This window comes from Haemorhous mexicanus, chromosome 19 (assembly GCF_027477595.1).
Source record: "Haemorhous mexicanus isolate bHaeMex1 chromosome 19, bHaeMex1.pri, whole genome shotgun sequence".
NCBI lineage: Eukaryota > Metazoa > Chordata > Aves > Passeriformes > Fringillidae > Haemorhous > Haemorhous mexicanus.
Window position 1 is genome coordinate 1,347,639 of NC_082359.1, and position 131,146 is coordinate 1,478,784.

General features: G+C 59.7%; 15 protein-coding genes across 23 annotated transcripts in view; 8 read left to right on the top strand and 7 right to left on the bottom strand.

The window, feature by feature from the left end:
* Nucleotides 1-12,417: 12,417 nt before the first annotated feature.
* SLC35E4 (solute carrier family 35 member E4) lies at nt 12,418-17,256 on the bottom strand. Its single transcript, XM_059863911.1, has 2 exons — nt 15,942-17,256; nt 12,418-14,672 (listed from the first exon to the last, which is right to left on the bottom strand). Exons 1-2 carry the CDS (start codon nt 16,540-16,542, stop codon nt 14,245-14,247), a joined length of 1,029 nt encoding a protein of 342 aa, XP_059719894.1. The 5' UTR covers nt 16,543-17,256; the 3' UTR covers nt 12,418-14,244.
* A 151-nt stretch (nt 17,257-17,407) lies between these two features.
* TCN2 (transcobalamin 2) lies at nt 17,408-20,404 on the bottom strand. 2 transcript variants are annotated; one of them, XM_059863909.1, is made up of 10 exons: nt 20,101-20,402; nt 19,406-19,595; nt 19,285-19,332; nt 19,071-19,204; nt 18,816-18,974; nt 18,565-18,740; nt 18,170-18,344; nt 17,888-18,080; nt 17,603-17,724; nt 17,408-17,514 (listed from the first exon to the last, which is right to left on the bottom strand). In XM_059863909.1, exons 1-10 carry the CDS (start codon nt 20,159-20,161, stop codon nt 17,453-17,455), a joined length of 1,320 nt encoding a protein of 439 aa, XP_059719892.1. In that variant the 5' UTR covers nt 20,162-20,402; the 3' UTR covers nt 17,408-17,452. The 2 variants fall into 2 exon arrangements, with proteins under 2 accessions (XP_059719892.1, XP_059719893.1); XM_059863910.1 differs by lacking the exon at nt 19,285-19,332 and having other exon boundaries at nt 20,101-20,404.
* An 892-nt stretch (nt 20,405-21,296) lies between these two features.
* On the top strand, nt 21,297-28,590 carry PES1 (pescadillo ribosomal biogenesis factor 1). Its single transcript, XM_059863908.1, has 15 exons — nt 21,297-21,415; nt 21,778-21,857; nt 22,443-22,596; nt 22,673-22,782; nt 23,758-23,929; nt 24,113-24,202; nt 25,429-25,545; nt 25,686-25,763; nt 26,117-26,206; nt 26,363-26,493; nt 26,637-26,762; nt 26,857-27,041; nt 27,127-27,290; nt 27,663-27,830; nt 28,112-28,590. Exons 1-15 carry the CDS (start codon nt 21,392-21,394, stop codon nt 28,190-28,192), a joined length of 1,770 nt encoding a protein of 589 aa, XP_059719891.1. The 5' UTR covers nt 21,297-21,391; the 3' UTR covers nt 28,193-28,590.
* A 2,770-nt stretch (nt 28,591-31,360) lies between these two features.
* On the top strand, nt 31,361-37,804 carry GAL3ST1 (galactose-3-O-sulfotransferase 1). Of its 2 annotated transcripts, XM_059863614.1 has the most exons (4): nt 31,361-31,546; nt 32,914-33,015; nt 34,377-34,510; nt 35,623-37,804. In XM_059863614.1, exons 3-4 carry the CDS (start codon nt 34,386-34,388, stop codon nt 36,770-36,772), a joined length of 1,275 nt encoding a protein of 424 aa, XP_059719597.1. In that variant the 5' UTR covers nt 31,361-31,546; nt 32,914-33,015; nt 34,377-34,385; the 3' UTR covers nt 36,773-37,804. The 2 variants fall into 2 exon arrangements, with proteins under 2 accessions (XP_059719597.1, XP_059719596.1); XM_059863613.1 differs by lacking the exon at nt 32,914-33,015 and having other exon boundaries at nt 31,426-31,546.
* A 4,480-nt stretch (nt 37,805-42,284) lies between these two features.
* On the bottom strand, nt 42,285-44,592 carry MTFP1 (mitochondrial fission process 1). The gene is made up of 4 exons (XM_059863475.1): nt 44,306-44,592; nt 43,151-43,278; nt 42,856-43,079; nt 42,285-42,491 (listed from the first exon to the last, which is right to left on the bottom strand). The coding sequence occupies exons 1-4, from the start codon at nt 44,355-44,357 to the stop codon at nt 42,416-42,418; spliced, it is 480 nt and encodes a 159-aa protein (XP_059719458.1). The 5' UTR covers nt 44,358-44,592; the 3' UTR covers nt 42,285-42,415.
* Nucleotides 44,593-44,932: 340 nt separating this feature from the next.
* Nucleotides 44,933-50,008, bottom strand: SEC14L2 (SEC14 like lipid binding 2). Of its 2 annotated transcripts, XM_059863473.1 has the most exons (12): nt 49,889-50,008; nt 47,800-47,875; nt 47,675-47,718; nt 47,459-47,518; nt 47,170-47,358; nt 46,410-46,505; nt 46,197-46,257; nt 46,039-46,122; nt 45,809-45,915; nt 45,594-45,733; nt 45,341-45,510; nt 44,933-45,255 (listed from the first exon to the last, which is right to left on the bottom strand). In XM_059863473.1, the coding sequence occupies exons 1-12, from the start codon at nt 49,940-49,942 to the stop codon at nt 45,125-45,127; spliced, it is 1,212 nt and encodes a 403-aa protein (XP_059719456.1). In that variant the 5' UTR covers nt 49,943-50,008; the 3' UTR covers nt 44,933-45,124. The 2 variants fall into 2 exon arrangements, with proteins under 2 accessions (XP_059719456.1, XP_059719457.1); XM_059863474.1 differs by lacking the exon at nt 46,039-46,122.
* Nucleotides 50,009-53,378: 3,370 nt separating this feature from the next.
* Nucleotides 53,379-58,047, top strand: RNF215 (ring finger protein 215). 2 transcript variants are annotated; one of them, XM_059863082.1, is made up of 10 exons: nt 53,379-53,665; nt 54,321-54,452; nt 54,760-54,831; nt 54,905-54,990; nt 55,672-55,726; nt 55,958-56,062; nt 56,693-56,809; nt 56,897-57,034; nt 57,164-57,266; nt 57,380-58,047. In XM_059863082.1, exons 1-10 carry the CDS (start codon nt 53,390-53,392, stop codon nt 57,400-57,402), a joined length of 1,107 nt encoding a protein of 368 aa, XP_059719065.1. In that variant the 5' UTR covers nt 53,379-53,389; the 3' UTR covers nt 57,403-58,047. The 2 variants fall into 2 exon arrangements, with proteins under 2 accessions (XP_059719065.1, XP_059719066.1); XM_059863083.1 differs by lacking the exon at nt 54,760-54,831.
* Nucleotides 58,048-58,533: 486 nt separating this feature from the next.
* Nucleotides 58,534-63,353, bottom strand: LOC132336026 (coiled-coil domain-containing protein 157-like). Its single transcript, XM_059863081.1, has 9 exons — nt 63,087-63,353; nt 61,793-62,420; nt 61,397-61,474; nt 60,546-60,736; nt 60,276-60,443; nt 59,627-59,795; nt 59,152-59,291; nt 58,829-58,890; nt 58,534-58,751 (listed from the first exon to the last, which is right to left on the bottom strand). Exons 1-9 carry the CDS (start codon nt 63,309-63,311, stop codon nt 58,550-58,552), a joined length of 1,863 nt encoding a protein of 620 aa, XP_059719064.1. The 5' UTR covers nt 63,312-63,353; the 3' UTR covers nt 58,534-58,549.
* Nucleotides 63,354-63,910: 557 nt separating this feature from the next.
* On the bottom strand, nt 63,911-65,167 carry CCDC157 (coiled-coil domain containing 157). The gene has a single exon (XM_059863084.1). It carries the CDS (start codon nt 64,825-64,827, stop codon nt 64,576-64,578), a length of 252 nt encoding a protein of 83 aa, XP_059719067.1. The 5' UTR covers nt 64,828-65,167; the 3' UTR covers nt 63,911-64,575.
* Nucleotides 65,168-65,267: 100 nt separating this feature from the next.
* Nucleotides 65,268-78,722, top strand: SF3A1 (splicing factor 3a subunit 1). Its single transcript, XM_059863080.1, has 16 exons — nt 65,268-65,454; nt 67,529-67,641; nt 68,698-68,902; nt 70,098-70,355; nt 70,777-70,851; nt 71,400-71,550; nt 71,986-72,179; nt 72,773-72,890; nt 72,986-73,171; nt 73,487-73,608; nt 73,792-74,034; nt 74,637-74,847; nt 75,574-75,728; nt 76,680-76,781; nt 76,930-77,001; nt 78,063-78,722. Exons 1-16 carry the CDS (start codon nt 65,389-65,391, stop codon nt 78,162-78,164), a joined length of 2,373 nt encoding a protein of 790 aa, XP_059719063.1. The 5' UTR covers nt 65,268-65,388; the 3' UTR covers nt 78,165-78,722.
* A 2,343-nt stretch (nt 78,723-81,065) lies between these two features.
* Nucleotides 81,066-92,063, top strand: TBC1D10A (TBC1 domain family member 10A). Its single transcript, XM_059863265.1, has 9 exons — nt 81,066-81,295; nt 84,447-84,546; nt 87,603-87,710; nt 87,857-87,963; nt 88,539-88,653; nt 88,868-88,933; nt 89,934-90,123; nt 90,400-90,554; nt 90,748-92,063. Exons 1-9 carry the CDS (start codon nt 81,096-81,098, stop codon nt 91,138-91,140), a joined length of 1,434 nt encoding a protein of 477 aa, XP_059719248.1. The 5' UTR covers nt 81,066-81,095; the 3' UTR covers nt 91,141-92,063.
* Nucleotides 92,064-93,166: 1,103 nt separating this feature from the next.
* CASTOR1 (cytosolic arginine sensor for mTORC1 subunit 1) lies at nt 93,167-98,891 on the top strand. Of its 4 annotated transcripts, none has more exons than XM_059863470.1 (9): nt 93,192-93,513; nt 93,629-93,699; nt 95,944-96,137; nt 96,238-96,370; nt 96,972-97,095; nt 97,633-97,746; nt 97,834-97,916; nt 98,036-98,126; nt 98,211-98,891. In XM_059863470.1, the coding sequence occupies exons 1-9, from the start codon at nt 93,269-93,271 to the stop codon at nt 98,296-98,298; spliced, it is 1,143 nt and encodes a 380-aa protein (XP_059719453.1). In that variant the 5' UTR covers nt 93,192-93,268; the 3' UTR covers nt 98,299-98,891. The 4 variants fall into 4 exon arrangements, 2 of the variants coding, with proteins under 2 accessions (XP_059719453.1, XP_059719452.1); XM_059863469.1 differs by having other exon boundaries at nt 93,315-93,513; nt 98,036-98,130; XR_009488822.1 differs by lacking the exon at nt 98,211-98,891 and having other exon boundaries at nt 93,167-93,513; nt 96,944-97,095; nt 97,531-97,746; nt 98,036-98,130.
* A 136-nt stretch (nt 98,892-99,027) lies between these two features.
* On the top strand, nt 99,028-103,623 carry LOC132336216 (uncharacterized). 2 transcript variants are annotated; one of them, XM_059863472.1, is made up of 3 exons: nt 99,028-101,070; nt 101,795-101,931; nt 102,045-103,623. In XM_059863472.1, exons 1-3 carry the CDS (start codon nt 101,034-101,036, stop codon nt 102,507-102,509), a joined length of 639 nt encoding a protein of 212 aa, XP_059719455.1. In that variant the 5' UTR covers nt 99,028-101,033; the 3' UTR covers nt 102,510-103,623. The 2 variants fall into 2 exon arrangements, with proteins under 2 accessions (XP_059719455.1, XP_059719454.1); XM_059863471.1 differs by having other exon boundaries at nt 99,028-101,931.
* Nucleotides 103,624-107,476: 3,853 nt separating this feature from the next.
* LIF (LIF interleukin 6 family cytokine) lies at nt 107,477-111,092 on the top strand. Its single transcript, XM_059863653.1, has 3 exons — nt 107,477-108,302; nt 109,279-109,457; nt 109,600-111,092. The coding sequence occupies exons 1-3, from the start codon at nt 108,149-108,151 to the stop codon at nt 110,035-110,037; spliced, it is 771 nt and encodes a 256-aa protein (XP_059719636.1). The 5' UTR covers nt 107,477-108,148; the 3' UTR covers nt 110,038-111,092.
* An 18,566-nt stretch (nt 111,093-129,658) lies between these two features.
* The window catches only part of HORMAD2 (HORMA domain containing 2), a 21,717-nt gene continuing 20,229 nt past the window's right edge, over nt 129,659-131,146 (bottom strand). Inside the window, exon 12 of the mRNA XM_059863753.1 lies at nt 129,659-129,993. Coding sequence (XP_059719736.1) covers nt 129,877-129,993 — 117 coding nt within the window. The 3' untranslated portion in view covers nt 129,659-129,876. The remainder of the gene's footprint in view (nt 129,994-131,146) is intronic.

The following is a 131,146-nucleotide window of genomic DNA, read 5'->3' on the forward strand; positions in this document are numbered from 1 at the left end:
TTCCGATTCCGATTCCGATTCCGATCCCGCCGTCAGTGCCTCCCGTTGCCAGGCGACCGGAGGGGGCGGGGCCTTTCCCGGCGGTTTACGGCGAGCTGTGCTGACCCCGCCTCCTGTCACTTGATTGACAGCTCTGCTGTCCAATGAGGAGTCCCGCGGCGGCGACTGCCGCGGTTGCAGTGTGTTATGGCGCCGGTGGGGTCTGTGAGGAGTGAGGGGGAAGAGGTGGCTCGTTCCCCCGGGGCTGCCCAGATCTGTATTCCTGAGAGCACGACGAGTAACCTGAAGAATAAACTTTATTCCCCTCGAGGTGACGTCTGCCAGGCGCGGGTCAGCCCGGTGGGTGTCTAGGAGCCCCGAAGGGGCTGTTTTGAAACATCAGGACGCAAGAGAGTTCCCCTGAGCCGCACTGTTAACGTGGTTGTTTTTACGGGGCCATAAAAGTGATAAAGAACCTCAGCTGATGAAGATGCCGATGCTGTTCAGGCTGAGTTAATTGCTTACCTGTGATTTACTGACGTCTGCAAAGAACATGATGGCCCTTGAACGCTGCCCTGCAGCCTGCCCTCAGCCTGTGCCCGGGCAGTGATGGATGCCCTCGGGAGAGGAGGGTTTGGTTCCACACGGCAAACGCTGAGCTCCAGGCCACGCGCACAGTGATGCTCTGTCCCTCGCAGGAGCTGGCACAGCACAGTGCTGGGGTGGCCATGCCCTCACGGGCAGCCTTGTCCCGGGTCCCAGCCTTACCCGGCCTGAGCAGCTCCTTTATTTCTGTGCAGGGAGTGTGCAAGGGCAGGAATAATTCTGCTCACCCATTCCCAACCACTTCCCTACACAAAGCAAAGAGAGGCTGGTGGTGGGAGATGTAGTGGGACCACCAGGACTGGGCTTTCTGGTGTGGCACTGGTGAGGATGGATGAGGGGACACTTGGCCTTCCTGCCCACCTGGGCATACCTGGTACCATCTCTAGCACCCCCAAGTCATTTTCCTCCAGACCCATTACCTGGAGCAGTGACCTCCGTGTGGGTTCCCTCCTGCCCTGAGTGGCTCAGCCAAAGGACTGATTCAAATGAAGAATGGGACTGAGTGTGACAGTGACTCTGGGTTTGGGTCCGCTCCAAGCTGGGACATGCCCAGCCCGCTGAGGGAAGAAGGGGCAGCTGGAACTGTGAGGCTGCCCGGTAGCCTCCAGGGAATGCACTGACCTGCCCAGGATTACTTTCTCAAGTTCTAATTTGGCAGCTGGGATCCCGCTGGATCTAAATCCAGAAGATTTGTGATTTCCTGGCTGCACTGTGATCAAGACAACAGCAGAGCTGTGATTTGAGGCTACAGAGGGGTGTGCTGTCCATTGGATGTGTCCTCATGGAGCTTATCACATAGCAGAGAACAGCCCCTGAGACATGGAGAGCTGCTGCTTTTCTTGACAAGGACTCCAGAAGGGATCCCTGATCCCCCTGAAAGGCTGCCACATGTACTGCAGATATTTTGGAATGAAATCCATCATGAAAAGAATGTCTTTCCAAAGTTGAGGATTGTCCCAATTGCTTTGTTTGAAATGTGCTACTGCTCTCCAAGAAGTGCAGACTTGGACTTCCTGACAACCATGACCTGGAGATGGCATCAACTGGCCAGCGAGTGTCACCAGAGTCCCCTGTGTCTGGTGTGCACAGCCTGCTTGAAGGGACAGCAAGTCCTTGTGACATCCAGGGAAAGAGGAAGGAAAGGGGTGGATCGCATCCAAACTCCTCTGAAGTAGGGAAGACTGTGGATCAGTGCTGCTCCCTCCTGGATCTGGGTAATTACAGACAATGCCGTCTTGCAGGAGGAGATGGGGGTGATGACACATGTCCAGGGCAGCCCTGACTCGTCCTGCAGCTCCAAACTGCTCCATGCCAGCAGCAGCTCTTCAGCCAGGAGGAAAACTAGGTCACTTTGGGAGCTGGATGAAGCACCACCAAACCTGCGTCAATCCCACCTCAACCAGGATGTAGAAAAGCCTCAGATCTATCCTCAAACAATTCTCTGCACCCAAACCCACCAGACTGCATCACTGTCTGAGCCAGAGCTGCCCAAGAATCCAAATTATGTGGGGCATGTCCAAGCAGGGGAGGGAGAGCCTGGAGCCCCTGGTACAGCCTGGGCACACTGTCCCCCACAGTTTGAGTCCAGCTGTGTTCCAACAGCAGAACTGTGACAGATACCTGAGGGCCAGAGACTTCCCTGGGCCCAGCTGGCCTCAGCTACCACCCAAATTCCTCTCCAGGTGCTGAATCCCATTCCTCTGCAGCAAAGGGAAGCACAGCTCAGGGTGTGGGATCTGGCAGGTCGATCTGCTGGGAAAACCATGATCCACCCCAGCCTGGTTTGCCCAAATAATCTCCCTGTTCCTGCTACCACCCACCCCTGTGTGGGACCAGGGAAGGGACATCAAGGAGGGGTGTGATTTGAACTAATTGTGAAATGTTGGTGAAAGAGCAGAAGCACACAATGAAGCCTTGCTGCAGGCAACAGCACCCCATCCTGTCACTGCAGGGCCAGTCCCCTCTTGCCACAGTCCTCTGGCTGTAGCCTTACATTGTGCTCTGCTGGCAACACACCAAGCCCTGCAGGACTTCACAGGGCCAGCTGATCCCTGACCACATCCCTCCTGCAGCTTTGGCTGCTGTTCCCTCATTCCCATGTCATGCTGTCAGTGGGATGATGGCATCTGTATCCTGAACGGTTGGGAAGGAATTCACACTTCCCTGGCCCCAGAGCCTCTCAGGAAGGCCCAGGCAGGGCACAGAGAAACCAGGGAGTCCCTGCAGTACAGAGCTGGCTGAAGGGACGGGTGTAGTGGGGTTGGTGTAAGCTTTGAGCTAAAGGACCCAACAAGGAAAACGGGAGGGCTGGAGGTGCTGGGTTGCCTCTGAGAGCACCAGGCTGGAGCTGGGTGGCAGGAGCAGGAGTGCAGAGGGACACAGCCAGCTGTGGGCAGCTGTGGCACAGGAAAATGTCCCTGGGGCTGTCAGGGCACTGGGACCAGAATGTGTGAGTTTGGTCCTAATCTATCTGCTGAGGCCAAACCTCAAATCCAGTGTCCAGTTCTGGACTCTTTATTGTTGAGGCCTGGAGGGGCTGGAGTGTGTCCAGGGAAGGGAACAGAGCTGGGAAGGGGCTGGAGCCCCAGGAGGAGCTGAGGGAGCTGGGAAGGGGCTCAGCCTGGAGAAAAGGAGGCTCAGGGGGGACCCTGTGGCTCTGCACAACTCCTGACAAGAGGGGGCAGCCGGGGGGATCAGGCTCTGCTCCCAGGGAACAGGGACAGGAGGAGAGGGAATGGCCTCAGGCTGGGCCAGGGCAGACTCAGGGTGGATTTTGGGAAAATTCCTACATGGGAAGGGTGGTCAGGCCCTGGCACAGCTGCCCAGGGCAGTGGGAGAGTCCCCATCCCTGGAGGGATTTAACAGCCATGTGGATGTGGCACTTGGGGACAGGGGACAGTGGTGGGAGAATGGTTGGACTTGATGCTCTCAGAGGGCTTTTCCATGCTTAATGATTCTGTGATTCCATGAGTCGCAGCAAGTCACAGCCTCCATCTCCCAGGTAAAAGCCAGCTGCTTCCTGGCCCAGCCGAGCGGGAGCACGCAGGGCTCGGTCAGCACCGAGACCCAGCCCTGCAGGGCCCGGCCCGGGTGTGCCAAACCCGCAGCCTGCCCGGGGAACGGCCCAGCTCCAGACGCTCCAGAGACTTCAAAGCCACAGCGCTGGGGAGGTGACAAGGAGAGGGCAACGGGGACAGGCATCCCCCCGGCCTGGGGCTCTTCATCCCGGAGTGCTGCTGCGTGCCAGGGCTGACTGTCCGTGGGAATGCTGGCAGGAAGGACAGCACCGAGCTGGGGAGCGGAGCCGCTGGTGACAGGCTCCTCCCAGCACAGAGGGGCTGAGCTCTGTAACCTCCGCACAGAGGAGCTCTGTTAGAGCCCTGCAGCCCCTCTGCCTCCACGGCAAGGAGGGGACACATCCCCCGCTCCCCCCGGGTGCTGCTGCGTGCCGGGAACCACTCGGGGACATCCCCTCCCCCGTGTGCAGGGTGGGTGCAGCTTGGTTCTAAAACCCTCCTTTTCCCACAGCATCTTCCCAAAAGGAAAACCCCAGGGGTGGCCAGCATGGGTCACCCCCAAGTGACAACCTCCAAGCTCATCTAAAAACTTCTGACATTATTTGCTTTTTGACATTTCGTTTTTATTCATCTCAATTCATCTTTTCTTGGGTATCAGTCACCAAGCAAGCTGGTGCAGGTGGACACCAGCCTGGCACTGGTGCCTGCATGACCAGAGAAGTTTCCTGTTTCTCCTGTCCAGCAGCTGTCACAGTGAACCACAGAATGGTTTGGGTTGGAAGGGACCTTAAAGATCATCCAGTTCATCTGGTGAACAGCAAATCCTTTTCCTGGACAAACCCAGCAGGCAAAAACTGAGATCAAGAAGGAAGGGTCTGTCCATGGAGAGGAAAGGATGCAGGGCAGATTTATCACAGGTGGGAGGAGGACAAGAACATTCCTTAAATACTCTGGAAAAGCAAGACTTGATAGATCTGTGGTGTGAAGCCACTTCAGGTGCCAAACCCTGATTTTCCATGCAGTGTTTCCAGAGCCTTGCAGCACCTGAATTATGTCTATGGAGAGGTCAGGGGAAAGTTTTGTGCTTCTTTAAATAACAGTTTTAACAGTAAATACAGAATTTATTGCCAAGGCCTGATGGCTCCTGATTTTTGAGTGCTGAAATGTGACTTGCCTGTGCTGTCCTGCTGTCTGAGCTATGCCTCTCCCATCAGTTTTGAGAATTCTCTTCAGAAATCCCAGCTGAGGGGCACAGCTTAAGGTACTGGGGGTTTTTTAATCCAGTGAAGGAAGCACTTGATTGAGGATGTGACATGACTGAGGACGTGGAAGCAATCTTCCAAGGTCCAATTCCTCGAGGTCACTGGGAAGCATAAAAAATAAGCAGCTTCATCTCGAGCAGAAAAGGTTTATATTATGAAATCCAAACACTGCAATGGTGGCTGGAAAAGCAGGACACAGAGTCATGGAATCTCCTGAGCTGGAAGAGACCCACAAGGATCATCCAGCCCAGCTCCTGGCCCTGCCCAGACTCCCCAACAACCCCACCCTGGGCATCCCTGGCAGCTCTGGCAGCCTCGGGGCCATACCCATATTCTGGGGAGCCTGGACAGTGCCTGGCCACCCCCAAGGCACGAGCCAAGGAAAAACTCCATCCCTTTCACATTGCACTCCCACTCCCTCACAGGACAGCAGTCCCTTGAAGACGAGTTTCACCCCTGCAGCTGCCTCACAGAATTCACAGAATGACCAGGTTGGAAGCAACCTTCAAGGTCATTGAGTCCAAACCAGCCCCAATATCTCAACTAAACCCTGGCACCCAGTGCCACACATCCAGGCCTTTTATAAACACATCCGGGGATAGTGACTCCACCACCTCCCCAGGCAGGCCATTCCAGAACTTTATCACTCTTTCCATGAAAGATAATATCCAACCTATACCTCCCTTGACGCAGTTTGAGTCTGTGTTCTGTGGTTCTGTCAGTTCCTGGAGAAAGAGCCCAACCCCACCTGAGCTCAGCCACCTTTCAGGAGCTGTAGAGAGTGATAAGGTCACCTCTGAGTCACCTTTTCTCCAGGCTGAGCACCCCCACCTCCCTCACTGCTCCCTCCCAGCCCAGGCTCTCCAACGACCCCGTTCCCATCGATCCTAAAGGGCAGCAGCACCAGAGGGGTTGCACCGATTTATTGCTGTAGAAGGAGCGCAGAGTTCCTAAAGCTCCAGTGCGCTGGCAGCCGGGCACGGCCTGCAGGAGGAGCTCTCTGGACGCTCTCTATTCCGAGGGCTCCGCTTCAGCCGCCTGCAAACGGGAGGTGGGACCGGGCACCTTCCCGCTCCTGCGATCGAACACTTCCAGGGATCTTTTAAACTGTTCGGCTGTCTTCTTCCTCCACGCCATCTTTCTTTCCTGTTCTTTCAAAAACTGCTGCTGTAATTGTTTGTAGAGGCGATGAGTTTTCTTTTTGGCCTTGTCAAATTTTTTTACCTTTGTGAGAGCAAACATAAGCCTTTATTGCCACTCTCTTACCATGAAATAAAGAACTCTAAAGTGGTGCTTATCTTCAGGAAGAGACAGATCCCACCACATCCCTCGCTATGGCCGAGGTGATCTCTGAGCAAAAAGCTCCAATGTGCATAATCACAGAGTCACAGAATCACTGAATCACTGAATGATTTGGGCTGGAAGGGAACTTAAAGCTCACCTTGCTTCAATCCACAGGGACACCTTCCACCAGATCAAGTTGCTCCAGATCCCATCCAACCTGGCCTGGGACACTGCCAGGGATCCAGGGGCAACCACAGCTCTGGGCACTGTGCCAGGGCCTCCCCACCCTCACGGGGAAGAATCTCTTCCCAAAATCCAATTTAAACTTATTCTTTTCCAGGGTATCATTGGAACAACATCTCAGTCCGGGTAAAGCCGGTGGCCAATGATGCCTGTAGCTTATTCCAAACCACAGGTGACTTGGAGATAGGATATGACAGCTGTGTCCTGAGGCTGGGGTGGAGGCACAACCACTCATGTCAAAGGTGGCCCAAATCCAGCAATTGCGTCTGCCAACCATTGAAGGGAACCTTGGCACCCCTCCTGATCCAGCTGGCTGAAGACCTAAAGGCCTCCTTGTGCCACAGGGGGCCATGAGCTTTGTCCCAGGGAAGAGGAGACCTCACCTGCTCCTCCAGGAGTTGCAGCTCATGGGCAGTGGTGTGCCTGCTGGAGGTGGGCAGGGGGTAGTCCAAGTCAAGGTCCCAATCTGCAGGGCTGCTCTAGGTGAGAAGGGGCTTCATGTCAGAGGCCCATGAACCTGCTCTCGGAGTTTGAGGGTCCCCCAGCCCAGTGTGAGGGTCCCCCAGCCCCAGGACAGTTTGAGGGTTCCCCAGCCCCAGGATGGTGTGAGGGTCCCCCAGCCCCAGGACGGTGTGAGGGTTCCCCAGCCCCAGGACAGTGTGAGGGTTCCCCAGCCCCAGGACAGTTTGAGGGTTCCCCAGCCCCAGGATGGTGTGAGGGTTCCCCAGCCCCAGGATGGTGTGAGGGTTCCCCAGCCCCAGGACAGTGTGAAGGTTCCCCAGCCCCAGGACGGTGTGAGGGTTCCCCAGCCCCAGGACAGTGTGAGGGTTCCCCAGCCCCAGGACAGTTTGAGGGTTCCCCAGCCCCAGGATGGTGTGAGGGTTCCCCAGCCCCAGGACAGTTTGAGGGTCCCCCAGCCCCAGGACGGTGTGAGGATCCCCCAGCCCCAGGATGGTGTGAGGGTTCCCCAGCCCCAGGACGGTGTGAGGGTCCCCCAGCCCCAGGATGGTGTGAGGATTCCCCAGCCCCAGGACGGTGTGAGGGTCCCCCAGCCCCAGGATGGTGTGAGGGTTCCCCAGCCCCAGGACAGTTTGAGGGTTCCCCAGCCCCAGGACAGTGTGAGGGTTCCCCAGCCCCAGGACAGTGTGAGGGTTCCCCAGCCCCAGGACGGTGTGAAGGCTCCCCAGCCCTGCACCGAGGCCTGCTGATCTGCTGGCTCTGGGGTGGTGTGAAGAAGGTGACACGAGGCCGTGTGTGGCCCTGCTCCTCCATGACCCCGTCTCTACTCTTGGTGGTCGGTTGTTGTCATGGAGACCTTGGCAGGCGGCCTGTCAGGAGTCACCTCCAAACTCTGCCTCAGTGACACAGTGGTCCAACAGCTTCTCCTGCCCTTCAGCCACTGCACCAGCACCATCCTCGATGTCTGCCTGGAGCAGTGACCAGGCTCTGTCCCCACATGGAGCATCCATGTGTCCCCCTGAAGGACACCCCCACGGCCTGCATCTGCAGCTGCTGGGCTCAGTGACAGCCAGGATCTACGGCATGGGGACACAAAGAAAGGGTGAGTCAGTCCCCCCTGGCTGCTTGGCCTGATGGAGCACCCCTCCAGCACATGGCCCCTATGGGAATAGAACCACGGAACCATGCATTCATGGAATCATGCAATGGTTTGGATTGAAAGAGACCTTAAATCTCATTTTGTTCCACCCCCTGCCATGGGCAAGGACACCTTCCACTACCCCAGGGTGCTCCAAGCCCCATCCAACCTAGCCTGGGACACTGCCAGGCATGGGGCAGCCACAGCCTCTCTGGGCCTCCCCACACTCACAGGGAAGAGTTTCTTCAAAATATGCACTCTAAACCTACTCTCCTTCAGTTTGAAGCCATTCTTCCTTGTCCTGTCTTTCCAGGCCTTTGCCCAAAGTCCCTCTCCATCTTTCTTTCTCTCTCCATCTTTCTTGTTGGCTCCCTTCAGGTACTGGAAGGCTGTAATTAGGTCACCCTAAAGCCTTTTCTTCTCCAGGCCAAGCTATCCCAATTCCCTCAGCCTCTCCTGACAGCAGAGCTGCTCCATCCCTCTGCTCATCCTGGTGCCTCCTCTGGACTCTCTCCAGCAGCTCCATGTCCTTCCTGGGCCCCAGGGCTGGGGCAGTTCTGCAGGTGGAGTCTCACCTGAGTGGGGCAGAGGAGCAGAATCCCCCCTCCCCTGCTGCCCATGCTGGGGGCTCAGCCCAGCACACAGTGGCCTTCTCCAAGGTCAAATCCTGCCACCCCAGCACAGAGCCCAGCAGCAGCTCCTGGCAGCAGGGTCAGGCAGTGCAAGGTCCAGCCTCAGCAGATCTGGATGCTCAGCTCTCCAGCCAGGATGGTGCCCCATGTTTATGGAAATGGAATAGGAGAAACTCTGCTGCTCCGACTACAAACGAGCTGTTGTGACCTCTTGGCAAGAAATCCAGGGAAAGGCAGAAGCAGTTCTTCCAGAGCCATGCTGGAGCACTGAAAATAAACTCACATCTGAGGAGCTGGAACATGAAGTCTGGGCTGCTGAAAGTACAGACGATTTGAGATACCCCAGCGAGTAGTGAATTTTACTATTAATAAAATCAGCACAGTTTTCACATCTCATTTGTACCAGGGCCTTGACAGGCACTCCGAGACCACCACGTGCTCAGGGAGTGTTGTTTTATTCCAGCACAAAATGTGCTGCTGAGACAGGACAGCAACTTGCTGTGAGTCAGGAGACTTGGAAGGTCACCAACACTTGTTTTTCCTAACTGGGATACAGCTTTGGGTTTTGAGGCAGCAACTCAAAGCCCTGTCATCTGCTGCCTTCCAGAGAGGGAAGGAAGAGCACAGGCTCCAGCATCTCTGGTTGGGAGAGACCCAAAGATGTCACCTTTTTCTTCCCCCACTTGACTGCCACAACTCTTTTTCAGGTGCTTGGGAGATCCATGGTTGTTGTTCCTGCCCATGGCAGGGCATTGGAATGAGATGAACTTTAAGATCCCTTCCAACTCAAATCATTCCATGTCTTATGATTTGAGCAAGCTGCTCCTTGATGGTGAAGAAGCCCATTCCTTGGTGGAGTCCCACAGCCCCAACAGATGTGAGGGGCTGGAGCCAGGAGGGGGTCAGGCTCTTTTCCCAGGAAACAAGAGACAGGACAAGGAAGATGGCCTCAAGTTGCACCAAGGGAGGTTTAGGTTGGATATTAGAGAAAAATTCATAGAAAGGATGGTAAGGCACTGGAACAGGCTGCCCAGGGCTGCGGTGGAGTCCCCATCCCTGTAAATGTTAAAAAATGTGAGTATGTGGCACCTCGGGACATGGCTTAGTGCTGACCTTGACAGTGCTGGGCGGAACAGTTGGATTTGGTCATCTTAGAGATCATATCCAACCTTAACCACTCCATCTTCCTCTGATTCTAAAGCTTTTAAAATGTCTTTAAGCTCCTGTGATTTCATCTTTTAGAAACTCAGCTACTCAGCCAAGAACCTGCTCAGGGCAGGGCAGGAGCCTGTGACACAGAGCCAGCAGCGAAACCATCAGGGAGGCCACCAAATGGTCAAGGACAAAGCCTGAAGGGGATTTTTAGGTGCTAGAACAGAGGCTGTGGGGCTGGAAGGGAGTCTGAGGGGTCATCCTGTCCATCTCCTGGCCTCCAGTCTCATTTGGACAGCTTCAAACACCCTCAGCTCTCTGGGCTAGGCTGTCCTACAAGGAAAAATGCAATCTTCCTACATCTACCCTAAAAAAGGCTTTGCCATAATTCCAGCTCCATACCCAGGACAGTCCCTGACACTATTTGAGGACTGGGATGTGATAGGTTTGAGAGCACAGCCCAGCATATCCCAGAAGGATGTCATTTCCTGGCTCAGGCTTAGCAAGTGTGTGTCCCTGCTGCAGATCCCAGATCCTGCTGTGCCAGGGCAGCCAGGCCCCAGGGCAGCAGTTAATCCCTGTCCTGAAACAGAGATAATTTCCACCCTGTGCTCCCAGGCACACAGTAAATCCAGCCTGGATTTCCTCTCCCCTGTGTGGGCACACACTGCTCCTGCTCCAGCACCATCCCAGCACGTTCCATTGCCACTTCCAAGGAAGGGTTCAGCAGTGGCTCAGCAGCAGATCCATGAAAACTGTCTGGCCTGATGCCATAACCACCCTGTCCCACTGGACTCGGGGTTATTTCCCCCACTTTGGACTTTCACACTTCACCTGGAGCTCCTTGATGGAGAGGGACTTTGAGCAAGGGTGTGGAGGGACAGGACACAGGGAATGGCTTCCCACTGCCAGAGGGCAGGGATGGATGGGATATTGGGAAGAAATCATTCCCTGGGACAGTGGGGAGGCCCTGGCACAGGGTGCCCAGGGCAGCTGTGGCTGCCCCCGGATCCTTGGCAGTGTCCAAGGGCAGGTTGGACACTGGGGCTTGGAGCATCCTCGGACAGTGGAAGGTGTCCCTGCCCATGGCAGGGGATGGGATGAGATGACCTTTAAGTTCCCTTCCCACCCAAAGCATCTTGTGATTCCATGATTCTTTGTCAGCCAGCGCCCCCAAGAACATGGAGATGCCGCCCATCCCTCAGAGCTATGGGCCCCTCCTCAGAAGGAGCCACCCCTCCCTATGCCCATGTGAGGGCTGTGCCTGTAGCTCCCTGCTCCAGCTGGGCTGCTCCTGCCCTGTGCCAGGGGCTGCTCTCCAGGAAGGTGTCCCATCTGCTCCCTTCCCAAAAAACCCAGAGCTGGGATGGCTTTCCCTCATCCAGCTTGGCTGGAGCAGCACCAGGCTCAGCACATGGGCAGCTGTCAGAGTGGTGGGAAACCCAATCCTTCCTGGGGCCGGAGCAGAGGGATAACACCAGGCTGAGATCATGGCCTGGAATACCCGGAAAGAGGGTCACCACAGCCAGCCACCCCTCCCACCCTGCTGGGCTTTCCACAGACCACACAACCCCCAATCCCAGCAGGAATGCTGCCCTTGAACCCCCAGCTACTGCCACCACTGCACAGGGACATACACGGCCACACAGGGAGCTGCAGGGCACGGCGAGCACCGCACGCACTGGATCCAAGGCGGGAAACGCAAAGTCATGGATGGAGCTGGGACCCAGGCAGAGCCCAGTGCCAGCAAATGAGTCAGGGGGCTGGGATAGGCACGCAGGCCCTGGGGAGGGCTCCTGAGCCAGCCACGCTGCAGGTGGCAGGTTTGCAGGTCTCCCTCCTCCCTCCAACATTCCCCGCTGTGAAAAAGCCTCTGGAATGTGAGCCCAGAAAGCAAACACGCTCCCGGCCAGAGCAGGGGCCCCTGGCTGATAACTGCGGGCCCTTTGTGTCCTTTTTGGGATGGGCACCACTCAGCCACACCTGGGGCACCTTGGCAAAGGTGGCAGCAGCAGTGGCACGCTGGGCACGCCCCAGAGAGCTGCCCGCCCCCACCCCTGTGCTGGGAAGGAGCCGTTCCTCAGGTGCTGCTGGAAGCAGCCTCAAATCACTGCCCTAATAATGGAAAAAAATCGCTGTTTGGGAAAGAGGGTGGGAACCAGTGCAGATTTTTGGGGGAAGCGGGGTTGTGTTTTTGTGTTCAAGTCAGTCACCAGGCTGTGAGGGGAGGGACAAGCAAGACATGGTGTGACTTTTGGGGCTGTCCTGTACAGGAGAAGGAGCTGAACTCGATCCTTGTGGATCCTTTCCAACCCAAGATATTCCATGATTCCATGACTCAGGGACAGGATGCTCCAGTGTCATGGAACCCCAGGGCAGGGCAAAGCACCCAGCCCTTTTCCAGACACTTGTGGTAAGTGACTGCTCTCTGTGTCACTGCATGCCTCCCGTGTCCTGTGGGGCGTCCCAGTGCCAGCCCTGGGGCTGCCAAACCACAGCTGCCCCTGCTGGAGCTGGAGATGCTGGACACAGCTTCCCAAGAGCTGCAACATCCTGAGGCACTTCTGTGCCTCACTTTCCTATCCCTGCACTGGGTGCTCCTCCCTTCCTTCCTTCTTGGCCAGGAGATCGCTGGGAGCCAAGGGTGGAGTACAACAAAAATAGAGCTTTATTTTGGGACAAGTGCAATCGGAGCTGGGTCCTTCAGCCCCGGCGTGGAAATACAAGTGTGGCAATGGCCACCACGGACCCGGCAGCGGTGCCAGACACACACACCGGGTTGTCCCTTTGCCGTGGCGAGCATGTGCTGTGTAACAGCCCAGCACTGTCCCGTGTCACAGCCCACAACTGTCCTGGAGCGATGGCAGCTGGTCCAGGCTGCTCCCGTGCCCTCGGCTGGGCTCTCACCATCTCTGCCACGGATGCCAGTCTGCAGCGAGCTGGGAGGGGTGGGGACAGCTGTGGGGGCTGAGGGGCGTGGTGGGGACAAAGACAACATCGGCAGCACCACCGGCAGCCCCGTGGGATTGTCACAACACGGTGGGGATGGGGACAGGAGAGGGGACACACCCGCCCTGTCCTGGGCGTTCGGTTCGGCCACAAGAACCGAGTGTACACAGAGAGCCAGGGGCCACTCCAGCCAGCAGAGCTCAGTAGTGACACACACACGTACAGACACACAGACACACAGCTAGACACACAGACATGTCTGTTTGCACAGGTGGGACAGCAGCTGGATGCACAGAGCTGTGTATCCAGAGCTGTGTCCAGAGCCATGTCCCTGGGCGTGCCCAGGCCGTGTGTGCACACAGGGACACATGCAGAGCCAGTGCACAGCAGTACCTGCCAGCACACACCTGCGCGCACACACACAGAGCTGTGCACGCCCAGCCTGCACACAGCAGCACACGTGTGCCACACACCTGTGTACACACCTGTACACAGCCTGGGGCAATGCACACATGCCCACAAGCACAAGACCTGCTTGCACACCAACACATGTACACCGACACGTGCATACAGAGCTGTGCACACCTATGTGTGCAGTGTCATACACATCAACACAGGCATGTCCCAAACAGGGCCATGCTCACACCTGCAGAGCCTGTGCACACTCACAAGCACAGAGCTGTGCACAGACCCACCCACACCCAAGAGTGTGCAATTTCACACACGTGCACACAGCAGTGCACACATCACGTGTGCACGTCAGCACATCCATGTGTACAGGGCTGCGCACACCAGCGCACCTGGACACTGTGCAAAGCAGGGCGTGTACACTCACTTCTGGGCACACCAGAAAACACAACATTCACACAACCAGGCACACTGGCTCACGTGTGCACCTCAGCAGCTGTGTGTGCACACAGAGCCATGCACACCGGCACACACGTGCACAGAGTCACTCACACTGGCACGCAATGTGCAGAGGAGTCACACACTGGCACACACAGGCACAGCATGTGCAGACTCACACACTGGCACACACGTGCACAGAGGAGTTACACACACTGGCACACACGTGCACAGTCACACACATCCTTAGCACACATGTGCACAGTGTCACACACACACTGGCACACGTGTGCACAGTCACACACTGGCACACACGTGCTCAGAGTCACACACCTTGGCACATACATGTGCAGTCACACACCCTGGTGCACACATGCACAGTGTCACACACACACCCTGGCACACACACGCACAGTGTCACAGACCCTGGCACACATGTGCAGTGTCACACACACACACTGGCACACACGTGCACGGTGTCACAGACCCTGGCACACACGTGCACAGTGTCACACACACACACTGGCACACTCATGCACGGTGTCACAGACCCTGGCACACACGTGCACAGTGTCACAGACCTTGGCACACACTTGCACAGTGTCACACACACACACTGGCACACACGTGCACAGCTCTCCCCCAGAGCCCTCCCGGCCCCGACCCCCCACGGGTCCCTACTGGTGGCGCAGGTGCCGCCGCAGCCCACGCAGGCCCCAGCAGGCGCCCAGGAGCCGGGGCTGGTGGTACAGCACCATCCCCGCCAGCGTCAGCGCCACGCCGGCATAGCCCAGCGCGCCCAGCCGCGTGCCGAACAGCAGCCACGACAGCAGCAGGTTGCCCACCACGGTGAGGCTGCCCAGGAGGTGCAGCGTGAGGGCCGAGGTGAGGGACAGGAGGCAGGAGGTGGCCAGGTTGTAGAGGACGGAGCCCAGGCAGCTGAGCAGGACGCAGCCCCAGAGCGCGGCGTCGGGGCGAAGGACGCCCTGCCACGAGGGGCCCAGCTCCAGAGCCACGGCCGCCCCGAACAGCAGCACAAAGCTGGGCAGGGACGTCAGGCCGAGCAGGGACAGCGCGTCCAGACGGTCCTCCTGCAGCAGCACACCTGGGGGGACAGGGGGACGGTCAGTGGGACGCCCCACAGGAACACCCACCTACCGCAGGGACACCCGGCACCCACGGGAGACACCCACCCGCACGAGACCGAGCAGTGAAGAGATCCCAAATGTCACTGGGAAGGGGAAAATCAGGGGGAGGGTGGGGGGTGCCCATGGTTTGGGGAGGTCCCAGTTCAGAGGTTCCCTGCTTTGGATGTGTCTCTCTGTTCAGGAGTCCTTAATTCCTGAGATTCCTTGGTTTAGGGGGGAGTCCCACTCTGGGGATGCCCTGATTCCGAGGGTGTCTGCTTTCACGGGTGCCTGTGTTTGGGAGGGTTGGACAGGGCAGCTTTCCCAGCCCATTTCAGAGCATTTGTCCCCATGTCCCTCCCTCCAGGTCATCCGAGGGCAGTGGGGACAGCAGGCACTGCTGCCACACACAGACATGGCCCTACCCTCCCCAGGGCCACTGTCCATGTCCCACCGGGGCCGAAAAGGTGACGGGGCAGTGGCACAATGACCAGTGTTGTCCCTTGGGGGGGGCACAGCACCCCACTACAGCCACGGAGCCCTTGGGGTGGGCACAGAGCCCCATGGCAGAGCCTGTCCCCACGGTGCCCCGAGCCACAGGCTCCAAACGCTCCCTTCCCAGCCAGAACCATTCCAGCTGGCTCCTCTCTGCCATGTGCCAAGGACACCATGGCCCAGGTGGCACCGTGGCCACCTTGGGAAGGGGGGACTCGCAGGAAGTCCAGCAGCCCACAGGGATAGGACAGGCTGGGAGACCCAGAGCCAAGTTAGGGCACTTCCACCACCCATGGCCCAAGGACACCACAGGGACACTAATGGTGTCACCCCGACAAACTAATGTCATGTCACCTCAGGGCCAGGCCACAAGCATGACACAGCCCTGAGAGGGACAAGGGTGGCTCTGGGGTGATCCAAGGGTGGCACCAAGGCCAACAGGGACAGCAGGTAGCACCAGGACTGGGGTGAAACTGGGAGCCAGAGTGCCACCACGGTTGGAGTGACACTGTGGCACAGGGTGGGCAGGGAGTATTACCAGCACAAAGGAGGCACTAGGGTGACACCAGTGATAGGGTGGGGGTGCATTGGGGCTGGGCTGACACCAGGGTGCACAGAGGGTGGCAGGGCGAGCAGGGAGAAGCCCCAGCACCAGGGGTGGCACCGAGGTGACACCAGCACCTCTGCGCCCCAGGGGCCATGCCAGGGCCAGGCAGTCATGCAGGACAGGGACAGAGACAGGTGGCACTTACTCTGCTGGATGGACTTGAGGGCGCGGAGCACGGTGGCTGCCAGGAGGAAGCCGCAGCCGGGCTGGGAGAAGCAGAGCCCGCCGGCGATGCTGCAGGCGGCCCCGGCGCACACCGGCCCCATGGCCCAGAATTGCAGCGGGTGCGGCCGCCGGCCCCCCAGCAGCCCCAGCACCAGCGTCACCAGCGGCGTGGTGGTGGCCACGGCCTGTGCCACGTCCAGCTGCACGTAGCTCAGGCCCAGGTTGCCCAGGGCCACGCTGGTGCAGAAGGTGAGGCTGAGCAGGTAGATCCTGGCGCGGGGCCGGGGGCCCGGTGCCCGTGCCCAGCCCAGCGGGTACCCCACGGCCACGCCGGACAGCATGTGCAGCGCCGAGAGCAGCAGCGGGTAGCGGAACCCGTGCGCCGCGAAGATCCACTTGTTGAGGCCGGCCATGGTGGTGCCGGTGCCCAGCCAGGCCAGCACGCTGAGGGTCAGCGGCAGCGCCGGCCCCGGCGGCCGCCCCCCGTCCGCCTGCCCCGGGTCGGGCTTCCAGGGCCGCACGGTGCCCGCGCCCGCCGCGCTCATCGCGGCTTCATCGCCCCGCCGCGACCGAGGGCACATGGGCACCGGCTCCGCTGCCTCCGGCCGCCCCTCGCCGCTCTGCCCCGTCCTCCCGAGAGCCCCGCGGTGGGCACCGGTGACAGCGGCGCTGGGGCGGCGGCGGCTGCGCTGTCCCCGCTCCCCGCGGCGGCGGCCGCGCTGTCCCCGCTCCCCGCGGTGGCGCTGCCCCAGCCGGGGGTGCTGGCGGGGCTCAGCGCCGGGCTGGCGGTGCCGTGTGCCGGAAGGCGGCGGCGGCGGCGGCCGGAGCGGGCGGAAAGTTTGGTGATGGCGGGAGCGGAGGGCGGAGGCTCCGCCCTGCGAGGCCAGCGCGTCACTGCCGGGCGGGCGGGGCACGGCGGACACGGGCAGCGGGACACCGGGGGCACCGCCAGCAGCGCCGCCCGCCCGCCGGGCACCCGGCCCTCAGCGCCCTCCGTGGTGACGGCGGCGCCGCCTCCAAGCCCCGCCCGGCCCCCGGCGCCATCGCCTCGGGGATTTTGGGGGCTGGATTAAACTCCCTGGGGAGTCACGCAGATTTGGGGGGGCCCCTCAGGCACCGCGGTCCCCGAGCCCTGGGACAGTGGGGGCTCAGTAACCCCCAGGGAGCTACAGAGGAGGATCCAGCTTGCTGAGGATGAACAGCGCTGACTCGGAATCCCCAAATTTTTGGCCATCCCAAAAATGCTTTGAACACCCCAAAAACGGCTGCTCCCAGCGGCCACCTGCCCCATTCCCGAGTGGGACCAGGACTGGAGGGGACCGCTGGTTTCGGTGCTCCCGTTCCACTGCATCTGTAGGACACAGAGCATCATGTGTGTCCCCTCCTCCTGCCCCTGGCAGATTTGGAGCGCTGGCCCACGAAAGCAGGAGGCAGGGAGCCGGCAGGTCCTGTGCCCACAGTGGGGGTTTCATTGCCATCACCCCCCACTCTCTACCACTCGCTGAGGCGCAGGATGACGGTCGCCCCATCCTGGGGTCTGTAGTCGGCGATACCTGTGGGGAGAGGGACAACAGTCTGGGGTGAGACAACAGCCACAGGGCTTCGGGGAGCCCTGCCACCTCCCCAGGGACCGCCACTCACCCATCTGCAGGGGAGTGTTGGGCGCAGACAGGATCTGCCAGTAGTTCCGCTTCTCCTGCCGGGCCTCCAGCCCCAGCACCTGGGTCAGGAAGGGGCCTTGGGGGGTGTCCTGGGTGTGGAACCTGCGGGGTGGGACAGCGGGGTCAGGGGGGCGAAGCTGCAGCCTCGGCACTGCTGGGGGGTCACAGAGCTGCTCCACTGGAGCTGTGCGCTGGGAACTGGAGTGAGCCTGGCACAGGGCACAGGTGCAGGACATGTGGCCACCACAGCATGACCCCCACACACCGGAATTCACGGGGTTCCAGCGCTGCAGCCGCCTGGAGCACATCCAGGAGGGAGGCGGTGGCAGGCACAGGCACCAGCCGGTCGTAGAGCCGGAGATCGTAGCACCAGGGCAGGGGACACTCCACCACCAGCTGCACCGTCTTGTTACCCGGCACCTCAGGCAGGGGCTCCATGTCCAGGGGTGTCAGCGTGTCTGCAAGAAACCACCACGGCACTGGTGACACGCAGCCACCCCTGTGGTGACACCAGAGCTGACCCCAGTCCCGCTACCCCAGCTCCTACCTGGCTCCTCCCCGCAGTGCATAGCGGCGATGTCCAGGTAGGAGTGGCCATGCAACACCGGCAGCACCTGGGCCATGGTGGCAGCAGTGCCAAAGGCTTCCAGGTTCTCCAGCAATGCAGCCATGGCCTGGCCAAACGCCGGCTCTGTCTGGCATTCACCTGTGGCCAGGAACACCTGGGACAGGGAGGGATGGAGGTGGTGGGAAGAGGGAAGAGGGTTGGATACCTGGCCACTGCACTGCTGAGCATTACCTGCCCCACAGCAGCTGCATCTGCCTGGACACCCACATCTGCACCCCACATCTGCATCTGCACCCACACCCATATCTGCAGACCCACTTCCCCCCATGCCCATTCCCAGTGCCAGCCCAGATGTCCCCTCAGGTGGCACCCACCTGCAGGGCCCACGGGGTGCTGTAGATGTTGCCGATGACACCGTCGGGGCCCTGGGTCTTGGCCATGTTCCTGCTGGCCTCGTGTGCGGCCAGCCGGAGCTTGGCTGCCAGCCCGCTCCCCACCAACCTCCTCCGCTCCAGGCAGGTGAAGGCCAGTGCCACCACGGCCTCGGTGTCTGCAGGGACACCCTGGTGTCACCCTGGAGTCACACACCACTGGGGTGCCCCTGCCTATGCCCATGGGCCCTTACCGACGGTGTTGCCACCGTGCCCAAGCCTTCCATGGTGCTGGGCCGTGAGGAGCCGCCGGACCACCTCGTCCCGCACCCGCTTGCGGTGCACACACAGCGCCAGCACGCCCAGCCCGTACTGGTAGTAACTGGTGACGGGGTGGCCTCGCTGCTGGGAGCCTGGGGACAACGTGTGGTGTCCCCAGGGTGAGCCGGTGCCTCATAGCCGGACATGTAGGTGCGAGGAGGGCACTCACCCCACAGGGACACTCTCACCTGTCCAGTCCTCCTCCAGGTAGTACTTGAGCCATGTCACCAGTGAGCGGTGAGGACTGAGTGGGGGACAGGTGGCCTGCAGCCCCAGCAGGTACAGTGCCAGCCGCCCTGTGTGCGGGGGCTCTGCCGCGCTCCTGCAAGGCACCGGTCACTTCCCAGGACACCGCCCAAGGTGTCACCTGTCCCGAGGGGACCCAGGGACACCCACACGTACGTGCTGTGCTCAGCATCCCACCGGGAGTGGCCGTGGCCCTGCAGGCTCCTGCGGGGACAGGGTGTCAGCACGGGGGACAGAGGCGGCCCCGAAGGCCTGCGGGGGACCCCCGGGCACCCACCTGCCGTAGGCGTGCTGGAAGGTGTCCTGCAGCCGCTCCAGGTAGCGCCGCTCCAGCCGCGGGTCGTGCTCGAGGGCCAGGCGCAGGGCCAGGTACACGGCGGGGTCGGGGTCCCGCGCGGGGTCCCCCGCCAGTCCCAGCAGCCGCGCACTCAGCGCCCGCACGGCGCCCGCTGAGCCCGCCGGGGGCTCTGCCCGGCCCGGGGGAGGCAGCGCAGGTGAGGGGGCCCGAGAGGGCCGAGACCCCGCAGGCACGGCCCTGCAGCTCCACGGCCCCCCCAGTGCTGCATGGGGCCGCGGTGGGGAGGGACCCCCAGCACCCACGCATTCACGCACCCCACACCCTCCGCGTCCCCCCCAAATCCCTTAACCTCCAGATTCCCCACCACAAAAAGGGGAAGAAACAAGGAGACGTGACATGGAGCAAGAGCACAGAGAACCCGAGGGGGTGGCAGGGAGCGGGGGTGACACCTCCGTCCCCAGGGACCCGTGGGCGGGGTGGGCAGGGGCTGGCTCCGGGCAGGAGAAGGGGCGGCAGGGCTTGGGCTGGGGGGAGCTGAGCCCCGGAGAATTTGTCACCGAGGGGCTGGAGATGGGGCTCATCCCCCCAGCCCCGACCCTCGGGGACCCCCCGAGCTCAGGGCGAGCCCCGGCCCGGGGGGTCCCGGGCAGGTTTGGGGCCGGGGCCGCACTCACCGCAGCAGCGGGCGGGCAGGAGCGCGGGCAGCAGCAGCAGCAGGACGAGCGGCAGCCCCATGGCGGAGCGGGACAGGGGGACACGGGGTGGCACAGCCCCGCCGGACAGCCGGGAGCGACGGGACGAGCCGGGAGCGGGGACAGCACGGGAAGGTGTGGCGAGAGGCCGTTTCCGCACGCCGGGGCCGAGTCAGCACAAACGGGGCAGAAGTTGGGCTGAGGCGCAGCCGAGGGGAGCGGGGGCAGCCCTGGGCAGCTCGGGACAGCCTGCCCGGGGCGTCCCGGGACAGCCTGCCCGGGGCAGCCCGCGACACCCTGCCCGGGCAGCCCGACCCGAGCTGCCGCTGCTCGGGGCAGCGCCGGCGGCCACAGCCCGAAAATAGACAGGGCTGAAACCCGGCCAAAGCCGGCCCCTGGAAGGGGAATCGCCATGCTCGCCTCTAAGTACGATTTAACTGAGAAAACAGAGACTGATCAGCCGCGCCCGGGAGCCGCGGGACAGGCGGGGGAGGGGGCACGAACCCCCCAAACATGCCTAAAGCCGGGGGTGAGGGGGCCCTGAGCCGCAAGAGGTGGAAGTCCCCTGCCGGGGGGGACATGGAGTCCTGAGCCACAAAAGCGAATCCCGCGAGCCCAGGAGGGGATCCCGCGGCCGCGCTGGGCTCAGCTCCCGTCAGCCCGGGGACACCCGAGCACGGGGACGGGCCTGGGGAGCCCCTGGCACCGATACTCTCGTGTGCCCCGGTGTTCCCCTAACACCCGCCCCGCTGTGGGCTCCCCAGGTCGGTGCCTGCGGTCGGTGCTGCGGCGCCAAGGACCACAGGAAGGCAGCGGGACCCGCAGGTGCGGGCAGGGCCTCAGGGCCGCCATCTGCCTCGCTATATCCCGGCGTGCTGCGCGCCACTACTGCCTCTTTGTGTCCCGGCATGCCCTGCGCAGCCCCGATCCGGGAAATCCCGGCGTACCCCGCGCTCTAGGCCGCGGTATATCCCGGCGTACCCCGCGCCTCCCCGCCTCGCTATATCCCGCCATGCCCCAGGGGGCACTGTAATATCCCACTGCGCTCTGCGCCTCAGGACCCCTCCTGCTAGGGCTGTAGGCTGCCCGCGGCGCGCCTGACTGAGCCCCCAGTGCCCCCTGCCCCGCCGCTCTCGGTGCCCACGCAGCGCTCGTGCCCCGCGCGGGGCCGGTCCGGTGTGCGCAGGCCCAGCCGCGGGCGCAGGCAGGCCGCGGGCAGCCCGGGGTCCTGTGTTGCGCGGGCGCACGTGGCGGCGGCGGTGGCGGCGGGGCCATGGGCGGGCTGGAGAAGAAGAAGGTACCGGGCCCTTTCCGCCCTCCTTTCGGCCGCGGGCACGCCGCCCGGTGCCTCCCCGTGCTGTTCCTCCCTCCCCCCTCCCTGCCCTCTCCGTGCCCCCGGTGTCGGTCTTTGGCTGCTCCCCAGTGCCGGTGCCGCCCCTCCGGCTGTGGCGTGCCCCTGCAGCCCTCCCTGGCAGCGGTGCTCGCTCCGTCTCCCGGTGCTCGGTTCCGCTTCTGCCGCCGCGCTAGCCGTGCCCGGTGCCCCCTTCCAGCCCCCCATGTCCCGGTTCTCCGCTTCCAGGGGTCACGGTGGCCCCGGGCCGGTTGCGGGGGGTCCCCTCCGCATCACCGAGCTCCCCCAACTCCCCCGTCTCTCCCCAGTACGAGCGCGGAGCCGCCACCAACTACATCACCCGGAACCGGGCGCGGAAGAAGCTGCAGCTGAGCCTGCCCGACTTCAGGTGCGGCCGGGCCCCCGGGACCCCCCTCCCCCTGCCCTTCCGGTGCCCCCTGCACCCCGAACCCCCTTTCTGCGAACCCTCCCGTCCCTTGAGCTCCCGTGGTGCCACCCAGGGCAGCGATGGGCGATGGAGCCCGCGGTGGGTACGGCGGTGGCTCCGGGACCCCCGAACCCCTCTCCCCCGGGACCCCGTGGCCCCTGAGCCTCCCCAGACACCCCTGAGCTCCCCCGGGACCCCCATGGTCCCCTGAGCCGCCCCCAGCCCCCTGTGGAACCAGAGCCCCTGGGCTGTGCCCACCCCAGCGATCGCCCCTCAGCCCTCTGGGACCCCCAGTGCCCCCCGAGGAGCAGGGGGGGATCAGACCCCCGAAATCTGCGCTGGGCTGTGGGGTGGCCGTGGGACCCCCGAGCTCCTCCCTGAGGAGTGGCCCTGGGGCTGGCCCTGTCCCTTGGGGCCCTGCAGCTGCCTTGGGTTCCAGGCTGCCGAGTCTGGGGTTCCCCCTCCACGGGAGGGGCCTGGGCTGGCCCAGGGGACACAGGGCGGCCGTGCCCGCCCCCCCCATCCCAGTGCTGTCCCCGTCCCCAGGCGCCTCTGCATCCTCAAGGGGATTTACCCTCATGAGCCCAAGCACAAGAAGAAGGTGAACAAGGGTTCCACCGCCCCCAGGACCTTCTACCTGCTCAAGGACATCAAATTCCTGCTCCATGAGCCCATTGTCAACAAATTCCGGGAGTACAAGGTGATTGTCCCCCCCGAGGGACCCCCCTGTGACCTGTCCTTGCCCACAGAGCCCCCACGTGCCCCTGTCCCCCCAGGTGTTTGTCAGGAAGCTGCGCAAGGCCTACGGGAAGAGCGAGTGGGGCACTGTGGAGAGGCTGAAGGACAACAAACCCACCTACAAACTCGACCACATTGTCAAGGAGAGGTGAGGCAGCTGGCTCTGAGCCACCTGCAGCATCCAGCCCTGGGGCCAGCTCAGGGGGGACCTGGAGCTGCTGGAGAGAGTCCAGAGGAAGCCACGGGGATGTTCCAAGGGCTGGAGCCCCTCTGCTCTGGAGCCAGGCTGGGAGAGCTGGGGGTGCTCACCTGGAGAGGAGAAGGCTCCAGGGAGAGCTCAGAGCCCCTTGCAGGGCCTGAAGGGGCTCCAGGAGAGCTGGAGGGGGACTGGGGACAAGGGATGGAGGGACAGGACCCAGGGAATGGCTCCCACTGCCAGAGGGCAGGGATGGATGGGAGATTGGGAATTAGGAATTGTTCCCTGGGAGGGTGGGCAGGCCCTGGCCCAGGGTGCCCAGAGCAGCTGTGGCTGCCCCTGGATCCCTGGCAGTGCCCAAGGCCAGGTTGGATGGGGCTTGGAGCAGACTGGGATAGTTGAAGGTGTCCCTGCCCATGGCAGGGGGTGGCACTGGATGGGCTTTAAGGTCCCTGCCAACCCAAACCATCCTGGGATTCTCTGATCTTTCACCACATCTATCCCTTTCTGGGAATCCACCTTGTGTGCAATTTTTGGAGTTATTGTTGGAATTTTGTGTTTCTGGGCTGGAGAAGAAGGAATGAGAGAGCAGGGAATGCCCAGCCATCCTGGCTGGCTCTAGGAGAACACAGGGAACTCCCCTGCTCTCCCTGTGGGATGTTTTCCTCAGAGGGCTGGTGAAGGGTCAATGCTGCCAAGGCTCTGGTGAGTTTGGTGACCTGAGCAAGGAGGGGACAGAGGAGGGAGGAAACCCCATAATCCTTCCTAAATGAGGCTATTCCATCATTCTGTGTGCTCTGCTAGGATGTGTAGGTGGATGCTCTACAGTTCCCATTCGTTTCTCAGCCGGGGTCTCTCCCAGCCCCAGCCGCTTCTGCAGGACTCTGGGGCTGGCTGTGACCCCCCCTGTCCCCCACCTGGGCACAGGTACCCCACGTTTGTGGACGCCCTGCGGGACCTGGACGATGCCCTGTCCATGTGCTTCCTGTTCTCCACCTTCCCTCGCACGGGCAAGTGCCACGTGCAGACCGTGCAGCTGTGCCGGCGCCTGGCTGTGGAGTTCCAGAACTTCGTCATTGCCTCCCGCTCCCTGCGCAAGGTGGGACTGGGGGGAGCTCAGCCCTGCCTGGGGACCCCACTGGGGCTGTTGGGGCGGGGACCCCGCCGAGGTGTCAGGTCACTCATCCCACTGGGATCTGAAAAACCTCCTTCCAGGAGAAGGGTGATAGTGACAGGGACACAGCAGCCTTCCTCCCACTGAGCCTGTGCTCTGTCCTGCCAGGTGTTCCTCTCCATCAAGGGCATCTACTACCAGGCTGAGGTTCTGGGGCAGCCCATCACCTGGATCACCCCCTACGCCTTTGCCCACGACGTGAGTACCTGGGGAGAGCCTGGGGGATCACCCCAGGATCCTTGGGGATCACCAAGGGGTGAGGGACTGTCCCATGGCACATGGGACACAGACCACGGGGCCTGGCGGCAGAGGCACGTGGGGACACAGCCACCTGTCACCTCGGGATGCCTTGAGGCTGCCTGTACCAGTCTCCCCAGTTCCTCGTGTCCCCAGTCTTATCAGCCATTAAAGATTAACCTGTGGGAGCCAGGCTGGTGGAGCAAAGGGAAGAGATGAGTCAGATCCTGCAGTCTCCCCAAAGGCATTCTGTGCTGTGTCCCCTGGGCATGGGGATGTCCCTGCTGTGCTGGGACAGCTTCCCCTGAGACTTGGCAGGAGCTCACAGGCAGAGCAAGGCTCTCTCCAGTTTCTCTTGGGATTTCCAGGGCTGAGCACAGTTGAGGTTTTGTGCTTTTATGGTTCTGAATCATAGAACCCTGGAATGTTTTCAGTTGGAAAGAACCTTAAAGTCCATCCCATTCCACCCCTGCCATGGGCAAGGACACCTTCCACTGTCCCAGGCTGCTCCAAGCCCCATCCAACCTGGCCTTGGGCACTGCCGGGGATCCAGGGGCAGCCACAGCTGCTCTGGGCACCCTGTGCCAGGGCCTGCCCACCCTCCCGGGGAACACTTCCTTCCCAATATCCCATCCATCCCTGCCCTCTGGCAGTGGGAAGCCATTCCCCTTGTCCTGCTTTTGTCCATCTCTGCCATACCCTGCACTCTTCACCTTGAAGAGCTGGAGTCCCTGGACCAAACCCCGAGGTCCCCATCCATGATGGGATGAAGTGTTCCATGTATCCAGGCATGGATGGGTGGCAGCAGGGCTCTGGGGGAAGCCTGCAGAGTTCTCCCTGCCCAGGATCTGGTGGTGGCTGTGACATCTCTGCACTTGGGGCATGTTTAGGTTGGTTTTCAGGGAAAGGTTCTCCCCCAGAGGGTGCTGGCACTGCCCAGGCTCCCCAGGAAATGGGCATGGCCCCGAGGCTGCCAGAGCTCCAGGATCATTTGGCCAGCACTGCCAGGGATGCCCAGGGTGGGATTGTTGGGGGGTCTGGGCAGGGCCAGGGGTGGGCTGCATTATCCCTTCCTAAGTGGGTCCCTTCCTAAATGGGGATACTGTGTGATCCTTCTCCCTGTGGGTGGGATGGGCCCCTGCAGAGGGGAGTCCTTTATCCCTGTGTCCCATCCCGTGTGCTGGCAGCACCCTACAGACGTGGATTACCGGGTCATGGCCACCTTCACCGAGTTCTACACCACTCTCCTGGGCTTCGTCAACTTCCGCCTCTACCAGTCCCTGAACCTGCTGTACCCCCCCAAGGTGAGGCCACCCCCGGGGTCACCGTGCCCCGCCCACCCTGGGGTGATGGCAACGCGGATTGATGGGAGGGAGGGTGGAAATGAGAGACTTTTGGAATATCTATTTTTGGGAGCTGCCTCCTCACCCCTTTTCCTCCCCAGATCGACAGCCAGGGTGAGGATGAGCTGAAGCCTGCAGAGAGCAAGGAGTACGCCATGGATTCAGAGAGCTACCTGGAGGTGAGGGACACTGCTGGCACTTTGACCCATGGGGACACTGTGGCCTTTGTGTCCTGCCCACAGCCCTCCTGGAGTGGCACCGAAGGACAGAGCCAGATCCCTGCAGGGTGGAGGGGCTGATCCCAAACTCCCTGTTCCTGTAGGGCAGAGCTGGGCTCATCCTTGGGCACCACCAGCCTCCCCCTGCATGGCCAGAGACTCCCCAGAGTCCCATGCTGGGTATAGTGCCTGGAGGAGGCTGAATTCTGTCCAGGCCCTTGTTCTTCCAGCCTTTTGCTCTGAGAAATCCCCTTCCCCTGTGGGGCTGCCCCTTTTCCCACCCCTGGATGTGACTCCATGTCCTCTCCCTGCAGAGGCTCTCGGCTCTGAGCGCCAGCCTGACTCGGGCAGTGGCTCCAACCCACGAGGACGAGGTGGAGATGGATGAATTCCCAGTGGAGGGGGTAAGACCCTGGTGGGGGGCTCATCCCTGGCCTTGGGGTATCCTGTCCTGTGCCCAGGCTGGCAGCTTGGGGACAGCTCTTGACACTCCTCTTGGCCAAGGGGGCCTTGGCAAGGGCTGTGTGTGGGGAGGAGGCTGAGGGCTTTGCTTTGAGCAGGAGACAGCAGAGCTGATGGATGCCAAGAAGAAGGAGCAGGAGGCCCTGGAGAAGCACAAGAAGCTCTTTGAGGGGCTGCGCTTCTTCCTCAACAGGGAGGTGCCCCGGGAGCCGCTGGCCTTCGTCATCCGGTGCGTGGTGGGCAGGAGACCCTCGGCAGTGCTGGCCTCCCCCTCTGGCAGGACTTTGGGGCCAACCCACCCGATGTCCTGTGGCTGGGGTGACCCTGAGGGTCCCACCTGCCCATTTGACTCCTCAGTGGTGTTGCCCACAGGTGCTTTGGTGGCCAGGTGTCCTGGGACAAGTCCCTGTGCATCGGTGCCACCTACGACGCCACCGACCCGTCCATCACCCACCACATCATTGACCGGCCCCACCTGGACAAGCAGGTGGTTGGCAGGTGGGTGGGGCAGGGGGGCCCTCCCCAGAGCAGCCGTCCCAGAGCTGTCCCACAGGCTCCAGAGCCTGAGGTGGAACCCCTCTGCCCCACCCAGGTACTACCTGCAGCCCCAGTGGGTTTTTGACTCGGTCAATGCCAAGCTGTGCCTGCCCGTGGCCGATTACTTCCCCGGGGTCCTGCTGCCCCCACATCTCTCGCCCTTCGTGACGGAGAAGGAGGGTGACTACGTCCCTCCTGAGAAGCTGAAGCTGCTGGCCCTGCAAAGGGGAGAGAATCCAGGTGCTGGGAGCCCCCAGAGGAATTTGGGAGCTGGGCTGTGCCTGCTCCGGAGCATCCCAAGGGTAATGGTGGTGTCTCGTTGTAGAGGAAGAGAGTGAAGAGGAGGAGGAGGAAGAAGAGGAGGAAGAGGAATATGACAATGCCAAAGAAGAGGAGGAAGAGGAAGATGAGTCTGAAAAAGAAGAGGAGATAAAGTTACAGAAGATAGAAGAGCAGAAGATGGAAGAGCAGAAGACTCAGAGCAACAAGGTGGATCCCTTGGAGTCAGCTCCAGTGCCCCTGTCCCTGCTGAGGGGTGTCCCTGTCCTGGGATCACTGGGATACTCAGTCATGGAATGGTTTGGATTGGGAGAGGCCTTAAAGCTCATCTTGTTCCAGTCTCTGCCATGGGCAGGGACATCCCCCACTGTCCCAGGTTGCTCCAAGCCCCATCCATCCCAGCCTGGAACACTTCCAGGGGTGCTCCTGGCCCCACACTCATGAGCTGCAGCTGCCAGCCCTGTCAGGGCCTGGCTATGGGAACTGTGGCTCTCCCTGGCCCGCAGTGAAGGGGCTGGAAATGCCTGTCCCTGTGGAAGGAGGGTGGGTTCCCAGTGTCCTGAGCTCCCTGGCTCCCCACAGGTGCTCCCTGTGAAGGTGACGGCGGGGAAGGTGCGGGTGGAGGACAAGCAGCGCCTGGAGCAGGAGCAGCAGAGCGAGGAGAAGCGCTTGGCCATCATGATGATGAAGAAGAGGGAGAAGTACCTCTACAAGAAGATCATGTTCGGGAAGAAGCGCAAAATCCGCGAGGTACGGAGGCTGGGCCCCTCACCCGCATCCTGGGGCGGGCTCTTCCCAAACCCACTCGCTCCTTCCGCTCCTCCCTGTTCCTGGTGAAGGTGTTGAGGTCCCTGCCAGGGTCCCCAGGCTGCTCCAGGGGGGCAGAGCTCCCTGTGTCCCCTCTCTGTATCCCAGCCCTGATCCTGGTGCCGTGGGGCCCGTCCTCCATGTGCAGCTGGAGCTTGGGTGGGACCGAGGGCTTGCAGCCCCTGTCCTGCTCTGACCTGGGGGTCTTGGGGGTCTCTCCCTAGGCCAACAAACTGGCTGAGAAGAGGAAAGCCCACGACGCAGCTCTCAAGGAGCAGAAGAAGAAGAAGAACAAGAAGGCGTGACAAGCGTGATGGGGCCGGGGGCTCCTCGATGGTTTTCCACTGTTGCTTTTGGGTGGAAAAGCCTTGGCTTTGCTCCTGGGCCAGAAATGCCGTGTTTGAAACGTTTCCCATCTGTAAATCCACCTGCTGCTCTGCCTTTGCCCTGCTCTCCTCTGTGGAGTCGGTGTTACAAGGACTGTCCTCTCCGTGCTGGTGCCACCTCTGCGTGAGGAAGAGGAGGCCAAGGAGAGCTCTGGGATCGTTCCATGTGAATTTGCACAGACCTGGCTGCTGGAGCCTGGCTCCCAGGAGCTCCCCAGGGCAGAGGAGTGCGGAGCCTGGAGCTGCTTCCCAGTATCCACACAGAAAACCATATTCCCCTGTATTTTTATTTTGCATTAAAGAAGGTGATGCTTTTCTGGTGGTGTTTGTTGTCTGCTCCTTCTGCCTGGTTGTGGGGGAGGCCCCTCAGGGGGTGATGTGGATGGATGTGGAGATCCATGGCGAGTGCCAGGGTGGTTGATCCTGCTGGATGTGTTCTTGTTATGTCAGTCCTGGGTTTTCCCCCAAAACCACCTTGGAGACACCATGGCTGGGGACAAGGTGTCTCATGAGTTTTGTGGGCACACCTTTGTCCCCAAATGTGGTGAAGGCTCTGTCTCAAGAATTTTTTGGGGACACCTGTGGCACTGCTGTGGGACTCAGAGAGGGTCTGGAGAGAAACAGCCCTTAGAAGAGAGTGAGCTCAGACAGGGAACAACCGGGAACACCCGGCTCAAAGGACTTTCAGATTTAGTTTCTTTACCTAGATATTTTTTCCAATTCTTTTTCTCTCTTTTTTTTTTTTTTTTTTAATTTTCAGTTTGGTTTAAATGCTTTTTACTGTTTCTATCCTCCCCCTTTGTTTTCAATTTTTTCAGCTTTTTCTTTTTCATTCTTTCTTTTGTCTTTTCCTTTTCCCTTTTATTTTCATTCATTTTTTTCTATTTATTTTTTTATCTTATTTTTTCCCTTCGCTCGTTCCCCACCTTTTTTTTGCTCCCCCTTTTTTTTTTTTCTTCCCCCTCTTTTTTTTTTCTTTTTTTTTTTTTTTTTCTTTTTTTCCCATTTCAGAGGGTTGGAAGGCTTTTCCCTTTGTTTTCATGTTTTTCTCCTTGCTTTCCCTTCTCCCAGGAGGAGCAGGACCGACCCTGGGGCACCCCTGGGGCCGGGGCTCCCTTCAGAGGAGGAGGCCCGGAACGGGGCCTCAAACCCCGGGAGCCCCGGGCCCCAAACAAACCAACCCCGGCCCCAAACAAGCAAATCTCAGCCCCAAACAGACCAACCCCGGCCCCAAACAAACCAACCTCAGTTCCAAACAAACCAAGCCCAGTTCCAAACAAACCCCGGCTCCCAAAGTCCTGGCCCCAGACAAGCCCCGGCCCCAGGCCTCGCTCCCAGGCCAGGCTGAGGGCCTGGGCCGGCCGGGCAAGGCCGCTGCCAGTGGCCACAGACCGGTCTGGCCGCCCGAGGCCTCCCCAGCCCATAAAGGCTGTGTCTGGCCAAGTGTGACCCCTCCGTGTCGTCACCCTCAGCCTCCTCACCCAGTCCCTCAGGATCCTCGGCTCCCTCAGGATCCACAGCTCCAGCCATCACAGCTTTCAGTGAGTGCTGCTTTGTACCCCCACATCCAGGGGGGACAGGGATGGGGATGAGGTGGTGGAGCCCTCCTGGTCCCCCCCATGGGATGTGGGATGTGATTGATGTGGGGAATGGGGGGTTGCAGCTTCCTGGCTAGCTCACATCCGTCCCCAGGCTGTCAGCGTTCCATGGTTGAGCTGCCACATACCGGCCACTGCAGCTCTCTTCTGGCTGGAAACCCTTTATAACCCATTCCCCAGAAAAAAAAACCACAGGGGAAACCTGGAATCCCTCCATAACCCCCCCCGCAAAAAGGGGGAAACCTGGTATTCTTTTGTGACCCATCCCAAAAAAGAGGGATAAACCTGGACTTGGGAGAGGTGCCCTGCAGAGAAAGGGTGGGACAGCTCATCGCTCCCACGGCACCAGTTCCACAGCAAATCCTGTGACTGTGATCACTGGTCTTCACCCCTCCTCTTGCAATGATGATGATGATGATGAAAACTGAGGTGTTCTGGGTTTTCCTGATCCCAGGGTCGTGCAGGTTATCCTGGTATGGGAACTGATGAGGTCAGGCAGGATGGGGCAGCTGCCAGCTCACTGCAAGGTGATGTCCACATATCCTGTAGGGGACAAGCTCTGAACCCCAAACACCTCCAACAGGGATGGTGAGTCTCAGGCATGGCCAAGGTGGTCACCCCTTGCTGGGGGCCCCGGAGCTGACACCAGCCCCTTTAGTGACAGAGACTAAGGGCAGCAGGAAGAACCAAGGCTGCATCCAGGAGCACAAGGGCCGCTTTTTAACCCTGCCTCATGGGGGGTGATGGACCAGCGACAGGGCTGAGCCCTCCTGGAGTGGCCAGGGCACCCTCTGGGCCCCCAGTCAGCTGCTGTGACAAGAGGAGGGTGGAAAGGCTGGTCGCACTGTGATTGTCCCACAGTTGTCTCACCAAGGTTGGAGATGCCAGAATATTGCTGTCATTAGGGCCATAAATCCATGGAAACATAGTGGGAGGGAGGAAAGAGGGCGGGGAAGCTGCGGGAGAATGAAGAGGAGCTGATGGTGCGTGGCCGGGGTGGCCGGGGGAGCAGGCAGCTGGGACCGGGTGTGGGAGCCAGCTCCCCAAACCCAGGTGAGCTCCGGCTGCAGGAGGTGATGGCCAGGCCACGAGCTGTCCTGTGGGACGGGAGGAGGAGGACGGTGGCTGCGAGAGGTGGGTGCCGCCGCCCAGGGACAGCCATCGTCCCCCAGGGCTGTGGGGCCACGCCGGGCTGGTGGCAGGGAGCCGAGGGGCCGGCAATGGGGCCCGCGGGGACAATGTCCCCGTTGAGGCCGCGGTCACAGATGGAGACAAATGTCCCCGTTGTTCGCGGCACGGGCTGAATGGCTCCTCTGTGCCCCGGCAGTGGGTGGGGGCCGGGTGGCTTGGGGTGGCCGCAGGCATCCAGGGCCGGCCCCGGGGAGCCGGGCAGTGCCCGGCCACAGCCCCGCGTCCCCCCGCCAGCCGCTCCCACTCCTGTCCCGTTCCCCTTTCCCAGGCCGGCGACCCAGGGCCGCGATCCCGGTGATGCCATAAACACCGCGGTGCAGTGGGGAGGCTTTGGAAAAGCCGGCATTTGCGGGGAGCTGCCTGGGAAGAGCTTATTCCATGTCGGAGCAGCATCGGCACCCCCGCCCCGTGCCGCCCGCTCCCCCGGCACCCCGGTCAGCACAGGAGAGCAGAGGCACGGCCCAGCGGTGCGGGAGAGGAAAAGGTGATGGATACTGGGGGGTGCGGGGCTGCTTGGAGGGTGACAGGATGCTTGTTGGGCAGCAGGTTGCTTGTTGGGATGCAGTGGGTTGCTGGGGGGTGCCACAGGATGATAAGGAGGTAGTGTGTCGCTTGAGGGAGTGTTGGGATGCCTGGAGGGTGTTGGGATGCTGGGGGGGGGGCAGTGGGATACTCAGAAAGCAGCTCTACGGGGCAGGATGATGAGGGGAATTGTGTAGCCATGGGGCACAAAGGGGGCAGGGGGGTAGGAAGTAGCATGCCTGTGTGTGAGATGGGGCCTGTGGAAAACAGTGTGTCCATGGATTTGTGGGATCAGGAGCAAGCAGGTGCATGCACCTTGTGTATGGCAGGGGCTTAGCCCTAAAAAAATTGATGCTCCTGGCAAAACCCAAAACCAGACTCTGAGGTGCCCCCAGGGAGATGGGGAGCTACTGGAACATGGAGAGGGGGCTGCAGAGCTGGGTGGCCTGGCCTGGCCTGGGGGTACCTCTTGAAGCAATGGTGGGTGCAGCCGTGTTCTCTGGCTGGGCATCTCAGCCAGCTGGCGCCGCGGACACACCCCACCTGTGGGAGCCCCAGGAGAACACCCAGTGCACCACTTTCTCCTAACGAGCTATTAATAATTAATCTGCTCACTGAAGGCAAAGTCAATAGAATATTTGGCTGGGAAGTGTTTGCCATAACCACCCCTGGGAGGCAGACAGGGTGGAGTGAGGCATCCCCTTGGCATCCCAGAGCTCTGGAATTCAGTGCTGTGTGGTCCTGGGGGCCTGGTGGGGTCCCATAGGGATCTATCAGGATCCATTGGGACCCATCTGGACTCACTGGGATCCATTGGGACTCATCAGAGGGGTTTATAGTGCCATTTCACTCTCTCCTATGGAGTTGGTGCCAGCTTCGCTCCCTCTTGGCAGCACCCACAAGAGTGGATGTCTCCCCAGCCCTCTCAAAGGGCCAGTGGCTTTTCCAGGTGGTGCCAGGCAGTGACTGTGACGGAATCACAGCCACCGTGTAAAACCCAACTCCAGCTGCTCCCGGAGCTCCTGCCATTCTCACCCACACGGCAGTTTTGGGATACAGTCAGAGCCACCTGCTGCCCCCGTGGTGACACTGTGCACCCCCACTCGCACATGAAAACCACTCGGGAAGAGGCTGGATGCACCAGCCCTGCCTGATCACGGTCCCGACTCCAGGGGAAGTGGGGGGGGACTTGGATGAGGTTTTCAGGTGCCCCAGGTGCCCCTCTTGCAGCTCCCCCCCGTCCGCGGCGCTGTGCCCAGCACCCGGCCGCAGCCCGGGGCTCCGGTTGCATTTTCCATTCATTATTCATCGAGCTGGAAATCTCGGCAGCACGAGGCGATCCGACCCGGGGGGGCCGGAGCCGGGGAACGGCGGCAGCGGCGGCACCCCGGAATCGCCGGGCAGAGGGATCCGGTAACCGCGGTGCTGGGGGTGAGCCGGGAACGGGGGGGCTCTGCCTCGGGGGCTGGGGTTTGGGATGTGCCGGGCTGTGATCCACGGCTCATGGTAGCGGGATTGCATCCCGCCGGGATATCCGCGGGAGCTCTGAGGCACTGAGGGGGTGATGCGAGGCGGGGGTGCGGGGCCGGGGGATTATTTTTGGGGGTGTTACGCAGTGGCAGCGCAGCCAGACTTGGCCCAGGGGCTCGGGAGGATGTGGAGCAGAGGGAGCAGCGGGAGCTGGGGCAGGCAGCTGATGCTGCTCCCGCCGCTAAATGGGGGTGCAGGGCCGGGGAGGCTCAGTCCCCAGCTCGGGGGGGCTCAGTCCCCAGCTCGGGGGGGCTCCCGGGCGCGGAGCTCTGCTGTGGAGGGCTGCTGTCACGGCTGGCGTGTCCCCGTGTCCCCGTGTCCCCGCGTCCTGCCGCAGGGAACGGCCCTGCTGCAATGCGGTGTCACAGTGAGGGTGACCCCCGTGTCCCAGGAGGAGGGAGGGGACAGGGATGGGGGCCACGGGGGGGCAGCAGCGGGCACAGGGACTCTGTGAGCGTGTGTCTATGTGTGTACACACGTGTGTGTGTGTCTGTGTGTCTGTGTGTCTGTGTGTCTGTGTGTCTGTGTGCACACGCGTGTGTGTGTGAACATGGCTGATATGTGTGCACATTTTGTGTGTGCACCTGTGTGTGTATAAATACGCATTGAGGGCTGTGTATCCTGGTGCACACATGAGCACACGAGGGGACGGGGGTGTCTGTGTGTGCCCTCTGTGTGTGTGTTTTGTGTGTTTGGGGATGCCTGCACCCCTCTGTCCCCAGTTCCGTGTCCCTGGCCCCCACCTGGGCCAGCCTGAGCTGTCATGGCCAGAGGGCCCCCCGAGCCCCCCAGTGCTGCTGGCAGGGCCGGAGAGGCTGCACTGAGAGGGTATTGCAGCACCCAAACCATCCCAAGCTGCTGCAGCTCCTGCTCCGGCCTGCAGATTTTCCTGGGAAAATGGATCCCAGCACCCTCAGGGAGCACCTGCTGGTGCTGGTGGTGTCCCAGTGGAGAATGGCCACTCTGTCCCTCAGTTGCCCACTCTGCCCCTGGGCTGTCCATGGCTCCCCTTTCCCTCAATCCCAGCCCTGCAGCCTCTCCCGCCCTGGGAGTCACTCAGTTTTCCCAGGGCGGGCAAAGGTTGGCTGGGCGGGCAGAGCCGCTGGGCCTGGGCCACAGATCTGCTGTAGATCACTCCAGGCACCAGTGGGATGCGTGCCTGGGAATTGCCATGCCCGTGACATGTCCACGTGCCTTGTTGGAGCCACACACCCCCCAGTCCCCGTGTCCCTGGCACCAACGTCTCTCCTCTCTGGCTGCAGGTGACCAGGATGCTGTGGCATGGGAAGCCCTGGAGGTCTATGTGCAAGGGGCTGGTCCTGGGGACCCTCCTGACCAGCTTCATGTTGCTGCTCTACTCCTATGCTGTCCCCCCGCTGCAAGTCAGCGTCACTGAGTGAGTCTGGGGTCCCCGCGTGCCCCCCCTGCGGCTCGGCCTCCCTGTTCCACTCCAGGAACCCCCAGCTGGACGTGGGGGACATGGAGATGGCCCTGGGGCTTTCCGGGCCCTGGTGGCTTCACACCAAGATGTCCCCTTCCTGCTGGAGGCTGCACCCTACCCCACAGCAGTCCCCAACTCCCAGCAGGGCTGGGGACACCATGGGGCACTCAGTGCTCCCGGGTGGAAAAAGGAGGGAAGGGGGAGAGGGGAGGAGAGGAGAGGACTTGAGTCTCGGGTTCTTTCACTGCTGGAGCTCCACAGCGCTCAGCTCCCAGCCATGCCACCTGTCATCAAATTAATCTCCAAGCTTGTAAACAAAGTCCACATGCCTCACAAACCTGGTGCTCTTGGGTGGGGATCCTCATCAAGGATCAGTTTGGCGAGTTCATTACAGGTGTCCAAAGTCACTCGACTCTGTGGGCTCTGCTCACTGCCTCAGGCAGCTCAGATAACATCCCTTGTGTCTTAACGTGTTCCTCCAGGGTCCATGAACTCCTCTGTGGGGCCAGGCTCTGGAATTATTTCCCTCTTTGCTGGGGGCTGGATCTTTCTTGGATCCTACAAGGTGTTGAGGGGTGCCAGACCTCCACAGATCCCTTGAGGGGTTTGTGACTCCTGTAAAGGGTTGAGAGCTCCCAGAACTCCTTCATGGAGGAGTTCATGACTCCTATAAGGGGTTGAGAGGTCCCTGGCCTCCTCCATGGATCCTGTGAGGGATTGAGAGCTCTTATACACCATAAAAATGTTATCAGCTCCTCTCCATGGAGTTGTGGCCATGGAGAGCTCCCCTCAATGCACTTTTTGGCATCACCTCCTCCAGGACCACCATGGCCATGCCCATGGAGACCCCCTGCTCTCTTTCCATCTCCAGAACCCATTTCCCAGATCCAGCACCTGTCCCCAGGTCCCACACTCATTCCCAGGTTCAGCATATATTCCCAAGGTCCAGCACCTATTCCCAGGTCCAGAACCCATCCCCGGATCCAGTTCCACCAGCACAGAATATCCCTAAGCCTCCTAAGTGCCAATGCCACTCACCATGGTGCTCCACCTCTTCTCTCACCCAGGATCCCCGTCCCCTTCTCCTGCGCCTCCCACCTGTCCCCGGCCCAGGCTCCGTCCCCGTCCAACGGCACGGGCAGCGCCTCGGGGTGGAGTTGCCGGCCCAAGCTCAATGTCATGTTCATGAAGACCCACAAGACCGCCAGCAGCACCATCCTCAACATCCTCTTCCGCTTCGGGGAGAAGCATCGCCTGAAATTCGCCTTCCCCAACGGCCGCAACGACTTCTACTACCCGTCCTTCTTCGAGCGCAGCCAGGTGCAGCACTACCGGCCCGGGGTGTGCTTCAACATCATCTGCAACCACATGCGCTTCCACTACGAGGAGGTGCGCAAGCTCCTGCCGCCTGACACCACCTTTGTGACGGTGCTGCGGGACCCCGCGTACCTCTTTGAGTCCTCCTTCCACTACTTTGGGCCCGTCATCCCCCTCACCTGGAAGATCACGGGGGAGGATAAGCTGGATGAGTTCCTCCGGGACCCCCAGCACTACTACGACCCCAACGGGTTCAACGCTCACTACCTCCAAAACCTCCTGTTCTTCGACTTCGGCTACGACAGCAGCATGGACGCCAACAGCCCGCTGGTGGAGGAGCACATCCAGGAGATCGACCGCCGCTTCCACCTCGTCATGTTGCTCGAGTACTTTGATGAGTCGCTGGTGCTGCTCAAGGACCTGCTGTGTTGGCAGCTGGAGGATGTCCTCTACTTCAAGCTCAACGCCCGCAAGGGCTCCACTGTGTCCCGGTTGACCCCTGAGCTGTACGAGCAGGCGACCGCCTGGAACCTCATCGACGCCAAGCTCTACCGCTACTTCAATGCCACCTTCTGGCGCAAGGTGGAGGCCTACGGGAGGGAGAGGATGGCCAGGGACGTGGCCGAGCTGCAGAGGGAGAACAAGAAGATGACCAGCATCTGCATCGACGGGGGACACGCTGTGGACGCCAGCGCCATCCAGGAGTCCTCCATGCAGCCCTGGCAGCCCCTGGGGGAGAAGACCATCCTGGGGTACAACTTGAAGAAGAAGATCAGCAAGAAGCACCAGAAGCTGTGCCGCAAGATGCTGACGCCCGAAATCCAGTACCTGACTGACCTGGGGGCCAACCTCTGGATCACCAAGCTATGGAGCTACGTGCGGGACTTCCTCAAGTGGTAGGGGCTGGCACGTGCCCCGCTTTCCTGGGGAAGAACCAGGTGCTTTCGTTTTTGTTACTCATGGTTCTCTTGGTTTGGACCTGGCTGGAGGCCTGGAGCCCAGGAACTTTTGCGGGGACCCTCCATCACCTTCCTGCAGAGCTCCAGGGCAGGAGAGTGGAGACTCTGCCTCCGTCAGCGGGGTCAAGGACTGGGGGTCCAGGGGTGGTGTTTTCCTGCAGGATCCACTTCTTTCTTCCCCACAGAAAAGCTGGAGAAGGGATTTATGAAGGATGTGGCCTCGTCACAGTGGGAGCAGGACATCCATCAGGTTGCTGGGTGTAGGCAGGGATGTGCTGGGTCAGCAGTGGTAGAGGGTCTCCCTTGCCCAGGGTGGGCAGAGATGCCCACAGGGAACCCAGCCCTCCAGGAGCTCCTCAAATCACCCCACTGAGCCCTGTTTTTGGGGTATGGGAATGTCAGAACCTGCTGCACTGCCTCAGCCCTTGGGTGTGATGAGTGCAGCATGTTCTCAGCCCACCAACAGCTAGGCTGTGACCTAGAGGCACCCGGAGCCATTTGGAGATTGGAAAACCCATCCCAAAAGCCCCGGCCTTTATGAACAGGTCCCCGTGGCAAAGGGCACACCCTCACTGCCCCCCATCATCCCAGTTAGAGGAGCCCGTGGCCCTGGTCCCCACAGGGGACATCCCAAAAGGCCAACAGGGTCTGGTGACAACTGGTGTGGGGAGGAGATTGGGAGCAGGTGCAGTGGGACTGTCCCCGCGATGCCATCCAGGGCACAGTGGGGATGCTGAGGGCAGGGGCAATCCCCAGTCCCCACCCTGCCTTGGGGACAAACCTCATGCATCCCAGCTGGGCTGGATGACACCGGTGATGCCCTGTCCCACTGAGAGTAGCCCTGGCTGGGTGCAGAGGTGGCACCTGTGGCTGAGCCACCCTCCAGCAAAGGGACCCCCTTGTCCCCCCACCTGTGTTCAGCTCCTTCTGTAAAGACCAGAAATAAAAAAAACGATTTACTTTTGTAATATAATTGTATATTTGGTAGTTTTGGATATAAGGATGGTCCAGCTGGTCTCCAGCCATCTCCTCCTTCTCCGGGATGGGATGGATGAGGTGAGGATGTTCTCACAGCCACAGCAGGATGCTCAGCCAGTCCCTGCTCCTTCTGGGAGCTCCCCAGGGTCCTGGCACCACTGTCCCCATCAGTCCTGGGGGTGGGGTGCCCCATGTCCCCCAGGCAGTGCTGAGGAATGAGGCCCTCTATGCAAGTGGGGTGCCTGGGTCTGTCCCCAGTGTCCCTGCTGGGTGCTGGGGGACACCCCCATGGTGTGCAGGTGCCCCCAGGAAGGTCTGCTGGCTTCACAGGGACAGCAGAGCCATGAGATCAGCCATCACTGGCAAAACAAACCACTCATGCCACCATGTTCCAGCTCTGCTGCTGGTGGGGCACCCCACTTCAGGGGTGGCCATGAGACCTGACTGGGACTTCTCCACACTCCCTCTGCAGGCAGGCCACCAGGTTAGCCCACTCAGAGGAGACCTGTGGTGGGGTGTTGGGGCTGTGATGGGGACACCTGAGACAGGCAAGACCCAGGGACACGAGCACTTCACCAGGTCTCTGTTCTGGCTGTGACCAAGCTGCTGCTCCCAGGTGGTGTTCCTCTCCAGCAGAGCTGGAAGCAGAGCTATGATGGGACAAGGAGGGGTGCTGGGGACTGGGACTCTCTGGTGGGACCAGGATCAGCCATGGGATCCTGACAATGGTGGGGTCAAAACTGGGTGGGCTTAAGAACCTTGAGGTGGGACCAGGGACATCCAAGGGACCAAGGCTGAGTGATGGGACCAGGCCATGTGGTGAACTGGGATCAGGGCAAACTGCTTGGATCAGGACCATGTGCAGGAGTAAAAGGACATGGTGAGAGCAGCACCATGCACAGGACTGGGACTGACTGGTGGGGATGGGACCTTGTGGTAGGATCTGCACCTTGCTGAGGACCAGGACCACAACCATGGCATGGGAGGCCCAGCATCACACCTGGGAACAGGACTGATTGGTGCATATGGGACCAGGACTAACTGGTGGGTATGGGATCACGCTCAGGACCACCTGCAAGACCAGTCTGAGTGGTGGCACTGGGGCTGTGGGATGGAATAGGGACTGGAAGATAGGCACAGGCTCTTGTGGTGGGACTGGGAAGGTGTGAGAGGTGGAACCAGCCCCAGGTGTGGGGCTGCCGATGGCTGCAGAGACCAAGCAAAGCCCCCAACCCCATCAGTGCCAGCTGGGACCCATTGACACCCAGCCCCCAAGTCCTTAAAGACCCCCAGCTGGTAGAGTAGGGATTCTACTCACCAGGGATGGAGCTGTGCTTCTTGGTGCTGGTGTGTGGGGCTGTGCTGGAGGTGGCAGGTGAGTGGGGCTGGGATCCCCCTTCATTCCTCCCATTGGTTGTCCTGAGGGAGGTGGGTGGTGGGTGCCCTTCGCTTTGCACAGTGCTGGTTCCTGATGGTCACCTGGGGGCTGGCCTGGGGTAGAGGAGCCTTCCTAAAATGATCCCAAGCTCTGAGGGTTGGGGCAAGGGGCTGCCAGGAGCTCCCCTGAGGTCCCAGCAGGGCTGGTGGGTACAGGTTGGGTTGAGGGGATCACAAGCACTGGTGGGGTCTGTGGCTGCTGACAGTGATGTCCCAGCCCATGAGCAAATCCTGGTCTGTCCCCAGCCCTGGGCAGGGTCATGGTGCTGGGAATGCTCCTGGTGTATTCCTGTAGTGCAGGTGAGCTCCTGCTGGGGTGAGGCTGGGGACAGAGGAGCCCCTGATGTGCTCCTCGTGCTATCCCTGCCTTTGTGCTGCAGCCAGGTATCCCCAAAAAGTCCTGGGAACACCTGAGAACCTGGATGTCCCTGCTGCATCTGGGACATGCTACTGCTGGCTCAGCCCTTCCCTTGCAGGGACCACCATGGCTCGAGTTGTCTCAGAGCCCCCTGGTCACACAGTGACAGCTCCAGTGATGTCCTCAGGCATGGGGACAGGGAGGGTTCTTGCTCACCCCAGCTCTGAGGAGCCCATCATGAACTTCATCTTGAGGCTCCTGGATGGTGAGTGCTCTGGGGGTGCTGCAGGAAAACACTGCGGGGTGAGACCATGGGATGGGTCCAGCCAAGACCCAGAGCTCAACCAGCAGCAGTCAGTGCCTTCTCCTGGCTGGCCCCAGGACTTGGACCACCAGGAAAAGTGGCCTTCCCTGCAGGAACTCCCCCCCTGTCCTTGTGAAGGTTGTAGGGCTTTGAGATGTTCCCAGTCCTGTGCCCGATACCACAATGGGGTTTGGGGGTCAGCTCTGCCCTGAAACCCCACACGGTCCCTCAGCTCCATGGGGGGACCAGGAAGCTCTGGAGAGCAGGGAAAGAAGGCCTGGGGAACAGAGCCAGGATGGGGGGGTGGGCTCTGAAAGGGGGAAGCTGTAGGGATGGTGGTCTGGGATGTGTCTGGTGCCCTCATCTCTGGTGGGACAGGTTTGGGGATGTCACACTGAACCCACACTTCTCAGAGGACTCCAGTGCCATTCCAGAGAAGCTGCCAGTGCTTAGCCCTGGCTCTATGATCCACCTGGAAGCCAGTGTCCACTTCAGTCCCAGCATCTCTATGAAGATCCATGTGGATCAGTGCTACTGGACCACCACGGAGCAGCCAGGACACTCCAGGAGGGTCTTCATGGTGGTGAACAGCCGTGGGTCAGTGCTGGGGGGGCAGGAAGTAGGGGCTCCTTCTCCAGCCACCCTGGGGTCCTGCAGGACCTCCTGATGGAAGCCTGGAGACAGCCCTGCAATGTCCTGTGTCACTCTCTGCCACAGGTGCCTGCATGGGGAGAAGCTGGGGAACGTGTCTGTCCAGCACCCCGGAGGGGGTTCTGTCCTCCAGCTCTCCATCCTGGCCCCCACGCTGGAGGGTGAGCCTGAGGAAGAGCAGGTGAGGTGGGGATGATTCCCTTGCTGGTGGGATGGAGGTCCCAGGGAGGGGGATGACCTGGGTGTCCCAAAACATTGTCCATCCTGAGACATAGTGCTCCTGCCGGGGTGGCCTCAGCTCCACAAGGTCGTGTAGAGGAGAGCAGGGTCCCTGAGGAAAGACGTGGTGTCTCAGCAGGTCTACGTGCACTGCCTGCTGATGGCATGGGGACAAGGACGTGCCACCAGGTCCTGCTTCTACAGCCACACCACGGCCAGGTACGCTGGGTGTCTGGGGACACGAGCACCCCATGGGTGTGCTGGGGGCAGAACCCACCTCTGGGAAGACCAAGTCACCCCACTGTGGTCTGGATGTTACCTCTTATTCGATGGCAGCTGGTGGCATCACCACAGATCCCAGGTCCCCCACACTGCAGAGGTGTTGTGGAGGTGCTTGGAGACATCTCCTCTGGGGTGGCACCATGTGGGTCTTGTGGTGGAGTCTGGGGACCCCTAGAGCCACCCTCCCCAGTTCTGTCCTCTCCTCTCCCAGCTGGCACAACACAGAGGACCCTGTCCAGAGTACCCCATGCCACTGCTGTGATACAGGTTGTCCCGCTGCTGACACCTTCCATGGAGACATGCAAGGTACCAAGGGTGGGACAGGGTGGCCCCAGGTTGTTTTGGGGTCTTAGGAGGGCTCCTGGACCTGGGCTGGACTGCATTGGACATATACTCCCACAGCATTCCCAGGAGAGGGGACACTCCACCGGGAAACTGTTGGACCAGTGCTGGTGAAGAAGAAGCTGCCATGGTACAAAGGTGAGGGACACCTCAACGCTCTCCCATATCCCCAAAACCCCTACCCTTGGTGCTGAACCCCCCTCTGATCCCCAGGTGTGTTTTTGCCATTCCCAGCACCGTGCCGGACGGTGAAGAGGTTCCTGCTGGCCCTGGTGGGCAGTGCTGTGCTGGTGGTCACTGTGCTGGGGGGGCTGCTGGGGCTGGCCCTGACCACCTGGCGCCTGGGCAGAGCCCAGAGGGGACAGCGGCCACCAAGGCAGAGGTGTCCCTTCCAGGTTGAGCTGCAGAGCGTGGTGGGGGCCCTGCTCCTCAGGGAGACAGAGAAACAGGGCCAGATAGGACCAGAGCCTCTTTCTCACCAATAAATGTTGTTTTGCTTTCTCTAAAGCTTCTCCTGGTTGGTAGTGTGTGGATGCCACCAAGGGATGGAGATGTGCCCCTACACTGGCAAGCCACATCTCCAGGTTCCTGTGGCTGCCAGGTGTTGTGACACTGTCCCAGCCTGCGGTGCTGGAGATGGCAGCTCCTGGCTGGGTAGATTTCATGTCCTTGGAGACTATGGATGTGGTGGCAGCTCCTTGGGGACAGTCCCCAGGATCTCCCATGAGGCTGTGGAGGTGGAGAAGGTTCCACGGTTGGGACAGCAGGGCTGCTCTGGGCAGGTGGAGACCCCTGAGAGATTGGGACTCACCCAGACCCATGTGTCCCCCAGGAGAGGACATGGCCTGGCCTTGGTGGCACCTAAGCATCACCCATCAGGGGTCATGTTTGAAATGGTTTATTAGGACCAATGTGGGGCCAGGTGGCCACTCTGGGGGTCACCAGAGTGAGGGGTCACAGTCGGTGGGTCACAGCAGCATGCCTCAGTTTCCCCAGCGTGTGCGGGGTGGTGCTCAGTGGGACGTCGGGGGCTCTCCTGGTGCCCTGTAAAGCTTGCGGAGGCTGGAATCCATCAGGAAATCCACAGTCCTGCAGCAGGAGAGGGCGTCAGAGGGGCCCGGGGATCTCTGGGGCGGTGGATTTGATGTGGGATGGGTGGGGCTGTCCTTAAAATCCCCTGAGACACCAGTGCCACCAAAACCAGGTTTAGCACAGCCTCACTGTGTTAATCCCGGCTCAGCTCCAGATAATCCCCGTCCTGGCAGGGACATGTCCTGGCTGCACCCCAGCAAAGCCCCTTTGGAGTGGAGACATCCTGTCATCACCCTCTGCTCCCAGCCCCAAGCCCATACTGGGACTGGTCTCCAAGGGGACAAATGTGCTCCATCCCTCCAGGCTGTGGGGACAGGGTGGTGGCAGCTGCCTGTCCCCCGCCCCAGGGATGTCCCCTTACCTGTCGATGGGGGTGATGATGAGGGGGATGGCAGCCAGCCCCAGGGCAGTGGTGGTCCAGCGGCGCACAGGCAGGGGCCAGCGGGTCAGGGCCCCCAGCACGGCCAGCGAGGCGGCGCAGAGCCGGTTGATGGTGAAGCCGGGGATGGCCACCGAGGCCAGGCTCTGCCACACGAAGGTGTCCACCACAGCCACCCCTACGCGTGTGGGGTCCTGCGCGTGGGCCTGGGGGGACACAGGGGTCAGTGGAAGGACAGGGATGGAGAGGCTGGGGGGTGAGGGGGGGTGGCACTCACGGTGGCAGCTTTCCGACCCTTGTCGATGGCATCGGCGGTCACGTAGGCGGTGGCCACGCCGTAGCTGGCCCACACCACCGGCACTGGCACCAGTGGGCGGAAGGACTCGCCCACCTCGTTGGCATAACCTGAGGGGATGGTAGGGTCAGGGACCGGCTGTCCCCATGCCACCCATGCAGGGTCTCCCAATGTCACTAGATGGATCTTGCACTGGAGGTGTTTGCAGTGCCTGGGTCTCCTTGGACCCACTGCCACCAGGACAGCTGGGCTGGGGGTGGCTGCTGCCAGGGCTGGTGTCTGTGACTGCCCAGTGCCACTGCAGGCTCTGTGTCTGTGCCCAGTGCCTGGGAGTAATCAGTAACTGGTCCTGGTATTCAGTGTCCGTGCACGGTGCTGGTGGATGATGCCACTAGCCAGTGTCGGTGCTGGTGGCAGTGACGGGTACTGTGCTGTGTGCTGTGTGCTGTGCCATGCCACTGCAGTGCCAGGGCCTGCTGTGTGGTGCTCATATCTGGTACCAGAACCCCGTATCAGTGCCCAGTGCACTGCGCAGTACTTGGTGCTGCGTGTTGGTGCCCAGTACCATGGGCCCAGCGCACCCTGTGGTAGCAGTGCTGGGTGTCAATGCCCGGTACCACGTGTGGTGCCCAGCACCTGGGGCAGCGCAGTGCCTACTGCACAGTGTCCAGTACCTGACACAGCGTCTGGTGTCATGTTCCTAAAGCAGGGCCGACTGTCAGCGCCTGGTTCCTCATGTGGTGCCTGACACTGGTACCCGGTACCAGTGTCTGGCGAGTCAGTGCCCAGTCCCCGGTACCCTGTGACAGGGGCCGGTGCAAGGTATCACTGCCCCGTTTGCGCAGCCAGTGCCCGATGTCAGTGCTCAGGTCCCGGAGGTGCTATTTGATGTTAGTGCCCAATGTCAATTCCCAGATCCCCCCGTGCCTGTCCCCGGTGTCAGTACCCGGTACCCGGTATCATTGCCCGGTTCCCGGCGCTGCCGTAACCGGTACCCGGTGACAGTGCTCTGTACTCAATGTCGGTGTCAGCGCTCAATGTCAGTGCCCGGTGCCGGTACCCGCTTCCCGGTGTCAGTGCTCAATGTCAGCGCCCGGTGTCATCGCTCAGTGCCAGTGCCCGGTTCCCGGTGCTCACCCAGGTATCGGACCCACGTGTCCCGGTACAGGTCGGGCTCCTCCGGCCCCATGGCGCGCGCCACCGCTCCCGCTGCATGCCCCGCCCCCGCTTCACGTCACAAAGCCACGCCCATTCTTGCATACTTTGCATACACCCGCCCTGTGTGTGACGTGTTTGTCCCGCCCCTCGGGGGCAGCAGGATGGCGGCGGGGGCGGGGTCTGGACGTGCACGTGACCCCGCGTCCTTGCGTCAGCGGCGGTCACGGGGGCGGGGCTGGGGCTGAGGGGCAGTTACGGGGCTGGGGGGGGGCAGTTACGGGTCTGGAGGGGCAAGTGTGGGGCTGGGGGGGGCAGTTACAGGTCTGCAGGGGCAGCTGTGGGGCTGGGGGGGCAGTTACGGGGCTGGAGGGGCAGTGACAGGACTTGAGGGGCAATTGTGGGGCCGAGGGCAGTTATGTGGCCGGGGGCAGCCGGGGTGGTTGTGGTACTAGGGGTGGTTCTGGGGCTGGGTGGGTAATTGTGGGTCTGGGGCACAGTTAAGGGGCTGGGGGGAGCAGGTGCGAGACTGAGGGGGCTGGGGGCAGCTGGGCTGGCTGCAGGGTTGAGGCGGGCAGCAGGGGCAGCCACAAACCGGAGCAGACCCCGCTCAGTCCATCCCTTTACTCCCCAGCCCAGGCAGCAGCAGCGGTGGATGCAGGACCCACATAAGGCACAGTTTGGGGGGGCTGCGGGCGCCCGGCCCCGTCCGGCTCCCGCCTCAGTCCGGCAGCCCCGAGGCTCAGCCCCGGCTCCATCTTCCCGCGGGGCCGTCCTGGGGGCGGTGCAGCTCGGGGGGGCTCAGGGGCTGTGGTTGGGGGACTCCCCCTGGATCTGCTGGGCCGAGGCGGTGTCGGGCAGCAGCACCTCCACGCTGTAGCTCACCTTCTTGGAGTGGAGGAAGCTGTAGGTGTTGTCGAAGCGCAGAACGTCTGCGGGGGGACAGGGGGGTCAGGGACGCGGTGGGGTCAGGGACGCGGGGGTCCCGCAGCGCCCCGGGGAGCGCTCGGCACTCACAAATGCCGGGCGTGGAGCAGGTGAGGGAGCCGTCCTCGGGCACCATGTGTGCGTTGTAGCGCTGGTTGGGGAGCACCTCGGTCATGTCGCCCGCCCGCTGCCGCTCCCCGACCTTGGTCTTAAGGTACACCCCGAAGCCGACATCGGCGCCCTCGGAGCGGAACTGCCACCTGTAGGGCACAGGGCCGGTGCTGCGGCGGGCTGGGGGCACGGCGGCTGTCACCCGCTCCCCGCGGCGCGGAGCCGCCCTCACCTGAGGACGCAGCCAGGGAAGAGGATCTCGTACTCGACCTGGTGGGACGAGCCCCGGTTGACCACGACCGAGTGCTCGTACTTCTGTGCCAGCTGGTCCCGCACGTAGTAATGCTGGGGCACGTCCCCCCCGTAGTTTATCTGGAGGGGATGGAGGATGTGGGGGTGGAGGAGCTGCCCAGCACCCCTAAAGAACCCCGCGGGAGCTCCTCCTACCTTGCTGGAGCACTTGGGGTCCCCGTCAGGGTCCGTCAGCGTCCCCCCGTACTCCACCGGGATCTGCGCAGGGTCGATGTACTTCTGCAGGACCTCCTTCCAGTTGGCTGGGGGGGAGGACAGCAGGTTGGGGGGGGCTGCAAGTTAGAATATCCCCCCTGGGGGAGGTGACAGCAGAGGGGGAATGTGTCACCCCCATTTGGGACACCCTGGGGAGGGTCGGGACTCACATCCCAACACCACGACCTTCTTGCGCGTGTCCTCACTCAGAAAGTGCTTGACCAGGTTGTAGGCCACAGGGAAGATCTTGGGGGCTGGGGGCAGAGGGGGGCATTAGGGGGGTGTCAGCACCTGGATAAGGGGAGCAGGACACCGGGGCCAAACTCACCCTTGACAATAAAGAGGCGCTTGAGGGACTCAGGGTAATTCTCCTCAAACATGGACAGGATCTGCAGGATGGGGGAGCTCAGGTCACCCATGCCATGCAGGACCCCACCCAGAACACTGGGGAGTGCAGGACACTGCAGGGACCCGCTCCTGCATCATCTCAGGGACCAGCCCCTGCGGTCCAGTGGGAAGGGGGGTGGGCAGGAGCCCTCACCTCCCCATACGTGTCCACAGCTGGCTTCCAGAGGTGCTTCAGGCCCAGGCCCTCACAGTCGTACACCATCATCACCATCTCAATCTTCTTGCCCAGCTGGGACGGGAGGATGGAGGGGATCAGGCAGGACCCACGGGGAGGTCCAGGGGTTGGGTGGCCCCAACAGGCTGGTCACACCAGCCAGAGCCTCCTCCTAAGTGTTGGTGTGGGGAGAAGGGACACCATGGGAGCTGGGACAAGCACACGGGCTGAGGGACAGCGGGCACATGGACTGGTGGGGATGGGCAGGATGCGGAGTTGTGGGGTGGGAGTATGAACCAGAGATGGACATATGGGGTTGGCAGGGACATGGTCCATGGTGGGGTGGACAGGACATGGACTTGTGAGGCTGAGGGAGGTGAACTGGACATGGACCTGTATGGCTGGTGAGTGAGGACACTGGCTGGAGAGATGGACCAGAGATGGACACATGGGGATGGACAGGACATGGACCTCTAAGATATATAGGGCTGTCAAGGACATTGTCTGCTAGGAATGGACCAGAGATGGACACATGGGGCTGGGAGGACATTGAGTGGTGGAGATGGACAGGACATGGGCTGGCAGGGACATGGACAGAGGGAAGTGGAGAGGACAGGGACCTGTAGGGCTGGGGAAGATGTTGATTGGTTAGGGGCAGGCCAGATGTGGACACAGGGAGCTGGCAGGGACATGGTCCCACAGGCCTGTTGGGGCCAGCAGAGTGTGGGCAGGTTCCCACCTTTTCACTCTGCTGTTCACACTCTAGCCGGAGCAGTTCACAGTCCCGGAACTTGTTCTTGATCAGGTCCTGCTTGGAGGCGGAGAAGAGCAGCCCCTTGCCGTCCAGTGGCCCGATGATCTCGTACCGCACTGGGCTGCCCTCGCGGTCGTAGCCACACAGCCCGCCGGACATGTACTTCCGAATCACCTGCGGGAGCACGAGGGCTCAGGGCACCTCGCACACACCCCAGGGGACTCAGGGGGACGGTCCCCTCCAGGGCCACCCCCGGGAGGCCAGGGACACTCACCTCAGGTGGCTCCCAGGCAATGATGTTGTCAGCATCCATGTGCTTGCGGAGCTCGACGTGCTGCAGCGGGGCACAGCAGGCCAGGGTGAGATTTGGGACAGGCTGAACCCCATGGGTGGGTCCCCCTGGCTGGGGCTCGTGGCCCAGGGCGTGGGGTCCCACACCAGCTATGTCCCAGCACAGCAGGCTGCCCCCAAAAGCAGGGTGCCCCCTCACCTTGCGGAGCATCGCCTCTGCCTTGGGCAGGTCAAAGGAGCGCGCTGCAAGAGAGCAGAGAGCTCAGCCCCCCGCCAGCCCCACGGGGACTCCGCCCGCCAGCGCTGGCCCCACTTCAGGGTTACCTCGGAGCCATTTCAGGAGGAAATAGTCGTCCTGGGAGGGTAGGGAGGGCAGCACGTCCTGCAGCTTCTCCCGGAACTGCAGGGACAAGAGGGACAGTTAGTGAAGGGGTCACTGATCCTCCCCAAAAACCTCAAGGCTGGAGGTTTGTCCCTTCCTTGTGCCCCCAAAAACATGCCAACCAGGACTGGGACATTGCCAGGGGAGAAGGGCCACCCTGCGCCCACTCCCTGCCCCATGTGCAGTCAGGATCAGTGATCACCTGGCAGGGAGCTGTCCCCAGGCTGGCTGCTGTGCTCTGGGTATCCCCCAGCACAAGCTGTCCCCAAGCCCTTGCATAAGGTGTGTGGACTGTCACCACTCTTCTCCTCCCAGGGTGTCTCACAGGGACTGGGTGAAGCAATCCCCTCCAGGGTATCCTTTGGGATGGATGGAGGCTGTCACTGTGCGCACCCCTGCTCCAGGGACACCCCAGTGGGCCACAGCCCCCCTAGCACAGGCAGGAGGGTGCCAGGGTGCAGGACTGGGAGGTTGGGAAAGCTGGGGCCCCTCAGAGGGGGCCCTGCAGGCACCAGGCAGACCAGGCCCTGCCAATGGCATCCCTGGGATGAAGCCAGTCACCAGCAGATCACCACTTGTCCCAGTCTCAGTGACACTCCAGTGGGTCACAGCCCTGTGACACAAGCAGGAGGGTATTGGGGTGCAGGACTGGGGGATTTGGGGTTCCCTCAGGGAGGGACCAAGCAGACCAGTCCCCACCAGTGGCATTCTTTGGGATGGAGCTGGTCACTGTGTCCCCTGCTGTTTGTGACCCCCAGGGGGTCACAGCCCCCCAGCACAGCAGGAGGGTGTTGGGGTGCAGCACTGGGAGGTTTGGGGGACCCAGGGTCCCCTGTCCACGTGGCCCCACTCACCCCAGCAGGCTACGGCTCAAATCTCGGTACCAGCTGAGGCCCTCCCCTTAATGAGCCTGATTAGCTTATCTCCCGCTGAATTTAGGGGTAATTAAACCCGGGATTAGCTCCTTCACCCTGGGACAAAGCCGGTGGTGGTGGACAAACGGGTTCGGCCACTCGCCTCCGTCACCTGCCCAGGGCACGGCTGGCACCGGGCACGGTTTGGGCTCTGTGCCCCACGCCTGCCCCTGCCCCCCGTGCTGGCACCCGGCGGGGTCATCGCCCGCCGGTGGAATTTGGCTGGGGCTGAAAGGCAGCGATAAGATAAAGGCACGAGGGTGCCCTCCCGGTGCACTGAACCCCAATAACGGCTGGCACCCAAACACTAGCAGCTGGCAGAGGTGGCCGTGGTGGGCAACAATCACTGGCTCTGGGTGGGCAGGAAGTTTTCCGGTCCCATGGGAGGGGTGGAAGAAGAAAACGGGGCTCGGCAGAGCCCAGTCTGGTGGCACAGCCGGGATGGTCCTTCCCTGGTGGGCAGCACCACGGGGACTCAGCCCGTGGGACTGGGGCCCAGGGTGGGATGGAGGTGGCAGAAGGGCACCGTCCCAAGGGCCCCGCAGTGAGGCAGGAGGTTCCCGAGTCTCGGGGAGGATGGGGGCCCACCAGCGGGATGGTCCAGCCAGCGGGACCCCCAGGACCCACCCAGGAGGGTCCGGCCCTGGTGAGCAGTGCCACAGTGGGGCTCGGCCCGCGTGTTAGGGGTCCGGGATGAGGGATGGAGGCAGCGGGAGCCTCCTGGGGCCGGATTTGGGGGGCGGGGTGGAGTCTGAAGGCGATGGGACGTCCCCGGGGCCAGGAATAGGGGTGAAGCCGGTGGTTTGGGGTGCGGAGCCCTCCGGAGGCCGGAGCGGGGGTGATGCCGTGCGTTTGGAGTCGGGGATGTGGGGGCTGGACGAGGCGTTGGGAGCCCGCCGGGAGCGGGGGTGATGCCGGTGGGTTTGGGGTGCTGTGGGGGCCTGCGGAGCCCCCCGGGTCGGAAGCAGAAGTACTACCGGTGGGTTTGGGGTGTGGGGTGGGGGTGATGCCGGTCCCGCGGCGGATGCGGGCGCACATCGGGGAGGACAGCCCGGCCCTGGCCCCGGTCCCCCCGCAGCTCCCCCCGCAGCTCCCCGGTCGCTCCGTCCCAGCTCACCTGGGCCAGCACCTCCGCCTGCTGCGGGCTCAGGTCCCCGACGCGGCCGCTCATGGTGCGCTGCGGGCGGCTCTGCCCGGCCCCGGCGGCCGGGGAGGCTCCGAGCACCTCCCTGGGACCGCCCCCCGGGCCGGCCCGGCCCCCCGCCCACCCCCGTGGCCTTGGACCCTGCCCGACCCCTGCCCGCCTGGTCAGCGCCCGCCGCCGCCACAGGGTCGGGGGCGGGGGGTGCGGGGGGTGATGGAGGCAGGGGGGACACGGGGGCACAGAGGGGCTTGGGGGCTGCAGAGGGGCGTGGGGGCTGTAATTGATGGTGGGGGGTATGGGAAACTTGGGGGGTTATGGGGGCATGGAGAGGTATGGGGGCATGGAGGGGTATGAGGGGCATGGGGAGCACGTGGGAAATGGAGGGCTGTGGGGGTATGGGGGCTGTAGGGGTATGAGGGCATGAGGAGGCACAAGGGGGACTTGGGGACTACAGGGGAGTGTGGGGGCTATAAGTGATATGGGGGGTATGGAGGACTTAGGAGGGTTTGGGGCTTATAGGGGATATGGGGGCATGAGCAGGCTTAGGGGATATGGGGAGTATGGGGCTACTGGAGGTATGGGGGCATAGAGGGCCTTGGGGGTATGAGGGACTTGGGGACTGTAGGGGACATATGGGGCAGGAGTGCATGGGGAATATGGGGAACAGGGGGAATGGGGGCACAGGGGCTTTGGGGGGCACGGGGAACAGGGATTTGGGGGAGCAAGGGAGAGATGAGTGTAGGGGGCTCTGGGGGTTATGGAGTGTACAGAAGGGTGGGGGCCCTATGAGAGTTTGGGGGACACAGTGGGGTGGAGGGGATGTGGGAGGACATTGGGGTATGGAGGGAGATGTGGCTGTGGGGTGGGAGATGGTGATATGGGCCAGGTGTCAGGGGGAGGGGACAGCGATGAGGGCAGTGACCAGGATGGGAGGTGGGAACTAAAGTGGGGCAGGGACTGGGGCAGGGTGCCAGGTAGAAGGGACAGGGACAGGGATGGGAGATGAGGGCAGAGACAGATTGAGGGCTCAGGTGCACTGATTGGAAGATGGGGATCAGGAGCAGGATGCCCATGGGGCTGTGTGTGTCCCATGGATGTCCCACAGAGCCCCGTGTCCCCTGTGGACACATGGTTGTCCCAGAGAGCTCTGCATGTCCTACAGAACCCTATTTGTCCCATGAAGCTGCGGGTGTCCCGTGGGTGTCCTGTGAAGTTATATTTGTCCATGGATAACCCATGGAAACATCCCATGAAACCGTATATGTCCCTGGGGGCTGTGGATGTCCCACAGAGCCATCTGTGTCCCGTCTGTGCATGTCCCAAGGAGCCATTTATGTCCCACGTAGTCATGTGTGTCCCTTGTAACTGGGACCCATAGATGTCCCATGCAGCCATCCATGTTGTGTGGACCCATAAGTGTCCCCTGGAGCTGCAGATGCCCAGGAAACCATCCATATCCCACAAACCTAAGGATGCTCCACAGAGCCACTCACACCCCTTATGTGTCCCCTCCGTGGGGCAGTTCTGGCAGGCGCCATCCCCAGGCCCCATTGTGGTGTTCTCCCCCAAACCCACAGGGTCCCCACGCTCCAGGCTGGTTCCCGAGCCAGCCGTGCTCCTGGCTGTTGGTTATGGCACAGTCAGACCTGCTGCAATTGGGACGTTTCACTGTGTGGTTAAACCGGCTCCGGCTGCGGCCGTGGGAGGAGGGATGTGCCCATCCTGTGATTACACCCCCGCACTTCAAAAGTGGATGGGGACACAAGGGACACGGGGACACACCCAGACCCATCCCATGGCACCCTGCAGCCATGCGAACCGGGTCCCACAGCCCCGACTCCCGTTCCCGGCGTGGCCCCTGCCAAAAGCAGGTCAGCCCGGGCCCATGCCGCAGCTAATCCAGCCTGCAAATCCCCCGGAGGCACATGTGCTGGGCACACGTGGCCAGAGCGGGGCCAGGATGTGGCACCCAGGGGTCAGGATGGGGCACCCGGGGGTCAGGATGTGGCACTGGAGGCTGCCGGGCACCCCCCAGGGGTTGGGGTGTTGAGGGTGTCTCGTGCAGGGGCAGTTGTGTTTTGGGCACTCGGGTGTTGGTGTGTGTCCATGTCCCCCAGGGGTGCCCATGTCATCTTGGGGTGGGGGTGGGCCCATGTCCCTGCATGTGCCATGGGCTGTGGGTGCCCATGTCCCTGTTCCCCCAGAGCACACGTGTCCCTGTGTCCCCATGTGTCCCTGTATCCACACACGGGGATGTGGATATCTGTGTCCCCATGCCTGTTCCTGTTCCTGTTACTCTCCTGGTGACAGTTGGTTTTCTGGTCCCTGAGTCCATCCCTGTCCCTGTCCTGCTGTTGCTGCCTGTTCCCATTCCGGTCCCAGTGCTTGTTGCTGTCTTGCTCCCACTCCCAGTCCCTGCCCCTGTTTCTCTCCTCCTGGTCCCTTTCCCTGTTCCCATCCCAGTCCTGGTCCTGGCCTTTGTCCCCGTGCTGGTCCCACTTCCTGTTGTTCTTCCAGTGCCTCTCCTTGTTCCTGTTTTCCACCTGGTTCCTGCTTCTGTTCCCATCCTGGTCTCATCCTTGTCCTTGTCCCTGCCCCATCCTGTCCCAGTTCTGGTTCCCATCCCAGTCTCATCCCTTGTCCGTGTTTATATCTCCATCCTGGTCCCAATTCCCCATCCCTGTTCCTCTCCTGGTCCCTGTCCTCTTCCTGGTGTCCATCCTGGTCTCTGTCCCCATCACCTTCTTTGTCCCTGCTCTGTCCAAGTGTCCAGCTTGGACAAGGTCCTTGTCCCTGTCTCAGTCTTGGTCCCTGTTCCCTGTCACTGCACCTCTCCTGCTCTCTGTCCTCATCCTGGTCTGCATCCCCATCACCATCTCCCTCCTCCCAGCCCCTATCCCTGTCCTTATCCCAGGCCTTGTCCCGATCCTTGTCCCAGTCCCATCCCGATCCCGGTCCCTGTCCTTGTCCTGATTCCTATCCCTGTCTTTGTCCCAGTCCCATCCCGATCCCGGTCCCTGTTCTTGTCCTGATCCCTGTCCCTGTCCTTGTCCCGGTCCCATCCTGATCCCAGTCCCTGTCCTTGTCCCGATCACTGTCCCAATCCCTGTCCCTGTCATTGTCCCAATCCCAGTCCCTGTCCTTGTCCTGATCACTGTCCCAATCCCTGTCCCTGTCGTTGTCCCAATTCCTGTCCCAGTACCCATCCCAATCCCGGTCCTTGTCCCCATCTCAATCCCTGTCCCTGTCCTTGTCCCAGTCCCTGTCCCGGTTTCCATCCCTGTCCCTGTCCTTGTCCCGATCCCTGTCCCGGTCCCCATCCCCATCCCGATCGTGGTCCCTGTCCTTGTCCTTGTCCCGGTCCCGGTCCCGCTCCGGGCTCTCGGGCTCCCCCTGCGGGCGGCGGGTAGCGCGGCGGGTCCTCCCGGCGGCAGGGGGCGCTGCGGGGCGCTGCGGGGCGCGGGGCGCGCAGCCATGGCGGCGGTGCGGGCGGCGCTGCTCGCCCCGCTGCTGGCGCTCGGCCGGGCCGCGACCCCCGCGCGGGTCGAGGTGGCCGTGTCGGAGCCCGGGGCGGCGGGGCCGGACGGGGACGGGGCCGGCAGCGGGGCCGGCAGCGCGGGCGCGGTGCCCGGCGGCTCGTACATGCTGCGCGGGGCCGTGCTGGGAGCGGGGGGCGGCCGGGCCGGGCCGGGTCGGGGCGGCCTGCGGGGGGAGCGGGAGGAGATGGAGATCCGAGGCCGCCTGGTGCTGGTGAGCGCGGGGAAACGGCGAGCGGGGCTGAGGGTGCTGTTGGCACTGACGAGGGATTGGAGGGGAGAAGTGGGAACTCCAGGGCGCTGAGAGATACTGGGGAGGCAGGGGGCAGTAAGGGAGGGAGGGGAGCAGTGGGGACCGGGGGGCACTGGGAGACACTGAGGGGGTTCTGGGTGTGAGGTTGGGGACGTGGGTGCTGGGTGGCGGTGATGAGGGGGAAGCGGTGGCAACTGGCAGACATTGAGAGACCAGGGGGCATTGGCAGGGCAGCGGCCAGTGGGAGGGAGGGGGGCACTGTGGCCCAGTGGGTGCTGGGGCGAGTCCTTGGGCACCGGGAAAGGAATGAGGCAGGGGAGGAGTGGGAGCTGAAGGGCCCTGGGAGGCACTGGGGGATTGGTGGGGAGGCCAGCGACACTGCGGGACTGAGCAGGGCAGGCACCCACGGCTCGGGTGTGGCCAGCAGCAGGGAGGAGGTGCCGGCAGGAGCACAGAGGCAGTGCAGCCAGGCCGTTTTCCCTGTGTTACCCCAGCTGCTGTCACTGTCCCCACACCGTGTCCGGCTCCCCAGGACTCCTGAGGCATGGGGGTGCTTTGGGGGTGCCCTGAACCTTGGGGTCCATCCTGGCTCTCCCTGTCCTTGCCACATCCCCAGGTGGGTGATGTGGAGCCAGAGCTGAGCGCTGCTGACAGCTGGATCGGGGTGGTGCCCGTGGGCACCGAGGAGCCGGCCGAGGGCCCCCGGAGTGCCAAGGAGGAGTCCTTCACCACCACCGTTGTCACCAAGGTGACCCTCTGTGTGACCCTGTCTCCTCTGCCTGGCCTTGTCCTCTGCCTGGCCTGAGGGCTGCCATGGTGTTTTCAGGTCACAAACCCGCAGGGGTGTCACCTGGGGTGTCTCCTGGCCAGATCTGGGGGGGTTCTGGTCTATGCTTAGTGGCCCGGCGGGGTCTCTGACAGCTTCTGACCCCTCTTGGGTCCCTTGTGACCCTTCACCATGGCAAAGACATGCTGGGTGCTTCCTGCAGCAGGACAGGAGCTTGTCGGGGACACAGCCCCACTGTCCCCTGATCGTATCCCCGCTGTCCCTGCAGATGAAGCGAGCCCTGGTGCTGGGGGCCTCTGCCCTGCTGATCCTGGCGCTGAACCAGAACGCCATCCGTGAGGTAGGGCAGTGCCGGTGGCAGGGCCGGGCAGGGCTCGTGCCCCGCTGACCGCTGTGCTTCCCTCCCTCTGCAGCTGGACGTGTCCCAGCTGTTGGCCAAGCCTGTCATCGTCATCCAGTCCTCGGACAATGTCACCAGGCTGCTGGGAGCGCTGCTGCGGTACGGCCTGGGCTGCGGGAGGGGCTGAAGCCTGCCTGCTCCCTGCCTTGTCACTGCCTTGTCTTTGTCCTTGTCCTTGCTTGTCCCCCGGCAGGCTGCGACAGCCAGGGTCCACCCTGGGGGTCTCTCACTCAGCCTGTCATGTTTGCTGGGGTGGTGTTGAGCCATGCCAAGGCCAGCTGGGGCTGAGATGTGTTTCTGGGGGGGATCTGGGTCAGATCCAGCCCTTCCCCAGAGCTGGAGCCCTTCCATGGGTCCCCATATGGTGGCTGGCAGGTGGTCTCAGCCAAGAGCTTTAGGACTCTCAGTAGAAATTATCCAGACCAGTTGGTTCTTGTCATGTCACCACCATCCTCAGAACCTCTGTGGGTGTTTGTTCTCACCACCAGCAGCAGTGAGACCCTGTCTATCCTCCTGACATGTGGGACATTGTGATTGCTGCCATGGTGTCACACATGGGGAAACTGAGGCACAGGGTTGGGAGGAAGAGTCCTGTGCAGGGTCACTGAGGGCTGGGCACAGCTGGTGAGGAAGGGTCTTGCTGTCACCTCCCCTGCATGTTCCTCTAGTCCCCCTTGGTCACTGCCCATCCCTGTGGGGAGGGGGTGCTCCCTGGCACGGGGGAGCTGTGCCCGAATCCTGCTGTGTCCATGGAATTGACACTTTTCTCTTTGCTTACAGTGGGCTCCGGGCTACAGCAAAGATCACGTACCAGGCAGTGCTGCTGGAGAACCTGGTATGTTTGTCTGTCCTCCTCTTCCTCATTCTGCCAGTGGGAGAGCAGGACATGACTGTGCCTGGCCAAACTTCTCGGATCCATGGGAAGCAGCTGCAGGGAGCAGGGAAGGGAAGGGAACCCGTGGGAACAGGGCATCTGCCAGCAGCAGCGTTCCTCCTCCCGGGACAGGTGTGCTCCCGTTGCTGGACACTGCTGTGGCCATCAGCAATGCCGTGTCCTGCCTTGCAGGGAGTGACCCTCACGCTGTGGTCCACCTGTGGCCTGTCCCGAGGGGGCCTCTACGGGGAGTGGCAGGGGGTCATCTGCCCCGGGGAGAGCAGCTCGCAGGTCCAGGTACGGCACCGGGGTTTCAGCAGGGCCGGGAACAGGGCTGGGAGCAGAGCTGGGAATGGGGCTGGGAGTGAGGCTGGGAGTGGGGCTGGGAATGGGGCTGGGAATGGGGCTGGGAGTGAGGCTGGGAGTGGGGCTGGGAGTGGGGCTGGGAGCAGAGCTGGGAATGGGGCTGGGAGTGAGGCTGGGAGTGGGGCTGGGAATGGGGCTGGGAATGGGGCTGGGAGTGAGGCTGGGAGTGAGGCTGGGAGCGGAGCTGGGAATGGGGCTGGGAGTGGGGCTGGGAGTGGGGCCGGGAGTGAGGCTGGGAGTGGAGCCGGGAGTGGAGCTGGGAGCAGGGCTGGGAATGGGGCTGGGAGTGGGGCTGGGAATGGGGCTGGGAGTGGGGCCGGGAGTGGGGCTGGGAGTGGAGCCGGGAGTAGAGCTGGGAGTAGAGCTGGGAGCGGGGCTGGGAATGGGGCTGGGAGTGGGGCTGGGAGTGGGGCTGGGAATGGGGCTGGGAGTGGGGCTGGGAGTGAGGCTGGGAGCGGGGTTGGCAGTGAGGCCGGGAGTGAGGCTGGGAGTGGGGCTGGGAATGGGGCTGGGAGCGAGGCTGGGTCTCCGGCTCCTGTGCCCATGGCACTGTCCCCACAGAAGTACCTGCAGCAGCTGTGGAACACCATCCTGCTGATCGCCCTGCTGCTCTGCACCGGCGTCATGGTGCAGGCCCAGCGCCAGTCGCGGCAGGAGCTGTCTGAGCGGGATGCTGAGGTGGGAATGTGGGAATGTGGGAATGTCTGTGCTGTGCGCCGTGCCGGGGCTTTGGGTGGGCTCTGAGCCTCGGCTCTGCCCCTGCAGCTGGACCTGAAGCAGCACATCCGGCGGCGCCTGCTGGCACTGAAAACCCGGCGGTACCACCCTGGGAAGCTGCCCCGGAGCCGGGCCTGTGAGATCGACAGCTGTGCTGTGTGCCTGGACCAGTTCCACAAGAGCCAGGTGGGACTGGAGCCCACCCTGGGCCAAGCCTCCGGTCGCTGGCCGGGGCCAGGGTGTCCCTGCCAGGGGCTGGGCTGTGTCCCTGCCACCCGGCTGTGCTCACACGTGCCCTCACTTCCCTGCTGGCAGTGGCTGCGGGTGCTGCCCTGCTCCCACGAGTTCCACCGGGACTGTGTGGATCCCTGGCTCCTGCTGCAGCAGACCTGCCCTCTCTGCAAGCGCAACATCCTGGGTGAGAACCACCCTGGCACCCAGCTGAGCCCCCGCTGACCCTGGGGCACAGCCTGGGGAGGACCTGGAGCCTGCCAGGCTCCCTGTGCCAAGGATGCCTGTCCTCCCTTGCAGGGAACTGCTGCACGGACAGCTAGCTGGCCTGAGGACACACTCCAGGGACAGACCCATGGCTGCTCCAGGGACAGGGAGGGGGCAGGGGGTGCCCAGTGAGAGGCGCTTGCTGCCACAGCAGGGTTGGTGTGGCTGTGCCCATCACAGTGCCCACACTTTGGAGACGGAAGGACCTGGGGCTCTCCTGCTGGGTGTGAGTAGAGGGGTGGGGGGTCCAGATGGACAGTGTTGGGGAGGGAAGATTTGGGGCACCTATGGGTGTAATGGGGTGGGGGCTGGGGCAGGGAGAGCCCTGGTCCTGCTGTGCTCTTACCCTGCTCACAGCAATTTTTCTAAGTCTTGTGGTTTTTTGTCTGTTTGCTGGTGGCCGTGGCAGGGTAGGCAGAGCCTGGCTGCAGTGCCAGCCTCTCTGGGAGGTGGGTGACAGCCCTGCCAGGGCTGGGGCTGGCAGGGCTGTGGGTAACTCACGGCCTCACCGTGGGAGGGCAGGGGTTGGATGCTTTATTTATAATAAATTATTAGAAAGGATGGCACAAGTCAGCTGCAGAGCCAGCACAGGGCTTGGCTCACCAGCACGGTCACTGGGGACACACCATGGGCCCTGCCTGAGTCCTGCCCCATGGGCTGCAATGTGGCACGTGTCCATCCCAATTAAACATGGAGCAAGGGCTGGCTGTGTGGTTTGTGTGGGGCTTGCACGGGGCTCATAGTGCTGGGGAGGCAGCTCAGAGGTCAGGGCCAGCCTGTGCCAGTGGCTCGGTGGTTCCCAGCCCCTCAGTGCTCATGGAGGGAGGAATGACTTTCCCAGGCTGTGGCTGTGCTGGTGGGCTGAGGGTGGTTCGGACTCCTCTCATCCCAGGCCAGCTCTGCTTTCCTCTTCCAAGTGTGACCACATCCCAGTCCCCTCTTGGGAATGGTTCCTGGCAGGAGCTACCACACACTGTGCCCTGGCATCAGCCCCAGGGCTCTTGTGGGGACTCCAGCAGCAGCGTAGCCATGGGTGACTGATCCCAGTGCCCAGGAACGTCCCTGGAGCAGCTCCCCAAGGAACCAGGCAGAGCCCAGGTTTCCCTTCCTGACGCACAAAGAACTGGTAACGAGGTCCCCTGGGCAGGGCAGGTGGCTGCTGGTGGAACAATTTCTCTGTCAGGGAGTTCAGACTGATCCTGTTTATTTGCGGTGAGCCCCGGTGTGGAGTGAGGGGAGGCCAAACCCCAGGCGTCGCACTGGGAGCGTGAGGCAGGGTTTGGCCTGAGGTGAGGGCTCTGCCCGGAGTTTCTTGGAGTGCTGGCTGCTGGGAGCTCTGTGCCAGGCCTTGTCAATGCATCCTGGCATCCCTGGGCTGTCCCCGCTGCTCCCGCTGCTGAGCCGCCTGCAGGGTGGGAGCAGTTAAAGGGGAGGAAGAGCAGGGAACCCGCCCCCAGCCCATTCCTCTGGGTTCCTACTCACCCAGTGTCCTGCCTGCTGGCCTCCCTGTGGAGCTGGGACCCCAGCTGGGCCTGTGGGACAAGCTGGGGAAAGGAAGAGGAGGTGAAATTTCCCCCCACCAGCTTCAGCTCCAGTCACATCCCTTGGCCACCACAACTGGTGTCACGATGGCCACAGTGATGGAAAGGAGCTGGAACCAGCCCTGAGCACCTCAGGCAACATCAGTTAAACCAGAGCAACCTCCTAACAGCATGAGGAGCTTGGGCTTGGCCTTCCCAGGGTCCCCAAAGGATGTCTGGGGGCCACGGGGTGATTTTGGGGTACACAGCACCCACCCAGCTCACCTTGAGCACACCTTGCTCAGCTGCTGCCTTCACCTTGGCGAGCAGAGCCTCGAGCTGTGTGTTCTCCCTCTCCAGCACCTCAATCCGGATCTTGTTGGCCTGGAGCTGACTCTTCATGTCCTCTGCAAAGTTTCCACTGCCTGCAAACAAAATCCAACAGAGCCCAGCCTGCTGCTGCCTGTCTGCTCAGAGGTGTGGGCAGCCCTCCTGCCTGCCCTGGGCCGGGAGCAGCAGCACAGCCTGTGAGGTGGCAGCTGGGACCCCAAGGCCTGTGGGCAAAGGAAGCCCTGCCATGTCCTGGCCCTGACATGGGATGCACAGCACCCGTGCAGGGAAGCACGTTGAGATGGTCACAGCTTCACACGGGGTCTGTGCCCTTCCTGGGTATCAGTGGGAGTGTCTGGGGCCAGCAGGAGCCCCTGGGAGCTCTGGAGACCCCAAGCACAAACCCACTGTGCTCCATCTGCTCCCTTACTCTCAAACTGTGTCTCAGTGGGCATGTGGAGATCGGGGAAGAACACCAGGAGCCTTTCCCGCTCCCTCAGCTCCTGTGCCTGTTCCTGCAGCTGGGATGTGTTCGCCTGCAGCTCCAGGATGGATTGCTCCAGTGCCAGCTTCTCCTGCTGCAGCATGTCCAGCAGCTCCTGCATGGCACAGTGGGGAGGAGATGAAGTTTGCAAGAGTGAGGACTCAGCCCCTCATGGAAGGCTCCCACCCTTCCCTGATGATAAGGATTTCCTATGACAGTTGGAAATGGACAATGTGCAGGGCTTTAGCTGTGAGATCCCTGTGTGTGCTGGAAGCAGGAGCACCAACCACAAAGTGTGGAGTGTGTCCAGGTGTCCATGAACAGAACACTGGAGATGTGGAAGCACCTCAAGATGTTCCTTCCTGCTGCTCTCCTCTGCCCTGACTCAGCCAGAGACTTGTCTGGCACAGGGTGGAGGGAGAGGTCTCTTCCCCAGGGAATCCCATGAGGATGTGGCCATGTGGCAATGTCACCCTAGATCCCAGAGTATCCCTCCTGTGAAAACTCTGGTTGGGTTGTGAGCAGGGCAGTGTGTGGCTGCCTGTGGCAGCCCTGTGGCACAGGCTGTGTCCCACACCCGGGTACCAGCACTCACCTGCTGTGCCTGGAGCTGTTCCCCACTCTGCTTCTGGCTCTGCTCCAGCTGCTCAGCCAGCCGGGCCTTGTCCTCCTCGGCCTCTCCCAGGTTGGCCTGCAGCTCCTCAAGCTCCCTGTCCAGGCTGTCCAGCTGCTGCAGCAGGGTCCTCTGCTTGGCCTGCAGGGACTGTGGTGGGGGGGTGAGCCCGTGTGGGGCTGTGGTACCCATTCCCCACAGCCCTGACAGCAGCAGCAGCTCAGCTGTCCCAGGCTCCGGAGCCGGCCGTACCTCCTCGTGCCGGAACATGCTCTCCACACGGACCTTCTCCTTCTCCAGCTGCATCCTGGTGGCACTCAGCTCCTGCTCCAGCCTCTCCCTCTGGCCTGTGAGCACCTGCACCTTCTCCTCCAACTCCAACACCTGGCTCTGGGCCACCATTGTGGTCCTCATCTCCTCCAGCAAGGCGGTCTTGGAGAGCTCTGGGAAGACACAGCCACGATGAGGGGGATGGGGGTGCTCAGCCTGGAGAAGGCTCCAGAGAGAACTTAAGAACCCTTTCCAGTGCCTAGAGGGGCTCCAAAAGAGCTGGAGAGGGACTTGGGGCAAGGGCCTGGAGTGACAGAACAAGGGGGAATGGCCACTGCCAGAGGGCAGGGTTACATGGGATAGTGGAAAGAGATTATTCCCTGGGAGGGTGGTGAGGCCCTGGCACAGGGTGCCCAGGGCAGCTGTGGCTGCTCCTGGATCCCTGGCAGTGCCCAAGGCCAGGTCAGACAGGGCTTGGAGCAGCCTGGGACAGTGGAAGGTGTCCCTGGCCATGGCAGAGGGTGACACTGGATGAGCTTTAATGTCCTTGCCCATCCAAACCAGTCCATGATTCTGTGGTTCGGGGGCACCCATGCCCTCCACAGGCCCTGGCAAAGGGAGGCAGGTCTGACAGGAGGCCTGTGACCTCCCCAAATCTCCACCAGCATCAGCTCACTCTGGCACTGGGATGTTGGGGTGCTGCTGTGAAGGAGGCCCATTCTCTGCTCCATCCCCACAGCTCTACAGCCCAGTCTGGGTGTGCTGGGGGCTACAGGGCTCTGAAACATTCGTGAGGCTAAGGGGGGGATGTGTCAGCTGGCTGAGCGCCTTACCCAGCTCCTGCACAGCCACCTCCTTTGCTGCCAGCTCCTCCTTCAGGGCCGAGAGTTGCTCCTCCAGCAGAGCAGCTCCTAAACCAGCACAAAAACTCATTAATCATTTCCTCAAAAGCAACCAAACCTAGGGGCAGCAAACAGCCACACCAAAGTGTTTTCATCCAGTGATTGTGCTGTGCTACCAGGGAGGAGGCAGTGATAGGACACACACAACTAGCTCCCACTGCCCAGGATTGGACTCACAGCAGGGAAAATCCACCAGCACCTACAACCAGCCCTGCTGGTGGTGGTGGGGCCAAAATTTGCTCATGGACTCTGTTCTTCCTGCAAATGCCCCTGGGCCTGGGAGGGTGTCAACCCAGGACAGAGGGGATGCTGGGAACAGCTCTGTACCTCTCCTGAGGTCATCCTTGTCCTGCTCCAGTCTGGCCACAGCCTCGGAGTGCTCCTTTTCCTTGGCTTTCAGGTTCTGCTCAGACTTCTTCTGCTGCTCTGCTTGAGTGTCCTTCTCTGCCTGCAGCTTCCTGGAAAAGTCCTCAACCTGTTTCTGCAGCTTCTCCTTCTGTTTGCCCACATCTTCCAGCTCAGCCTTCACGGGGTTCAGCTGCTGCAGCAGCCCCTGGAGGTGTTTGTTGATCCTGGAGAGGTCCTTGCTCTGCTCCGAGGCCCAGTAGCTCATGTCTGTTGCAGAGAGGTTCCTTCTCCCTGCACTGTCCTCCAGCGCCTCCTGGAATTTGCTGAGAGCTGAAGGGATGTTCTGGCTCTGGCAGATGCTGGTGATGGCTCTGCCCACCTCTTGGAGGCTGGCCTGGGTGCTGGAGCAGGCGTCACAAGAGCCCAGGTGTGACCCCGGGGTCTGCGTGGGGACACTGCGGGTGCTCAGAGCCAGGCTGGGGCCAGCCCTGGGCTGGACACTGGCATTTGGGCACACAGAAGCGGGCTGGGCAGCCTCTGAGGCAGTTCCTGACTCCAAAACTTCTGGCAAGATGCATTTCAGGTGCTCCTTCTGATATTTTCCAACCTGGGGAGCAGAGGGTGGAGTGGATTGCTGTGTGGGGATCTCCCAGCTGAAACCCTTTTCCCGAGGGAGGGAACACAGAACAAAACCAGCCCTGATCAAAGTGGAAATGACCCATAAAAGCCTAAATCAGGTGTGGAGATAGGACAGCAATGCAGCCAAGGGACAGTGACCACGGGGGAGCCTCAGCAGCAAAACCTATTCCCCAACTCCCCACCATCCCTTCTGTCCCACCCCCTGCACTGCCTCCTGGTTTTGCCACATGGATTGTTGAGAGACTTTTCCATGAGAAAGATCATTTTGGGGAAAATAAAAGGCAAGACAGGTTGTTTTTACCACCAATTATTTCACTGTCTTGAGGCAGCTCAGATCCACACTGGAATCAGCAGAGCTGCAGCATTTTGGCAATGGGAGAATATTTTCCAAGCTCTAGAGGCAGCCCAGCTCACTCATCCCGAGATCCTGGAGCAGGACGGATGCAGTGGCACAGCTGGGAGGGGTGGAGGGAAAGGACTCAGGCTGGGAGGGGACAGATGTGTGACACAGGGGCCAGAACTCAGAGGGCGCACACACATCTGTCGTGGCCACAGGCTGTAGAGAAGGACCACGATCCAAATCCGGGGGGGAAGGGGAGTGACTCAGCTCATGGGACGTCCCCAAATGTCCTACCTCGTCCCGGAGCTGCTGGCAGAAGGCCCCGAGTTTCAGCATGGTGCTCCAGAAGGTCCTGGCCGTGAGCCCCGCGGACATGCAGGGCCCCCGGCCCCGCGGCGGCGGCACCGCCCGCCCGCTCAGCACCGCCTCCGCGTAGCCCGTGAAGCTCTGCAGCAGCAGCAGCAGCCTGTCCCGAGGCGAAAATACCGCCTGCAGCTGGGAATGCCAGCCGGGCCCCATCACCCAGACAACGTGATGATCCCTGGGTCCCTTCCAGCTCAGGATATCCCCTGGTTTTATGAAGTCTTTTGGATGCTTTGTTCCCCATGTACTTCCATGACGTGCCAGCACCATGGCCTCATGCCCTGCTGAGCTTTAAAACCCAACTCCTTTCCCTGCTTAGAGCTCTCAGCAGGATTTGCAGCAGCAGGATGCAGGAGGGTGGCATTGGTGCTCCCAGGACTGCCCCGGCGTGGATCACTTTGTGGAGCAGCCACCTCCCAGAGGCTGTGATTGAGCTCCCCCCAAAGATTTGGGGCACCCATGCTGCTGCAGCAAATCCTGACTTTTAGGGCCAACAGCTCAGTGGGAATGGCTCATCTTTTAAACCAGAGCTGTATTTATTTCACCCAGACTGCAACAGGGGCTTTGGCCTCCCAGGCCTGTCGATGCAGCTGTGTCCGAGTGTTTCCAAGGTTTTGGGAGGCAGTTTAACAAGCCTATGCCATCTGCTTCACCTCTGGCTCTGCTTCTTTGTGGCCAGTTTGTGCTGAGAGCTCTAAGCAGGGAAAGGAGTTGGGTTTTAAAGCTCAGCAGGGCATGAGGCCATGGTGCTGGCACGTCATGGAAGTACATGGGGAACAAAGCATCCAAAAGACTTCATAAAACCAGGGGATATCCTGAGCTGGAAGGGACCCAGGGATCATCCAGTCCAACTCCTGGCCCTGCACAGACCCCCAACAATCCTGCCCTGTGCCTGAGAGCATTGTCCAGCATTGTCTGGCAGCCTCAGGGCCGTGATGTGCCACTTGGTGCCATGGGTTAATTGATAAGGTGCTGTTATATCATAGGATGCACCTGATGATCTCCAAGGTCTTTTCCAACCCAGCTGATTTGTGATCATTCCCTGGGGAACCTCTTCAGTGCCTGAGCACCCTCTGGGGGAAGAACCTTTTCCGGATATCCAGGCTAAACCTCCCTGGCACAACTCCAGCCTTTCTTTGAATCCCATCCCTGGTCACAGAGATCAGAGCTGTACCCTGGGAGGAGCTGCAGCCCCGCTGAGATCTGACCTCAGTCTTCTCTGTTCCAGCTGAACAGACCAGGTGCTCTCACCCTCAGCCCTACCACCCCTCTCAGCCCTCATTTGGATGCTCTCTAACAGCTTTGAGTTCTCTCTGTGCTGAGTGCCCGAGACCTTCGCCAGGACTTGGATAACTCAGCACTGTCAGACACACCGCTGCCCTTCCCGCGGGGCAGGAGCCGCTCCAGCTGCCGGGGGCTCTCACCTGTCTATCAGCAGCTCCAGCAGCACCACGTGTGCGTGCTGGCTGAACTCGGGCTCGCTGTCGCTGTGCCGGTAGCGCTGCAGCAGCACCGCTATGTCCAGCTCGCAGGACACCTTGTCGGGGAACTTCCAGGAGGGGAAGCGCACGGCGCCGGCCCGGGAGCACACGTCGGCGATGGCGGCCTGCAGGTCCCGCAGGTCGGCCCGCAGGCTCTCCATGCAGCCGCGGTGGCCCAGGAGGTGCGCCATGGTGCGGGACACGGCCCGGAAACAACGGGGCCACCAGGCCGGGGAGCGATGGGCCACCAAGCCTTGGGTGGAGGGAACGCCCTACCGGGACAGGCTGCTGGAAACGGACCGGCGCGGTACCCGCCGGGCCCGGCGGTCTCCAGGAGTGCTGGGGAACCGGGGGGAACCGGGAGGATCGGAGCAATCAGCAGCAGCCGCGGAGCAGAAACGCGGGCCCCGGGACCTCAGCTAGGCCTCGGCGTCCCTGCCCTGTCGCCATGGTAACCACGCCCCTCCTGCGCCGCAGTGGTGCATTCCTGCTTTGGTGTCCCGCCTCCCTCCCCCGTGCGGGGCGCTAATGGTACATCCCGCAGCGGGCGCGCGCCCTTTGTCCGCCCACTTCCCGGAAATCCGCCCCTGCTTCCCGCGGCCTTGCGTCACTTCCGGCGCGCACGCGCGGCACAAAGCCTGCCGCCGCCATTTCGCCCCAGTTAGTGCCGGCGCTGCCGCTGCTCCCGCCCGAACCTCGCCTGCCCCTCGATCGGCCCCGCCCGGCGCGGAGCCCCCGGCCTCGGCAGCGCCATGCCCGCCGGACCCGTGCAGGCTGTGCCTCCGGCGCAGCCCGCGCCCCCCGCCGAGAGCAAACCGGTGCGAGCCGGGGAGGGGCGGCAGTGAGGGAGGGGAGGGGAGCGGGGAATGGCACGAACCGCAGGGGGTGGGAGTGAGGCCCTCACGGACCGGACCAGACCGGGCTGGGCTGGGCTTGGGGGAGCTGCGGTTTAGTCCGGAGCGCTGCACTGACCCCTGTGCCCCGCTCAGGTGAGACCCCACCTGCAGAGCTGCCCCAGCCCTGGGCCCAGCACAGGAGGGACCTGGAGCTGCTGGAGAGCGTCCAGAGGAGGCCACGGAGATGCTCCAAGGGCTGGAGTCCGTCTGCTCTGGAGCCAGGCTGGGAGAGCTGAGGGTGCTCACCTGGAGAGGAGAAGGCTCCAGGGAGAGCTCAGAGCCCCTTGCAGGGCCTGAAGGGGCTCCAGGAGAGCTGGAGAGGGACTGGGGACAAGGGATGGAGGGGACAACAGGACCCAGGGAATGGCTTCCACTGCCAGAGGGCAGGAATGGATGGGAGATTGGGAATCAGGAATTGTTCTCTGGAAGAGTGGGCAGGCCCTGGCACAGGGTGCCCAGAGCAGCTGGGGCTGCCCCTGGATGCTTGGCAGTGCCCAAGGCCAGGAGCCTGGGATAGTGGGAGGGATGAGATGAGCTCTATGTTGCCTTCTCACCCAAAGCATTCAAGGATTCCCTAGAGACAGCAGGATCCTGCTGGGGCTGGGCAGGAGCTGAGCCCTTCCCTGGCTGTGCCCCAGGGCTGTGGCTGCAGTGAGTGTGGGATGCCAGGAGCTGGAGAAGCTGCCCTGGCTCCAGGAATGATGTGTGAAAGGATTAAAAGTCTGAGGGAGCGTGGCAGGGCTGTGTGTCCCAGCACCCTCCCAGATCCTTTCTTTCACGTTCTTTGCAGCCTGAGATGGGCATATGCATTCCTGAGATGGGAATACAGCTCCCACAGAGCTGGAGCTCCTGTCCTGACTCTCACACAGCAGCATCAGCACTCTTGGAGCTGACAGGGAGCTGATCTCACTGAGGGCCTTGGAAAATTGTGATTCCCTCTTAAAAACCCAGTGGCTTTTATGCACAGATGTTACCAAGGCAACTTGGCACCTCTGTTAAATAAAATATCTCAAGTGTGGTGTTGCCCATCCTTCAGCTCCTAAAGATGATGTTCTGAGGGAGTGGGAATAAAAACTAGAAATGTTCCTGGTGCCTTTCTCTTAACAACAGTTTATTAGGGATGTATTTTATGGAATGGTTTGCATTGGGAGGGACCTTATAGCCCATCTCATCCTACCCCTGTCAGGACGGGGACACTTCCACTGTCCCAGGCTGCTCCAGGCCCTGTCCAGCCTGGCCTGGGGCAATGCCAGGGACCAGTTTGATCTTAGATCATTTTCTGGCTTGGATTCTTCATGGATTTGGCAGAGCTGGGAGCTCTACCTGAATTTTAAGTTATCCCTGACCGTCCCTGTTAGGATTATAAACATTTCCAGCAGATCTGTCCTGGTTTATAACACCTTTTCTTGGAAGCTCTCTGGTGAGGAAAGAGAAGCAGCATCTTTAGTATCATGCAAAAGCAGTTCCTGGTTTTACTGGAATAAAGAACAATCCACAGGGAAGGTTCTGGGATTTTAGTTGGGATCCTCCTGTAACATCAGAAAAACACTCTGTTGGAACAGCTCTTCAAAACAGCTTCTGTTGCAGCTACAATGGCATTAAAAGCTGTGATTTATTTAATGTGGAGTTAATAATTTAGGTCCCACAGGCCCCTAGGAAGATACAGAACTTCCACAGCTGGTGAGGTGTGATGAATTATTCCTGGAAATGTTACAGGAGACTCCTGGCTCAGCATTTAAAAACAGCCTTGGGGTCAAGGCTGATACAGTGAAAATTGTTGTGGTTCCCATGGAGGCACCCTCTCTGTTGTCCTGCTGTCGCTGCCCCTGAGAATCCAAGGAATTGGTGGGATGGATGATCCAGATTGTTCAGCCAGTTCAGTGACTGAGGGGCTGAGGAGGATGGATAAAGGTTCCTGTGTGCCGTTGGGAGTGTGTTTGGAGTGCCTAATCCTGACACCCCTTCACCTTTTGCAATGAAACTCTCTTTATTATAGCCAGAAGAGGAGCCTAAAGAGGAGGCAGCACCAGCCAAGCCTGTGGTGGGAATTATTTACCCTCCTCCAGAGGTCAGGAATATTGTGGACAAGACTGCCAGCTTTGTAGCCAGGTGAGTGGCGCTGCTGGTGTCTCTTTCTCCTGGATTTTCAGGCTTCTGCTGTTCAGTGCAGCTCTAGAAGCTGAAGGAGGTCCCAGTTTCGTGGTTTTGCATGAAGGATTTTAAAGATTGAGAAAAAAAACAACAATATTCTACTGAAGAGGGTGTAAGACACTGGTAGTAAATAAATAAAGTCCTTGTTCAAATGAGCAGTGGGTGCTGCAATAACTGGGTAACAGGGCCTGTTCTGAATGATCTGAAGGGGTAACCAAATTCCAGGTGCTAAGGGAGCCTTGGTACAGGAGTCAGGGCTGTGTTTTAGTGCTAAAATGTGGTGGGGTTTGGTTTCAGAGAATTACTAAATGCTGCTCCAGTCAAACCCTTATTGTGTAACTCATGTCTAAAGTGCTGCCAAGGAGTGTTGGCTGCTTCTGAGCATAAGGGACTGTGTTTATCCCTTGGGATTGCAGAGACCTCCTGTTTTGGAGGAGGGAGACTGGGAGCTATCCAGAGAATATGAAGAGGAACACCCTGTGGCAGCTGGGAATTTTCTCAAACTGCCCTGAAATAGCTGGCTCATGCTTTAGGTGGGAGGAAGGGGTGTTACCTGGACTGGGGCTCCTAAATGCAGCACTCTGGGCTGGTCAGTCCCTGCACAGGCTGATGTTTACCTGCTTTTTTTCCCTTATATGATCAGTCTGGAACTGAAATTAGTCTTGAGAACTTGTTAATAGAGCAGATAAAATTGATGTAGTAAATAACTTGTAAACTTTATGCTTCATAACTGTAAAGTTCAGTCAGTGGTGGAAATGACCTTTGAGTGCAGACAGATGTGACTGTGGAACAGTTGTGAGTGTGAATTTTTAATATTCACATTTAAGACAGAATTAGGGGGACAATTGCATCTAACTTGTGTGTGTCCAGCTGAGCTACTGAGAGAGAAACTCATCACATGTGAGAGAGAAAATGATCTTCCAAGGGGCTGGTGCCTCAGCATGTCCTAGTCTGAAGGAGACATTTACCCTTGAGTTGATGATGGTCTAAACATTTTTTCTTCCTGCTCCCCAGAAATGGTCCAGAGTTTGAAGCCCGAATTCGTCAAAATGAAATAAATAACCCCAAGTTCAACTTCCTGAACCCCAATGACCCTTACCATGCCTACTACCGGCACAAGGTCAGCGAGTTCAAGGAGGGCAAAGCCCAGGAGCCCTCAGCTGCCATCCCCAAGGTCATGCAGCAGCAGCAGAGTGCCCAGCAGCAGCTCCCTCAGAAGGTGAGTATTCCTTTTCATCCCTTTGGGGAAGAATTTGGTCACTTTGGAGTGGTGTCACAGCCTGGGGTTGAGAAGAAAGGAAGCTTGAAAGTTAAGAAGAGGCAGTGGTTGTACAGTTGTCAAAATGCCAGCAGTGAGAAGCTTGGAGTTGAGGGTCTGGGGCTTTGTTTTGATGCAGGTGTGCATCTCCCACATGCTGGTAACTCAATGTTTTTGGAAACTGCCAAATACAGTTTAATTGGTCCATGTTTATTAAGTTTAGCTCTGTGTTGACTTACAAAGTACTTACACTAGGGATCACTTGGACTAGATGTGGCAGAGGCAAGCCTTGGGAATCCCTTTTAGTTCTGTTTGGCCTTGTTGCATGCACTGTTTTGTAGAAACTTCCTGCCCGAAGGATTGACCTCCCCTTAAAACCTGGGGTACAAAATGCAGCTCACCTTGTTCAGCTGTGCCTTCAAACATTCTGAGTGGGAAAAGAGCATGGAGTGAATCCAGGGCTTTTCCATGCTTGGCATGGCCAGCAGCCACACTGCTGGCCCTGGGAGGCCTATAGCAAAGTCCTGATACATTCCAGATTTGTTTGTGGTGGAACAACATTTTTAATAGTAGTAATTATACCTGATGGTTTCTCATCCTTGCACCTGCCAGGACGGCAACTGGCATTGCTTTCCTGTAGCAGCTGGAGGAAAAAAAGATTCTCCTGAGTGTTTGGTGACTGTTCCTTGCAGGTGATGCCTCAGGTTTTAGCTTTTGTATTTTTCAGATTCTATTCTGGTTTAGTGTGTAAGTCTAGGCTTCATATTATGGGATGGTGAGCTCTCTTCACGGAGTAGGGAGACAAAACAATTCCTTCTCTAGCTGGGGACCAAGGACAAATGATCCAAATCTCAGGCTCAAGAGCACAAACAACGTGGGCTGAAGAGAGAAAATAAGAAGGATGGGACTTCATGGGCTAAAGCTGTAATTGGACAATTAACTCCTATATGCAAATGGACCAAAATTTATAAAAGTGAGAAACCCCGTGACCTGTTGTCCATTTTGTGACCATTTTAGGTTGTGCTGCCCAAGGTGGATTTATCTGAGGCCTCTTAACAAATCCCTACTTTATCCTTTAGCTGTGTCTAGCCTCTGTTCTAGAGCAGCCTTCCCAAGGCATCCCAGGAAGTCACGGGGCTGTGTGTTCTCCCTGCAGGTGCAGGCCCAGGTGATCCAGGAGACCGTGGTTCCCAAGGAGCCCCCGCCCGAGTTCGAGTTCATCGCGGACCCTCCGTCCATCTCGGCCTTCGACCTGGACGTGGTGAAGCTCACGGCGCAGTTCGTGGCCCGCAACGGGAGGCAGTTCCTCACCCAGCTCATGCAGAAGGAGCAGAGGAATTACCAGTTTGATTTCCTTCGCCCCCAGCACAGCCTCTTCAACTACTTCACCAAGCTGGTGGAGCAGTACACAAAGGTACTCCAGGCAGGGTGATTCCTTCCACAGCAGGAATGAGTTCAGAGAGCTGATGAAGCCCTGCAAACCAGCCAGGCTGGAAATATCCAGGAATCCATCCTTTAAATCCTACTCTTCAGGGTGGATATTGTGCTGATCACAGTGGGCTGTCACCTAAATGTACCACACACTACTGTAATCTCAGTGAAGGTTGTTTTGTTTTGTTTTGTTTTTTTAATCTGGAGGATAATTGGAAGGCCACAAATTAATATTTTGAAGGGCTGGGATGAGCAGTAAGTAGTGAGAGGGCTGCAGTAGAATAAATGGGATATAGTCCTGGGGGTCTGATGGTATTTTTAGCAGCATGGAAAGGGAGTAATTGCACTGAAAGAGGCTTTGGCACAAAGAGCTGTCACCAACTGTTGTGCAAAATGTGTTTCAGATCTTGATCCCACCAAAGGGCTTACTCCTCAAGCTCAAGAAAGAGGCTGAAAATCCCAAGGAAGTCCTGGATCAGGTATTCCAGAAAAAAATTGTTAAAATGCTGAAGCATTTTGGTTATGTTTTGAATTTTTTCTCTTGCATGTTTTTGGCTTGTTGGCAGCAAATAGACAATAAAATGGATGTATCACTTACTGTCACTCGAATACAGGGAGCTCAAAGTTGCTTTAAGCTGCAGCTGGTGTTTGTATTGGGAGTAGCTTGTGGCAGCACAGAGATTCTGCACAGCCCCATTTCCAGGTGCTTGCAGAGTGGAATCCCTGAATAATCCTGAGTGGGAAGGATCCCACCATCTAGCCCAGCTCCTGGGCCTGCCCAGACCCCCCAACAACCCCACCCTGGGCATCCCTGGCAGTGCTGTCCAAAGGCTCCTGGAGCTCTGGCAGCCTCGGGGCCGTGCCCATTCCCTGGGGAGCCTGGGCAGTGCCCAGCACCCTCTGGGGGAGAACCTTTCCCTGATCTCAGCCTGACACTGCTCCAGCTGTTCTTCCTTTCATTTGCAAACCAGCAGTGAGATGGCTGTGCTGTTCCTTGTCTGACACTGTGCTCTGTCTGCTCCTGCAGGTCTATTACAGAGTGGAGTGGGCCAAGTTCCAGGAGCGAGAGAGAAAGAAGGAAGAGGAGGAGAAGGAGAAGGAGCGTGTTGCTTATGCCCAGATTGACTGGCACGACTTTGTGGTTGTGGAAACAGTTGACTTCCAGCCCAATGAGCAAGGTACTGGTGTTAAATGTTGTCAGGAAATGTGTCCCAAAGTGCCGTTTTTAGGCAGACATTGGGGTTTACAGCCTTTTATCCTTCAGAGTTGAAGGGAAAAGCCTTACACTGATGTTTTGCAGGGCTATTGTTTTTCTCTGGAGTCACTGATGTTCTTCTTGAAGGAAGTCCAGAATTACAGTAGTGTCCACTTCTCCACTTCTACCAGGACAGCAGAGCTTGTCCCACTTTCTAGTAGTGCTTCTATTTATAAGTCACTTTATCTTCATGTGTCATGCTGGTGTTGGTATAGACTCCATCCATACCCTTCCTCATCCTCTGGCTGTCAAGGATTTTGTTGCCACTACTTTCTGTTGAAGAATTGGTATTTCTGTCAGTGTGTGTTGAGTAATGAAATGAGATAGAGAAACAAAAGCTCTGTTTTCTGCATTGTAGGGAATTTCCCTCCTCCCACCACTCCAGAAGAGCTGGGAGCTCGAATCCTGATCCAGGAGCGTTACGAGAAGTTTGGAGAAAGTGAGGAGGTGGAGATGGAGGTGGAATCAGATGAGGAAGATGAAAAGCAAGAGAAAACAGATGAGCCTCCAGCCCAGCTGGATCAGGACACACAAGTGCAGGATATGGATGAGGTAACTGGAAAACAGCATTTTGTCCCCTAAATTTTATGTGGTTTATGATGGTCCCCACTTTCACTGTAAATAGTTCTTCAGTTTCTTGAGGAAATGAAATTTCCCTCTGATGACATCTCCAAACAACCTGTTACTGCTGGAATAAGGTTGTTTTTTTTATGTTTTCCATGGCAATTCAAGTTCCAAGAGAGAAATCCAGTAATCGTGGCACTCAGTGGTGTGGATTTTATACTTCTGTGGTTTTAAGTCTTTCAGGCTATTTTGTGCCCAGAGTCTGGAGCACTGAAAGATGACTCATCTTAGCCTCTGCCCACTGTAAGCTGTTTTTCTGGTAACAGGGAACAAGAGTATGGTTAACAGTGAGCCCCTGTGTGCACGGCTGCTGTAATGTGGAAGCTGAGGAATATTTGCTTCCTCTTCTGGTGCTGCTGAATTTCTGAATCATGGTCCAGAGGAACCACTATGCCATAGGTGTCCAAAACAGCTCCGTTGCTTTGAAGCTGCATAATCTGTTCTTACAGCACTGTGTAGGATGTCTCGAAGCAATTTGACCACTGGAACTTGGTTGTGATTTTTGTTTCCATTTCAATAAGGGGTCAGATGATGAAGATGAAGGTCAGAAGGTTCCTCCTCCTCCAGAAACCCCGATGCCACCCCCTCTCCCTCCCACACCAGATCAGGTCATTGTGCGGAAAGATTATGATCCCAAAGGTAAATCAAACTGAAAAACCACCTTTATTTCTTCCTGAAGAATCCCAAACCATTTGTTTCTAGACTGAACCGACACTGTGGTTTTGTTCTCCTAGCCTCAAAACCGTTGCCACCCGCTCCGGCTCCGGATGAGTACCTGGTGTCTCCCATCACTGGAGAAAAGATTCCTGCCAGTAAAATGCAGGAGCACATGAGGATTGGGCTCCTGGATCCACGGTGGCTGGAGCAGCGGGATCGATCCATACGGGAGAAACAGAGTGATGACGAGGTCTATGCCCCAGGTCAGCTTGAGCACTGATTGCACAGCCCCTCACTGCTCCCACTGAGCAGGACCATCTGAAATGGAGCTCTGTGTGTGCTGCCCTTTCTGTGATAGTGAGATGGGAATGTTTGTCAGCTGTTGCTGGGCAGTGTCTTTCCAAAAAAAAAAAAGAAAGGGGACAGGAGTTGGACTTTAAAGGTCCTTGTGGTCCCTTCTGACTCAGAATATTCTGTGTGAAAGGAGCATCACTCAGCCACTAGGTATCAACTAATAGAAAGATCAGTAAGAGGCTTGGTTTTATTCCTTGAGATAAGAATTGCTCTTTTCCCCTCAGGTTTGGATATTGAGAGCAGCCTGAAGCAGCTGGCAGAGCGTCGTACTGATATCTTTGGTGTAGAGGAGACTGCCATTGGTAAAAAGATTGGTGAAGAAGAGATCCAGAAACCAGAGGAAAAGGTAGAGTAGAAATTGGGAATTTGTGTTTGATTGGTTGGAGTTCTTTTTATAATAGGGCCCTGTAGCATTGTGTATGCTCAGGGACACAAGAGTCTTGAATTGTTTTATTTCTAACAAGCTGCTCTCTGGATTTCTTCTCAGTCTGGCCAGGTTGGGTTAATCTGATTTATTTTACTCTCTCAGGTGACCTGGGATGGCCACTCAGGCAGCATGGCCCGCACACAGCAGGCTGCCCAGGCCAATATCACTCTGCAAGAGCAAATTGAAGCCATCCACAAGGCCAAGGGACTGGTGCCAGAGGATGACAGCAAGGAGAAGATCGGGCCCAGCAAACCTAATGAGATACCCCAGCCACCCCCTCCTTCCTCAGCCTCCAACCCCCCTGCCAGTGCCCAGCCCATCACATCTGTACCTCGCCCACCCACCGTGAGTGTTTGGCCTCTCAGAAGTCTATTACTGGGGCTCTAGTTAATTATTAGGGATCCTGATGGAGGCATTCTTCTGGCATGGAAGAAGTTTTTGTGGGAAGTTTGTGGTTTAAAAGTAGTTTGGAAATACTAGAAGAACCTTATTGAACTTGCTGTTAAAAATGGAATATAATACTTAGGTGAAGTTTTTACCTTAAAGGTATCAAAAAGACTGGGATCAGCTGGGCAGTGGGATTTTGGAGGCAGAGAATATGGCTGACAAAGGGATGGCTGGGGGCCTTTGTAAGTGTAGAGTGATGTTGGACAAAAGCAGCCCATGGTAAGAAGGGATCTGCTGTGAGTCCCAAACAGCAATTTAGCAAAGGAACTAAGTGCCTGGAGGTCTGATCCCAAAGGGGGGAGGGAAGGAGGACCCCTTTAATCTGTTAATGAGGCTTCTGTGCCTGTTCAGAGCAGCTTGGGTTGCCCATATGGTGGAGCCACTAAGGCTCCCTGCGAGTCTTTGGGCAGCAGCCCCGTGGTTGTGTTTCCCTGTTATTTTAACTGGGGCTGTGGGCAGCCCTGGGCATTCCTGCTGAAGAGCTTCACCTTCTCTCCCAGATGCCTCCTCCCGTGCGCGCCGCCGTGGTTTCTGCAGTGCCGGTCATGCCTCGCCCCCCCATGACGTCCGTAGTCCGGCTGCCCCCGGGATCTGTCATAGCCACCCCCATGCCTCCCATCATCCACACCCCACGCATCAACGTGGTGCCCATGCCCCCCTCTGCTCCCCCCATCATGAGCCCCCGCCCGCCCCCCATGATCGTCCCCACAGGTCAGTGGCTTTGGTGGCTTCAATTTTCCTGGGGAATGTTGTTGGATAATTCCTTTAGAGTGGGCTTTGGCTTGGAGTCTTTTTCGTCCTGTGCCCTGGTTCTGGTGTGTAACTGGGACTGCAGGCACTAAGTTGTGTTGTTAAGAGTTTGGGGGTGTTTGGTATGGCTTATCTAGTCCTGCTTTTGGGCTCAAGGCTCTTCCTGCACCACTAAATGCAGGGAGTCCTGTGGCCCCAGGAGCCTGTCCGGGTGAAAATTAAGAATGCAGGGTAAAGAGAAGCTGCCAGCACCTCAGTGGGTGTTACAGCTCCTTACAGAAGCTGCTGCTGCTGGAGGAAAAGCTGTTTGCTGGCCCTTTTCCTCATTAGGTGCTTTGAAGTTAAAAAGCATGATGTAAGAAGCAATTCTTTATTTTTTTCATCTTTTCTTCCCTAACTGGAGGAGCTGGCACTGCTGCCTGCCAAACTGAGAGAGTGTTCTTTTTTTGCAAGATCTGCAGGAAGCTCTCATGCCTTGTTATCTCTTCCTGGAATGCTTCCCAATATAAGAGCTCTCTGAATGTTTGAAGTTTGCATGCTGCTGTTGGTTGTAACTTCCTCCATGTATTGTGGCATTTATTTTCAGCCTATGCTGCTCTGCTCAGAGCGTTTTTGTTGTGAGGGGGCGTTTGCTGTGCACTCAGGGGGTGACTGTGGGTTGTGCTGTGTGTCCCCCATCCATTCCAGCCTTTGTCCCTGCTCCTCCCGTGGCTCCGGTCCCGTCCCCTGCACCGATGCCTCCCGTCCACCCCCCACCACCCATGGAGGATGAGCCAGTCTCCAAGAAACTGAAGAGTGAGGACAGCCTGATTCCAGAGGAGGAATTTCTGCGCAGGAACAAGGTACATGTGTGAGTCAGAGTCCTGGGCTGCTCCACTCCAGCTCCAAAGGGGCTGTAAACCCAGTTCCCTCCGCAGAGGGGCAAAAATACCTGGCAAGAAAGGGACATCCTGAGGTATCTCCTTTCTTTTGTCATTCCTGAGCAAACCAAACTCCTTTGTCTCTTGTTGAGAAGAGCTACACAGGGTGGGATAATGCTTTTCTGTAATTAAGGGCAGTGAGAGGTAGGTTATAATGCAGAGAAGAACTAAAGTTGCTAATGAGCTTTTAGAGAGAGGAGAGCTAAGCAGGAGATGCAAAGAGATTAGAGTATCAATGCCAGCATAATAGTAGGGTAATGTGGTGTATTCCTAACAAGGTGAGCTAAATATGAGCCTCTGTTCCTTACTGAGGAGTGCCAGTGTCACAGGAGGAGTTTTAAATCCTTAGGAAGGGCTGTATGGTTTTTCTGGGAATATTTAAAGTAAAGGAGGAGATTTAGATGGCATACTGGGAAGGAATTGTTCCTTGGGAAGGTGGAGAGGCCCTGGCACAGGGTGCCCAGAGAAGCTGTGGCTGCCCCACCCTTGGAAGTATCCTTGGTTGGATGGGGCTTGGAGGACCCTGGATAGTGGAAGGTGTCCTCTGGCCATGGCAGGGGGTGGGACTGGAAGGACTTTAAGATCCTTTCCAACCCAAACTAATCTGATTCTATGGTTTCATGGGCACAGAGAAGCTGTCTCCTGCTCAGTGCTTCACACCCTCACCCTGTGACACCATCAACGTGTGTGGTGCTTGATAGACGGCACACGAAAGGAAGAGAAATCCAACCAAATGTTTTGTTGTGGGAGCAGTGGAGTAACTTGTAAACACATTTCAGTGTGTTTACTGAGGAACCAAGATATGGAAATGAACACTTATTCTGGTGCTGTGTTATCACAGCCCTGAGACACTTTATCTGTGTTTTCCCATAGGGCCCGGTCACGGTCAAAGTCCAGGTTCCCAACATGCAGGACAAGACAGAATGGAAGCTGAATGGCCAAGTGCTGGTGTTCACCCTGCCCCTCTCAGACCAGGCATGTAGCTCATCCTCCTGCCCTGCTCCATGTGCTGCCTGTCAGAGCAGCAGCTGGGAGCTCAGCCTGCTCCCCACACTGCAGCTCCACGGGGCTGGGGAGCAGGACTGGGACAAAAGCACTGAAGGAGCCCTTTGATCCTCCCCAGGTGTCTGTTATAAAGGTTAAGATCCATGAGGCCACAGGGATGCCAGCTGGGAAGCAGAAGCTGCAGTATGAGGTGGGTATAAGGTCTTCAAATGCTGGGTTTTTCTTCAGTGCATTCTCTCACATGACTTTTTTGAAAAGAAGAATTATAATGTATAATTTAATGCACTCTGAGATACTGGAAGAGCAAAGGGAATGTTTTTCCTGCCTGCACAGCACAGCTGTGACAGATCTGCCCTCTGTTGCAGCAGGACAGGCTTTTAGTAGGAGATTAAATCAGTCGATTTTCACATTGTTGCTGCTGCAGATGAGTCCTCCAAACTTGGTGTGGCTTTCTCTGAAATCAGCGTCTTGTTTTATTAGAGTTTTGTTGTTGTTTTTTGTTTTTTTTTTTTTTTTTTGACATTTAACTGCAGCAGCCTGCTCCCACAGCTCTGCTGTGTGCTCGGGGAGGTGGGCGAGCATGCTTTGGAACTCTGGCAGCTCAGGGAAGGCTTTCTCCAGAACAAGGAAGGGAAGGGCTCGCTCTCTCTTCTCTCTTTCCTCTGGGAGCCAGAGCTGTGAGAAAAGCCCCGTTCCTTTTTAATGACTTATTTCCAGTCATGCATGTGCCCAGGCAGGCACAACCTGCTGCCTAAGCAGTGAACTTTGTGCACTTATCTCCTCAGAGTTCATCTGTGGACAGATATTCTGTTAACCCTTAACAAGAAAGGGAGCTGAACTGATTATTTTTAAGGGGAAAAAAAAAAAAAAAAAAAAAAAAAGAAAAAAGATGGGGGGAGAGTGGAGCCTGAGGAACTCCCCTTGTGGTGCTCTTTATCTGTGTGTTGTAGGAGCCACATTGTCTATTTTGGCTGGTCTAGTGGAAAGTGTCCCTGCCCATGGCAAGGGGGGTGGGTGGGGGGATCTTTAGGCTCCCAAACCATTCTAGGATTCTGTACCCACCTCCAGTGTCCACCTTGGACACTGGAAGCTCTCTGGGGTCTTCAAAGCCTGCAGTGTTCTGTCATCCCCCTATCTGAGTGTACAGCTAGGAGTGTTGGGATCTGGGTGGGAATCTGTGGGAAGGCACCACTGAGGTTTGTGCTCTGACTGCTCTTTCGTGGTTCTTTTATCCTTTTCTCCTCCCCTCAGGGCATCTTCATCAAGGATTCCAACTCCCTGGCTTATTACAACATGACCAGTGGCTCTCTGATTCACCTGGCACTCAAAGAGAGAGGAGGCAGGAAGAAATAGGAGGTGTGGAGCCCTGAGATGTAACATGTCCGTGTTGTAACCCCAACCCCCCTAATCCTGTTTCCATTCTGGCCTTTTTGGGGCTGCATCCACTGCCCCCCAGCAGTAGTTTGAACAGAGAGACTCTGGCCCCCACTGATGAGAAGCTGATGGAGCCCCAAAAGGTGTCAGTGTAGTGAATAGTCTGTAGTGATCAATGCTTTGCTTGAGTGCAGGCTTTCCCTTGAATCCCCTTTGGAAAAGACATCATCAAGGTCATGCCCAGCTTAGTTTAGATCTATCTTTGAGGGATTTATGGTGGCCAGGAGCATCATCTGTCTGCCCTCAGCACTCACTGCTTCATTTAACCTCCTGCTAATTGAAAACTTCTTCTCCACACACTTATTAACCCCTTTGTTCTTGTTCTTTCCCTGTCTTGGTCTTGTGTGGACTCTGACTTGGAAGTTTTTTTGTCCCTTGGCATGAGCTTGTGTTGCTGTTCCTGTGATAAAGGAGGTCTGGGTCTGCTTTGGACCGCCTGTGATTGTTTTAATAAACATGCAGCTCTCCTTTCTTGGATTTGGGGTTTTTAATGGAGATTTGCCTGGTTTTGGAGCACCCGGATGGGGAAATACATCAGGATTTGTAATTAAGCAGTTTACAATAGGAAATCCTCTGAATTTCTGGGAAAAGCTACAAAAAAAGGGGCTTGTTGAAGTTTCCCTGGTGTTCCTTAATCATTTCTGAAGGAATGCTTATGTGCAAGGGGGAAGAAATACTCTGAACTTAGCAAGAATTTTATCGGAAAATGTGATTTAACAATTATATCCCGCAGCTGGAATCTCTTGGTCCTGGAGAGCATCTGGGTCTGGAAAACAGATGATTCCTGAGCCTTCAGTCAGCGTTTGATAGAAACACAACACAGCAAAGTTAATGGAATTAGGTGCCCAGGAAGAGGCAGGTGTCTGGAATTTGGGTACTTCTGGTTTTTTTGGGTAACCAAAGCCATACATTTATTATTATATGTATTTTTAGTCATGGTCAGGCAGCATAGGAACATCCTGTTTACCTTATTCCATGCTTAGGAGGGGAGAGAGGGATGAAGCAGGAGGGAAGAGCCTGCATCCTCCTGCCTCTGCTGTGCTCCCCTGGGATCAGGAGGAAGCCCTGTGGCTGTGGGGAAGGTGGCTGGCACTGTCCCAGCCCAGGTGGTCAGTGTTCCCTGGCCACAGTGTCCAGCTGTTGTCTCTGACAGGTCCCCACATGTCCCTGTCACAGCCTGCTCCCCTCCCTGCTGCAGGAATCCGGAGCGTGTGGCTGGATGGTGGGTGCAGGGTGCTCCTGCCCTGCAGGAAGGCATGATAATCACTTCCCTTCTCTCTTCAGAACCAGACAATAGGTACAATCCTGGAGAAAACAGGCAGTGAGCGGGGTTTTCCAGAGCGGATAGAAAAAAACTGCCCAGGGAGCTCTGAAATGGAGAAGTTGTGTTTGCATCTGGGGCTGGGCTGGGCTGGGCTGTGCTGAAGGTCACCCTGTGTTCCTCCTCCTGCTGTGCTGGGCACCACGGAGCTCCTGGTGGGAGCTGTTCCCTCTGTGCCCTCGGTAACAGTTTCAGCCAAGCCCCTTTACCGTCACTCCAGCAAGAAAACTTCCCCCTGGCAATCTCTTTCATGGAGCCTTGCCAGCCTGTTTCCATCTGAATCCGAGGGATGAATGCTGCAACAGACTGTGTGTGTGGAGATCTGGTACAAAACAAGCGCCATCAGAGCCTTCCAGTTCAGTGGCAAGGACTGGTGGGGCCTGGCTGCCAGAAAAATCTGGAAGTAGGTTGAGATGCTGATTTTAAGGAGTCTCATTCCCTCTTCCTTTTGGCACAGTACCACCCTGAGAGGGATCCTTCCAATACCCCCCGTTCTTTGCTGTAAGAGGGAGGAAATGGAGCGCTGGGCTCTGGAGGTGGGATGGACCTGCCCCTGGCAGGCTTTACCTGGGACAGGTCTCAGCACATCCCAGTCTCCTGCAGATCCTTTGGTGTGTTATTTTTGGGAGAGCCAGGCTGGTTTTACCTGTCTGGGCTGCTGTGGATGGGGACACTGAGGTGACACAGCGGTGATCTGGCTGTGTGATCTGCAGGGCAGGGACAGCTCTGGAGAGTGAAACAGATCCCAGTGGATGCCCTAGTGCTTCCCAGCACAACCCTCCTGCAGTCCCAGTATCCAGCCTTCCTGGAATGCCAGTGCCATCCCAGCACAGCCCCACTGTGGCCGTCTGGTCCTGCTACAGCCCCCTTTTACAGGTCCCAGTACAGCTCTGCCTGCTATGGCCCGTACTGGTCCCAGTGTGGCCCATTTTATCTCACACTGGTCCCAGTACAGCCCTATTATATCTCATCCACATCCCAGTACAGCTGGGTTCTATCTCATACCAATCCCGGTGCAGCGTGTTATGGCCCGTACTGGTCCCAGGACAGCTCATTATGGCTTGTACTGGCCCCAACAGAGCTCATTATATCATGCAGAACCTGGTACAGCCCCGGTATGTCTCATACCGGTCCCAGTCCATCCCGTTACGTCTCATACTGGTTTCAGTCCATCCCATTATGTCTTGTACTGCTCCCAGTTCATCCCATTATGTCTCGTACTGGTCCCAGTCCATCCCGTTATGTCTCGTACTGGTACCAGGACCTCCCGCCCCAGCGCTGCCCCACTGCCGGCGCACGGAGCCCCGCCCCTCACCGACACCCGCCGGCGCTTGACGGACAGCTCCCCTCGTCCTCTCGACCAATCAGCTTCAGGGGCGGGCTCTCCTTTCCACAGTGCCGGCAGCTGATTGGCCGAGTCCCTGCTCCCGCCCAATGGCGGTGCAGGGAGGGGGCGTGGCCAAGGCGGGGCGTGGCCGCCGCCGTGTCCCGGCATGGCGGAGCGGCCGCGCCGCCGCTGAGGCGCCGCCATGGCCAAGAGCCGCGGGGGCGGCGGGCCCAGCTCGCCCGGCGGGCGCAGCCTGGCGGGCACCCGCGAGAGCCTCGCCGACCCTGGTGGCGATGAGCTTAGTTCGCTCGGCTCCGACTCCGAGATCAACGGCGGCGGCCCCGAGGAGCGGCGCGTCGATAAGTTCGGCTTCATCGTAGGCAGCCGCGGCGCCGAGGGGACGTGAGTGGGGCCGTGAGGGGGGGCCGGGGCCGTGGCCGTAAGGGGCCGGGGGGACACTGCGGCGCCGAGGCGCAGAGGAGCCTCCCCAGGCCCGGCCCAGTCGGCTCCGGCCGCTCGGCCCCCGCAGGGCCGGACCTGGGGCTGGGCCGGGCCGGCCGCGGCTCTCCCCGCCCCGGGGGGGTTTGTCCCCGCCGCCCCCGGGCTGGGTGCGGGGCCGCCCGGGACCGCTGTCAGGCATCGTTCATGCCCGTGGCGGAGGCCGCAGCAGCCGGGATATGAACAAGGGAGCCGAGCTGAAACCTGCGGGTGTTCAGGCTGGAGAAGGCTCCGAGCAGCGCTTCGAACCCGTTATAGTGCCTGAAGGGGCTGTAAGGGAAGCTGGACTCCTGCCTTTGGGCAAGGACCTGCAGTGACAGGATAAGGAGGAATGGTTTTCTTCTGTCAGAGGGCAGGGTTAGATAGGATATCTGGGAGAAATCGTTCCCAGTGAGGGTGCTAGGGCCCTGGCACAGGGTGCCCAGAGCGGCTGTGGCTGCCCCTGGATCACTGGCAGTGCCCAAGACCAGGCTGGATGGGACTTGGAGCAACCTGGGATAGTGGAAGGTGTCCCTGCCCATGGCAGGGGATGGAATTGGGTGAGCTTTAAGGTCCCTTCCACCCCAGACCATTCCATGATGTTGTGATGGCTGTGTGAAGAGCCCCAGAAGCTGTTCCAGCTGTCCCATCTCCCTCTGAAGAGGGCGAAGGGCTGGGAAGTGGTGTCCGTCCCATTTGGGATCAGGGAGCTGCCAGCACACGAGGTCAGTGTCTGGTCAGCTCCAGGCACGCATTCCAGTGGACTTTTGTCCTCTGTCAAGCCAAGGAGGCCAGGCCATGGTGTCTTTCCAAGGACCCCTTGTTGGCAGTGCTGGGCACCATGGTCGCCCCACTCCGCAGAGGAAACCCTCGGAGGAAGTGAGGCTAACCCGAGGCGCTGGGCCCCAGGGCGGTGCTGACACCCAGGAATGTGCTGTTGCTGTCAAGCTGGTTCGGCAGCGTGTTTGGCGTTTGCCTTCCTGGCCCTGCTTTCACAGCAACGCCCAGAGAAAGTCAGGGTGGCAGTGGGAACAGCGCGTGGCAGCCAGCTCCTCTCCTGCTGGGACATCGCCTGGAGCGCACTCCCTGGGTTTTGCCCACCTGAGTGCTCTGGTGCCATGTGTGCCTCAGTTTCCCTGTCTGTGAGGAGCAGTGTTCACCCCCCATAGCCTGTGGGTGTTACTGGGTGGGTCTGTGGGGTGAAAAGGTGCTGGAAGTTAGAATGTTGGCACTGGGCAAGGTGCATCACTCCAGGTGATAAACCTTGTCCCTCAGCACGGTGGGAGTGGTGTGACCTCTCCTTCCCGTGGTGCTGCACCCTGTCCTGGCTACACACCACATTTAGGGGACACTTGTCCTGGCTGTCATTACTGTGGTTGTCCCTGGGGTGGGTGTCCCTGCCCCTGCAGCAGGCAGCAGCAGCTCTGGATGAAGGTCGTGGTGCTGGAGGCCAGTGGCTGCTCCCACGGGTGCTGACAGTATGGTGGCTGCAGTCACTGGGCACTGAGCCTCCTGGAGCATCCCACAGATGTGCTGGGGCCCAATCCTGCCCTGTTCCAGGCCTTTATTGGCTCACTGTCTGTCCGGGAGGGGATGAAGAGGGAATACATGACCTCCTGCTGTGGCTGCCAGAGTTGGGTTTGCCCTGCTGGGGAGGGAAAGCACAGGACAGGCAGGCAGGATATCTGAGCATCCATGAACAGTGTGAGGGCACCGCGAAGGGCCGAGCTGTGGGGATGTCACCCAGTGTGGATGCAGAGGAGCACATTCCCGGCATAGGGCATCCCGTCACTTCCCCGCCTGGAGTGCCCCCACCCTCCCGTCTGGGCCATATGAAACGCAGCCGGTCCTCGCTCCCTGCCCGCTGCCAAGCAGCCATCAGCTGGGAGCAGCTTCCAGTCTGTGCTGGCAGAGCTCCAGCAGGCCCACGGCCAGCTCCTGTATCCAGCGTCCCTCGCTCCTGAGCTTCCCACGCCTTGCGGAGCCCCGGCTGGAGGCCAGCGCTGCCTCCATCCCCGTGCCGGACTGGGGAGCTGCCGGCCATGCCGTGCTCGGGAGGTTGGGGAGCCAAGCAAAGCAGATCCTTTGGGAGCGGGTTTGCTCTCGGAACAATCACGCTCGCCCCGTCCGACCCGCTGCGGTGGGTGGGACTCGGCGGGGAAGGGCTGGGCAGGTCGTGGGGCAGCGCTGCCAGCTGGATGCGGCCCTGGGCTCACCCTGCCGCTCGCTTTCCGGCTCAGCATGTGGAGGGAGGAGGCAGGGCCTGCATGTCCTGTAGTGGGGCTGGGTGCTGGAGGATGCTCAGCACCAGGCCACTGGCCTCGGGTCCTCAGGAAGGATCTGACTCTTCCTGAGATTGGCATGGCCACAGGACAGTGTGGAGCAGAGCCTGGGAAAGCATTGAGTCTTCATTGATGGCTTGAAGGAGTGACTGCTCTCCTTGGATGTCCCTACCTGGGCCTGCCCGAGCTGCCTGTCAGCCAGCTCTGCGCAGATGCGATGCCACGGGGGGTTGGAGGCCGCGGTGCCGGCTTTGGCATCACAGCAGCATCCCCCCTGCCTCAGCAGGGTTAAATCAGATTCCCTGGCTAGACTGAGCCGTTTCTGGAAAACACTCCCCTCCCTCCTAAGGGACCCTGGTCCGGGCTCGGCGCCGGGCCTGGAGCAGCGCCAGGCATTGGGAGCTCAGTGTGGCTGGAGCTGTGTGAATGACACAATGCTTATGGCCCCGGCTCTCTCTGTGTGCAGCTGGCCCTTGCCACAGGGATCAGGTCTTGCTCATCCCTCACCTTCCTGGCGTGTCCCTGGGGATGCTGCAGCACGTGCTGTGTGCAGTGCAGGCTGCTCCCAAGAGGTTTGAGCTGCTCTGCTGGTGCAGTGACTTCACTCACGGGTGGCGAGCGCTTCCGTCAGCTGCCAAAACACCAGCACTGCCGAGCGTGTCCTGAGCCCTGCGCCTTGAAGGGTACAGCCACCTGGGCATGGGGGGCACCCAGGGTGCTCAGGAGGCCGGGGGCTCAGCACCGTACAGAGGGCCAGGCACCCACTGACCGGCCTCTTCCTCCTGGTCCCACAGGCTGGAGGAGGTGCCCTTGGAGGTGCTCCGGCAGCGGGAGTCCAAGTGGCTGGATATGCTCAACAACTGGGACAAGTGGATGGCCAAGAAACACAAGAAGGTAAGTGACAGCCGTGTCGCCTCTGGGAGGTGGCAGTGAGGGACAGCCAGGCACAGCGGTGTCCCTTTGGGGCAGCCTGGTGTCACTGGTTCCCTGCAGACAGGTGTCTGTGTGCCTTCGGATGATGCTGTTGGCTGGAATGGGCTGTTCACTCCCCTTGGAAACTGGAGCCTGGGGTGGTCCTGAGCCAGCCCACTTCTGCCTCCAACTCTTCCCTGCTGGGCTGGAGCCTTCCTAGGGCTTCTTTGGCTGCCTGCAGGCAGCCATGGGAATTGTTTGCTCATGGAAACTTCTGTTCTGAGCATCTTGCAGACCAAAAAAAGCTCGGGGTAGGAAATGTTTGAGTCTGATGCGCGTGACACTGGTCTGCGAACAGGGGTCCTGGGAGATTCCTGGTGTGCTGGTTCCATGGTTTGATTTGCTGGTGCTCCCTGATCCCTGAGCCTGCAGATGAGGCAGGAATTGGGATGCAGCAAGTCCAGGGTTGCGGCTGTGTGTCTGCTGGGAGCAGTGAGGCTGCTGGCATGGGATAGCAGTGCCAGAGTGGCCAAAGGACCTTCTCCTCGTCCTCCTCCCCATGCTGGCAGAGTCTCCTCAGTGTGTCCAGAGTGCTGTCCCTACTCAGTGCCTGGTGAATGACACCGGAATCCCTCATCTGTTTCTTGGCTGCTCTTAAAGGATTTGGGAGAGTTTTCTGGGCCACGGCAGGCGGGCGCTTTGTTCCGTGGGCTATTTCCACCACTGTCCGGCCGTGTGCCACAGGGTGCCCTCTGGGATGGGGTGAGGGCTCCCTTGTGCTTGGGCCAAGCCTCTGGGAGTCTCCATGGGGCTGATGTGCTGTGTGGTCTGTCCTGCAGCAAAAATCCATGCCTGGAGCTTTGGAGAGGCTGCTCTGGAATGCTGCTCTGTGCCTGTATCCCTGGGGCTGCTCAGGGAAGGCTGCCAGGCCTGGCCTTGGATACTGTCAACTATCCTTGGTCTGGCAGGAGCCTGCTTGGTGCAGGTCCCTGCTGCTCTGGGGGAGCTCCCTGAGCCTCTGAAAAACCCCAGTACTTTTCTGGCTGCCTCACCAGGGTTGGCAGGCAGCCCCAGGATCCCTGGGCCAGCTCCTGCCGGGCTTGCTCACACCTGCCCTGCTCCAGCATCCCAAAACGCTCCCTGCCTGGCCCCGATCCCAGCGGAGCCTGACCCCACATCCTTCATGGTGCTGCACTGTGCCAGCACCGCGTGCTGGAAGGAGGGCAGACGTGTGGGTGGGCAGCTCCCACTGCTCTCCCGGCGCGGGCAGCACTCCAACTTCACCTTGCTTTCAGCATCCCTCAGCCCAGACACACTCCAGTCCCTGGAAGTTCACGGTGGGATTGTGGGGGTGATGGTAGGACCCCACGTGGGTCCAAGGGGATGAGCTGCTTGGCCCCAGCAGTGCTGGCCCAGCCAGCTGGAGGGGCTGCCCAACCAAAACCCAGCGAGGCGGTTTCCTTCCTGGCAGCTCAGTCAGCAGGAAGGGGAGCTGGCTGGAAATGGGAGCTGTCAGCAGCCATGGAGCTGCCCACAGCAGCCCTGGGCATCGTCCGCTGTGTTTCCTGCCAGCACAAAGGGACCTGCCCATGCAAACAACCTGTGAGGGAGCAGCAAACCCCTGGGGTGGTGATGGTACTGTGCTTGAAAACAGCCACCTGCTCTTCAGTTGCTCCAGCAAACAGGGAAACACAGCCCTGGGCAGGCAGGAGAGAATTTGGGAGCTGTTGGCCACTGCTCTCAGAGCTCTGGCTCAGCTGGCATGTGTCACCCGAGCAGGGACGTGAGGAGGGGAGGCTGTGCTAGGGTTTTGCAGGGTGTTGTGGGGGGTGACTGTGCTGAAAGCACCAGGCTTGTGGGGCCTACCTTGCTGCATACCCTGGCTGAGGACAAGGGAAAAGGACACATAAGGATGTGGAGCTGCTGGAGAGAAGCCAGAGGCACCAGAGATGCTCTGAGGGCTGGAGGCCCTCTGCTCTGGGGCCAGGCTGGGAGAGCTGGTGCCTAAAGGGGCTCCAGGAGAGCTGGAGAGGGACTGGGGACAAAGGATGGAGGAACAGGACACAGGGAATGGCTCCCATTGCCAGAGGGCAGGGATGGATGGGATATTGGGCAGGAATTGTTCCTGGGAGGGTGGGCAGGTCCTGGCACAGGGTGCCCAGGGCAGCTGTGGCTGCCCCTGGAAGTGTCCAAGGCCAGGCTCGACAGGGCTTGGAGCAGCCTGGGACAGTGGGAGGGGACCCTGCCCATGGAATGAGATTGTCTTTAATGTCCCTGCCAACCCAAACCGTTCCATCATTGTGTGATTTGGAGCTGCTGCTGTCATGAGGAGTTGGAGTAGGATGCTGGGGGCTCTGTTTTGGTCCCTGCTGGTGTAGGGAGCACCAGGGCTAAACTGGCTCAGCTCCCCACAGAGGGTAGGCACCGACTGCCTTGCCTGGACTTTGGTCCTGGCTGGTGCCCAGTGCCAAGGAAACCAGGGGCACAAGAAGCTGTGGGCATGGAGCTGGCTCCAGGGGCCTCAGGATCTGGCCATGCATGGAGACAGAACCAGACCCGCCCTTCTGCCCAGGATGAGCAGGTGGAAAGACTGAGGCACTCGTCAGGGTGCACATCCCTGCTTTCCATGGCCCCACGGGGGGGTGGGGGGCTGGACTGGGGGTTAGGGAGCCTCCCCTATGTCCTCAGTACTTCCCTTGTGGGACAGAGCCACTCACTCCCCACCCTGACTCCAGAGTTTGCTTTTCCAGCTCCCAGCAGGATCCAGCTTGGAGGCAGTGCCAGGCTTGTTTGGAGCTCTTTGCAAGCCACAAAGCCTCTGCTGGGCCTCTGGCAGCTCCCCTGTGCTGCTGGTGCTTGACTGCCGTTCCAGCTGGCATCCCTGCATCCCAGGGGTTCAGGGGCACTTCTCCTTGTTTGGGAAGCAGCGGGGGACCAGCCTCTGGCCATGGTGCTGGCCCAGCTCCTCCCTTGCCCCGGGAGTCGCTTTGTTTGCCAGCGCTCTGTGGTTTCCCCTGAGGGCTGTGTCTCTCCTGCAGATCCGGCTGCGGTGCCAGAAGGGGATCCCACCCTCGCTGCGGGGCCGTGCCTGGCAGTACCTCTCTGGGAGCAAAGTCAAGCTGGAGCAGAACATGGGCAAGTTTGATGTGAGTCCTGCTGGGAACCCTCCTGCACCACCAGGGAGGGGGCAGTGCTGGGGTGGCTCCTGCTCAGGCTTGGGTGTATGTTGGGATCTCAGACATCTTGAGGGGGATGTCTAGGGTGTTGCTCACCCCAGTCTTGCCCTCCCCAGGAACTGGACCTCCTCACAGGAGATCCAAAGTGGCTGGATGTGATCGAGCGGGATCTCCATCGGCAGTTCCCCTTCCATGAGATGTTCGTCTCTCGTGGAGGCCATGGGTATGTGGAGCTACTGTGTGTCCAGCCCTCAGTGGCCATGGATGGGGTGGGCACTGTCTGTTCCAGCTCATGGAGCCACACTCATGTCCCCAGTGTCCTCCCCATTCCTCCAGCATTCCCTATACTCCCACAGCTGCAGAGCATCCACTGGCTGAAAACAGGATGGCTCAGGCCAGCTCTGACACCCAGTGCTTGTAGGGCCCGGCCCACACCCCGGGAATTGCCATGACGGGAGGGTAGAGGGGGGAGGTGGCAGCCTGTGGCCTCCATTTCACCAGGAAAATGCTGCTCCCAATGTGTTGGGGAGTGCCTGTGCCCCTGTGCTTGCAGCTGGGTCCCTACCTGTCCGTGGCTCACTCTGGGCAGGGTGGTTGTCTCCATGCCTCGACTCCCAGATCCAGGCAGGATCTGTGGGCCAAGCTTCCCGGGGCTGTTGTGTCCTGCAGCCCCGGGTTTGTGTGGAAAAGGGATCCCAGCCAGGGACTGAGCAGGGTCGTGCCTGGCATGCATGGGGAAGGCTGCTGGGCCACGTGCATGCCGTGTGCCCAGCTGTGCATGCCCGGGTGTCTCTGCAGGCAGCAGGACCTGTTCCGGGTGCTGAAGGCGTACACGCTGTACCGCCCGGAGGAGGGATACTGCCAGGCCCAGGCGCCCATCGCCGCCGTCCTGCTCATGCACATGCCAGCTGAGGTACGGGCACGTGGCTCAGGGGACAGAGCTGGCACCTCCCAGAGGGTGTGGGGCCCCTTGGGGGGTGCTGATGAGTGGGGTGCCTGGCTCAGGGCAACCTCAAGTGCCCCAGGGGTGCTCTGCTGCTTCCCACCCTCTCCCGTGGTCCCTGGGAGCAGGGAGTGGGCCGCAGGGATGTCCTCTTGGTGCTCACCTGCTGTCCCTTGGCTTGCAGCAAGCGTTCTGGTGCCTGGTGCAGATCTGTGAGAAGTACCTCCCTGGCTACTACAGCGAGAAACTGGTGAGTAAAGGGCTCATGGTGCATCCAGCAGTGGCAGGGACCTCCATGGTGCTGCACCTGGGTTGGGGCAACCCCCAGGATCAGTCTGGGTTGGGGATGAAGGGATCAGGAGCAGCCCTGAGGGGAAGGACTTTGGGGTGCTGCTGGGTGAGGGTTGGCCACACCCTGGCCGTGTGTCCTGGGCTGAGCCCCCTGTGTGGGCAGCAGGGGAGGGAGGATTCTGCCCCTCTCCCCCACCCAGGTGAGACCCCACCTGCAGAGCTGCCCCAGCCCTGGAGCCCAGCACAGGAAGAACCTGGAGCTGCTGGAGCTAGTCCAGAGGAATCCATGGAGGTGCTCTGAGAGCTGGAGCCAGGCTGGGAGTGCTGGGAGTGTTCGCCTGGAGAAGAGAAGGCTCCAGGGAGACCTTCTAGCTCCTTCCAGGGCCTAAAGGGGCTCCAGGAGGGCTGGAGAGGGACTGGGGACAAGAGATAGAGGGAGAGGACACAGGGAATGACTTCCTACTGCCAGAGGACAGGGATGGATGGGATATTGGGAATTAGGAATTGTTTACTGGCAGGGTGGGCAGGCCCTGGCACAGGGTGCCCAGAGCAGCTGTGGCCACCCTATCCTTGGAAGTGTTTCAGGCGAGGTTAGGGATTGGAGCAACCTTGGGGTTGTGGAAGGTACCACATAGCAATTGGGTGGAATGTGATGAGTTTTAATGTTCCTTCCAAACCATTCAATGATTCTGAATCTCCAGGCCAAAAACTTGTCCAGCTCCTCACCCTGGGGAAAGAAAGGGTCTGGGGAGAGGCTGGGTATTCCCAGAGTCTCCCTGTTGTGCTGTGGCTCCCAGAAGCATTTCACATTCAGGGATGGGGGTTTCAGTGCAGCATCCATGGGACACAGCTCTGCTCATATTAGGTGTAGAGGGCTGGCTGCCCCTGCTGGGGCCAGGCACTGGGGGCTGATCCCAGGGCTGGGGTACTCACTGGGATGCTGGTCCCTGTCCCTGCAGGAAGCCATCCAGCTGGACGGACAGATCCTCTTCTCACTGCTGCACAAGGTCTCACCTGTGGCCTACAAGCACCTGAGCAAGCAGAAGATTGACCCCATCCTGTACATGACGGAGTGGTTCATGTGCGCCTTCTCCCGCACGCTGCCCTGGAGCTCCGTCCTGCGCGTCTGGGACATGTTCTTCTGTGAAGGTGGGAGCTCCCACCCTCCTCCTCCTCCTCCTGGGGTGACTGCACTCCCCACGGCCATGGAACCTGTAGCAGGGCAGGTTTGGGGCAGCCACATGCCTGGGGTGGAGGTGGGCTGTTTTCCTGGGGGTTAGGAGACATGTACATCCCAAATTCACCCTCTTGCATGTCCTGACTCTTAGTGGGACTGGGATCTGCTGCCCCACGGCATTTGATGGACATGGTGGCATTGTCACCCTGTCTTGCCTGCTACTCACTGCCTCACGTCTCCTCTTGCAGGAGTGAAGATCATCTTCCGGGTGGGCCTGGTGCTACTCAAACACACCCTGGGCTCCTCAGACAAGCTCAAATCCTGCCAGGGCCAGTATGAAACCATGGAGAGGCTGAGGGCCCTCAGCCCCAAAATCATGCAGGAGGCCTTCCTGGTGCAGGAGGTGAGGTGCTGGGGACGGTCTGGGCACCCAGTGCCGGCCAGCTGGCCAGTGCTGCCAGACTGGGCTGTCCCTGGGTGGGTGGAGCACGGGAAGGAGCTCCCACAAAGCTCGGTTAGCAATGGCCTGTGCCCTGAGGGGGATCCCACACCCAGCCCCGGTGGCACTGTCGCTGATGGCACAAATGTCCCCGCAGGTCATCGAGCTGCCGGTGACGGAGCGTCAGATCGAGCGGGAGCACCTGATCCAGCTGAAGAAGTGGCGGGAGACGCACGGAGAACTGCAGTGCAAGTCCCCCCCGCGCCTGCACGGCGCCAAGGCCATCAGCGAGGCGGAGCCCGCGCCGCGCAAGGCGCTGGAGCCCGTCCCCTCCATCATTGTTTCCCCCGGGCCCGCCCCCGTGCCCAAGGCCCGCAAGAGCAAGGAGAAGAGCCGGGAAAAGGGCCCGGCCAGTCCTGCCAACGGCCCCGGGGCCGAGGGCAACGGGGCACCCGGCACGACCCGGGAGCTGCTGCACCCCCAGGTCTCCCCCCACCACCAGTCCAAGGAGAGCCTGAGCTCCCGGGAGAGCGAGGACACGTACTTGTAGGGCCCGGCCCACTCCCCGGGCAGCCGGGCTCAGCGGGGCTGCGCACGGACCCGGGCGCGAGGACACCGAGGGGGGACCCCTGGCACCCGGCGCTGGGGGCTCTGAGCTGGAGGGATGGGACAGGGGGGCCGTGCGGCTCCGTGAGAACAGCGTGGCCCTCTTGGGGCATCTGTGGAGCTTGGCGAGGTGTGGTGACCAAAGGGGACACCGTGGGTCTGCGCTGGGTGCCCACCCCGCAGGGTGCTGGCACCACGAGCGGTGGGAGCCCGGGCAGGGGGTGGCTGAGCCACCCGAGCTCCCTCCCCACACTGGGGGGCAGGGCTGCCCCTCGGGCCCTTCTCCCCGTCCCGGAGCCCCTCCACCCATCACCCCCCGGGTCCCTCCTGTAGCCCCCACCCTGCGCCAGCCAGGCAGCCCCAGCCCTGGTTCCTGAGCACTTAGGCCTGGCGCAGGGCACTGGGGGTACACAAGGAGCCCTGGGACCCCTCGCCCCCCCTCTTATCTAGTGAGGATCTATATCAAGCTGTAGCCCTTTATGTAGTACCCAACTTACCCACTCACTGAGCCTATTTATTATTCCTCCGAGGCAGGACAGGGACCGAGGCAGGATGTGCTAGAGGCAGCGGGATTTGATGCCGAGTTTTGGGGCTAAAGCCCCCCCTATCCCATCCCCTCCCATCCCCAAGTTCCCCACAGCTCAGGGGGAGTGTTTACCCTGCCAGGGCTCACCCCACTACTGCTGCCCTTCCCCGGGCACCAGCACAGGTGAGAGGGGCTGGGTGAGCAGCAGCCAGGTGTTCCCTGGTTGTGGGGTCCCCTCTGCCCCCCCTGCCCTCCCCAAGGGCGGGTGGTGGGTTTGTAAAATAAAGCGGGAAAAGCAGTTTTGTACAAAGGGGTCAATAAAGCGAGTGTGTAAAGGCGCAGCCCTGGCTCCCACCTCTCTTGGTCTGGGATGGGGGTGGAGGGTGGCAGGAGGCAAGGGTGTCACCTCCCACTTGCTGCACCAGTACCAGCTTCGGGGGGCACCTGGACCCTCCCCATGGTTCTCTGTCCCTGGGGGGCACCCTCCCCTGTATCCCATTTGCACTGGACACTGAACCTGGCATGCACCCTTCCCTGGGTCCCATCTCCCCTGGCTGCCCTTGTCCTGGGGGGCAGGTGCTGGACAGTGACCTGAGAAGGGCCACACTGCTGTCACTGCTCTGTCACCGCAGATGGTGGCCCAGCCCTGCTGTCTCACCCAGCCTTGGGGCTGCTCGTTTGAAGTGGAATGGGAGGAGACTGAGACCTGCCCCAACTTGTGACAGTGGTGGCTGCCAGGCTCTGGTGCCCTCCCATCCCAGCACCCAGGCCTTTTCCCCCTCTCCCACTGTCACAGCTCCTGTGGCTGAACAGAGCCAGGGGACCCCTAATTGATCCCATGACAGCCCAGAACTCAGCTTCCCATCCCAAAATGGTGCCCAGGCCATCAGTCCTTCTGCCAGCAGGCAGGAATTCTGCCCAAACCTCCATTCCTCCCTCCAGAACCCCCTTTTTCCCGGGGGTGGTCCTGGTTTGGTGAATCTCCTCTCCAGGCCTGGTGTTGAGCATGTGGGACCCGGTTGGGTGCTGGGGGTGGAATGGGGTTGGCAGTGGCTCCCAGAGGGTCTCCTTGGGCACCCCCAGGGCTGCTGAATTGAGGCTGGTTTGGGCACCCCCAGGGCTGCAGTTCGGGGGTACCCCGGGACTCTGAGTTTGAGCTGCTCCAGGCACCCCGGGGCGCTGAATTTGGACGGGTGTGGGCACCAGGGAGTTCTGTATTGGGGCTGGTTCCGAGGCTCCGATGCGGCTATCCCGGGTCTCCAGCGCGCGCATCCCGGGGCTCTGAACTGCGGCTGCTCCCGGAGCGCCGGGCCCGGGTCGTTGCCTTTCTCGCAGTGCGGGGCGGTGCCGGGCCTGTCCCGGGGCGGTGCCGGGCTTGTCCCGGGGCGGTGCCGGGTCGGGTCCCGAAGCGATGCGGGGCAGTGCCGGCCCAGGCAGGCGGTCACAGGGCGGTCCCAGTGAGATGCGGAACGTTCCCGGATCGGTCCCCGGGCGATAAGGGCGGTCACAGGGCGTTGACGAACCGAGGCGGGGCGGTTCCGGGGCGATGCGAGGCGGTCCCGGGGCAATGCGGGGCGGTCCTGGGCCGGTCCCGGGGCGATGCGGGGCGGTTCCGGGGCGGTCCCGTGTCCGCCCTTATAGCGGCGGCGGCGGCGGTTCCCGGGGCGGCGCGGCCGCCATGGACCTGCACATTCTGGAGCACCGGGTGCGGGTGCTGAGCCTGGCCCGCCGCGGGCTCTGGCTCTACACTCACCCGCTGCTCAAGCTGCTCTTCCTGCCCCAGCGCTGCCGGTACCGGCTTTTCTCTCCCCACCACCACCCTCCTCCTCTTCTTCCCCCCCCGACTCCCGGCCCCGGGAGATGCCGGCGGTTTTGAGGTCAGCAGCACCGATTTTTTCTGCTTCAGATGCAAGTTCTTCAGCCTGACGGAGACCCCCGAGGACTACACGGTGATGCTGGACGAGGAGGGCTTCAAAGGTACCGAGCGATGGCCCCCTGGCAGGGCGGGCTGGCACCGCAGGCACGGGCTGTGCACGTCCCCAGCCCGGCTCCGCGCCTGGGCCGCAGGGAGCGAGTCCCGGCTTGTGCCTGGCTCCCTCGGAACATGCCCATCCCGTCCCCTTGGCGCCTGCGCCGGGGGTGTACCGGCTTGCCCGGCCGAGGCTCTCCCGGCGTGGTTGCCCTCGCTCCGACAGCCCCTCCCGGGCCGAGCCGTCACCCGGCTCGTGGCACCGGGCTGAAGTGCCACCCGAACCCGGGTGCTCCCAGCAGGGCGCAGGCACCTCCCGGGATGCCCGAGGGCAGCGCTCCAGGCTCTGGCAGCGCTCCTGTCTTCATTCCCGCGTCCAGTTTCATCCCGTCCCTCCTCCCGGTGAGGGCCAACTGGAGCTTTGGCAGAGGAGGGCAAAGCACAGGCCCAGCCAGGCTGCCAGGGGTGAGCCCTGTCCGGCAGCAGGGTCCAGCTTTTGGGGTGTCCTGGGGCGGTTTGATCCCTTCCAAGCCAGTCCCTCTCCCAGGGAGGTGCCATTTGGTGACGTCCCCACCGTCGGTGACCCGGCGCGTGCCGTGCATCACCCTCACCGCCAGCCCTGCCGCGGTACCGGCCCAACGGGCTGAGCCGGAGGCTCCGGATCCCGGCCCGCCTTCCCACGCCCAGACCTTCCTGCCGAGGCCGCAGGAGCTGGGCGCAGCGGAGCCTTGGCCGTGACCCAAGGAACAGGGTCAGCGCTCCGGCCACGGGCGCTCACGGCCAGGTCCCAGGCTCACCTCCTTGTGCTGTGGAACGGGACTGTGTCCCGGGCTCTTCCCGCTCCCAGAGCCGGAGCTGTTCCCCATGTATTGTTTTATTTTGGGGCCTGCAGACAAATATTCCTCAATCCCGAGGGGAGGGCGGGAAGTGCTGAACAATGGTCCTGTGAGCCTGTGGCCCCGCAGTGCCCTGTGAACCCCCCTTGGCTGGGGGCTGTCAGTGTCCCCCCGTTGCCGGGCTGGAAGGGGACCCCCAGCAGAGGAGAGCTGCACCCCCCATTCCCTTGGGATCAGTGTAAAGCCCTGGGGTGGGTGACACAGGGACAGCAAGGTCCCCTTGCATTCAGCCTCGCCCAGGGTGGTGTTGAAAAGCAATTAAACACTGAGCTCTGGGACAGGTCCCCATGTCCCCGAGTCCCTGTCCCACCTCCCTGTTCCCAGCACTGGGCCCTGGGCCGGAGCCGAGGCTGTTCTAGCGCTTCCTGCACAGGAACAGGCGCTGGGAACACCCACCGGGCCCTGGATCCGGCCCCTCTCCTGCACTGCCCCACGCCGAGTTTGGGAGCGAGGTACAGAACCTGTCCCCTGAGGGTCCCCCTCAGTGCATGCCGGACCCTCCCCCCGTGCGACCTCCCCCCACCACTGGTGTGATGAGCCTGGAGTCTCAGCTGGGCTTGGGCGCTGGTGCCCACTGAAGGGCTGGGGGCTTGTGTGATCTCCCATGGGAGCTGCTCCCACCTTTCCTGCATGGGAGGAGTGGACTGGAGACCCCCTGGGGGCCCTGGCCCGTCCCGTGCTGGGAAGGGGAGCCCAGAGAGGAGGGGGCAGCCTGGCTGAGTCCTGGGGTGCCCCAGCAGTGCCAGCCCGTCCCCTGGGCAGGAGGGTGGGAGCAAGGGGGGTGGGAGGCAGAAGCAGCTGGCCTATGCCCACCCTGCCAACACCAGCAGATTTTTGGGAAGTAGCTGTGGCCCTCTGCCAGCCTGGGCTCTCTCCACCAGGCTGGCACAGGTGCTGAGAGCCCCAGGACAGCGGGGTGACCCTCCCCTTGTCCCCTCCAGTGCCCTGTGTGCATCCCTGAACATCCCTGGTGGTGGGCACTGGGCTGGGGGTTCCTGGGGGCAGAGGATGAGCTGGGCAGCCCCACAGCGCTGGTGGTGCTGGTTTTGGGGTGCAATGCCAACACCCCCCTGCACCCAGCCTGGGGTGCTGGCACGTGGAGGAGTGACACATCTTGGGGTTTGGGGGGCTTAGCCTTGGCCCCCTCGTCACTGTGGCCAAATCCCAGTGTGGAGCAGCTGAGCCCTGTCTGGCTCATTCCACCTGTGGATCTGCACCCCCAAACCAGCGTCCCCACACCTGGGGGATCACCCAGGGGACAGTGTGGCACGCAGTGCCTGAGCTGACACTGGCTCTGTGTCCGGCTGTGCCGAGCCCTGCGGAGCCACCTGCCTCAGTGTCCCTTATCCCTCGCAGAGCTGCCACCCTCTGAGTTCATGCAGGTGGCAGATTCCACGTGGCTGGTGCTCAGCGTCGTCTCCAACGGGCGGGAGCCCCCCGGCTGCCAGGCCACCGGTGTCACCAAGATCGCGCGCTCGGTCATCGCGCCACTGGCCGAGCACCACGTCTCAGTGCTGATGCTCTCCACATACCAGACCGACTTCATCCTGGTGAGTGACAGGCACGGGGACGCATGGCTGGCCACCCAAGGGCCCCTCTGTGCCCTGAGGAGCGGTGGCAGAGCAGGCCCTGATCCTGCTCCCCGGGCAGGTGCGGGAGCGGGACCTGCCCGTGGTGATCCACACGCTGGCCGGGGAGTTCGACATCTACAAGGAGGAGGGTGGCGAGTGTGTCCCTGTCACCTGCGATGACGTGAGCAACGGCTTCCTCAAGCCCAAGCCACGTGAGTGACACTGGGCTCTGTGTCCCCTGGGGCCACCCGGTCCCACCCAGATGCTCCAGTACAGCTGGTGGTACCCATATCCTTGAGGGACCTCCAGAGCCACCTTGTCCCAGGGCCACTCAGTCCCCAGTGAGAGGATCCAGTTCCCACCAGTGGAGCCCATATCTTTGGGGGACCCCCAAGGCCATCCTGTCCCCAGACCACACTGTCCCAGAGCCATCCAGTCACTGCCAAGGTGCTGCTCCCATGGGTGGTTCCCACATCCTGGGGGACCCCCAATTGTCACCCTGACCCCAGGACCACACAAGTCCCTGCCAAGGTGCTCCTGCTCCCACCAGTGGTGCATATGTGCACCCACCTACGTATCTGAGGGACCCCACCAAGATGCTCCAGTTCCCACTGGAGATGCCCATCTGGGGCCACCCAGTTCCCACCGATGTGCTGCAGCTCCCACCGGTGGTACCCACATCCTTTGGGACCCCCGGGCCACCCCTCCGCTCCCTGGGAGACTTAGGGCAGTGGGCGCGGTGGCCACAGGGTGGCACTGCGGGACTGTCCCCGAGCTGTCCTCAGGCCTGACGCGCGGCCGTTCCCCTGCCAGCCGCCAGCCCCACGCTGCACCCGGTGCAGAGCCCCCAGACGCGCTTCTGTGTCCTGACGGTGGCCCCCGACACGCTACCCGCCATCGCCACCATGCTCATCGACGTCCTCTTCTACTCCCACAGGTGAGTGCGGGGGATGGGGACGTGGGGGTGGCCTCTTGCCTGCTGCCACCTGAACTGTGGTGACATTGGTCCCAGCGGGTGTTCAGAGTCTGGGCGTGTTTTCCAAACTAGCTTTGTCTTCCCCGGAGCTGCACTGTGAGGGGTGGGAACCCCGAGTGACACAAGGGACAAAGCCACCCTTATACCAAATCCCAGGGGGGATACTGTAAAGCAGGGGGAGGTTGCTTTGGGAAAGGCAGTGGGAATGGTGCTGGGGGGAGGGAATGCTCCCGGTGGGGTTCTCCGGTGTCCCCTGGCTTGGAGTCCCTTCTGGTAGCATGTTCCTGCTCCAGAGTGACCCTGGCCTTTTGAGAATGCCCCAAAACCTGGTGCCACCTGTGAGTTGCAGACCCTGTGGGGACCACCTGCTCCTGTCCCCTCTCCCCCACCCTGCAGCACCCCAGCATGATGCTCAGACACCCAGTGCCACCACCAAGCCCTTCTCCCCCCCATTTTGGGGGCGGTGATCCCTCTCTGTGTCCCCTTGCCCCTCGGCAGCCCCCCGTGGGATGCAGACGCCAGCAGCCAGGACCTCGACTCCATCACCTTCTTCTCCTTCTCCCTCATCGAGGGCTACATCTCCATCGTGATGGATGCCGAGACCCAGAAGCGGTAGGTGCCATCCCGGGGCTGTCTGTCCCTCTCTCCCTGGCTCTGGGGGCTCTGGGAGGGGGTGACACTTGGCTTCATCCCCCTCAGCTTCCCCAGTGACCTCCTGCTGACCAGCTCGACGGGGGAGCTGTGGCGCATGGTGCGCATCGGGGGGCAGCCCCTCGGCTTCGGTGAGTGCGGCCGTGGTGGCCGTGTCCTCTCTCGTGCCACTGCCACCCAGGGGGTGCTGTGGGGCACTGCTGTCCCCACATCTCCCCGTGGCAGCGACCTGAGGCCCCTTTGCCCCCAGATGAGTGTGGCATCGTGGCGCAGATCGCGGAGCCGCTGGCGGCCGCCGACATCTCGGCCTATTACATCAGCACCTTCAACTTCGATCACGCCCTGGTGAGCCCTGCCCCTCCCCCGGGACCCCTGCCAGCCCCGGGGTGTCCCCTGAGGCTGACACCCCCTCTGTCCCCCGGCAGGTCCCCGAGGAGGGCATTGCTGAGGTCATCCAGCTGCTGCAGCAGCGGCAGGAGAGCAGCAGATAGCGGCTGGCTGTCCCCAGGCTAACTGTCCCAGCGTGGTGTCTCCCCTCCTCCCATCCCCGTCATTAATTGTGAATTTTAATGATCTCCCAGTACAGGAAAGAGCCGGGCACAGCATCGCTCCCTCTGTGCTGGGGATGTGGTGGCTTTGGGGACATGGTGGCCTTGTGGCAGTGGGCACTGGCCCCAGGAGAGGGGTCAGTCCCTGGGTGCCATCGTCTCCCTCTAGCCTGGCCTGTGCGGGGTGAGGGACCCAGGGACAGTGGGTGTGTCCAGGTGGAGGGGACACGGTGGGCGGACATGCCAAAGAGCAGTGATGTGCCACCGTGGTGCTATAGGGGACAGCCTGGGGCTGATGGGATGCGTCCCCTTGGGAAGGGAGCGGTGGCCACGATGCTCAGGGACAGCCCTGGAGCAGCCCCATAGAGAGGAGAGCATTCCTGGAGCTGGGGTTACCCCTGGCACCCCAAAAATCTCCACGGGGGCAGTGGGAGGGCTCTGGTTCAATGCCAGCCCTGGCTGTCACCTGTCATGGAGGGGTGACAGTGGCTCTCAGCCCCTCACGAGTTGTATTTTCACATAGTTTTTGATAAGTCAATAAAATTCTTATTATTTTTATTTCTGTGTAGCCCAGGGAGGTTGCTCAGAGCTGGTCCCTGTGTTGGTGACAGAGCCTGGGATGGGACAGGGGGACAGATTCTGGCTGTGAGGTGGCTGGGACATGGCCACTTTTTCTGCTCTGTATTTTGGGTGAAAAAATGGGTTAAAGCTGCAGCCCCCAGCAAATCGCCTTCCCTGGGGAAACTCAGGCCCACATTTATGCTCTCTCCCTGCCCCACACCAGGCCACACTGGGGGGAAACTGAGGCAAGAGCTTGACCCCAGGCCTGGGGATGTCCCTGTCACACTGCCACCGTGTCCCCACGTCCTCTTCCCTTGCTGGCAGCACGGCATCCTGTGGCAAAGTGGGGTACACGGGGTGGGGGTGCTGCAGCCAGGGGTGCTCCCATCCTGTCCCCAGAACCCATTCCCTGCTCTCCCACGTTCTGAGCAGGACTGTGCCCCCTGTCCTGGCACGTCGTGCCCACGTCAGCCCCACACTCTTGCAGCCACCAGCTTCCTGCCAGCTCTCCGGGCACTCTTTCCTGTCTTGCTCCCTTCTCCGAGTCATGGGACGCCGGTGACGCACCCCCGGCGATGAAGAAATTGCCGCTGGCCGTGCGGTCACCGGCGCTATTTCTGTCCCTCTGGGAATTGCACAGCCCTGGCCACACACTGGCCATCAGCGGGTGGCCACCACCGTGGTGTCCTGCTGGCCCTGATCAGGCTGGGAGCCCTGATCACCCTCATTTCAGGGGACGGATGGATGGATGAATGGATGGATGATCATATGGATAGACAGGTTAATGCATAGCTGAACAGGTGAAGGAATTCTTGGATGGGTGCACAGATGATGGATGGAGGGATGGACAGACAAGTGGACAGCTGGTGAACAGCCTGTCGAGGCAGCCTGAGGGATGGACAAACTGCTGTGGAGTCTGGAGCGAGCAAGATCTTCTCCTGGTTCCTCCACCTCTCCAGGACTGTCCTGGGCGCAGCCCTGCCCACCCCAGCCCCACGGAACCCACCCCAGCCGCCACCTCTGCCGGGGAGGAGGAAGAGGAGGAGTCGTCAGAGGCAGCGGGTGGAGGAAGCAGACCGTGCGGGTCGTGGCGCGGCTGGGCAGGGAAGTTCTGGGAAAGCAAAGAACTTCTAAAAGTGAGTGACCGCTGCATCCTTCTTCCTGGAAGGAGCTGGTAATTTCTGCGTTGTGTCCCTGCGCCCCCACCGAGCTCTCCAAATGCGTAAATTCGGCGAGAGTGACCAAAATCAACGGGATTTCGACACGCTGAGCGGAGACATTCACCTTTAAGGAACGGGAAAACCCCTGTAGGTGCCGGGCTCCTCCTGCCAGGAAGGGGAACCCAGGGGGACAGAGGGGACTGCCCTGGGCGCTGCTGGCTGTGCCGAGGCCGTGCCGAGCCCCAGGGCTCTCCCAGGGCAGCGTTGCACAAGGGGCAGCGCTGCCCTGGGCAACACGCGGCGCCCTCGGTGTTCCCGTGGGTGCTGCCGGTGCACAGAGGCTAAGCCTGGTGTCCCCCACTTGGTTCAGCACCCAAATTTGTCACCCAGAGCTGTGGGTGAGTGTGAGCAGGCAGATGGAACATCCCCCCGGAGCATCAGGCAGTGCTGGGATGCCGTGCACTTCTCACACCTCCACCTCCCACCTTACCAGGGTAGATTTTTGCCTCCCACAGCTGGATTTGGGATGCAAAACCCCCCGTCGTGGCACATGGGTGACATCCCTGTCCCCGCTGCCAGCCGCCACTGCCCTCTTTTGCATTGGGGTTTCGGGGCAGCCGGTGCTGGTTTCAGTTCAGCCTGTCGGGTGCTGAGGGGTGACACTAGCGTGAACCCAAAGTCTCTGTCCCAAGGAGCCAGGACCGGGGGGTCCTGCCGGATCCGGGTGAGCGGTGGGACCGCAGCCTCCCCGCACGGTCCCGGACTCCCTCGAGGAACTGACTCGAAGAACATCCCCACCAACTCTTCCCCCGCCCTGCTCTCACCCTGCTCATTGGCCCCCGGACTTCACTTCTCTCTGCCTTCCTTCGGAGGGGAGGGTGACTCGGGGGCGCTTTAAAACCGCGCTTCCCCCTCGCCGAGCGCTCAAGGAAGTGCCTGTGCGCGCCCGGCAGCCCCGGGCGGACACCCTGCCCCGGCCATGCGGTGTGACGGGCGGCCCTGGGCAGTGCTGGCAGGTACGTGTGTGCCCCTGTGTGCCCCTGTGTGCCCCTGTGTGCCCCTGGGCTCTCTCGCTCGCCCCGGCCGGAGCCGCGGAGGGAGCGCGGCCGCGGGGCCCCCGTGGCTGTTGAGTCAGCGGTGCCGGGGCAGATGGCACCGAGGCTGTGCCACGGCAGTGTCGCCTCCCTCGGGCGCTGGCGGGGACGGGGACATTCCCCGCTATGGCACAACGGGGAGCACTGGGAGCGGGCAGCCTGGGAGAGAGGGGATGCTGGGGGCGGTAGGCAGAGGGGACAGTTTGGGGACCAATAGCGGAAGGTCAGGGGTCAGCTTGCCCAAAGGGACAGAGGCTGTGTGTCAGCCCAGTGCATTATCCAAAGTCCTGTGGGTGACAGAGGGACTGGGACAGTGACTGGCAGAGCTGGACAGCGGGACTGGATCCAGGAGTTTCCCTGCTGTGCCCTCCTTTGCGGTGGCCCTCGCTGGCAGGGGGAGCTGCTGGAGCAGCTGCTGTGGCTGTTCTGTGCATCCCGGCCGCCCCACAGCACCTCAGCACCCTCCTCCACCTACTCCTCCTCCTCCTCCTCCTCCGGCCGGGTGCCCAGCAGGTTTTTGGTGCAGGGGCTGGGTCTGAGGTGCAGGCAGCATTCCTGGCACGGTGGTGGTGACCCTGTAAGAAAAGGCTGTCCCTGCACCCAGCGATGCCCCAACGGCCCCTGACTGCCTCCTCTTTGTCCCCAGCTGTCGCCAAAGGGCTCCTCATCCTCTGGGCAGTGCCGGGCCAGGGGGGCAGGTCCCCGCTGGCCCCCACCGTGCAGCAGACCCAGGCGCTGGTGAGGCTCATGGCCGAGGACGCGCAGGAGCTCTTCACCTTCTACGTGAGTCCCCTTCCCCAGGCCGAGGGGTCACGCCTGTCCCCTCCACTGGCAGCCGGGGGGCGGTACCCGTGCTGCTTCCACATCCCTGATCTTCCTTTCCAATCTCTGGGCAGGAGAAGGATCAGCACCTGGACATCCACAACATCTGCCGCACCAACAACACCCCCGAGTGGCTGCAGAGGCCAGCTAAGGGACGCTGGGGGCTGCGGAGGCTGCGGAGGCCCATGATCCACATGGAGCAGGCGCTGCAGGGCATCATCCGCCACCAGCGCGACCTCCAGCACCCCGAGGCCGAAATCCTTCGCCGCTTGAGCAGGACCCACCTGAAGGTGCGAGCGCTCCTCAGCAACCTGGCGGGGCTCTTCCCGGGCCCCAGCCCCCGCCCCGGCCGCCGGCCCCTCCCCAGTCCCGCGGCATCCCTCGGCATCTTCCGACAGAAGCTGCAGGGGTGCCAGATCCTCTGGAGCTACGCCCGCTTCATGGCCGAGCGCAGCGCCGAGCTGGGTGCCGGGAGCCGCCGGACGCGCCGGGAGAAGGGGAGATCGCCCCGGGGCTCACGGCGGCCCGCACGGCTCTAGGGCAGCCCCGCCGGCACCGGAGCGCCCGTCTGCAGCTCCATCATCTCCGTCATCTTCATCATCTCCATCTCCATCCCATGTGAGGCGATCCCAACCCCAATCCCAGGATGGAGAGGCATCCGATGGCCGGGATGCCCCACGGAGCCTCTCTCACCTCAGCGGAGCGTGGGCTCGGATGTGCTGGCAGCCCCTCCCGGCGCTTCGGCTCCTCGTGGGGACCCTGCTGTCCCCGAGCCGCCGCTGGGCTGCAGGACAGCCCTGGCTGGCTCTCCCACATCCTGCCCCGCTTTCCCGTGCATCCAGGTGGCCCCAGTGGAGCCGGGTGTCCCCCGGGTGCCCAGCTGTTCCCTGTCCCCGAGCCCTGCTGGATTTTCCAGTGATTCAATGGGTCGGCTGACACAGCCTGACTCAGAGCTGCTCGCCCAGCACCCGCCGGGCCCACGGAGCGCGCCGCTGCCACCGGCGGCTGTCACCAGTGTTGTCACCCCCTGCCTGCCCGCCGCCAGCTCTGCTCCCAGGGAGAAGCCGGGAGTGGAATCCTGTGTCCCTGCACGGTCTGTGTGTCCCTCTGTGCTCGGTGTCCCCGAGCTCGGTGTCCCTTTGCACATCCCTGTGCTCTCAGTGTCCCCTGTGCTCGGTGTCCCTGTGCTGTCAGTGTCCCCAGGCTCACTCCTGCACACGGGGTGCTTCCATACTCCCAGCATCCCTGTGCCCTCCGTGTCCCCCCCGAGCCTCCTGGGCCACCACAGCCCTGACTGTGCCCGGCAGGAACTCGGCTCTGGCCACTGCACTGTGACAGTGGGTGACAGCCCCCACTGCCTCCCCCCTAATTTATACATTATTATTTGTTACTTTATTGTATTTATTGATTGTTACAATTAATTTAACTCCTGCAGCTTGCAGAAGTATTTAAGGATATTTCTAATATAAATATATCTATTTTTATTATATTTTTTGTACGGTGTTAAGCTATGAATAGCAGAAGGATTTATTTATGAATATTGATATTTTTGGTACATATAGAAGGGCAGTGCCCCCACCCATGTGGCACTTCTTTATTTTTGTACAATGGCAGAAGGAAATAAAGTGCTGACCTTGGCCCATGGGCCACTGAGACGTCGTGTCCCTGTGTCCCTCTGTCCCTGTGTCTGTGGGCAGGGAGAGGCTGTGTTCTGGTGGCCAGGCTGTGCCTGATGTCCTTGCCAGGGCACAGGGGATGTGACCTGGGGTGGTGTGGGGCATGCGGGACAACACAGTGTGACAAATGGCATGGCACGGCATGGCAAGCTAGGATGTGGCCCGTGGCATGGCACACAATGTGGCACACGAGGGGATGGGCACAGGACGTGGCACACGACACAGTGTGGCACAGGGCACGTGACACGACAGGCTGTGCTGTGCCACCACAGGGCCTGGCACTACCAGGGATGTGCCATGCCACGGAATGGCACAGGCCACACGACACCTTGTGCCACATGTCACAGCCCCGTCTGGGCCATCACCACAGCCACGCTGAGTGCAGCGTCCTGCAGCCTGGCCAGGGCCACCATGGGGACCGGGCCACCCGCTGCCACCAGTCCCTCTGAGTCAAAAATCCCAAGACCTGGTCATGTGTCCCCGTGGAGTCACTCGTTCCCGTGGTGCCGTGTGCCGGAGCGCCCGGCTCTGCCCAGCACCGTGCCTGACTCAGTCCTGGCAGCGCCACCGGGACGGCCACCACGGCCAGCTGGGGACACTCCTGGTGGGACAATGTCACCATGAAGCAGCCTGGGCCAGCTTGGCATGCTGTGAGTGACCGTGGAAGTGACCGTGACTGTGCCACCACCAGGCCGCCCAGCCAGCTCTGGGGAGGGCTGCAAAGGGGAGGGTGCAGGTACGTGACCCCCCGAGAGGGCTGGGGGACCCTGAACACAGGGTGACACCAGCTGAGTGTCACTGAAGGGCTGGTGGCTTCTCTGGTGTCCCCAAGGGGTCACCCAAGGGAGCCCCAGTGCCCGCTCATGGGAAAAGCCAGTGGGTGACACTGCTGGGGTGACACCTGTGAGATGACACTTGTGGGGTGGCACTGGTGGGGTGCACTGGTGGGGTGGAAGGAGCGGGGTGGCACCACTGGGGTGACATCGGTGGGTACAGGACAGGGGGAGGCAGCCCTGGCAGGGACCCATGGTGAGTCAAAGGGGAATTTGGGGCTCTCCATTATCGAGCTCTGGATTTCCCCGGGCCAGGAGCCCCTGCCCCACTCAGCCCCTGCTCAGCCCCCCGGGAGGGCTCCCCCGACACCCCCGGACACCCCCAGACGCCCCACAGCCTGGTCCCCACTCCGGGGGGACACCCGGGGCTTTTGGTGTCCCTGGAATCGGGATGTCCCCCTGCACGGGGACACCGCGGGATGGGGACCTGGAGGGGAGCCAGAGGGGGATAAGGGTGGGGCGTGGGGGGCAGTTATGGGGTGGGGCAGTAAAGGGGGGAGCTGGGGCAGTTCTGAGAGGGGCTGGGGCAGGGGGGCAGTGATGGGATGGGGAAGGGCAGGAGGGGACAGCTGCTGGCTGGGGACAGGAGAGGTCTGGGGTGGGGAAGGGGCAGGGGGCAGCTCCAGAGCAGGGATGGGATGAGTCAGTTCTGAGTTGGGAGGGGGCGGTGGGGGCAATTATGGGATGGGGAGAGGCCAGTTCTGGGCTGGGGCAGCAGGGGGCAGCACGGGGACAGGGATGGGACAAGGATGGGACAGGGAAGGAGAGGGATGGGACCGGGATTGGACAGGGATGGGACAGAGATGAGCGGACATGAACAGAGATGAGGAGGGGGCAGCATAGGGGCAGGGAAGAGGAACAGGAGGGGGACAGGGATGCGGCAGAGAGGCGTCATGGGGACAGGAAGGGGACAGGGACGGGGTGGGGGGTCTGCGATGGAACTGAGAACAGCGATGGGCAGGGATGCTCAGAGGGGAGTGCTCGGAGGGGCGCAGAGGAGCAGCAGCGGTGGCCTTGGAACACCCGGGGCTTGTCCTCCTGTCCCTGGGCGGGTCGGCAGTGGGGACGGAGGGGGCAGTGGGGACACTGGGGAACCTGACCAACCTGCCCCAGCTACTTTTGACGCCCCCAAACCCCACAGGACCCCGACCCTCAGTGTCTCCTGACAGGTAGGGCTCCCCCAGGCCCCCTTCCCGCTCCCTCCTTGGGACACGCCGGGCCCCCGCCCCTGTCACGGTCTCCTCACGCTCCTGCAGCCCCGCTCCTGCTGCCTGGCATCTCCGCCGGCATCGGGATATTCCTGCTGCCAAAGGGATTGGGGAAGGGGATATTCCTGGGCATCATCTCCCCTCTTGGTACCTCCCACCCTGGCACCTCCATTCTGCCGTCTCCCTGCCCAGCCTGTCTAGAGCAGGAATTCGGGTTTTTCCACAGGAGCATCCCCCCTGCACAGGTCCAGCATCTCCCCGCGGGTTTGTCTTTTTTCCCGGAGAAACCCCATCCTTTAACCCTAAGGCTTTTGCCCCAAGGGCTGAGCTGCAGGTGGGGACACCGGTGCCACATTGGTGATCCCACCATGACCCCTCGGGGGACCCCAAAGCCCAGCTCAGCCTCAGCCTAGACTCAGTTGCCCCTGGGAAACTCCATGTCAGGGCAAATCCGTGTCAACCCCTGCACACAACCCCCCAGGAGGTTCCCTATGCCAATAATTAAGTGCTATTAATTCCTCAGCTAATTAGGTGCGTCAGGCCATCAGATGTCCTTTAATATGTGATGTGCTGCTCCCCATATCCCAAAAAGACTGGGATGAGGCTGCAGGCAGGGAGATGGACCTCATCGTCCCCGCCCTCCACAGTGCCCAGTTCATCCCTGATGTCCCCCTAAGACCAGACTGGGCTAAACTGGGCTGGGGCATCAATGCCACCGGCAGACCAGGCTGCTCCTTGCACGGGGAAACTGAGGCACGCAGCAGCTGTGGCCCGACCCAGCCAGCACAGAGGGGTCTTCTTGTCCCCGCTGGCAGTGTCAGTTCCCCCCCCCCCACCCCCCCACAGAGGGAGGTCGTGGTGGCTCTTGCGTCATCGTTCCTGGACTGTCACCGCCGGTTCACCTGCCGGGGCACAAACTTGCTAAACCTGATTAAAGCTGCAGTTCGGCCCCGGTGAGAAAAAAATACAGAGGACAAAAAATATCCATTTAACCTGTTTTTCACCCAAATCGGGCAGCAAACAGCCCCGCAATGTCCTGATCCCATGGAGTCCCCACGAGACCGTGACCCAGCGCCCTCCTGTCTGCTCCAGCACCCTCTGCCCGTTCCAGGCAGGGGACAGCCCCGCCGAGGGAAGGGTTAACCCTGGCGGGACCGGTCCGGCCTCTCCCCTGGGTGGGTTTGTCCTTTTTCCTGAAGAAAACCCACCCTTTACTGATAATACTTTTGCCCAAAGGGATGAGCCCGCGGCGGGCTGGGGACACCGCTGCCACCTCGGCCATCCCACCGTGACCGAGGAGTGGGGCACCCACCACCACTTCCCCGCGCCTTCCATCCCTCCAAAACCCCAAACAAGCCCCAAAACAGACTTTTTTACCTCTTCCATTCTATTGCCTGCTCCGACAGCCAGCGGGGAAGCCTCGGCCCGGGGAGGGGGACCCGGGGGTGAAAGTGCTTGCGGCTCCTGAGCCACAGCCCCGCGCCTTCTTCGCCGCGCCTCGACACCCCCGAACCCCACGTGCGGCCGTGCACCTCCCCTCGGGGGGCTTCAATTCATCCCTCCCAGCCCACTTCAATTCATCACTTCCCAGTGCCCGCGCTAAAAAGAAAGGGCGGCCCAAAATGCCGAGTGTCATCAGCTATTTTACAAATTTATTTCTATGATCAGTACCCCTCCGACTTCCTGAGATTCAATAGAAGCAGAGATACTCGTTGATTCTCCCAGCCCCCCCTTCTTCTCCTCCCTCTTACAACACAGGCTGGACCGGTATATAAACCCCGAGAAGTCCCCCAGTATGAACATGAATTCCTGAAAACTTCCTCTGCCAACACCAATCCCTATTAAGTCGCTCCCGGGACGCGGCTCACAATGAAGTTCGTACCGGCAGGTAAAAAAAAAAAACAACCAAAATCGACTTTGGGGATACTATTTCCCCTTCTCCCCCTCCCCCTTTTTTCCTCCCCCTCCCCTCCTTTTGCCGGTGATGCTCGGGTGCAGGCGGGTCCCGGCTGGATGCCGCAGCTGGAGCCGGAGCGGGGCTCCCGCCGCGCTGCGTCCCCCCCGGGATGAGCATCTCTGGGAATTGGCAGCGGGAGCGGAGCGCGGAGCTGGCGCGGTCCAGCCAACATCTGGACACTTATATAACTGGAAATGCTTCCAAGGAAAAAAAAAAATCTCAAGGAGGGGGGGATTTTTTTTATTTTTTTGTACTTTTAAATACTTCCCCCCCCCCCCACTCCTGCTTATCCTCCTTCTGGGTCTCCCGATGCCTCAAGCCGCTGCCGTGCCGGGAGCGGTGGAAGGATGGGGAGGCTGCCAAGTGCAGGAGGGGGGTCGGAGGGAGCAGCCCCCACCCCAGAAGCCGTTCTGGGGGTCCCACGGGGCAGCACCCATCGGGGACTCCCCACCCATCCCTATCCCCGGCACACGTGGGGCAGAGCCTCTCCCTGCCCAGCTGTGAATGGGCGGAACAGCGGCCGGGGGGACACAGCGAGAGGGGCTCCTGAGGGGTCAGGGAATCTGCATCCCTCGGGGACACCCGGGGGCGCGGGGGGCAGGGTCCTCCCGTCCCGTGAGGGAGGGGAGCGGCGGGTCAGGGACTGGAACACGCCCAGGTAAGTCCTGTCCCACCTGGGCAGGGTAAATAAATCGAGGCTTGGATTACCCGGCACTGGCGGCACGTCCGAGGCGCTGACAAGTGCAGGCGACTTCGGCGCTCGTCACGGCCCGGGGACTTGACCTGGGGCTCGGGACCCCCACCCTGCCGGGGGGGCCCTGCTGGTGTCATCCAGGTCACGCAGCGGCGGGGACACCCTGGCCACCCTCCCCGAGGCTGCCCAACGCGGTGGCGGGCTCCAGAGGCGGTTTGGCCTCTCCAGGCGGGGGTGGATGCCGCTTTGCGGGGGTCCCGGTGGACAGGGGCTTGCAGCGCCCCGCTCTCAGGAGGGGACACCGGGGCGACCCAGCTGCCGGAGGCTCAAGGGTCCCCTTGTTCCGCGTCCAGGGATTTCCTGGCTGCAGTCTCTGGCAGCTGCGTCGTCTCTCCCCAGGGCTCCTCGGCGCTGAGCCCACTTCTCAGACGGGGAAACTGAGGCAGGCGGTGGGGCCGGGGGCGGGAGGAAGGAGGGAGGGCACGCCGAGAGCAGGTTTCCTTGAGGGAGCCCCGCTGAGTCAGCCGGGCCGGGGTGGGGCCTTGCTCCCGAAGCGCCCGGACCAGGATAACGGAGGAAAAAGCTTCTTGCACGTTTGATTAAGCACGACAGGTCGCCACCGGGCCGATTGCGAAATGTGGGAATGCTGCGGGGGCCCCCGCCGGGAAGGGAGGCGGGGGAGCGCCTGCCGGGGGGCAGGTGAGGGGGACGGCAGCGGGACGGGAGCTGCGGCACGGCCGGGACAGAGCGGGGGGTCGGGGCATTCCGGCTGAGCTGGACGCACACCCGAGCGGGATCAGTCCCTGCTCCAGCTGGACGCCCTCCCTCTGGGTGCCTGGAACTGGGGCCATCCTGGGTGGATGCACCAGCGGCAAGGTGACGGGCCACCACCGCCTCGTCCCGGTCCCCACCGTGACAGCGGCCTCTCTCTCCCACACAGGCGTCGTGCCCTTCGTGGCCCTGCTCCTGCTGCAGCGGCGGCCCGTGGCCGGCCGGGCGCTGCTGGTGACCGGCTCCGGCTGTCCCAGCCACGGCCTGTGCCGCTCCAACGTGCAGGAGCAGACCCGCAGGCAGGTGGCCGTGCTCAACGCCACCGCCCAGGAACTCTTCAGCCTCTACGTAAGTGGCGCTTGGGGACAGCCGGAGATCACGGCCGGGGGGTTGAGCCACAAGTGCGTGAAGGGGGAGGGTTGGGAACATCGCGGGGATGGCGGCAGGGGGGACACAGGGGACATGGGGTGACGCTCGCCTCTCCTCCCAGCTGAAGTGCCAGGGAGAACCGTTCAGCAGCGAGAGCGACAAGCTCTGCAACCCCACCGGCATCTTCTTCCCTGCTTTCCGCGTCAACCGGACGAGCGAGAGGAAGGAGGTGATGGTGGCCATGTACAAGCTCTTCGCCTTCCTCAACGCCTCGCTGGGCAACATCACGCGTGACCAGGAGGAGCTCAACCCCATGGCCAAAGAGCTCCTCGAGCGGCTCCACAACACCACCAAGACCACCCGAGGCCTCATCTCCAACCTCACCTGCCTCCTCTGCAAGAACTACAACATCTTCCAGGTGGACGTCAGGTACGGGGACAGCTCCAGGGGCAAGAGCGCCTTCAAGAAGAAGCAGCAGGGCTGCCAGGTGCTCAGGAAGTACGTGCAGGTCATCGGCCAGGCGGCACGTGTCCTCCTACCTCATCTCAGCCCCTCATGAGCGCCCGCCCCGGCTACACTGCCTCTCTGCTGCTGGCCGGCCCCAGCCGCTGCCTCCCCGGTTCCCGCCTTCCTATTTATTACCCGGACCCTGCGCCGGCCCCATCCTCCCTCCAGTAATTTATTGCCCCTTGAGGGGGTGAACGTTGCAGCCCGCAGTGTCCCGGGCAGGGCAGGGCCAGCACCCAGCAGGACGAGGCAGCGCATCTCCGAGGAGCACGGGCTGGTCCCAGGATGTGCCTCAGCCATCCCCGGGCTCCCATGGGGTGTGGGGAGCTGTGGGGGTGGCGGCAGGGCCGGACTCTGTCCCCCACGGACGGTGTCACCACAGAGAGCATCCGGACAGATCCCCCTGAGCACCGCCTGAAAGCTGCCGCTTCCCTGGAGAAAGGATTGTGAGGAAGGACATTGGGATGCAGGGATGTGGGGACTCCTGCACATTTTAAGGCTGGGCTCTCCTGCAAGGAGCCAAACTGAGGGTACTGGTGGCTGTGCTGGCTGGGCTGGGTCCCACCGTCTGGGACAAGGCCACCTGTGTGGGACAGTCACCCCACTGTGGAGCATCATCCCCCCGCGCGGGCACAGCGGGGCACGGGTTGTCCTCTCCTTTTGAAAAGTGCTTTACCCTTTGGAAGAGCTCGGAATGTACTAACGGCCAAGAGCTGGGCTTTGCACGGCTGAATGCAGCCCTGGCGTGGGGGCGTGGGACAAGGGGACATGGGGACATGGGACACGGGGACACGGGACATGGGGACACTTGGCACAGGAACACAAAGACACAGGGATTGGGGACATGGGGACATGGGGACTCGGGGACAGGCCCCAGGCCGGTGGCAGGTGGCGCTGGCTCGCTCCTGGCACCAGAGCGGGCTGTGGGTATTATTTATTGACTCCATGGAAAGCCCAGAGTGCACTGAGAGCTGACTAACTTTATTCGTTCTAATAATTAATAATTAATTATAAGATTTGTGGTAATATATTGCTGGAACTCTATTTAAATATTTATTTTTTTATACTTCTTGCTCTACTTTTTTAAAATAAACCAATAGAAACAGACTGTATTTGGCTGCTCTTCCTTGGGTGCCTTTTGTGCTCACCCTCAGACACCTCTGCTCCCCCTAAGCACCCTTGGGGCTGCCCCAAAACCCCTCAAGGCATTGCTGCGGATCAGTCCCTGCCACCTCATTCTTTCCTCCCTTCCCACCAGCTATGGCATGGCTGATGGGAAATATATTTTTCTGGGTGGGGAGAATGCTTAAATTGACTCACCGGCTGCTCAAAAGTGCTGGGACGATGTGGGACCATGGTGGTGCAGGGACCATGGTGGTGCAGGGATTGTCCAGGCAGTGGGAGCATCGTGGTGTGGGTACCACGGCAGACTGGGGAGCATCATGGCATGGGCACCACGGTGAGGGGACCATCCCAGTGTGTGGAGCACCTCGGTGTGGGGAGCCCCACTCTGGCAACCCTGGAAGTTCCTGGGGAAACGGAGAAAGGCTGGGAAGAGGCTGAGGGAGCTGAGTGAGCATGTGCGAGGTGTAGGGGACACACCAGATAAAATCAGAGCCGCTTCCCAGGCTGTGCTGGGAGAGGCTCAGCAGAGCTTTGCCGGGGCCAAGACCACCTAAGGCTGCAGCAGTGGCTGGGTCCTCAGCGAGCGCCTCGCATGGGGCTGTATCGGTTAACAAGGGCCTGATTATACAGGAGATGTTGGAGCAGGATGATGAAATTTTCCTCCTCCTCCAGAGCCCTTGGGCCACTGGCCAAACCTCCCAGGCATGAGACAGCAAGCGGATGAGCTAAGATCCTGTGTGATCATCTCTCATGTCTCAGAGGAGCCCCGACCTAAAGATCACCACAGAAATTCAGAAGTTGCCCCCTAAGCCCCTCTTCCTCTGCCCTGCAGGGCCGTGTTGCCCAGTTGTGCCCCCCAGCTCCTATGGGAGGTTTCATGGCATGGGTTTGACCCCAGACTGGCAGTGCCTTGTGCCATTGGCAGCCTTGTGCTGCACCAGTGGTGACAGCAGGGCCAGCCGTGCCCATTTCCAGCCCGGCCCTGCTGTCCCTTCGTGGAAGAGGCGAATGCCAAAAGAGAACGGGCTCCTCCATCCCACAGCCCAGGCATGCAGGGACATCCCTGCATGCCATGGTGTCTCCCCATGCATGATGGGGCTTTCTTCCATCATCCAGCAGGGAAGGGACCCTGGGTGTCCTCTGTGTCCCTGCCCTAGAGGATGCCTATTTAGGGATTGTAGCCCATTTGTGGGGCCCATTTCCTGCCTGCACTCAAAGCAATACAAAACCCCCCCCAAAAACACAGGCACGGGGCAGGGCATCATCACTTTAGGATGGGCATTATGCCCTGGGGCCGGTGGTGCAGCACTCGTCACCATGGCACCCTGATGGCTTCCAGGGTCACCGTGACCCTGCAGCTGGGGACACACGGGTGTCCCCGTGGCTATCGTTACCACCGGCATTATGCGGCCAACATTTTCTAGGCTGGGAAGTCCAGGGCTGGACATCCAAACGTAGCCCTTCCTTGTGTCAATACCCACAGCTCATTCCCGGCAGGGATGTGGAGGGTGCCATGGGGTGCTGCCAACCTGCCCCGGGCAGCTCGAGGGATGTCAGGGCCCGGGGGCAGGGTCGGGCCCGGCGAGGCCGGGAGCTGGGCTGGGGACGATGTCCTGCGCGGGAGCGAGCTGTGCACATCTGGATTTCTCACGCTTGCGTTCAACATCCCTCCTCAACCAGATGGCAAAAATAAATAAATAGAATAAATCACAGCCTCCTGACATAAATCGGGAACTCACGCCCCGGCTCTGCGTTTCATGAGTCTCCCTGGAAGACAGTCAAACACAGGCGAGGACAATGGATTCACCTCTCCCCTGTGTCGGGTCATTCCCAGTTAAGGCTCATTAGCAGCAGGCGGGGGATTAACTCTTCCTTCCCTGGAAACGCGTGGACAAGCCCCTAAAATTCCCCAAATCACTTCCTCTACCCTCCCGTGAGGTTTTGGATTCGGGGCCAGGGGTGGCCCCCGGCTCGTGCCATCGCCCCAGCGAGGCAGGACGCGCTGCTCTGCTCATCCCAGACTCGGGAGGGATGGAAAGGGCTTCCAATTACCTCAGCCAGCGGCTGATCCCACCCAGCCGGCGCCCGGGGAAGCGGGCCAGCCCCGCTAGCCGGACCGGGAGCACCGCGAAGGAACCGGCGCTGCGGCTTCCCCAGCGGCACCGGCAGGACCCTGTCAGTAACTCCCCTTCGGCCCCAGGACCAGGGAAACTATGTTGGCTGGGACGAGAGCAAGGAGGGGCTCAAGGGAGCCGTTGCGATGGGAGCGATGCCCGCGCCCCGATAACGGAGCGGCCTGACCACGGGCCCCGAGCGGCGGGTCAGCGCTGCCTTCGGGGAGCGGGATACGTGAGGAGCTGCTCCTGCCCGCGGTGAAGTCAGTGCCGCTGCCTGGGTGTGACTGACTGACCTCAGCCCTTGGCCCCGCGGCGCGGATCATGTGCTGCCTGACGCCGCGCGAACCCGGCCGGACGGGCCCTGCGCTGCCCCGGGGCCACTGGCCAGACGGGACTTGCCGTCCGCGGGGCAGGTGCGGGGCTGGGGCACAGCCGGCTGCGCGTCCCCTCGGCGGCGTGACCCGCGCTGCATCCCCGGGACCACGCCGGTGGGAGCATCCCAAGCGGGGCTGACCTCGCCGGCAGAGCCGGGGGTGGCGGTCGGGTGGTTCCCCGAGAGATCCCAGGTGGAGCATCCCGCCTTCCCCCGTGTGTACCCAGGCTGCGGTCGGACCCACTGGTGCCCACGGCAGAGCCCCTGCCCCATCCAGCAGTGCCCCCAAGGCTCGACACTGGCCAGACGCGTTCGGCTGGTGAACATCCCCCCAGCAGGTCCCCAAGCCGGGTCCCCGAGGACGGGAACATCGCATCCCGAGGGCCGGCTGGAGGCTCCATCCCGGGCTGGCCGCCGGCCCGAGCACGCAAACAGAGTCGAGCCCATCTGAAACGCATTCGGGCACTGTTGCTGCAATAGCAGATGCTCCTGCGGGTCGCCGGCCACATCACAGCCCGGCGGAGCGGGAACCGCACGCTCACATGGGAAGAAACAGTTCTTGTCCCAAACGGCTCGAACTCCTAATTGGGGACCAACCGTGACAAATAAACAAGACAATGGGCTGGAGGCGAGACGAACGCAACCTCTGTCGCAGGACCCGGCTCCGAGAGCCGCCCCCGTGCCCAGCAGGGGACCTGGCACAGGCCCGCAAGAGCCGGGGGGAGGGCAGGGGGCAGGATCCGGACCCCCCGGCAGAGCCACTCTCTGTGTGACACCGCTGGAGCTCGGGGCTGGCTCGGGAGCAGGATGACACATCCCCAGTGGTCCCCGGAGACCCTTGTCGGTAGCTTTGCTCAGCAAGTGTTTAGTCTCATTTGGAGCGGGGTCAACTCCAGCCCAGTGGAGCTGCTGGAGCGGCCTCTCCTTGCTGCACCCCAGCTGGGGCCTGGCCGGAGACGCCCCGCACGGGGCTTAGGCACCCTTCTCCCTCGGGCGGGGGATGCTTCGGACTGCCGTGGAGCTACGGGCGGGGCCAGCCCCGGGGATCTGATAGCGCTGTTATCTCGGCGCAGCTATCGCCCTCCAACAGAGACCGGGGCACTTCCGCAGCCCCGGCTGCGCTTGGCACCCATGGAGGAGCTCGATAAAGTGCTCAGTGCCCTGGCCAGACCCTCGGCCTGCAGAGCACCCGGACATCAGTGCCCAAAAGGGAGTGAACATCCCTGCTCTTCTGCCCCTGCTTTGCTCGGGTCTCACAGGATGTGGAATCTGCCGTGAAGACTGAGCCCAAAGACCAAAATTCAGCAGGACCTGTGAGGCTGAAGGTGTTTGAGACACATCTGCTTAACAAGGCATTTCAGGTGGCTTGAGCCTACATAATTCCTGGCCCTGAGGAGGAAATCAGGGCTCAAGGGAAAGATCCCACCTAGGGAAAGGGAGGGCACTTTGTGATGTGGCAAGGGTGAAGAGATGAGAAGAAAAGTGTTTGGAAGCAAATCCCAAGCAGGCTCCCAGAAGAGCAGGCAACACTGGGGGAGTCCCATTAGGATGGCAGGGATGGTGGGGAAGGACCAGCCCTGGGACTAAGCAGGAGCTGTGGCAGGTCCCCAGGCTCCTTGGGACCAGAGCTGCAGTGAGGACACGTGCCACTGAAGCCCCCTGTACCTCTCCTGCTGCTCCAGCTGGCGGCCTCTGGCCCTGTAGGGCACACGGGGTTGTGCCACATTTGGCTGCACATCAGTGCAGCACTGGGGGAAGATGAGCCCCTGCTGTCCTTTTTCTCACTAAAACTAATTCAGGGAGTCAGCAAAAGGAGTGGAGAGTCCTGGAGAAACAGAGGAAAGGAAAGCAGAGGGTATATCCTCTCGATATGAAGGAGAGAGGGACAACAGCCCTAGCTGAGACTGGTGGGTCTGTCCCTGCTCTTTGCTCTCCCTACACTCTCCAACCCCAGGGCACAGCAGCACTTCCAGCCCAGTGGCACCGCAGGGGAAGAGTGGGACACCTCCAGTCAAAACTGGGGATGTCCCACCCTTTATTTCCCTGCTCCAGGCTTCACCCAACACCAGCAAGACCCCTCTGCTGAGGACCCCCAGGCCATGCCTGCAGCAAGGCAGGGATTGAGCCCTGATGGGCACCTTGGGTGATCCACAGAACTGGGCCACACCTCCCTCACCTGGCTGAGCTCACCACGAGGATGCCAAGCTTCCCCCTGACCTTCAGGGCATCTGGGACAGGTTTTAGGGCCAGAAGAGTTGACATGTTCATTTATTACAGCAGAATGAAGTGCTACCTGGCCTGGGTCACGCTCCCCTCTTGTTTCCTAAGAAAACAAGGTGTGCGTGCAGTCCCGCCGGGCGAGCGTGTGCGCGCCTGTGGCTGCCAACCAAATTTGACTAAGGGCCCGAGGCTCCAGAGATAGGAAGTTCCTACATGTCTTGTGAAGACAGGAGAGGGAGAGGAGCAAGCTCCAAATGAGGCCCCACGGCAGCAGCATGAAGCCAGCCCTTAAAAGCCACTGGAGATTCTCCTCCTTTGCAGCCGGGCACTGTGAGGCACAAACCTGCTCCTAGAAAGATTTCCCCTTGCTTTTTTCCCAGCCTGGCATTTCCCACACGGGCTCTGCTGTAGGGGCAGGAAGGACAGCCATGGTGGGTGAAGTCTGTCTCTTCCTGGCAGCCCTGGTGAGGTGCCTGCCAGGCTCTGGGATGGGGATTTCCACGCGGAAACTGTGGTCACCCCACCTTGGTGTTGCCAAATTGTGCTGGCAAACACCTCACCTTGGTGCTGCTGTGTATCAGCCTGCAGCATTGGGGCAGCATTGGCTCTCTGAGGTGCTCATCACCCTGGGCTCACAGGTCACCCTGTCACCTTTGGTCCTATCACCCCAGCACCACTGGTCACCATTATCCTGACACCACCAGCCTCCGTCACCCTGACACATCATCCCAGCAACCACCAGCACCAGTCCCCACCACCCCAGTACCACAGGTCTCCATCAGCCCAGCACCACCAGTCTCCAGGGCACCAGGAGATGCAGTCCCTCAGGATTTACCAATCCCTAGGGACAAAGTGAAAGGCTCTCTCCTTACTTAACCCTACTGTAATTAATGTTAAAGCTTCCCTTGCTCCCTCCAGCACCCTGGGCAGAGGGGCCCAGCCCGGCTCCCGGTGCCGGCGGGGAGAGCTCCGCAGTCCCGACCCCGGGCGTGTCCACATCCTCGCATGCTCGCCTTGCAGCCAAGCCCTGGAGGAAACAAGCCCCAGCTGTGCCTCTTCACAGCTACTGTGACCGGGCTCTTCCCCCAGAAGGTCTCGGCCGAGCAGCGGGAGGGACCTGCCCCACCGTGCCGGAGCTGGGGCAGAACAAGCTGCACTTCGTGGATTGGAGGTGCAGGGTGCAAGGGCTCCTCGCTCCCCGACCTGCCGCACCACGGCCTGTGGAAAGCCAGGATAAGACAGGTCCCGTCCCGCGTCCTCGGGGCCGGTTCCGCGCAGGGCTGTGTTTACATGTCCCCGTGCCGGCCCACATCTGTGTTTATGTGTGTGTTTCCGTACGGGTGCGTGTGGCTCCGTGTGTGTGGCGGGGTTTCTGGGTGTGTACGGGTGTCTCTTCGCGTCGGGCTCTCAGTTAACCTCTTAGAAAATGAAAACAAGCCTGGAAGCCCGGCAGCTGTTGCCGAGCCCCGCTCCAGCGCCGCTTCCAGACAGACGGTAACCGCAGGTCTGATGACCGAGCACACACACGCTTCCCTTCGGGCCTTCTTAATTGCGCCGTCAGATATTCTGAAACAAAGGAAATTAAAGACTAAACTGATAGCAATAAATATGTCACGGGAGCAACGGGAGGCAGGCAGCTCCCTGGGCGGCTGGGAACTGGCAGCAGGGAGGGAGAATGGGATCAGGAGCTGCAGGAACTGTGGGCAGGAGACCAGGCTTGGTCAGGGCTCTGCCGAAAGTTGGGTGGGCATTTGGCAACGCCGCTGACCCCGGGAGAGGCCTGGGAAGGCTCCAGCACAGACGGGCTGGATGGCCACATTGGATTTCTCATGGAAACTTGTGTAGGTTCTTGCCAGGTCCCAGGATTTTTTTTTTTTCCCTTGTCTTTGCCCAGATTTTCTCTAAGCGGCTCCTCTGATTCCCTCCAGCTGCCTGCACGCGAGCGCTGCAGCAAAAGCATGGAGAGAGGTGGGAGGAGGGATGCCACCCTCTCCCAGTGGGCACATGGCTGGTGGCACCAGAGGGGACTGCTGGGCACAGATCTGTTTGCCTGCAAAGGTGTCAGTGCCAGTTTAGGGGCTCAGCTGGATGGGGACCACCAAAATGGTGCTCGAGGATGGGACGGGAGAGCACTGGGAAGCCAAGCTGGTGCAGCAGGCTTTGGAGCAGGGATGAGCAGGACCTGGCAGCAACTTTGGTGGTGGCTGGCAGAGCATGGGAACCACTCTTCCACTGGCTGCCAGCTCATGGGATGAGGTGATCACTTTGAGAAAGCCCTGACCCAGCACAGGAAACAGCCTGGCAGAGGAGCAGGAAAAGCCCAGGACCTGCTGAGCCTGAGAAGGTGGAGTGGGAGGTGCAGGGGATGTGGTGGAGCAGGGCAGAGTGGTCTGCTGTCTGCCACTGGAGGGTGGGACAAGACACTCTGGGGCCTTGACCTCAGCAAGAGACATTCAGGAGAGATCTTCCTGATTTTCCAGGATTGCTGCTTGTGGAAGAGCCCCAGGAAGAGACAGGACAGGGATGCAGAGCTGACAGCTCGCTCCCACGCAGGAGCTGCTCACTGCAGCATCTCCAGGCTACACTCCCCAATTCTTCAGACTTTCTCCCAACCTCGGCTTCCCAGCTGGGATGTGCAAGCAGCTCGGTTGAGAGAAGATGGAAGCAAGAGAGGCTCGGATATGGCAGGATGAGGGGTTGGATTCAGGCAGCAGAAAGGCTTTGCTAGGCGAAATCCCTTCTTGAAGCCAGAAGGTTTTTGGCGTCCTCACAGCAGTGTCCAGCCTATTGTGGGAAAGCACTGAGTGCCTGTCCCAGCGCTGGAGGCAGTGTCACACGGCTCTCTGGGAGCGCTGCGGAACCAAGGCACTTCTGGCTGAAAAACATCTTTCCATAACCACAGGGGAAGAGAGCCAGATGGGCAGAAAACACAGGCAGGGCAGTTCCCTAGAAATATCCGAACACCTCCAAAAAATAACCTGAGGTAGCAGCTGTCCCCAGCCCCGTGGCTGGATTCATCCCGTTTATATCTCCCAAATCCCCCGGCTCTCCCAGCTCTGCTATTCCACTTCTCTGGCAATTCCTGCCAAGTTCCTCGGGCACTGATCCAAAAGGCAGCTGGGTGTCCCTGCGGCACCCGCAGCCTTTTTGCTGATGGGCACTTTGCTGGGGCAGCTTCCCTTCCCGGGAGCCGGGGGGGAAGGAAGCGCGGCCGGCGGGGCTGGCAGTGACCCGTGGCGCTGCCACGAGTGGCTCGCCGTGCGGCCGCCACTTCCGCTGCTCGGAATTGCGAAGCCGCTGCCTCGGGGCACTGCAGGCAGCTGGCAGGGAGGGACGGGCCAGGGCGCTCCATGCCAGCCCGAAATCCTGGCCGGTGGCCACCTGTCATTCCCGCCGGGATGTGCTGGGTGCCAGGGGCAGGCGCAGCCCCGCGGGGTCAGCCCGCAGCTCCCGATGCCGTGTGCTGGGAGAGAGCCAGACCTGCCACCGGCTGGTGCTGGCACAGGGAACCTTCAGGTGCTCAGCCTGGTCTGGAGCCCAGGAATTTGGTCCAAGTATGGGGCAGCCCCGAGGAGCAGGGCACGAGGGAGGCACTGTGTGGAATCCTGCAGTTCGCTGGAGCCTGAGTGTCTCTCAGTCCCAGCTGCAGCTGCTGTAGGAGTCCATACTGGGACCGGTGGTATTTGGAATCTGAATTGGTTACAGAGAGGAAGGCCAGGTTTGTAGATGACACTGAGCTGAGCAGTGACACACCCAAAGGACAAGGCCATCCAGAGGGACCTGGGCAAGCTCAAGCAGTGGGTCCGTGGGAATGTCCATGTGGTTTAATAGGACCAAGTTCTGCTGCTGCACCTGGGTTGGGGCAACCCCTGGGATCAGTTCAGGCTGGGGATGAAGGGATCAAGAGAAGCTCTGAGCAGAAGGACTTTGGGGTGCTGGTGGGGGAGGGCTGGCCATGCCCCGACCATGTGCACTGGGATCCAGACACCCCCATGTCCTGGACTGAGCCCCCAGCATGGGCAGTGAGGGGGGGATTCTGCCCCTCTGCCCCACTCAGGTGAGACCCCACCTGCAGAGCTGCCCCAGCCCTGGGGCCCAGCACAGGAGGGACCTGGAGCTGCTGGAGCCAGTCCAGAAGAGGGCATGGAGATGCTCCAAAGGCTGGAGCCCCTCTGGGGTGAGGAAAGGATGAGAGAATTGAGATTGTTTCTCCTGGAAAAGAGAAAGTTTTGGGGTGACTGAATTGTGGCCTTGCAGTTCCTAAACGGAGCCTACAAGAAAGACTTTTACAAGGATGACATGACAAGGGGGAATGGCTTCCCACTGACAGAGAGCAGGGTTAGGTGGGATATTGGGGAGAAATTCCTCCCTGTGAGGATGGGGAGGTCCAGGCACAAGCTGCCCAGAGAAGCAGGGGCTGCCCCTGGATCCTTGACAGTGTCCAAGGCCAGGTTGGATGGGGCTTGGAGCAGCCTGGGACAGTGGAAGGTGTCCCTGCCCATGGCAGGGGGTGGAATGGGATGGGCTTTAATGTCCCTTTTAACCCAAACTATTCTGTGATTCTGTGAAAAGAGCAGAGGAGACTGTTTGATGCTGCCCACCCTTGATGCAGGGGACAGCTGAGTCCCTGGATCCATGAGGATCCTTCCCATCTGTGTGCCATGCTGGGAAGAGGAAGGAGAGGGGCAAGGCAGCTTCTTGTTGAGTCTCAGTGGGAAAGCACCAGGAATCAGAGCACCTTTGGCAAGGGGAAACCCAAGGTTCTCCCCCACCTTTGTTCATTCATGTCCGTGGATGAGACACCTCGACATGCCAAGGAAATCACTCCACTGCTCCCTGGCCCATCACGGAGCAGGCTGCGGCCTCGCAGTCCCACGCAGCCTGGCTGTTCCCATATCCCCCTCCTTCTCCCCCAGGTGAGCCTCTGAGAAGGAACTTCCCACCAAGAACAGACTTGCCTTGCTCCCAGCAAAGGGAATCTGCACCCTCGCTTGGCTTAGGAACTCACTGTTACTCAGAAGGGATCCAGCTTTCTCTGTAAGCTCCTGCCTGGCGAGGGGCAGCTGCTGAGCCTGGCCTCTTCTTCCTCCCAGCCCACGCAGGTGGGGGAAGTGCCTGGCACAGAGCTCTTGCTTTCCTGAGCAAAGGAATGTTCCTTGGCTGTGGGAGCAGCAGCAGGAGAGCAGGTGGGCTCCCAGGAATGAAGTGTTTTTCCCTACTGCCTTGGCTTGAGGAGGCCAGCGCTGCCCTCGCCGTGTCCTGGAAGCCGAGGCTGGAGCCAGGGGAATTTTATCACCCTCCTTCCCCTGTTGTCTTCTTCAGAAAATACCACAGATAAAGCTCAAAAGCCAGTCCCCCAATTCAGTGTGGCTCCTGAGTATCCTCACATAAATCCTCCTGAGACAGCTTTTCAGCAGAAAACCAAGTTTCAGAGGAACTGGAAATAGACAGCAAAACCACCTGAACATGACCTGTATCTCAGCCCCCCAACGATTCCCATCTCATTCCATCTTTGCTCCACTGTCATACACAAAACCATCTTCTCTCATGTCTACTCCATGAGCCAGCCCAAGGCAGGCTGTGCTCACCCAGGGAGTCCCCACACAGCTCCCAGGAATGCTGCTCACACCACAGGATTCATGGGGATCAGTGCTAATCTTCACACTCACTAAACCCAAAGAAAGTTCTCAAAAAATCTGCAGAAATACTGAAATCAGCAAAATCCTCATCCTTCCTGCACCAGTAAGTGATGGCTAAACATTATTCTAGATCAAAGGAAGACAGGAAGGGCCAGATCAAACCTAAAGCCCATCCAGCCCATGTCTGCCTCCAGCAGTAACTCCCAACAGATGCTCCAGAGGAAGGTGCAAAGCCTCCTCAGCGCACAAGACACAAAATATTGTGCCTGAGCAGGACTTCTGATCATCCCCCACGAGGGCACAGGAGCAAGTCCAGAGGTTTTGCTGGCTAAGACCATGGGATGCAGGTGGGATCCACAGCAGCTCATTCAAAGGCCAGTGTTAGGGGGGAGATGTTCCTCTGCAGATAACGGAGAGAGGGATGAAAGGCTTCCTTCAGTGATTCAAAAGGAGAGCCTGTCTCCACTCTGAATCACCCTGGGAAAGAGCTGATCTCTCTTCATTGACCAAATACGGAGTTTAAGGCCGTTGGCCTTCAGTCAGAGCTCTCAAACACCTCAAATTGGAGTGGGTGCACCAACAGAAAGGGTTTCAGCTTCAGCAACATCCCTCCATATGCACCTCTCTTTGATGCCTCCCTCAAATACTAAATGTCACCACTAAGGTGCAGATCACAGGACCAAGTGAGATGGCCCCAGCAGACTGCTGAATTTAGGGAAAGTTAATTTCCCAAAGCCCTGCTTCACAAGGCTCTCCAGTCATATTCTGGACTAATAAAGGAAACTCCTCACAGAAATCTACACAGCAACAGAAACGGCAGAGAAGCATCAGTTGAGAGCACCTTGAAGAACAGAGCTCTGTCAAATCACTCCTGGCTGGCAGAGTTGTGACCTCAGGAGAGTCACTTCCCCTTTGAATTTCAGCTTCTCCCTCTTTATAGTGGTTGTAAAGCTCACAGAATTGTAGAATAATTTGGGTTGGAAGGGACCTGAAAACTCATCCTGACCTGAGAACTCACCCACTGCCATGGGCAGGGACACTTTCCACTAGTTCAGGGGACTCCAAACCCCTCCCAGCCTGGCCTTGGGCACTGCCAGAGGGCAGCCACAGCTGCTCTGGGCACCCTGTGCCAGGGCCTGCCCACCCTCCCACGGAACAATTCCTTCCCAATATCCCATCCATCCCTCCCCTCTGGCAGTGGGAGCCATTCCCTGTGTCCTATCCCTCCCTGCATGAGATGTTCAACCTCCTTTACAGAGAAACTTGTGACCTGTGGATGCAGTAGGTGCTGATGGATTAATGGAATTACTAATGGAAAGCAGAGGAAATAGCAGCTGAAAACCCCAAGCCTGCCCACAGGCAGCATTTCCTGCCACAGTGATGCACCAGGGGCTGGTGACAGCAGCAGAGCCCCTGTGATGTAACACCCCCAGCGCCCCGGAGCTCCCGGTGGCTCCGTGCGATGATCCCGGCAGGTCTGAACAGGAACCACGGCGCCCGCGATCCCGCACGGCGTCCTCAGCCTGGCACTGCCAGTGACCAGGAGCTCGTGGAGAGGCTTCAAGGGTGCCCTGACATCAGCAAAGCCACGGCACGGCCGCAGGTCTGGCCAGGCCCAGCTCCTCCTGGAGCCATTATCAAAGCACTTGAGTCATGGAGCCGCGCTGACCGTCACCGCCTTTGTCCGGCGTGGAAGGATGCCCAGGCGGACAGATCTGACTCTCACAGCTCGCTCTCCTTCCCAACAGAGCTTCTTACACAGCACGCTCTGTTGCTGGGCTATAGGGAATTTTTGTCCTGGTTTTCTTGACGTGATCCTTTTGAGAAAGAAAACCCTGACTCATGAAGCCGTGACGTTGAATGTGCTGCTGTGTAAGGCCTGACACAATGAGACACTTGGCACCCGCTTGCTCCGAGCCCGGCCAAGGGGAATATATGCACTTTTAAGAACTGAATACCCTAATTTTTTACTTTTAAGGAATAGGGAAGCCTTAGCAATGCTGTAGCAACGAGGGTCACCCAAACACAGTCAAATGTCTCCCACTGGAGAGTTAAAAAAGCGAAATGAAAAAATAATGGTTTTCCCTTTGCTTTTGGAATCAGTGGCCAAATATGCTGCTGCTCTTCCGGAATGAGCAGCTGCCAATTCCAGAGGAGAAAATCTCTTGTAGCCAAGCAGCTCAGCTCCTACAGTCTCTCCAAGAGCCTGGGAAAAAGGAAAGGCGGCCAGCCAGTCGGCTAAATAATTTTTGGAAATAAGTAGGTAATGGCCCTCCAACACACCACTGCCATGGCAAGCTTACTTGCAGGCTGACGTCTTTTTTTAAAGTAGAAAACTGACACATCCATGTCAAATCCTTAGGCCTCCTTTGCAGAAGCACTGTTAGTTGATTGTGGGTCAGATTTCCAAGTCACTGAAAGCTTTAAAGCACACAAAGCTTTCCCAAAATTAACGCATGCAGCAAAGTATACTTGGATGAGCCCATCTGGCCTTAGCTAAAATGTACTGAAATACTGGGAGTTGGGGATTTTTTTGGATATTCCTGCTCCAAGGCTTCCAGTTAAACTCTCTGTGCAGCTCTTTGAAAATAGAAAGAACATAGTGTCAGGCAACTGGCCTGATTCCTTTATTATTTCAGTGTAATTCCAGTACTTCAGCAGGGAAACCAGGTAACAACCATCAGGAATGGGAAATATTTGATTGTACAGGCAACTCAGCTGTGCCTGGATGTCCTGCTTGCCAGCATCTCCCAGGTGCTGAAGCATGCACTGATTTGCTATGGAATAACACCAAATTTTTTTCTGTGGAGTTTTTGTGCTGTGCTACAGGCTCTGGCTCCTCTTGAGCTTGGTCAATGTGGAGGTTTGGGCCAAAACAAGAGGTCCTTGGGGTCCCTGCCCCATGGATAATTCTCCTTTCACCCTCATCAGCTGTTGGCAATGGGGGGAGCCAGGTCAGGGAAAGGCTCTAGATGAAAACTAACCCAACCCATGGGAAGTTGATCCAAGCTTTCAGGAGAGCACACAGGTTGTAACTACCTGTGCTGTCCCTTCCCAGCCCATTGCTTAGGGGACACAGCTGGCAGCCACCAGAGCCCTGCTGATGTGGGACTGTGTGCTCCAGGAGGAATGAACAGCAACTGATTGCCTTCAATGGATAAGATCCAGTCTTTAGTTAATGACAGGAAAGATACTGGGACTGGAAGATGGAGATTAACTTCCACAGCGAGACCCCCCCCTGCAGAGCTGCCTCCAAGTCACAGCACAAGGAGAACATGGAGCTGCTGGAGCCAGTCCAGAGGAAACCATGGAGATGCTCCAAGGGCTGGAGCCCCTCTGCTCCAGAGCCGGGCTGGGAGAGCTGGGGGTGCTCACCTGGAGAGGAGAAGGCTCCAGGGAGAGCTCAGAGCCCCTTGCAGGGCCTAAAGGGGCTCCAGGAGAGCTGGAGAGGGACTGGGGACAAGGGCTGGAGGGACAGGACACAGGGAATTGCTCCCACTGCCAGAGGGCAGGGATGGATGGGAGATTGGGAATTAGGAATTGTTCCCTGGGAGGGTGGACAGGCCCTGGCATAGGGTGCCCAGAGCAGCTGTGGCTGCCCCTGGATCCCTGGCAGTGCCCAAGGCCAGGCTGGAATAACCTGGGCTAGTGGAAGGTGTCCCTGCCCATGGCAGGGGGTGGAGTGAGGTGAGCTTTAAGGTCCCTTTCCATGAAAACCATTCTGTGATTCTGTGTCTGGAGAGCTGCAGCAGAGAACAGCTTGAGATGTGTGAGCAGAGTTCAGCATGTTTTTGCATGTAGGTTTTTTCATGTAAGCAGAAGCTCCTTCACTCTGGAATTATTGATTATTAATGGACCTGCATCTTGCAGTGCTGTTTTAATAACACTGAGGAAGTACTTGGAAACATCCAACAGATCAAAGCCCTGTAACAAAGCTCCTGCAAGGGCTCCTGAGATGGTTCCTGGCCCAAAGGCCAGCACTCCCTCTGTGGGGAAAAAGTGGGAGGGAGGGAGAGAGGGAGTCCTTCCCTAAACCACTGAATGCCCCCACACTGCAGGGTCTCCTGCATCCCAGCACTGCTCCTCACCCACAGGCACATGCAGCTTCGTTTTCCTGTCTAGAGTGAACTTTTAAGGAAAAGTATTGAGGGACAAAAAGCAACTGTCCCCCTGATTCTCATACAAGGCCCTGACCCGTGGCTGTGCCTCGACCACCTGCTCAGGCTGACATTCAGGGAGCTGAGGCTGGCAGAGGCTTGGGCACATTCTAGCCAACTCCAAATGCCAGTTTTGTTTTCTGGAGACACCATTTTCCTGTGTTTTACACAGTCTTACCCTCTGTTACTGAAAAAAAGGTCTGTGTGTGATTCAAGGTCAATCTACTGCACAAAGGACTTGGTTTCCTGTTATCAAGCCCAGACTTTCATCAGAGTAAACATCCCCTCGCTGCACGTCCTGTAGAGAAACACAAGTACCATGAACAGAATATAGCATGGCATGCCTGGAAAAGAAACCAGTACCTCGTATTTGCCTCCCACATCCCCCTTCTCCCTCTGGTGTTTGCCCAAAGCCCTCCAGGGCTGGGCTGGGTGCTTTTCTTATAAACAGCCATGTACCTTCCTGAAGGACGTTAATTCATAGAATTGTGTAATGGTTTGTATGAGAAGGGACCTTAAAGCCCATCTCATCCCACCCCCTGCCATGGGGACGCTTTCCACTATCCCAGGGTGCTCCAAGCCCTGTCCAACCTGGCCTTGGACACTCCAGGGATGTGAGTGCTGAATCCACTGATCACAGCCAGGCTATTTGCATTCCTATTTTCCCAGTGTACAGCCAGCTGCCAAGGCAGGTATTCACAGCATCAGCCAATGGATTCTGCCTTAGAACAGTGGGTCATTGATTCTCTGGGAAATGCCAAACGGGCCTGTCTGGCACACGGACACCCAGGGCGGCGTTTCCTCTGGAAAACTGTGAGCCTTCGGAATCTCAGCCTCTGCTTAAAGGAAAGATCTACATGCCAACCAGACTTAAATTAGCCTTGGAAACTGATTCTGGAAAATGTGCCAGCTCAGATGCAAATCCCTCTTACTTACCTCGTGATGACAACAAAAGCCTGGTGAAATTTTACTCATCCATTAACAGAAAAGACCTTGCCTGGTGACACACGTGGGTGGGATTCCAGCAGGGTGACATTGCTTTTGGCTTGAGGGCCTTGGCCCCCAAGAATGGCAGCCCTGTGGCATGACAAATGCAGGCCACAGCCACATACCTTACCTGCTGACTCAAGGGGAAGAATGCAGAACCTACAAAAATTAAACTTCCAGCCAAAATCCCGAGATGGTAATCTCACAGAACAGGCCCTGGGGTAAAATACTGATGATTAGAATTACACTCAGGAAAACACTGGTTGATTTCTAAACACCTTCAGAGCAAGTTATAGCCAAGACATTCCACTGGGGTCACTTCCTAAATCCACTGGAGGGAAAACATGAGCACTCAGCTCACTTGGACAGTGATTTTTCTTTCACCACTATGGATAGAGGCCCCTCCATGCCCCATGAAAATCAATGGCAGAGCTCTCCTGTTTCTAGCACGAATTCATGTTCATTTCTCCTCCTCCTGGGTCATGTTTCTCCTTTCTGCCATATCTCCAAAACTGAAACAGCAGCCGCAGTGATCAGATCAGACGACTTCCTAGATCACACACAGCCGTGGAAATCCCAAAAGAATCCTCTGGTTTCAGGTGAAAACCAAATGTTGGTACCTGTCCACCCACTTCCCGCACAGCACCAGGGGCTGAGGTTATTTTCCTGTCGAGGACAGGCTATTTAAGGATGTGGTTGAGACTATGCGTTTTCTGTTTGCTTCAATTTGACTTTCAGTTTGAAACCAAAAGACTGCTCTTCTTGTTAACCGCTGTCCCAGAAAGAAGGAAGGATTTCCAGAAGCCCCACTCACCTGGCTGTGGCTCGGCAGGTTGAGGATATCCACACCACAGCGACTGAAGAGCCTGCAGTCACGATAAACGAGAACAGGTTCCCCTTCTTCACTGGCCTTCTGAAAAATCCTGGGGAGCATTCACTTTCCCCTTACAGAACGTTCCTAATATTCTGGTTTTTTAAAGCAGCTTTTAATCTTAATTGCTGTTGGGATCTTTGGGTGATCAAAGAGAGGATGGCTGTGATTCTTTGTATTACTCACTGCTGCATTAGCACCGGGATCACATATTCATTTATTTTGGTTGAGGAGGTAACAGTCTCCTTTCACTGCACGCACACAATTACTGTAAGCATGTAGGGGACTTGCCAAATGATGCATGAGGGGAGGAGGAGAATCTTTGAAGAAAATCGTTCAAACGTAATTTAGTTCACTAATTGGCAAGGGACCGTTACTAACGAATCGCTTCTGTTTTATGTCAGTAGTGAATCAGGTTGATGATGTGTAACATACATTAAGTCAGTTAATGAGTATTAACTAGAAATGCAACCGAAACACAAGAAAAAGGGTTTTTCACCTTTAACTAGCCAAGCAGAATCACCAATAAATAAAAGGATATGTGTAAGTGGCTTAGATGATTCCAATCTGCAGTGGAAAGACTTTTCTTAGAAACTGATGGTAACCACAAGTGGGGAAAAAAAAAAATCAGATGCTTACTGCGGCACTTCATCACCACTTACTTTACTTCTAACCAAGCCTGAAATGAAAATGACTAAAAGTCATTACCGTAAAATAGCTGATTAGAATCCCATGTGAACTGAGACAGTGAGTCCTGGCCCTAGCCATGAGACCAGGGCATCATAAGGCCAGTGAAGGCATGTGTTGACCTAGTGGTGGCTGTGTGTGCACTTTCACTGGGGGAAAGGACACTTGGCATCCCCCAGTCTGCACCAGACAGGCTGATGTGCCCCTAACCCTTGGGAATCACATGGAGAGCAGTGAGATCACCTTGCTGGAGCAGCCATAATCACAGCCACGCTTCACTCTCACCGCTGTGTGTGACCCAACAGCATGACATGGCTTTGGGTGCAGTCAGGGCTGCAGGAATGTGGCCCTCAGAGCCCAGCAGTGCCAGGGCAGAGCTGTGAGGTGACAGCAGGCCCACGTGCAGAGCCTGGCTCACTCATGGATGTGCACCCCTGAGAGCAAACACTGTTACAAAACCCAGCCAGAAGAAAAGTTTCTGGCTGGCTTTGGCATGTGAACAAACTGGCTTATTAGGCCACAGGTGCAAAAATGAGAACATGGAGTGAAAGTGAGGATAAAATGGAGAATTCTGGTGCTCTGCAGGTTTTGTGAAATAGGTATCAGGCCATGGAACCTGCTAGACACTGCAGGGGGCTCAGGGACAGGCAGGGTCTGTTTGCTGTGGGCCAAGGAGGGACAGCTGCAGGATTGGCTTTAGGATTGCAATCCAACACTACATTGCCTGGAGAAGGAGGGTGGCAGAACATCGCAGGGGGCTCAGTCTGGGCATTACCTCTGCTCAGGCAGGCAGGTCCAGCCTTGGCTTTCAACTCAGGCTTTTCAACTTTCTGGCCAAGCAAAGTCAAAGCAGAAGGGAGATGCATCAATCCCATCTCCTGGCAGCTTTAGGCAAGGAAATATCACTATTCAGCAGGAAGGAAGGGCCCTGATGTCTGCAGCCAATCTTGGATACTGCCACAGCAGATGACAGCTCCAGACTCTATGGATCAGATACATGTCATGTGTGGCTCTCCTTACCTGTATTTGCAGCCACCAGATATGTTTCTTACAGCTGGTTCTAAACTGGGTATATTGCAACACTATTTATATCACACAACTGCTGAGCCCCTCGGCACATGGTGGGGTGCTGACTTAGAAATAAGCTGATAATACAGTCATGGTAACACTACTTGCAGAGTCAGAAGAAAAATCTAAATATCCAGCACCAGCAGAAAATGTGTACAGATTAGTTTATCTCTGCACTCAATAGAGATAAGACCCCTTTGAAAAAAAAAAAAACAAACTAAGCTCCAGGAAACAGCAGAAAGGATGAAGTTAAGCACAATGTGGTGGATCGTGAGACATGCTGCCTGCTGGCATTGATACCTCAGAGTTCATCTGGAAATAAGGCCTTAAATCAGGGTGACAGGACAGTTCAGCCCCAGAAGAGGGGATTTATTTGGTGAGGGGCATGGGGTGTGAGGGAAAAAGGCAGAAAGAAGCACACAGACACCGTTCATGTGGAATGATAAATTCTCAGCTTAAGAATATCAAACAAGTACAGCTGGTTGGCAATGCCATGGCAGTTCTGGTGTTTGCTGTCTCTTGGCAATCCAGACTTTTCACAAGACAAATAAACATGCAGAAATACACGTGGGATGGGGAAGAGTTAAACATTGGTCTATACCAGTCAGATGACAATGCAAATTCACACCTTCCAAATGTATTGTGTGTCAGAAAGAACATAATTTCCTGCTGTTCAGAGGCAGCTTCTCTGGTTCACTGACCTTCCTTTTCTTCTCAGGTCCTATTACCTCTTCCTGGCTGAAGGCAAGGTTCAGGAGGTTTATCTGTAAGAACCATCAGAAACAGGGATCATTCTCACAGGGCACGCTCCTGTAACATGAGTTAAAAGGTACAGCTTCCAAAAGTGTCATGTGTGTGCCTGGATCCTCCTGGCTTTACTCAGTGTGATCCTGTTCTCCAGAAAAGCAATTAGGCAAGGAACCAAAACTGGAGTACTGGATGGAGCTGGGAATGTAACAGTTGTGCAAGCAACAGGTTCAGCTTCAGGGACAGGGAATGGATTTGGTGGCAAGGGGACAGGACCCATCTCCCCATCACTGTCAGAAAAGAGCAGGAGCAAGGAGATACTTGAGGAATATAATAGCTGTCAGGGCATTTGTTTCTCAACCAACCTCAGATAATCATAACATATGGAAAAGCAGGGGGCACTTAGGTGAAATTTGTCACAGCCTTTCAGGAGAAGACACACAGTCCCTCCATTTGTACATCAGGGAATTCAGTGTGAGCTGGTCAATCTCAGGGTTCAAAACTACCTGTGAGTCTGTGAAAAATAACTAAGCCAAGCAAACTTTTTCCCCAAAGGCTTAACTTCCCTCTAGAAAGACACAAACCTCTCCCAGAAATACTCTGAGCCTGTGACCCAAGAGGTTAAAAACCACAGATAAATATATGTGAGAATATAAGTGAGTCAATGGAACAGACACTTCAGACAGACCACAGGGAAATGGACAGCCAGGACGACAGCTGAAGTGTTGGCTGTGCCAGGGGACAAACTCACTTATCCTCCTTATCATGTCACATATTTGCATTTCTACAACAATAATCTGGAGCTGCTGAGAGCAATATGTGCTGTCGCCCACCCAGAAGGGACAAAGCGCAGTCTGGCAATGTGGCCTCTCTCACTGGAGCTGAGCTGAGGGGACACACCACAGCACAGAGCTTCTCCTCCAAAACAAAGTTCACTTGGATGACAGCGAGGTGAACAGAGAGGGAAAGGAGTGCTAAGAGAATTCCTGCTCCCAAACAGGAGTACCTCCCTCTAGTGTCACTGCAAGGCACGAGGAACCCCGGATCTGCAGCAGGGGAAGCACAAGGAGTTAATGAAGAGCTGCTCCAGAACACATCCCGGGGATGAGCACAAGGTCTCCAGATTACAAGATGTGGTCATTATAGAATTCCCCGCTCACGTCACCAAGG

Coding starts and splice junctions, on each gene's coding strand:
- GAL3ST1 (XM_059863614.1), top strand. CDS start 34,386: ATGCTGTGGCATGGGAAGCCCTGGAGGTCTATGTGCAAGGGGCTGGTC. Junction 34,511..35,622: donor CTGCAAGTCAGCGTCACTGA/GTGAGTCTGGGG, acceptor TCTCTCACCCAG/GATCCCCGTCCCCTTCTCCT.
- CCDC157 (XM_059863084.1), bottom strand. CDS start 64,827: ATGGCGCACCTCCTGGGCCACCGCGGCTGCATGGAGAGCCTGCGGGCC.
- SLC35E4 (XM_059863911.1), bottom strand. CDS start 16,542: ATGTGCCCTCGGTCGCGGCGGGGCGATGAAGCCGCGATGAGCGCGGCG. Junction 14,673..15,941: donor CCTCAAGTCCATCCAGCAGA/GTAAGTGCCACC, acceptor CTGTCCCCCCAG/GTGTGCTGCTGCAGGAGGAC.
- SF3A1 (XM_059863080.1), top strand. CDS start 65,389: ATGCCCGCCGGACCCGTGCAGGCTGTGCCTCCGGCGCAGCCCGCGCCC. Junction 70,356..70,776: donor TGGTGGAGCAGTACACAAAG/GTACTCCAGGCA, acceptor AATGTGTTTCAG/ATCTTGATCCCACCAAAGGG. Junction 72,180..72,772: donor AAGTGCAGGATATGGATGAG/GTAACTGGAAAA, acceptor CATTTCAATAAG/GGGTCAGATGATGAAGATGA.
- LOC132336216 (XM_059863471.1), top strand. CDS start 101,755: ATGCCCCAACGGCCCCTGACTGCCTCCTCTTTGTCCCCAGCTGTCGCC. Junction 101,932..102,044: donor AGGAGCTCTTCACCTTCTAC/GTGAGTCCCCTT, acceptor ATCTCTGGGCAG/GAGAAGGATCAGCACCTGGA.
- TCN2 (XM_059863909.1), bottom strand. CDS start 20,161: ATGGGGCTGCCGCTCGTCCTGCTGCTGCTGCTGCCCGCGCTCCTGCCC. Junction 18,081..18,169: donor GCACTGCGGGGAGGAGCCAG/GTAGGAGCTGGG, acceptor GGTTTCTTGCAG/ACACGCTGACACCCCTGGAC. Junction 17,515..17,602: donor CAACACTCCCCTGCAGATGG/GTGAGTGGCGGT, acceptor CTCTCCCCACAG/GTATCGCCGACTACAGACCC.
- LIF (XM_059863653.1), top strand. CDS start 108,149: ATGGGCGGAACAGCGGCCGGGGGGACACAGCGAGAGGGGCTCCTGAGG. Junction 108,303..109,278: donor AGGGACTGGAACACGCCCAG/GTAAGTCCTGTC, acceptor TCTCCCACACAG/GCGTCGTGCCCTTCGTGGCC. Junction 109,458..109,599: donor AGGAACTCTTCAGCCTCTAC/GTAAGTGGCGCT, acceptor CTCTCCTCCCAG/CTGAAGTGCCAGGGAGAACC.
- LOC132336026 (XM_059863081.1), bottom strand. CDS start 63,311: ATGGGGCCCGGCTGGCATTCCCAGCTGCAGGCGGTATTTTCGCCTCGG. Junction 61,475..61,792: donor CAAGGATGACCTCAGGAGAG/GTACAGAGCTGT, acceptor GTGCTGGTTTAG/GAGCTGCTCTGCTGGAGGAG. Junction 59,796..60,275: donor AACAGCTCCAGGCACAGCAG/GTGAGTGCTGGT, acceptor TGTGCCATGCAG/GAGCTGCTGGACATGCTGCA.
- SEC14L2 (XM_059863473.1), bottom strand. CDS start 49,942: ATGAGCGGCCGCGTCGGGGACCTGAGCCCGCAGCAGGCGGAGGTGCTG. Junction 45,511..45,593: donor TTCCCTGGCTGCGTCCTCAG/GTGAGGGCGGCT, acceptor TGTGCCCTACAG/GTGGCAGTTCCGCTCCGAGG. Junction 45,256..45,340: donor CTGCTCCACGCCCGGCATTT/GTGAGTGCCGAG, acceptor GTCCCCCCGCAG/ACGTTCTGCGCTTCGACAAC.
- MTFP1 (XM_059863475.1), bottom strand. CDS start 44,357: ATGGGGCCGGAGGAGCCCGACCTGTACCGGGACACGTGGGTCCGATAC. Junction 43,279..44,305: donor CACGTGGGTCCGATACCTGG/GTGAGCACCGGG, acceptor CCATCCCCTCAG/GTTATGCCAACGAGGTGGGC. Junction 43,080..43,150: donor AGGGTCGGAAAGCTGCCACC/GTGAGTGCCACC, acceptor GTGTCCCCCCAG/GCCCACGCGCAGGACCCCAC.
- CASTOR1 (XM_059863470.1), top strand. CDS start 93,269: ATGCGAGGCGGTCCCGGGGCAATGCGGGGCGGTCCTGGGCCGGTCCCG. Junction 96,138..96,237: donor ACCAGACCGACTTCATCCTG/GTGAGTGACAGG, acceptor CTCCCCGGGCAG/GTGCGGGAGCGGGACCTGCC. Junction 98,127..98,210: donor ACCTTCAACTTCGATCACGC/CCTGGTGAGCCC, acceptor GTCCCCCGGCAG/GTCCCCGAGGAGGGCATTGC.
- RNF215 (XM_059863082.1), top strand. CDS start 53,390: ATGGCGGCGGTGCGGGCGGCGCTGCTCGCCCCGCTGCTGGCGCTCGGC. Junction 53,666..54,320: donor TCCGAGGCCGCCTGGTGCTG/GTGAGCGCGGGG, acceptor CCACATCCCCAG/GTGGGTGATGTGGAGCCAGA. Junction 55,727..55,957: donor CAGTGCTGCTGGAGAACCTG/GTATGTTTGTCT, acceptor CCTGCCTTGCAG/GGAGTGACCCTCACGCTGTG.
- TBC1D10A (XM_059863265.1), top strand. CDS start 81,096: ATGGCCAAGAGCCGCGGGGGCGGCGGGCCCAGCTCGCCCGGCGGGCGC. Junction 84,547..87,602: donor TGGCCAAGAAACACAAGAAG/GTAAGTGACAGC, acceptor TCTCTCCTGCAG/ATCCGGCTGCGGTGCCAGAA. Junction 88,654..88,867: donor TCATGCACATGCCAGCTGAG/GTACGGGCACGT, acceptor CTTGGCTTGCAG/CAAGCGTTCTGGTGCCTGGT.
- PES1 (XM_059863908.1), top strand. CDS start 21,392: ATGGGCGGGCTGGAGAAGAAGAAG. Junction 25,764..26,116: donor ATTCAGAGAGCTACCTGGAG/GTGAGGGACACT, acceptor CTCTCCCTGCAG/AGGCTCTCGGCTCTGAGCGC. Junction 27,291..27,662: donor AGAAGACTCAGAGCAACAAG/GTGGATCCCTTG, acceptor GGCTCCCCACAG/GTGCTCCCTGTGAAGGTGAC.